Source organism: Bacillus rossius, chromosome 16, assembly GCF_032445375.1.
Source record: "Bacillus rossius redtenbacheri isolate Brsri chromosome 16, Brsri_v3, whole genome shotgun sequence".
NCBI lineage: Eukaryota > Metazoa > Arthropoda > Insecta > Phasmatodea > Bacillidae > Bacillus > Bacillus rossius.
In genome coordinates this window covers 27,960,909-28,105,087 of record NC_086343.1, presented here as the reverse complement: position 1 = coordinate 28,105,087, position 144,179 = coordinate 27,960,909, and the positions used below count along the sequence as shown (strand labels likewise).

The 144,179-nt window shown below is 40.1% G+C and overlaps 3 protein-coding genes across 3 annotated transcripts; 2 read left to right on the top strand and 1 right to left on the bottom strand.

Annotated features, from left to right (window-relative positions):
* Positions 1-32,087: 32,087 nt before the first annotated feature.
* On the bottom strand, positions 32,088-126,680 carry LOC134539930 (uncharacterized). Its single transcript, XM_063382293.1, has 6 exons — positions 126,557-126,680; positions 102,197-102,411; positions 80,793-80,928; positions 52,399-52,532; positions 35,115-35,328; positions 32,088-32,414 (listed from the first exon to the last, which is right to left on the bottom strand). Exons 1-6 carry the CDS (start codon positions 126,606-126,608, stop codon positions 32,335-32,337), a joined length of 831 nt encoding a protein of 276 aa, XP_063238363.1. The 5' UTR covers positions 126,609-126,680; the 3' UTR covers positions 32,088-32,334.
* A 2,515-nt stretch (positions 126,681-129,195) lies between these two features.
* LOC134540342 (keratin-associated protein 4-1-like) lies at positions 129,196-129,998 on the top strand. The gene is made up of 3 exons (XM_063383014.1): positions 129,196-129,233; positions 129,317-129,655; positions 129,737-129,998. Exons 1-3 carry the CDS (start codon positions 129,196-129,198, stop codon positions 129,996-129,998), a joined length of 639 nt encoding a protein of 212 aa, XP_063239084.1.
* Positions 129,999-131,843: 1,845 nt separating this feature from the next.
* Positions 131,844-132,701, top strand: LOC134540341 (keratin-associated protein 5-3-like). Its single transcript, XM_063383013.1, has one exon. It carries the CDS (start codon positions 131,844-131,846, stop codon positions 132,699-132,701), a length of 858 nt encoding a protein of 285 aa, XP_063239083.1.
* Positions 132,702-144,179: the final 11,478 nt, after the last annotated feature.

Sequence of the window (144,179 nt, the reverse complement as noted above, 5' to 3'; positions counted from 1 at the left end):
TTCATTTATATATATTTATATATCTCTGTTTATTTTAATGTAGCTCTACTAACCTAGCTAACCGTCCATAGTGTTTTAAAGTGTTTTAATGTAGCTAACCTAACCGACCACTTTTAATATTTGAATTCAATTTTCCTGCTCAAAAATAAAACAAATCCCGAGGTTGGCCGAAGGTGAATATTCGGGCGTGTTCGGGCAGGGACAGAACTTGATGGACATCTTAGACTTCTCAAGGACAACACCACAGCTAGTGCTTGACCCGGAAAGGAAGTTTCCCCACGAGCGATCAAGCCGGGAATCATGCCCAGGACATTTGACTCACTGGCCAGCAGCTCTAAAATGATAGCCCACAGTTCACTGGCATAAAAGCCACAACCACCACCCGAACAGTTCCGAAGTTTACCGAGGTAAAAACTTAGGTTATGTTCAGTCAATGTAATAAATAATAGTTCTTTATTTTTTTCCGGGAGGATAGGCTAGGTTAGGTTAGGTTCTCGTAACTAAAATGAAAAGCCGGTTAGGCTAGCGATATTTAAATTACTTTATAAACGTAAAATATATAAATCCTTGCAATACTGTGTTTTTTTCCACGAGTGATTGGCAAAACTTCAGAACTGTTCGGGTGTGGCTCTCAACTCTATGAAAAGTAGGCTTCTCGCTCTAAAATCACTAGTAAATAGTGTAAATAATATCTCAGTGCAAAGTTGACACCCAAAATTTTATCATCTTCGCTTTTTTTTTCCCACTCCTTCGTAGTTGCTATGTGAAAACAAAAACTTGAAGAAAAAAAAACTTGAAATAGGATTTTTCATGCTTTAAAAAATAGTATTTATAGGTATGCAATAAATATATAAAATGCGTATCGGATCTGTATGGAAGAATTGGGGTCCTTTATTTTCGTAAGCACGTGGAGTGGCAGACGCGGGATTTTAAATGGCTGTGTGATGTTTTATTAGCTAAAATCACTACGAGAGATTGAAGAAAGGTGATTTTGGTCTCCTGTCCTTGTGGTACTTACTACGCGCAGTACCTACGTATGAAACTCACGCATGTTTCGCAAATATTCCGACTAACGAATGGGAGTCCAAGCAGAAAGCAAGCTGGTCACCATCAACACGCCACGTTATCGTGAGTTCCGTCAACATTCGGCATTTGAAACATGCGAATAAAAATTATATTTCTCGTATTTGAATGTTTCAACAATTTAATTGTTTGACGTGACAACGTCTAATAAGTCGCTGAACGTCAGATACACGCACGAAAAAGTGTCCCGTTACGCACATTGTCCCGTTACACTGTGTCCCGTTACGCTCATTGTACGCTTGCGCTGCCTCTATCTCTCTTCCACTCGATTGGAACAACCATAGTAGTATATAAATGGGGATTCTACGGCTGGCTTCTGGCTGTGGATTGATGATTGTCGGTCCGCCATATTGGATTGTGACGTCACGGCGGCCATCTTGGACTCAAAATTCCTCAAAATTCCTCAAAATTGACTCAAAATGACTCAAAAAATCCCTATTTAAGAAAAAATTTCCCGTTTTCGAGGGAAAAATTCCCGTTTCGAGGGAAAATTAGGATTTCGAAAAACCACAAAAGTCGTTTTGCATTAAAAACCACGAAATTCCTGATAGAGGCTTAAGCATCCTTAACTCAAGCCTCAGTTAAGCCTCTTTTAGGATTATGACGTCACCGTTGCTATTTTCGTTACGCCCGCCATCTTGAAAATCCGCAATTTTTATGTTAGAAAATCGGGAAAAAATTTAAAAATCATTAAAAAAAATTATTTGATCGAATTAAAAAAAATATTAAAAACCACTGTTGCAGTTATCGTTACGGTCGCCATCTTGGATTATATAAATGTTGCATATTTCGTTACACCCGCCATCTTGGTTGAGTACCATGTCATTCTTACACTTTACGTTACGACCACCATATTGGATCCTATTAATGTTGCAATTATCGTTATGGTCGCCATCTTGAAATTTAGTCACCATCTTGAAATTTAGACGCCATCTTGGAAATCCGTAATTTTTATGTTAGAAAATCGGGAAAAATTCCAAAATTCATCAAAAAATTAACTTAATAGAATTCTGATTGATTATATCGATTCCCGTCCTTGGTTCGAAACCGGCGAAGGCAAAAAATCAAAAAAAATCAGATCCTTCCTCCACAGAAGCCACCTACAGACTGACCTACCACCACCAATAACTAGGTATTTACCATCAGCTGGTATGACGTCATGTCCGCCATCTTGTCTTTGTCCGCTGGAGGCAACCATCTTGTTTTCGTCTGCTAGAGTGTGCTGGAGACATGTTAGTATAATGTTCTGTTCACCATAACTTTGACCTTGACCTTGAACTTTGACCTTGACCTTGAACCTTGACCTTGAACTTTGACCTTGACCTTGAACTTTGACCATGACCTTGAACTTTGACCTTGACCTTGAAAATTGACCTTGGCCTTTGACCTTGAACTTTGACCTTGAAATTTGACCTTGACTTTGATGTCCATCACGGATCCGTCATTTTATGTTCAGTTCATGCTAGTGGTCATTGCCACCATCATGTTTTCGTCTGCTGGAGGACACCATATTGTGTGTACTCGTCTTACCATCATGCTAGTTTTATTCTAACATGCTACAGTGCAGTAATCATTTATTATTACTGAGGTGCCCACCATCTTGAAATTTAACCGCCATCTTGAAATCATGTAATTATTTAGCTAGAAATGCGGGAAAAATTCCAATAGTCTCCGAAAAAATCAATTATTAATTTACAAATTGAATCGATGGATCCCTGTCCACGGTTCGATTCTTGACCAGAGACAGTTGTAACTAATTATTAAATAAATGTTAGGTTCTGTTTTCCATTACCTTTCGCGGAGTTTATTAATCATTCACTCTACGAAAATCAACTCAAGTCAATATACCGGACCAACGAATTAATACAGTGCCGATTAGCCTATTATGAAAGTCTAATTTTTCTATAATCTGAATAACATATAAGCCGTTCATGTACAAAGCCACACATATAGATCAATTGTCTTCAGTCCATGAGACCGAGTCATGTCATTATCAGACGTATAGACTAGTCATTTCAGGACCACATGACCTTCGTAATCCATCGTGACATTTTTATACATTCTAAAGGACCAAGTAACCTTGTAAAATATTTTAGTAACACCAAGAGGTGATAAACTAGTAAATATTCAATCACTACATTTTGTGCTACGCGCAATCAACAAAAAAGGAAGCACCGACAACGAAAAGGCAGCACCGTCATCGTAAAGGCACGGACCGCAAGACCGGGTCATGTCAATATCAGACATATAGACCATGAACTCAGTACACACAGGAAAAACGAATGTACACGCAGGAAAACGGAACGTACACGCTGGAAAACCGAATTTACACTCAGGAAAACGGAATGTACACGCAGGAAAACGGAATATACACACAGGAAAACGGAATTTACACTCAGGAAAACGGAACGTACACGCAGGAAAAACGGAATGTACGCGCAGGAAGACGGAAGGTACATGCAGTAAAACGGAACGTACACGCAGGATAAACGGAATGTACACGCAGGAAAACGGAAGGTATACGCAGGAAAACGGAACGTACACGCAGGAAAACGGATCGTACACGCAGGAAAACGGAATGTTCACGCAGGAAAACGGAATGTACACGCAGGAAAACGGAATTTACACGCAGGAAAACGGAACGTACACGCAGGAAAAACGGAACGTACACGCAGGAAAAACGGAACGTACACGTAGGAAAACGGAAGGTACACGCAGGAAAACGGAACGTACACGCAGGAAAACGGAACGTACACGCAGGAAAGCGGAATGTACACGCAGGAAAACGGAATGTACACGCAGGAAAACGGAACGTACACGCAGGAAAACGGAACGTACACGCAGGAAAACGGAACGTACACGCAGGAAAGCGGAATGTACACGCAGGAAAACGGAATGTACACGCAGGAAAACGGAATGTACACGCAGGAAAACGGTTCGTACACGCAGGAAAAAGGAATGTACACGCAGGAAAACGGAATGTTCACGCAGGAAAACGGAACGTACACGCAGGAAAACGGAATGTACACGCAGGAAAACGGTTCGTACACGCAGGAAAACGGAATGTACACGCAGGAAAACGGAATGTTCACGCAGGAAAACGGAACGTACACGCAGGAAAACGGAATTTACACACAGGAAAACAGAAAGTACACGCAGGAAAACGGAACGTACACGCAGGAAAACGGAACGTACACGCAGGAAAACGGAATGTACACGCAGGAAAACGGAATGTACACGCAGGAAAACGGAACGTACACGCAGGAAAACGGTTTGTACACGCAGGAAAACGGAATGTACACGCAGGAAAACGGAATGTTCACGCAGGAAAACGGAACGTACACGCAGGAAAACGGAATTTACACACAGGAAAACAGAAAGTACACGCAGGAAAACGGAACGTACACGCAGGAAAACGGAATGTACGCGCAGGAAAACGGAACGTACACACAGGAAACGGAACGTACACGCAGGAAACGGAATGATCACAGGCTCCAAAATTCATTGGCTCCAATATTCATTGACTCCAATATTCATTGGCTCCAATATTCATTTACTCCAATATACATTGACTCCAATATTCATTGGCTTCAATATTTATTGGCTCCATCAGTCATTGTCACCAACAGTCTTTTGGTTCCAAAGGTCTTTTGGCTCTAAATATATTTGGCTAGAATTCTTCGAGTCTAAGAGACTATGAGGCCACATGGCTACGAGTCTAAAATGATCTAGATATTTACGAGTTATACACGGCTTGCGAGGCTAGAGCTACGAAGCTTCTAGTTCACAAGTTTACGTGACTGCGAGGATACAGGACTACAAGTCTACATGAGTACGGTTAGGGAGGGGCTTAGGTGAAGCCTATACGCCTAGTCAGGCTGAGGATTAGCCACTCAGGGAGAGGGTCCCGTGGCTCGTGTGCTCTGCGCGGGGATTGGCCAGCCACTGGAGCGATTGTCGCCGTGACTAGCTGACATATGTGTTCAGTTGGGTGCAGGTAAAGTTGGCAAGCATGGAATCAAGCTGGATAAATGCAAGACAAAAGGTTGATCCGGTAGAGAGGCTGCTTCACACACACCATTTGGAGGAGGGGGGGGGGGAGGGGTGGTAGTAATGTCTGGCCCTTTTCAATACATTCCTTTGGAAACCAGTTGAACTAAAAATATATATTTTTTTAATACTACAACAAACGTATTGTAACTTTGTACAACACATGGCTATGGTTATTATTGCATATATTAATTTTTTTTCGACCTAAACCTGAGTATTTCTAACGAAAATTGGGACATAATTTTTATATTTGAATTGAAATTTCACTCCAACGCTATTTTTTTAACAATTTGAAAAGATAATCGGTTACTATACAATTTGACTTTGTTTTGTTTTACTGTAGGCAAAATAATTTACTTTATGCCAGCTGTAAATAGTAGGTAGTTAAGATTATTTTTTTTTCCAGTGCTCGATTTAGCGAACAGCGAGAGTAAAAGCTGGCACATGCGCCCTATAGAGTGTCCACCCCTTGCACTGAGCTAAAGACAAGCCCCCCTACACACACTACAGCGTGTGTAATCCGTTGCACGTAGAGTGCTCATAAATGAGCACTTAATCTCTCTTTCCAATGCATTCTGCCGTTATCGCTGTACTCCTTTCGATGTGCTCTGTTTACAGATATACGTCGTAGAGTAGTTTGTAATGTAACGAAAGTTATTTAATAATGTAACTGGAAAATTTTATTTTGTAAAATAAATATTTGAATAAGAATTTTGGAAATAAGTTTTACTGTTACATATATATATTTCAGTGAGGTGAAATTGAAATACGCCATCTTTGTTAAAACCTTTTTTGTTAAAAAGTTATATAATTTAATATTAAAAAGTTTTTGCTCTTTCGAGCATAGCACATAATTTAATTGAATGCTTTGTGTTTTAGAGAGACTGACTGCTACAAATAGTTTCTCCTGTGAAGTATTGGTGTTTAGCATGGGATGGTTTTTTTTCTGTCAGAATGACTACAGCTGTAATCATACTGTCAACAGGCACTATTTTGTCGTTTTAGGAATAATAATTAATCTGAAAATTAAAAATATATTGTTACGAATGCGAGCAGGGCCGCGGCGCGCGCAGGTTCGGAGCTGGCTGGCGGCCCCGCACGGCCACTGACGTCACGTGGCCGCCGCAACGTGAGACGTGCCGCGCGCGCCTGGCGGATTACAAGGGTCGCCGCTTCCCCTCCCTCCTTCCCCCCACTTACCGCGCGACGCTCTTCTTCGGCGCCGATAACCTGACACCTGGCAGCTGTGGGGAGTTACGCGGGCAGCCGCGCGAGCCGCCGACGTCTTTCTCGATAATTCTGACGTCGGGTCGGCGCGGAATGACGCGACTGGCCCCGGCCGCGCTCGCGACTTCTAGAAGTGGTGCCTGGGCCTATAAAAGCCCAGGACGCCGGCCTCCGAGTTAAGTTGAGTTCAGTTCCGATAAGATAGTCCGGGCGATAGTGCCGTGGGTGCGGTGGAGTTCTGCGGCGAAGAGTCTGGGCGATAGTGCCGCGGGTGCGGCGAGAGTCCCGAGCGAAGTTCCGAGCGAAGCGTCGAGCGGACCTCGGCGAAGGGAAGTGCGACGGCGGCGGCGGAGTCCCGCGGCGGAGGTCCACGAGGGGTGCTGCGGGGAGAGTTGTACCAGAGTTGCGGCCCAGCAAGGTGTGCGATGTGTAAAAACCGAGTGACTGGGGAATAAACATTTTTAAGTGTAATTTATTATTAGGCATTTTAAGAAAGATTATTTGTCAGTTATGTAAATATTAGCAGTCAATAAAACTGTGCAATAAAATCTTTAATTGGGCTATCCATTTACGAACACAGTAGTTTTCACACGTCGATTATTTATTGTTTTAAATAAATAGTAACAATATATATATATATTAAAATTGATTATAATTAACAATGGTATACAAAACGAGACTTATGAGGTTAACAAGCCGGGTAGTGTGGGCAGCCTTCTTTTCACAGACGAGAGAGCCAAAACCATAAGTTCCCCGAAGTTCGTGTTTTTTCCGTATCTTTAATGTAGCTATTCTAACCAAATCAACCGTCCACAATGTTTTAAAATATTTATAATGTAGCTAACCTAATTGACCATTAGTATCCTTTTAACAACACCGCCATATTTATTTACAATGAACCAAAAAAAAACCGAAGATGCACGATCGAGCGTTTAACTCTCTCTGTTCTGTGAAAAGAAGGCTGCCCGGGTAGTATCAATCTGGCGACAATGGTCGTTATTCACTCTGTACTGCAATCAAAGCGCAAGACAAGACCATAGTAGCTGCCGCGTAACTGCTCGAGCGGGGGCGCTGGACAATGCTCCCGCGCGCCGCCACGCGGCGACAATGGCAGCTATAGGAGGTAACTGGCGACGCGTGGAATGCGCTGCGCGACGTGTTTCGCAGTCCGCTCTCGAAAGGGTGCGTTCCGACTCGCCGGCGCGTGTACGTCAGCGCAACCCGAGCACACTGAAGATCAAGGCCCGGCTTGTGAACTACGTAATGCGCAACATGCGCAAAAACCAAAGTTTATAGTATTACTGTTGCCAAAAATCAGATCCAAAGCCCACGTTCAGTGTTTTTTTTTTTCAAGTTTTTTTTCTTTTATCAGAGCCGTTTCATAATATAGTTTAAAAATTTCGCTTTGCAAATCGAATGATTCGATAGTTGACGTGTCTTATCCGGCAACGAATTCTAGCGGCGGGTGCGGAAACTACGTGTGATCCGCGTCCAGAAACGTAGCTGAAAACAATGTTTGCTTATATTTATCACACTCGGCATCGTTTTAAAAAATTCTACTTTAAATGCCATGTCCTAGGTCAGAGTTTCGTTCATTTTATAAGTGTATTTGCAGCATGAGAACACACGAATTTGCTTGTTACCGAGGTTAAAAGGTACTGAATGACTTCTCTCATTTTTTTTTTTTACTTACTGAAAAGATAATCTAAATTTAAATAATTGGACTTTTTTGTTTTATTATGCTTATTAATGTACGAAATTAAACTGGGAAGCTATTCGGGGAACGGTTTACGAATTACTTTAACTATTAGAGGTACTGGTTCAACACAAACCATAAAAGTCAGGGTAAAAATCCGAACCTAGTATTACTGCGAACATTTTTTTTGTAGTGATACAGTTGTTGTTTTCATGTACCTACACGTAAAAATTTACACGTATCTGTAACTTCACATTAATATTTCTGTTCCATTGAAAAAAAAATGTTAAAGTGCACGCAAGGGGACATACGGTGGCAAGAATGTATTGGCGCGTTTCCAACATATTTACCTATCGAGTTATGTGAATATCTGCAAGGAAATATTTGCTGTTGTACTGACGAAGATGTTTCTCCGACGGAGTTTCCATCACAGCAATAAGCATGATGACACAGGACAGGACAGTTTGATCAAAATTTCTCATGATTAGCTTTTAAATGTTGACATCACGCAGCTACGTATATAAATTTTCATCACATCAGAAAGTTGACTAATCGTGCCGGTGACTTTATAAACGTACCTATATATATATATATATATATATATATATATATATATATATATATATATATAATTTATGTTTGCAACCCAGTTTTGTACTATGTGTAGCATTCATTTGTGATATAATAAAACCAACTCATTAGACCACTCAGTTTCCGAGGCTGGTATTCTCCTTTGAAAATCATATTTATAAACGGTATTCGTGAAAAATGCATTGACGGCTTTTTTAATTTAACCACAATTACAGGGATAGTGTTTTCTGCTATGATTTTTTTTCATCTAGTAATAGGGGTGTTAACCTATTATTTCATACAAAGCAAACTAAACGCAGGCTTTTCTATTTAGGAAATATTTGATGCGTTTCAGCGTAAAACACACACAAAAGTTTCTGCGGCATTATCCCATAATTTGGACGCAGGAAAACTTTCATGACACATCAATTTATATGCGGTAAATTGCAAGGAGAAAGAATAACTCAGATTTGGAATATTAACTTCGCCAATTCCGTACTCATTTTATTTTTATCTCGCTTATTTGTAGTACATCGAGTGATGATTTTCCAAAACTAATTCAATGTCATTTAGTTTAAACGCACAAGCTTGCGATATTTTGGACTTTACATGGTAATAAAAATTTATGGGGTGGATTTGAGCAATCTTTGCCATGTTGATAATTGGATTAAAAAATTAACGTCTCCCACCCCTTATTTGGCTGCTCGATGAGAGTAAAATTTCAAGGACGAATGCTAATGCAACGTTTTCGTGAAGCATTGTTCTTAAACGTTTCTGACGCGGAGAGGACAAACCAGGTACTAGGCCAAAGAGATGTACAGTCGAGGTTTGAATCGCCAAAGTAGCTTCACTTCTCTCACGCGTACTGAGTTACGCGCGCTCTTTTTTATTGTTATAATTAGGGGCAGGCATTTTTCGTGAAAAAATCTCAACGCCTATTAGACTGCAACAAGGTTTGCCCACACTATTGGCTTCCTCCTTGTGATTGGCGGCCGTCTGCGAGAGATGTATTTGCCTTGTTTGACCGAGCCACTCAGGACGCGTTTGCTCCCGCAGTGAATTACTGTGATTTGAGTTGTGAAAATCTCATGTCCCTGAAAGGAAGACACCCAATCAGAAACACTGACGATGTTACAGTGATTTGACTTTCAGCTAATCGAGGAATAATTTCGCGAAATATGCATGCCCCTAGTTATAATTAGCGACCGGAAAATTTCGCGGATTCATTTCGTGGTAGGCTGAACTATGAACATTTTTTTTTACCTTTGACGTGCTTCTATGATTGACCCGCAATTTATGGGAAGCACTCTGCGCCAATGAGGAACTCTCATCAGAAGAAATATCGAGTCACATGCAGCCCATTTAAGGGACATCCTAGTGAACGAACAATGAGCAGGGGACCTCTGCCCAAGCATACATATGACTGTGGAGTCTATCCTAGTGGTCGTTGAAAAAACTAATTTTTCCAGTCCATAGTTATAATTAAGTTTAACATCGTTGCTTTTTTTTACATCTTTGTTGAACAACGCTTACTTCACGATGCCAACTATACGACTCTTCATATTTTCCTTCCTCTTCCGATTTTTTTTCTAGATGTTTAAAAAACTTTTACGCCGTTAAAAAAATTCTATCATATATTTCCGAAGAATGCAGGTTACAAATTATCCAGGAATCTTCAAAATGCACGGCTATGTTCGTAAATGTACGGGCACTCGGGTTCACTTACTTTGGAGACATGAATCCAAGTGAATATTCCTGGTGTATTATCAAAACAATAAAAAAAAAATGTTTAAGTTTACAGTAATAACAATGTTCTTTTGTCCACTCGTTTGTTTACGTTTGTTTGGAACGAAACATAAAACTCGCAAGTCGAATTACAGCGTAGTTTCTACGAAGATTAAGTCATTTTAAATCACGCAGAACTCTTCTGTTAATTCGAGTTAAATCCTTCGTTGAAAATTCCGTTAATTTACCGTGATTTTCTAACAGTGTAGCGTTAGCAGTCATAAAACTAAGATTTGTTATGCTAACAAATTGATAACCAGGGTGACTTCCAACTTCAACTCCATGATTTTAGGTAGCCTTCATAGACTTGGATTATTTTCTAAAGTTGTGTGACGTTTCACTCGACAGAGAGTACAGAAGGAGAAAACATCTAGTTTCTGCCCGTGTTGGCCGGTGTTTAGAGGAATTCGCTCTTCGGGTACGGTCAACTAAATGCGCGAGCGCTGTCGAAGTTAGTCAATTTTTTACAACGCGCGGTAGCGGCAGTGAGATTATCATCGCGTTTTCCATGGACGATCAGGAACGCTTAATGAGGACGAAAAAAAAAACCAACAGCAACAAAGCATAGCTTTAAAATTATTATCATTTCAACGTACTCTCATCGAGACGTAAATCTGCTGTTTTTCCCTCTTTTTTTTATATCTGTTGAGCTAGTACAGCAGGGAGGGGCATAAAAAATTCATATTCTCTTTATGGACATTGTTTTTAACTGAAGACTTATGGCTATTGTAGATTTTATATTTCGGTGAAAATGGAATTTAGAAAGCGGCGGGCGCACATATTATATGTCAGTAATCCTCGGCGCCCCGAATCTGCCGACAGACACAGTCCTGGTTATTCACAGCGAATTATACGAGAGCACTTTTCGCGTCCCTCATATACACATCCACGCATACACCGCAATATTTATTTTGTAAATGGAACAGAAATATTAACGTGAAATTTCAGATATTAGTAGAATTTTGTACATTTGCACGAAAACAACTAACTGTATCAGCTACAAAATAGTGTTCGTAGTAACGCTGGGTTCTGATTCTTACCAAGGGAATTTATTCTTTCGTGTTGTAACCAGCACCTCAGATAGTTAAAGTTACTAGAAAAAAAATTGGCTGTCTGTAAAGTCGGTTAACGGACGATAGTTTAACGTGACAACGTCATAACAAAACATTGATGAAATGATTGCATACTTTAATGAATAAAATTGAATCATTTTTATTTTAATAATAAAAGAATAAATACTTGAAATTATACTAGTAATCAGATTTTTAAAATGCAAGAATAATTAACCTTTATTGTCGAAATTGTTGTTGTAATAAGCAATGAAAACCACAATAACTTTTCACTTCACTTCATAAACAGTCGACGAAACAGTTCACGTGTAGATGACTTGTAATTAATTTTAAAAACTGGCGTTTAGTTATAAAGTTTAAATATAATTATGAACAAGTTTTCATATAAATAAAATGTAATCAAACATCTATCATCAATTATATGAATCACCATAATTTTTTAGTCAATTGTAACATAACCTATTATTACTGCACTCGCCGACAGCGTAACGGAACAAAATGTGCGCAACGGGACACAGCGTAACGGAACAATGTGCGTAACGGGACACAGCGTAACGGGACAATGTGCGTAACGGGACACTTTTTCGTGCGTGCAGCCGGCGTTCATCGATTTATTAGACGTTGTCACGTCAGAAAAACAAATTACGTGGAGGATGAAGTATCTGCGCAGTAGCTACGCTGTCACCAAAGGTCGCGTGGATGCTTTACCACCCAAATCGTCCGAGGGGGGGGGGGGGGGGGGGCTGAACCGTCGCAGTAGCTGAAAAGGTTGGGTTTGGGCCTGGGCAGGAGGGGGAAAGGGGTTGCTATGCTCGCCGCAGCTTGGGTAATTCAATACAAGGCACCGAGGGGTTTTCTGAAAGGGTGCGATGGGGGGAGAGAGGCTGGGTCTCTGGTCCGCACAAAGCAGGGTGTCTCCCTCCTGGCCGCTTGTCGCCCTACAATAGCATCCCTCGCGAGCACACGCCCCTGACCCCTCACCCCCACCACCACACGTGCAGTCACCAGGTCCAGCGACCAGCCAGCGGCAGACATGCATCTCACACTGCGACCCCGCACTAATAAGGGAAGCCTGCGATTCACGCCGAGTATTCGACATGCCCGAAGATTACCGAATACCTGCTTTCGGGTGACTTCGGAATTATTTTGTTTAAGTGAAAAAACGCATTTTTTTTTATTTTGCCGTGTGTTCGTGAATGCCTAATTAATTAAAATGGTCGATTAGGTCAGGTCAGTTACATTATAAATACTTTCAAACTAAGCGGACATTAAAAAAATATGAATTATTTTTAATTTTTTGTTCAGTTTTAAAGTATTTATAATGTAACTGACCTGACCTAACGAACCGGGACAAAGGATGAACAGTAGGAACTCACGTAATTTTTTTTTTTTACTTATTACTTGCGCAACAATATCCAAACAAGAAATAAATCTTAAGTTAATTACATCGCATTTTAATTTGATGACATTGCAAGACGAATGTAAAAGATAAGAATGTTCGTATATTTACTCAAACATTAGTTTTGTTTTTAATGGCTTAATTTGTATAATTGTTATAAAAACTTCCTATCCTTAATTTGTTTTCGTCCGGCATTTAAAACAGACGTTTTTTTCACCTAAACAAAAGAATTCCGAAGACAGCCGAAGGCAAGTATTCGATAATGTTCGGGCATGTCGAATACCCGGCGTGAATCGTAGGCTGCTCCCCCCCCCCCCCGGGGGGCTAATGGGGGAGCCAGCGACTGAACGGGAAGCCTTCTTTTCACATACGAGAGAGCCAAACGTCCGATCGTGCATATTCGTTTTTTTTTTTTTATGTTCATTGTAACTCATGACAACTAATGGTCAATTAGGTTAGGTTAGCTACATTATAAATACTTTAAAACATTGTGGACGGTTGATTTGGTTAGGATAGCTACATTAAAGATACTGTGAAATCATGTAAACGGTTTCCTAGCCCTGGATAGCTACATATTAAAAAGTTATTTGCTAAGCAACCATAAAATGATTTTACAGTATTTTTAATGTAGTTATACTTACCTAATATAACCAACCATCCACAATGTTTTAAAGTATTTATAATATAGCTAACCTATCCTAATCGACCGCAAAAGTTAATGCCACACCGGTTTATCCAATGAGATAGAACGGGGGGGAAAAAGCGAGCATGAACTTCGGGGAACTTCGGGTGTGGCTCTCTCGTCTGTGAAATGAAGGCTTCCCGCGACTGAACAGGCGGTTATGAAATGCCAACATAAAAAATTAATACTTAAAATATAAATAAAACATAAACATTTCTCAAACATAACGACTTAAAAAAATTTTAAAAATATTAATTTTACAGACAATATTAGTTCAGAATTATTGGAATAGTTTTTTTAACACAGAATCTTAATGAGTATAATTGCCAACTATTATACTTCGAAATATATTTTTTTAACAATGTTGGATTATATATTGGCTGCCAAGTGCACATATGCGTGTGTGTGCTTGTGTGTATTATTTTTTTCTTTTTGCAAATGAAAATGAACTCATGATTTTCAACATTTAACACTTTGCGGTTACGCAGTTTTGAAACAAAAGATAAAGTTTTCTGGTTGTTCCCGTATAGGAAAACAGATAATATTTAACATTCATGGTGAATATTTCGAGCAGCGAACGACCAGAACAAAAATCAAAGTAGCCAACACTTTCTTTCGAAAAAAGGTTAACGATTTTAGGTTGTTAGGTTGCCGTTAAATACCTCACAATTCGCTGATTTGCAAAGAAAATAAAAGCGTTAGTTATAGCACTGAGTTGCGACTCTTTATCTTTATTGCTTTTTGCCCACTCTCCCCTCCCGCCAAAAAAAACATGAGGATCCACTGTGACGTCATACGGCTCACGCTGTCTCTCACAGATACAATCACGCCCCTTGGCCGGGGGGGGGGAGGGGGAATACCCATAGATTTACCACAAGACTGGTTTCATATTATCAAGGATGAAACGGGCTTGCTATAAAGGCCGTATTCAGGGAGGTTTGTCCTCCCCTTCCCCATAAGAACTCATTAACCAGCTTAAAATAACTAAAATATGGCTCTTTTATTGGCCACTGAATATGCAAAATTATAGAGTAAGTGTGTATTAGGACACAATCGTAAGCAGTAGTACTTAGTGCAAGGATCTACTGTTTATAAGCAAAACGTTTTATTTAAAAATTTCACTCTTTAAAAAACGGTCATCAGATAGTCAAAAATGTGTACTAAAGCATCATTTTTTAAAAACTTTTTCATGGGAGGATAAACGGACTAGCCCAGTTCCTGTGAACGGAGGGTAATTTTTTTTCAGACGACTCCCCTCATATCCCCCAAAACAGGCCTTTCAAAAATATTGTATTCTCGTTCTAGCCTTATTCGGCTCCCTCTAACACAAATCATGGCTACGCCTGTGCTTGCTACATGTGTGTTTATCTAAATGAAATTTTTTTAAGAATCTTACCTTTATTTTGCACTGAATTTAACTTTTGAACCAAAAAGTTCACAGGATTCAAGATGTCGGCCTGTGACGTCAGAATTCAAGATGGCGGGCTCCGACACCAGCACCGCACGGGAAGCCTTCTTTTCACAGACGAGAGAGCCAAACGCCCGATCGTGCATAGGGCCTATTCGGTTTTTTTGGTTCATTGTAAAAGGTTAAGTTAGCTACATTATAAATACTTTAAAACATTGTGGACGGTTGATTTGGTTAGGATAGCTACATTAAAAGATACTATAAAATCATGTAAACTGTTTCCTAGCGCTGGATAGCTTACATATTAAAAGGTTATTTGCTAAGCAACCATAAAATGATTTTACAGAATTTTTAATGTAGCTATACTTACCTAATATAACCAACCATCCACAATGTTTTAAAGTATTTATAATGTAGCTAACCTATCCTTATCGACCGCAAAATTTAATGCCACACCGGTTTATACAATGAGATAGAACGGGAAAAGAAGCGAGCATAAATTCGGGGAACTTCGAGTGTGGCTCTCTCGTCTGTGAAATGATGGATTCCCGCACCGCACTCCGACTCCAGCCGGAGGGCCAGATGTTGTACACTACTGGCAGAGACTGTACCCACTCGACTTGCTTCGTGCGGGCCTACTCTATGCCACCCGCTCGCTGGTAAATAGGTCCTATGTCGACAGTTATGCGATACGTCAAAATTTACGTACTGAAGGACTAGCTCAAATGTGTTTTTCAGTAAATTGTAGTATAGGTTAGGTGTGTTGGATAAATAAAAGTTATTTTTTTTTAATATGCCATTGCTGGTCAAACTGTACGACAAAGAAATTTCTATAAAGTGTATCATCTATGGCATACGATATAAGCAGCAATGGCGTATGTCCAAAAAATAAATATTTTAAATCATTATTCCCCACTGTAAGAATCATTAAAAAAACAAAAACGTGTAAACAAAGTCTCGTAAAAATTGTTTTTTATATTTATTTTTTTAACTCCGGTAGGAAGTATAAAAGTATCTAGATGATTGTAACCAGGGGTGCAACAACTAAATTTCTAAAGGGGGGGGGGCATTATACCTATTTATAAAGAATCATCGATCCCCCCTATTGAAGCGGGGGGTACGGGGGTCCTCCCCCGGGAAAATTTGTATTTCAAGGTGGAAAATGGTGCTATTTAAGCAGTTTTATTATCTAAAAATTGATTAAACAGCACTTTCTTTGCCCCCGTTTGCCCCCACTTCAAGGTTCTTCAAGGTTTCAGAGAGGGGGGATACCCTTGCCCCCTGTTGTTGCACCCCTGATTTTAACATCTATTGTTAGCAGAACAGAGCAAACGTTGGTCCACTTTTACCAGATTGAAACTTTCCCACTTGTTAACATTACAAATATTATTTATTATACCATCGATATTTGTATTAATTTTTAATATTTTTTATTACTAAATAAAAAAAATTAAACCAGTATTAGCTATTACATTTGCATACATCACGAAAGAAAATAATATTCGATACTAATAACCAGTTGTTAATTCACAGGAGGAAATATTTGTAGCAGTCTGTCACTATTACATCAAATTATGTGCTATTATCAAACGGAGACAAATTTTAATATTAAAGGACAAAAATGATTGAACGAAAGGTGTATTTCAGTTACGCTTCCACAGAAGTAAAAAATGGAATGTTGTCAAATGATGCTCTTAATGAAATACAGCAAAAACCCGTAATTTTCAAATTTCTATTCAAAAATTTCGTTTAAAAGAAATTTATAATGTACATTTTAATATTTTTCAATACATTATAAAGTTGTGTCAAATTTTTTTGTTTACCTCTATGGAGTAAATCTGGCAACAGAGTAGGTACACAGAAACAAGGAACGCGCTAATATGTAGCAGATATCGTGCATTTTAAAAAAAGGCGTGTTAAAAAGGGGCGTAAACGTCCATTAAAATGCACACTGCAGACTAAGGGTGAGGCACGCTATAGTCATGGGCGTAACCAGGATTTGTGGAAAAAAATGAGCCAAAAGATTCTTGAAGAATGTATTTTTGGTAGGCCTGGGTGTGGGGAAGGGGGTGGTATGAAATAACCTGTAAACAAATGGCTGGTTCTGGGACCCTTCGTTGGAAAATTTTGAAAAAGATTATGCCTTAAAACTTTTTTTAAGATTACATTTAAATGCTTTTTAAAACCCTGAAATCCTTGAATAGAAATGTTTCTACATGGCAAAAGGCAGATCCTTACAATACCACTGCTTATGATTATGTCATAATATATATATATATATATATATATATATATATGTAATAAATCTCTAATTCCGAATATTCAGTGGCTCGAATTGGGCCATACTTTAATAGTCATTTCATACATCAGTAGCACTGAGGGATAAAAAATAAATAAACTCAGAAACTAGCAAATCATCAACATTATCATCATCATACTTTCCTGCTTTGTGGATATATGATCGCCGAACCTCCGTAACTGCCCATTGGCGGATACAGGAAGTTTTCGTGGTTGGGGGGGGGGGGATTTGAAAAATATATATATTTTATCACGTGTATTTAAAAAAAAAAAATGGCATTACTATTGACACAAACCCTCTGGCATTTTGGGCCTACATGTTTTCGGAGGCCCGAAGGCCAACGCACCCGCCTTCCGCCCCTCCCAAATGTGCGCCCTTTAAGGGTAGATTGTGAGTCTGCTTTCAGATCTGTATAGTCCAGGGCCCCTTCCTACTGAAACTACCAGATCCAGAAAACATGTCCCCTCCACCACTATGGTACCCATAGTGGCTTCTTAGGAACCTGTAGACTGAAATCCCCACATGGGGCTATATGCAGGTAAGGGTTCAAGTCAGGCGCATTCACAGTCCAGCAAAACCAACACCATAATATATATATATATATGTCCATTACATATCCTTTATATGCCATTATATATTGATTATATGTCCATTACATGTAATTTATATATTGATTATATTCCTTATATTGATTATATATCCATTATATACCCATATACAGATTACCAGACATGCTTCAGCACCTGCTACCCACAGTACCTACAGTAGAAGCCGTAGGCAACGTGGCTTTCTCCTTGCGACCGCCACTGGTGCTGCTGAGGTCTGAGCGAGCCCCCTGCAGTCTCAGAAGCCGCCGCCACCTAAAAAGCAGTTCAGCCTCAACGACAGCTCGTGGGAGGAGCTCCGACCATGCGACCCTTACTAAAACATTGCTCCACCGAAACCACGGTACCGATGCGTATTATTTACACTATTCCTTCGTGATTTATATAATAAATCATGTTTTTTATTTTGGCAAGGGACCCTAAAGAGGCCCAACACCGAAACAAAAAGCTGGTTTCGGAGTGGTTTTCAGAGTATTTTCAGAGTGGTTTCAACGTGGTTTCAGAGTGTTTTCAGAGTTGTTTCAGGGTGGTTTCAGAGTAGTTTCAGAGTAGTTTCAGAGTGGTTTCAGGGTGGTTTTTTTGAGTAGTTTCAGAGTGATTTCAGAGTGGTTTCAGAGTAGTTTCAGAGTGGTTTCAGAGTAGTTTCAGAGTGATTTCAGAGTGATTTCAGAGTGGTTTCAGGGTGGTTTCAGAGTGGTTTCAGAGTGTTTTCAAAGTTGTTTCAGGGTGGTTTCATTCAGGCCTAGCGCACACAGAGCAACTGCTTTGCAACCACAGTTGCAAACCAGTTTGGCGCGCAACCTTTTGGTGACCTCGGCAATGTATTGGAGTGGGGAGACGCACACTGCGCGACCGGTTTGTGACGATCTCAAACCAGTCTGAAACCAGTCGCTTCCAATCGTGGGCCCGCGGTTGCAGTTGCGTTGCAGACTTCAGTCACACGTGATCACGGGGTGTTGTGTTGTTGTTTTGTTGGTTTTTTTGACGGCCGCATATTGTTAAATTAATATGGGTGACCAAGAAATGAACATTAAGCTAGTTGGAGAAGTGGAGAAACATGAAGCACTGTACAATTACAAACTCCCAGACTATTCACGGAAAGATTTAACGGAGAAAGCATGGAAAGAAGTGGCAGCTGAAGTAAATATGCCAGGTAAGAAAAGGTTTTATTTTGTATTTTTCAGCGAAATATTGTTACTTAGATTCAATTTGAGTACAAATCGGTGCAAGGCACAATAATTTTTGAACGGGTGAATGTTTTACGTTCAATTTTACAGTGACCCTTATAAATTAAATTAGTAACCTAATAACTTTACTAAAGTGATAATCATACCATCAGTTTATAAATAACCACATTTTTCGTTAATTTCTTTGTATCCATCACAAATCTATTGTATAGTTTTTTGTAATTTTAGCTTAAGTCAGGGTAGTTACACTGCTGCTTTCCACTGCCACGGTAAACTTGCAGAAAGGAAATGATTGGCCAGATAATTTCTCAGAGCAATCGCTGATGATCCATTGTTTACCACCAAGTCTCTTGTTTCAATACCGGTCGGACGTTGAGCTAGATTTTCACGTTGAGATATGTCTTGAGGCCTGTACTCAGCTCCTTCCTGCTTTCGAACAAAGTTATGTAGGATACAAGCTGATCTCACTATGCTATTTACTGTTGAAGAATCACGACATCGTATTGGCCCGTTTAAGACTGCAAACTTTTCTGTTGCCATTCCAAACACACATTCAATGGTTTTCCTTCCTCGGCTCAACCTGTAGTTAAATATTCGTTTAACATTGTCCAGTGTTTTACCTGAAAAAGGCCTCATAAGGTTCCGAGTCAGTGGGAAGGCTTCGTCTCCTACGAAATAGTATGGGAACGGTATGTTTTTTTCATCATACCGCAATGGTGATGGCAAGGGGATATTATCACCATGTGCCATCCAGAAGTTAATTGAGCTTGCTTTGAAAATGCCTCCATCACTGTTACGCCCAGCATAACCTGGCTCAATAATTGTAAAGAGCCCATCGGCATCACAACATGCCAAAAGTACAGTTGAGTGGAAGTGCTTGTAATTGAAGTTTTCAGATCCAGTAAGTGGAAACTTTTCAATTCTTATGTGCTTACCGTCCAGTGCTCCAATGCAATTTGGAAGGTTCCATAGCAGCTCAAAACGATCAGCAATGTGTTTCAACATATCTTGAGTAGGAACAGGCATGTAAATATCCCTCAGTACGTTCCAGATAGCTTCTGAGGTTTCCTTGATAATTTTTCTAACTGTACTCTCACCTCTTGCAAAATATAAGGACACTGCCACAAATGTTTCACCAGTTCCCAAATATCTGCAACAGAAAAAAACATATAGGTTAGGTGAAACCTATTAAAATTATGATAATTTAATAGGTTTTACATAAAGAAAATATCTAATTTTTCATAAGATTTTATCTTTTTTTGTTTCAGTGCAAGATTGCAAAGAGAAGTGGAGAAATCTACGAACCGTCTTAATGAGAAGAATGAAACCTTCCCCTAGTGGTTCTGGGGGGAAGAAAAAGGCATACTACTTAGAAAATGCCATGCAGTTTTGTCTGCCATTCATAAAAACAGTAACTCCCCCCTCTCCGGGAAACTTGCCTCCACAACCCAGCAATACCCAGTCTACAGTTCCTGAAATTGAAGGTTCTGAAACCCAAATTGATGACCCCATTCAGTTGGAAATCGATCCTACAGACGAAGGCCACTTTTCCCTAGAAATGTCTCCCTCAATTTTAAAGCATTCCCAACAGGCAGTGGAAATGCAATCCACAAGTTCAACATCAAGCAATAGGCCTACTCAAATCCCAAAGAGAAAAGCCAAAAGTGCTGCGACCATAGCTGACCAAACGGTAGCGGAGTACTTCAGGCAAAAAAGGGCAAAGCTACTATCAAAACCTGAGGCCGATGATACCAATCAGAAAATTGATCGACAGCAGGGGATCAAGATGTTCCTGCTCAGCTTGATTCCAGAATTAGAAGAATTGAGTGATTTACAAATCAAACGTTTCAAGCGACAGGTGTTGAGAGTGATTGATGACATAAGTTTCTCGGGACACCATCAACAGCAGCCACGGTCCTCATCAGGCCTCACCATCCTCACCTCACCGACGATGTCCGACTCAAGAGATTCACAAATAGACTTGACTCACATGTCGTCTGATGTAAATATCCAAACTGCAGATTTTTATAACGCTTTTTCACAAGGTCTTAATAGCTCAAACATGTAAATACTCAATATAAGTACTCAATGGTCATTTCTTATGTGGATATGTTTTATTCTTATGTAAATTTAAAATAACAATAAAGTTGACTTATTAAACTTACCTCAGAGTGATCAGTAATCTTTCCTGTGCTGGAATACATTCCCTCAGGTGTGTGTCCATCTTCTCCAAGGAAGGGCCAACCAGTCTTGTTAGTTCCAAAAACGTATCTTTTGTCATTCGGTAAAAAGATTTAAACTTCCTATCTGACTGAGACAACTCTCTAGCTGCTACAAATAGCCTAGAGTTCACATTATTTCTTAAATAAGGGTGGACCCAATGCTCTCTTTGTGTCCTTCGCCGCCTTCGGTAAAGATAGTAGTTAATGACATCCTCTTCGTCTGAGTCTGATGACATGATAAGCACAAATTGTCAAGGCAATGCCTTAAAACACAGCGAACTAGGCCTACAAAATACTCCACTAATTACGCAACTGATTCACAACTGACCCGTTGACGTGTGCGGACAGAAGTTTTGTTTCAGTTACAAACTAGTTGCAGATGCAACTGGTTGCCGACTCTAGTTGCAGAACAGTTGCTCTGTGTGCGCTAGGCCTCAGAGTAGTTTCAGAGTAGTTTCAGAGTGATTTCAGAGTGGTTTCAGAGTGGTTTCAGAGTAGTTTCAGAGTGGTTTCAGAGTAGTTTCAGAGTGGTTTCAGAGTGGTTTCAGAGTGGTTTCAGAGTAGTTTCAGAGTGGTTTCAGAGTGGTTTCAGAGTAGTTTCAGAGTGGTTTCAGAGTAGTTTCAGAGTGGTTTCAGAGTAGTTTCAGAGTGGTTTCAGAGTGGTTTCAGAGTGGTTTCAGAGTAGTTTCAGAGTAGTTTCAGAGTGGTTTCAGAGTGGTTTCAGAGTGGTTTCAGAGTGGTTTCAGAGTGGTTTCAGAGTGGTTTCAGAGTAGTTTCAGAGTGGTTTCAGAGTAGTTTCAGAGTGGTTTCAGAGTAGTTTCAGAGTGGTTTCAGAGTAGTTTCAGAGTGGTTTCAGAGTGGTTTCAGAGTGGTTTCAGAGTAGTTTCAGAGTAGTTTCAGAGTAGTTTCAGAGTGGTTCCAGAGTAGTTTCAGAGTAGTTTCAGAGTGGTTTCAGAGTAGTTTCAGAGTGGTTTCAGAGTAGTTTCAGAGTAGTTTCAGAGTGGTTTCAGAGTGGTTTCAGAGTAGTTTCAGAGTGGTTTCAGAGTAGTTTCAGAGTAGTTTCAGAGTGGTTTCAGAGTAGTTTCAGAGTGGTTTCAGAGTAGTTTCAGAGTAGTTTCAGAGTGGTTTCAGAGTGGTTTCAGAGTAGTTTCAGAGTGGTTTCAGAGTGGTTTCAGAGTGGTTTCAGAGTAGTTTCAGAGTGGTTTCAGAGTGGTTTCAGAGTAGTTTCAGAGTAGTTTCAGAGTGGTTTCAGAGTGGTTTCAGAGTAGTTTCAGAGTGGTTTCAGAGTAGTTTCAGAGTGGTTTCAGAGTAGTTTCAGAGTAGTTTCAGAGTGGTTTCAGAGTAGTTTCAGAGTAGTTTCAGAGTGGTTTCAGAGTGGTTTCAGAGTAGTTTCAGAGTGGTTTCAGAGTAGTTTCAGAGTGGTTTCAGAGTAGTTTCAGAGTAGTTTCAGAGTGGTTTCAGAGTAGTTTCAGAGTGGTTTCAGAGTAGTTTCAGAGTGGTTTCAGAGTAGTTTCAGAGTAGTTTCAGAGTGGTTTCAGAGTAGTTTCAGAGTAGTTTCAGAGTGGTTTCAGAGTAGTTTCAGAGTGGTTTCAGAGTAGTTTCAGAGTGGTTTCATAGTAGTTTCAGAGTGGTTTCAGAGTAGTTTCAGAGTGGTTTCAGAGTAGTTTCAGAGAGGTTTCAGAGTAGTTTCAGAGTAGTTTCAGAGTGGTTTCAGAGTAGTTTCAGAGTGGTTTCAGAGTAGTTTCAGAGTGGTTTCAGAGTAGTTTCAGAGTGGTTTCAGAGTAGTTTCAGAGTGGTTTCAGAGTAGTTTCAGAGTGGTTTCAGAGTAGTTTCAGAGTGGTTTCAGAGTAGTTTCAGAATAGTTTCAGAGTGGTTTCAGAGTAGTTTCAGAGTGGTTTCAGAGCAGTTTCAGAGTGGTTTCAGAGTAGTTTCAGAGTGGTTTCAGAGTAGTTTCAGAGTGGTTTCATAGTAGTTTCAGAGTGGTTTCAGAGTAGTTTCAGAGTGGTTTCAGAGTAGTTTCAGAGTGGTTTCAGAGTAGTTTCAGAGTGGTTTCAGAGTAGTTTCAGAGTGGTTTCAGAGTAGTTTCAGAGTGGTTTCAGAGTAGTTTCAGAGTGGTTTCAGAGTAGTTTCAGAGTAGTTTCAGAGTGGTTTCAGAGTAGTTTCAGAGTGGTTTCAGAGTAGTTTCAGAGTAGTTTCAGAGTGGTTTCAGAGTAGTTTCAGAGTGGTTTCAGAGTAGTTTCAGAGTAGTTTCAGAGTAGTTTCAGAGTGGTTTCAGAGTGGTTTCAGAGTAGTTTTAGAGTAGTTTCAGAGTGGTTTCAGAGTAGTTTCAGAGTGGTTTCAGAGTAGTTTCAGAGTGGTTTCAGAGTAGTTTCAGAGTGGTTTCAGAGTAGTTTCAGAGTGGTTTCAGAGTAGTTTCAGAGTAGTTTCAGAGTGGTTTCATAGTAGTTTCAGAGTGGTTTCAGAGTAGTTTCAGAGTGGTTTCAGAGTAGTTTCAGAGTGGTTTCAGAGTAGTTTCAGAGTAGTTTCAGAGTAGTTTCAGAGTGGTTTCAGAGTAGTTTCAGAGTGGTTTCAGAGTAGTTTCAGAGTAGTTTCAGAGTGGTTTCAGAGTACTTTCAGAGTGGTTTCAGAGTACTTTCAGAGTAGTTTCAGAGTGGTTTCAGAGTAGTTTCAGAGTGGTTTCAGAGTAGTTTCAGAGTGGTTTCAGAGTAGTTTCAGAGTGGTTTCATAGTAGTTTCAGAGTGGTTTCAGAGTAGTTTCAGAGTGGTTTCAGAGTAGTTTCAGAGTGGTTTCAGAGTAGTTTCAGAGTGGTTTCAGAGTAGTTTCAGAGTGGTTTCAGAGTAGTTTCAGAGTAGTTTCAGAGTGGTTTCAGAGTAGTTTCAGAGTAGTTTCAGAGTGGTTTCATAGTAGTTTCAGAGTGGTTTCAGAGTAGTTTCAGAGTGGTTTCAGAGTAGTTTCAGAGTGGTTTTAGAGTAGTTTCAGAGTAGTTTCAGAGTGGTTTCAGAGTAGTTTCAGAGTGGTTTCAGAGTAGTTTCAGAGTGGTTTCAGAGTAGTTTCAGAGTAGTTTCAGAGTGGTTTCAGAGTAGTTTCAGAGTGGTTTCAGAGTAGTTTCAGAGTGGTTTCAGAGTAGTTTCAGAGTGGTTTCATAGTAGTTTCAGAGTGGTTTCAGAGTAGTTTCAGAGTGGTTTCAGAGTAGTTTCAGAGTAGTTTCAGAGTAGTTTCAGAGTAGTTTCAGAGTGGTTTCAGAGTAGTTTCAGAGTAGTTTCAGAGTGGTTTCAGAGTGGTTTAAGAGTAGTTTCAGAGTGGTTTCAGAGTAGTTTCAGAGTGGTTTCAGAGTAGTTTCAGAGTAGTTTCAGAGTGGTTTCAGAGTAGTTTCAGAGTAGTTTCAGAGTGGTTTCAGAGTAGTTTCAGAGTGGTTTCAGAGTAGTTTCAGAGTGGTTTCAGAGTAGTTTCAGAGTGGTTTCATAGTAGTTTCAGAGTGGTTTCAGAGTAGTTTCAGAGTGGTTTCAGAGTAGTTTCAGAGTGGTTTCAGAGTAGTTTCAGAGTAGTTTCAGAGTGGTTTCAGAGTAGTTTCAGAGTGGTTTCAGAGTAGTTTCAGAGTGGTTTCAGAGTAGTTTCAGAGTGGTTTCAGAGTGGTTTCAGAGTAGTTTCAGAGTGGTTTCAGAGTAGTTTCAGAGTGGTTTCAGAGTAGTTTCAGAGTAGTTTCAGAGTGGTTTCAGAGTAGTTTCAGAGTGGTTTCAGAGTAGTTTCAGAGTGGTTTCATAGTAGTTTCAGAGTGGTTTCAGAGTAGTTTCAGAGTGGTTTCAGAGTGGTTTCAGAGTAGTTTCAGAGTGGTTTCAGAGTAGTTTCAGAGTAGTTTCAGAGTGGTTTCAGAGTAGTTTCAGAGTAGTTTCAGAGTAGTTTCAGAGTGGTTTCAGAGTAGTTTCAGAGTGGTTTCAGAGTAGTTTCAGAGTGGTTTCAGAGTGGTTTCAGAGTAGTTTCAGAGTGGTTTCAGAGTGGTTTCAGAGTAGTTTCAGAGTGGTTTCAGAGTAGTTTCAGAGTGGTTTCATAGTAGTTTCAGAGTGGTTTCAGAGTAGTTTCAGAGTGGTTTCAGAGTAGTTTCAGAGTGGTTTCAGAGTAGTTTCAGAGTGGTTTCAGAGTAGTTTCAGAGTGGTTTCAGAGTAGTTTCAGAGTAGTTTCAGAGTGGTTTCAGAGTAGTTTCAGAGTAGTTTCAGAGTGGTTTCATAGTAGTTTCAGAGTGGTTTCAGAGTAGTTTCAGAGTGGTTTCAGAGTAGTTTCAGAGTGGTTTCAGAGTAGTTTCAGAGTAGTTTCAGAGTGGTTTCAGAGTAGTTTCAGAGTGGTTTCAGAGTAGTTTCAGAGTAGTTTCAGAGTGGTTTCAGAGTAGTTTCAGAGTGGTTTCAGAGTAGTTTCAGAGTAGTTTCAGAGTGGTTTCAGAGTAGTTTCAGAGTGGTTTCAGAGTAGTTTCAGAGTGGTTTCAGAGTAGTTTCAGAGTGGTTTCATAGTAGTTTCAGAGTGGTTTCAGAGTAGTTTCAGAGTGGTTTCAGAGTAGTTTCAGAGTAGTTTCAGAGTGGTTTCAGAGTAGTTTCAGAGTGGTTTCAGAGTAGTTTCAGAGTGGTTTCAGAGTAGTTTCAGAGTAGTTTCAGAGTGGTTTCAGAGTAGTTTCAGAGTAGTTTCAGAGTGGTTTCATAGTAGTTTCAGAGTAGTTTCAGAGTAGTTTCAGAGTGGTTTCAGAGTAGTTTCAGAGTGGTTTCAGAGTGGTTTCAGAGTAGTTTCAGAGTGGTTTCAGAGTGGTTTCAGAGTGGTTTCAGAGTGGTTTCAGAGTGGTTTCAGAGTAGTTTCAGAGTGGTTTCAGAGTGGTTTCAGAGTGGTTTCAGAGTAGTTTCAGAGTGGTTTCAGAGTAGTTTCAGAGTGGTTTCATAGGGGTGTCGGAGGCACAGACCCAGCATCCAGCCCTCAGAAACTGAGGAGGCTTTCAGACTGCGAGCCAAAGTCAGGCGTGTGTTCAGGTGTAGTTCCTTAGACCGAGCACCCGCGTCACTGCGTTGTGAATAAGGGTCAGAATCCTCACAGCCACCCACTGCATCCAAGCAAAACACCGGGTCATGACGTTCCGCAGTGTTACGAGTGAGAAATGTTAGATCACCTGCGAAGTTAAAGAATTTTTTCGTAATCTTCCTGGAAAATGGTTTAGCTGAATCATGGAATGCAAGTACAAATTAGTTTCTGGAGACATTATAGGATATTTTACGATCGAGTAATTGTGAATGAACGATAAGTATTCGTCCCGTTCTTTAAAATCAACCAGTACACTCGAATACAAGGAGACACATATCAATCATAGGCTCATTTTTACAGTAAATTTTAATTACTTAATAGTAAATTTTTCCTTGGTAGTGGTAAAGATTTAAATTTGTAATTTTAGCAATAGTTATATCATATTCAATGTTTTTTTGTGAAATAACTTATTCTATAATTAATATTACGTACGTATTTATGTTAGACAAATATCCCACATAAATAAATTCAACTTTAGTACAAAAATCAGGCAGTTTGGATTTCAGAATAAAAAGTGTGGCAGTGATAGTTTAGCTTAACAGATCATCCTTAAATTCGTAATTTCCGGAGGTATGTAGGGCACACACATAAACCAAAAGTTCGTTTGTCCTGATAGATTTTACGTCACCAAATATTTTCACCACTTTAAAGTTTTATTTTAACTGGTTAGTCTATTTATAATGCGCCGGCTAGTTAGTTCAGGGTGAGCAGATAACTTTAAAAACAAAACACCTGGGGTTAGACGAGATAATGAAGTTTGTAATAAATTTAAAACAAAAATTAATGTTTATAAAAATTATGTCACGAATTTCTATTAAGTTATTTAGGGTTAATTTGTCTATAGGGTCATAAAAATCAGATGTGTGTTTTGGGTAGCGGTGACAATTAGGGAATTTAACAAGCGCCACAATGGTGTGATTTTTTCTATCCCCAATTAAATAAAATTTTACATATTTCCCTAAAACATTTTCTACACACGTAGCTTTGCACATCTACTTGTGTCATAAATACACACAATCCTATTTACTTTAAATTGTTATATTTATTTAACAAACTATATTGGCTTTAACTACGAGCGTCCTTCGGTCTTCAAAAGGTCCCCAATATTCCTTCGATCGTTGCCAGCCCGTTCAAAAACGTCCATATGGCGCATTCCTATTAGCCCGTACGAATCGTAAGATTTAAGCTTTAAGTCCAAAAAAATTACACACAATTACAACAATAACCGAAATATTAAATGTTTTCAAAATAAAACTTAACCAAAGAAAAATACGTGTTATTAAAAGTTGTAATAAAAAAATAAGTTTTTAAATGTAATGTTGCAAACGACTCGGTCCACGGAGTCATAGAGCGCATTCACAAAGATAGATACTTTCTGTTTATAATCAAATAACATTGACACTCGATACTGTTTTATAATGATTCACAATATTAAATTAAATGTTTGCAAACGTAAATATAAACAAACAATCTGGGCCTATGTTTCGGCACACTTTGTTTCCTTTCTCATAAATCAAATTCGCTAATTGCTTAACAGATGGCATAGTATCATAGATACACACGTTGAGAATAAAGTGTGATGTTTAGTATTCTTTATTGAAAACAAAACATGTTGTACACAAAACATTGATAGTTCTGACACAGACGTTAAAATACATTATACATATTATATTCTTTCAGGTAAAATATTACATATATATAGAAGTTCTTGCGTTGTTAACGATGAAGTAGAGGGTCGTTTTACTGCTGCCTAGTAAAAAATTCATTTTAGTCTAATATTATACATAAATTAATAATGAATAAATATTTCCAAAGCGGTGCCATATGGTAAAGTATCGTCTTTAAATATAACTAATATGTTCAATGCAATTAAATAATAAAACAAAAAGAAAGCCAAATATAACATAGAAGACAGGGAACAATAATTATTTGCATGCTATCAACTTTAGTAAATTGTGACAAAACACAATGTACTAAATGAATTATTTACATTTTTTAACTTTGTATTTAAAATAAATTTGGAAATAATTACAAATGATTAAAAACACAAGTATAAATTACAAACAAAAATGTGTCGTATTAAAGTTAGCTTAGTCTACTAAATGCTGTTTAAGAAATGAAAGTATAATGTGATTAAATTGCACAGTGTTTACAAAAACTTTCTAAAAACTTTCTCACTCATTGCACTTTGATCTCTGGACAACATATTGAATAATTTTACCTTCCTTTCTTGCAAATCCAATGGACTTGATTTTTAAAATTTATAATATTTGGATAACAATCATATGTTGCTATGTTCATATATGATTCTCTTAATTGTACATAAATGGCCAAAATATATTACTAATGTTCGCAGGTTTTCACGGCCATTGTCTGAAGTAGCTTGGCTTATGGGTTGTAGCCGCGTCCTTGGGGAATAATTCACCGACGTTTCGGTTGACATTGCAGTCACCATCATCAGGGAGCAGTTACATACTGTAGGTAGTAGGTAACTGCTCCCTGATGAATTATTCGCCAAGGACGTGGATACAATCCAGTAGCAAAAGTACTTCTAAATATATTACGTTTTGATTTGAAATACGAGCTATGATCGATTCCCATCTATAGTAACCTACTCAAAATACTGACCATATTATGGTCAGTATAGTCCGTTATTACAAACTGATAACCGTTAAGAACAAACTCGCAGTATTCAATTACAGAATGCCAATGCTTGAAAAAGAAAAAGAAAAAAAAGAAAAAAATACTACTTTGAGTAAATGAAAAACGAAATTGCTTAAGATGATAAAGTACAGAACTAAAATGCAGATATATAAGTTCATAACACAAATATATAGTATTAATATAGAAAGCTATTGCTTTTTTCATAATTTATTAGGAATACAAATCTAAAAAAAGAGTAAAATAATGGCTTTGTAAATGAAAACGTAAATGATTTATTGTATTGTAGCATTGTATAGGAAAATAATTATTGAATACAAAACTAAACGTGGAGTTAAACGTGCGGTTATGCTCATGGATTTAAAGTACAATAAGGTCGATTTATTTTGTGTCTGCTACTATGAAAACAAAACCTGTAGATAATATCATACAGTGAAACCAAAAACCACAAAAAATATTATAGAATTTGTATATAACAAAAAAATGTGTTCAGTATACAATACCGTGAGATATTTCATTCCGATAATTTTCAATTTATAATAAAATATTAGATTAAATTATTAAGAAAGTTTTTATTATCAGTACTCAGAGATATCACATTCAAAGGATGAATATATATAATAATATTTACAAACATTTATCAACTCAGAACATATACAAACATTTTATTTACATTTTCTAACAGTGGAAATAATATTTTTTTTTTTTTTAAATGTTTGAACTGCCTAGCTCATTTAAGGTTTTTATAATATGTAATGTGTATCGTAAAAACAAAAACATTCCGAATAACGATAAGGAAACAAATTCGGTTCTGTATTTTTTTTTGCAGAACTAACTACTACAGGACGTAACTTCTATCTCAATATAACATTATTTCCTAGACCATAGCGGACACCGAAAACACTTGGGTAAAGGCTCGTTGCTTGAAAATGGAGTCATGATGGACAGAGGCAAACGCACGTGAAAGAAAAAAAGGGTGTGATGGAGGGAGGAAATATCCCCTACCCCTCGATTCCCAAAGGAAATGACAGAATTTGAAATCTACTCTAAAAGGCATAAAAACTTAATGTTTTATAACACCTTGGGCGGGTAGGTATCCCAAACAGTTCAACCAACTTGGAATTAAAATTTCCCTTGTTAATGGCCATTTTATTAAATAAATTATAATCTAGAGAGATATTCATAGAACTTTTGTAGCTGTAAAGAAAGGAAGGCAATATTTGTACTGGCAATACTTTCGAAAGTTTTAAAGTTCACAAAATATTCTAATTATAATTTTTAACTAGTTACTGCATAGTGGTTTCAACTTCCTTGCAAATGTAGCTCTTTTAATTTTGGACTGTGTTACAGACATAGGTTATATTATTTGAATTAAGGGTCATCATAATGCATGCGAATTGGGGCTAACATCAAACATCAGTGACATTACGTTGTGTTGAACCCACAGCTATGAGCTATCACTTGTGCGTGGTTATCATGATACACTGGAGTAATAGGCAATGAGACTGTAGCCGAAATAACGAAAATCTCAATAACTCAAAGGTCCCCCAAGACTAAATAAACTCAGTCCAACAGTTAAAAAAAATATGGGTGTATGTACTTGACTACTTGGCGTAATAAAGAACTAACTTTAATTCTGCGTGCAAATAATTAATAGAAATAAAATAATAAAACGACTGCAGTGATACTTAAATAATTAAGTTAAAAAGTTAAAATTTATACTAAGTATTAAATAATAATATAAACATATGCATAAAATCTAGTAAAAAAATCTTGTAAAATTTTATTTAATAACGAAAATCCAAAAGTTATTTTGTATTTATTTTAATTATATATTATAAATAATTGTAATAATTTATGATTTATAATGACAATAAATTATTCATAATGGAAATATAACCTCACAAACACTCCCATGAAAACGGCCAGGAGACTACTAAACCTTCCAAAGACAATCCCTGCCAGCGACAACGGAATCTTACAAACATGACATCGTTATACATACGGCAACATAGCCTCCCATGTATAAATACAATTTAAAAAGCTTATAAGACTATTTATATCACTAATATTCACAATAAATAAATGTTTTTAATGATATGCACCAATATTCAATATCAATCAGTCAAATGTAAGAATCTAAAGCACATATATAATGTTTATTTGTATGTAAATTTTTTTTTGTATTTAGCCTTTAATTCATCTTGTGAAAATTTCGTTGCATGGTGCGCGCATGGTAAAAATTCATTCACATTATAATTTTTTTTCATAATGTGCTTAAAGAAGTGTAACTTCAGAAATAGAAACTTGAATTTGTTAGCTCTTAACCAGTTTGTAGGCGTGGGGTGTCTTAAATAGAATGCCGATGTTCTGGGAGTTTCGGGCGTCGGCTTGACCCTCATATGACGTGACACATGTAGGATGTGCGAGACCATTCCAGAAGGGGGCCGAGGGGCATAAAATCGGCGACGCCAGCCTCCGAGCCAGCGAAGCGAAGAGAGTGAGGATGAAGCATCGGTGAGTGATAGCCGGACGACAAGCGACGGGCTTCGAGTGCGGAGAATGGTGCATCGGGGACTGGGTCACAACATGGACGAGCGAGTGGTTCGAGACAGCGTGCTGGGACAGAGGTGCGTGGTAAGAGACGAGCAGTAGAGAGAGCTACTGTCGAGTCGAATTCCAGTGACAAAAATGAACTGCGAACAGTACGAAGTGATTAATTTATGGACAGACATTTTTAATGTGTGTATTAGAATTCTTAGTGAAAATATTAGTAATAAATGAAACTTATCTAATTAATTGGACTATCCTTTCCGAACCTGTTTTTCCCACGCGTAACAACACATCTGTTGACGAATACGATCTATTATGCAGTACATAAATATTTCATATATGTATATTCTTCAACTTTTATCTTACTAAATGAAAACAATAAGCAAAAGTTTATATTTAATAAATATTCCCGGTACTAAATGTATTAATATGATTAAGCGCTATCAACAAACGTGATTATAAACTCTAAAAATCAGTGCACTTGTTAAATTACTAACGAATTACTATTTACTGGTGGGATAAGGAATCAAGGGAGTCATTTCGGGTTACTATAAATCTTTAATTCTGCCAAAATACATGCCATGTGACTTTTTTTTCTCGCGCGAGTGTTTGTGTGCGTGCACAGTTTCTGTTCGTTTCGTTGACAGGACTGGCTGGCACGTCCGGGATGAAGCAGTCAGCGGCCAACAACGCTCCTAGTCCATAAACAGCCTCGCTTGGGATTACAACGCAGAGCACTCTCTCGCCGACGAGTGGGACTTCAATCTCTGTTCCGACCAACCCTGCTACCTGGCGTCCACCAGGAATATTATGCTCCACCAGGCCACTATCAGTAGCCACGTGTGCTTCATTCCACAGCAGGAATCTGCAAGAAGAAAAAAAGACACATCCACGTTATTCTTCACAATGCTTCATCTCTACGGTTAGAGTTGATGTAAGCTTTTGGACACACGCCATTCCTGAGCACGTGTTTTTTTTTTTCGTTCTCTTCTGTTTTTGGAAAACTATTGTGTTTGTTTCGTCTTTTCGTTTTGTCGTGTTTTTGTCTCGTTTCAACTGTTGTGCTGAATTTTTATTTGGGTTCAATATTTTTGTGCTGTCATCATTTGTGGGGGTTTTGTCGTTTTGTTAGTCCATTTTTCTTTGTTTTTCTTTGTTTTTCTTTGTTTGTTGACCATATTCCTGTTATGGAATATTATGTGGTGTTTATATCCTGTTGACAACAGCAATTTTTTGCTTAATTTGTGTTTTTGTCTTTTGGTTTTTTTTTTTTTTTTGTAATTTTCTTCTACAGACATACATGTGCTCAGCAATGGCGTATGTTCAAAAGCTTACATCAAGTCATGCACTCCCATTGCACAAATATTTCAAAGATAATATCTACTGTTAGAGACCTGGAATTTGTATGGATTATTTTGGATACCAGTTAGACTGCAAAACATCTATAACTTATCACTAGAGACCTGCAAAATTCGCGGATTCATTGACCTCTAGGATAGACTCCACAGTCCTTTAAATACTCGCGGAAATGACATCTGTTCATTGGCTACTGACGCGTGAGACGTCTCAACTAGGCTGTCCGTAATTCGGCACTTTCTTGGTTTAGTGTTTCCCATTGGCTCACAGTTCCCCAGATAAAATCTGGGCCAATCGCAGAATCGGTACGAAGATATAGTTGTTTTGATGCTAGCCTATCGCGAAATGAATCCGCGAATTTTGCATGTCTCTACTTATCACCGCTTTGGTTGATAGGTTCGCAATCGTTTCTCTACGACTAAGAGTTAGTAAACTACCAGTCAGCAGTTCAAGAGATCGAATTATTTCCACACATACAAAGAAGGGGAGGTACCACACAAGAAACCAGCCAGTAGGGAAGCATCAGTAGCGGATCCAGAGGGAGGGCTAAGGGGCTCAAGCCCCCTCCAAAAGCATCTGGGTCCACTATTGTTTTAGTGTTTGCCTTGATAAAGCCTAGCCTCAGCTGGGTTAAGCCCCTCCCAAACCAAAATCCTGGATACGCCACTGGGAAGCATATTATGGTACTGTATACACAAGACTATGAATTTTAGCTTGGCACCAAATGAATCAACAAAATTTCCAGGCCTCTTATGGCTATGAGAAATATGTGTTTACTTTCAAATATTTTACAATGCAAAAATATATATATTTCAGTTATTCATCACCCAGAATAATAACTTTTGACTACTGCTTACAAAACCATCAATCACAATTCAAAGTATGCAGCATGAAATCAAGCGATACACCACTAATATACTTCTTCTTATTGAAGATATCCTGCAGTCAATTAAAAAGGTTTTATGAAAATAAGATCTGTATTTCTGCATTACCTATGCATAGAGACCGGAAAAATTCGCGGTTTCATTTCGCGATTGGCTGGAAGCCAAACATTTTTACCTTATTCCTGCTTCTGCTATTGGACCACAGTTGGCTAGAAAGACTAGAACCAACGAAAAACCTTCCCATGCAACGCAGACACCAGGTCTTACAAGTCAGTAGCCAATGAGCAGGTGGAATTTTTCAGAGTACGTAGAGGATTTTGCAGTCCATTATAGAGGTCAATGAAACCGCGAATTTTTCCAGTCTCTATCTATGCAGTTTCCTTTAATGATAAATTTTCACACTATACTGAAAGTTGTGTGGGGTAGGCTGCACACGCAAAGTGAGGTGGTGACGAAGTGGAATAAATGAAGGAGCTGATGACTGACTTTATTCGAAGTGAAGACATGTTATACTAACATGCAGTGTAATCGCGATACGTGCAGATGATACGTGTGATGCGCAAAAACGCACCAATGTGAAACGCGCGCGCTCGCAGCATTGACCAATGGTATAGCGCGTCTCATCATTAGATTGCAGTGTGCGTTTAAAACTTACGATCGTTCTCTCTTTCCAATGCTCTATTTCTGTCACTAGCGCTGCTGCACTTGTTCCGGTGTGCTCTGTTGCCAGATCTACACCAGAGAGCACCAAATATTTAGACATAACTTTGTAATGTGAGGGAAAATCTTTGTCCGTAAACCGACTTTACAGACAACCAATATATTTTTTTTTAATTGCCTCCCACTACGGAAGCAATTTTAAAGACGTATTCACGTTGAAATGCCTGCAACTCGAAAAACTACGACGCTTTTTGAACATTTTTTTGTTGTTGTTATTGAGAAGGGCAATAAACCGGCCCGTGTGACGTGTTGGGGATCTTAATTGTTGCCCCTTGGATTGGCAGCCCTTCAGGATTTTTCTTACAGTAGTCTTTTTGAAAGGTTGTCTGAATTGTTACCCCTTGGAAGGGCAGCCCATCAGGATTTTTCTGACAGTGGTGTTTTTGAAAGCTTGTCTGAATTGTTGCCCCTTGGATGGGCAGCCCTTCAGGATTTTTCTGACAGTGGTTAGTTTAGGTTAGGTTAGGTAAGGTTAGGTTAGATTAGGTAAGGTTAGGTTAGGTCACTTTAAAACTAACCACTGTCAGAAAAATCCTGAAGGGCTGCCCTTCCAATGGGCAACAATTCAGTCGCCCCTGACGTGTGAGTGAGTGTGGTGAGCTCACCCGAGGCAGCCGGCCCCAGCACGGGAGACAGCCGCGGGGACGCCTCGCGCACCAGCTCCAGCTCCCGGCTGGCGCGGCGGTACAGGTGGAACAAGGTCGCGACGCACCACAGCCGCAGGCGCGGCGCCTCCGCCACCTCCAGCTCCAGCGAGGAGCGCGTCGTCTCCAGCGCGCTGCCCGGCTCCGAGGTCACCAGCGTCATTGACTCGGGCACCTGCAGACACGCGCTGCGTCATGGACTCGGGCACCTGCAGACACGCGCAGCGTCATGGACTCGGGCACCTGCAGACACGCGCTGCGTCATGGACTCGGGCACCTGCAGACACGCGCTGCGTCATGGACTCGGGCACCTGCAGACACGCGCTGCGTCATGGACTCGGGCACCTGCAGACACGTGCTGAGTCATGGACTCGGGCACCTGCAGACACGCGCTGCGTCATGGACTCGGGCACCTGCAGACACGCGCTGCGTCATGGACTCGGGCACCTGCAGACACGCGCTGCGTCATGGACTCGGGCACCTGCAGACACGCGCTGCGTCATGGACTCGGGCACCTGCAGACACGCGCTGCGTCATGGACTCGGGCACCTGCAGACACGCGCTGCGTCATGGACTCGGGCACCTGCAGACACGCGCTGAGTCATGGACTCGGGCACCTGCAGACACGCACTGCGTCATGGACTCGGGCACCTGCAGACACGCGCTGCGTCATGGACTCGGGCACCTGCAGACACGCGCTGCGTCATGGACTCGGGCACCTGCAGACACGCGCTGCGTCATGGACTCGGGCACCTGCAGACACGCGCAGCATCATGGACTCGGGCACCTGCAGACACGCGCTGCGTCATGGACTCGGGCACCTGTAGACACGCGCTGCGTCATGGACTCGGGCACCTGCAGACACGCGCTGCGTCATGGACTCGGGCACCTGCAGACACGCGCTGCGTCATGGACTCGGGCACCTGCAGACACGCGCTGCGTCATGGACTCGGGCACCTGCAGACACGCGCTGCGTCATGGACTCGGGCACCTGCAGACACGCGCAGCATCATGGACTCGGGCACCTGCAGACACGCGCTGCGTCATGGACTCGGGCACCTGTAGACACGCGCAGCATCATGGACTCGGGCACCTGCAGACACGCGCTGCGTCATGGACTCGGGCACCTGTAGACACGCGCTGCGTCATGGACTCGGGCACCTGCAGACACGCGCTGCGTCATGGACTCGGGCACCTGCAGACACGCGCTGCGTCATGGACTCGGGCACCTGCAGACACGCGCTGCGTCATGGACTCGGGCACCTGTAGACACGCACTGTGCCGGAAATTAGGTATTTCGGCACGTTTTTTAAATTTGTATTATAATTTTAAAATTATTTTGGGGAATTTTATTTTCCATATAATTTGGTTACAAAAGGGTGATTTACACTTTGTTAGGATGGTGTACTCTACTTAGTTAAACTTTGTGCAGTTGCCCGAGGCACTTTTTCTCAGGGGCCAATCTGATATTTTGCAAGGCTAAAGACGACGTTAGCAGCTCGGATGAAATTTCCCCTGCTTGCAGTCACGCCCGGGGCCTGCAACATTAATTTCCTGCATCACTAAATTTGCATACAACAGCTCTGGACGAGTTGTTACCTCTTCTCAGAACCCAGCTTAGAGCAGCTTTTCCCGTCATGCATACGTCTTAGGTTCACTCATAGAAAGTCACGTTAGGGCGCGTTTTCTCATGCCGAGTGGTGTCGTTTATTCCCCCCTCTTACCCCGCCCCCTATCGAGTGTCATTGAAAGTTCATGAAACCATCAGGGTGAGTGGCCTGAGTCAAGGCCGTTCAGCTGCCATAGATGCGGTGGGATTTAGAGACCCCCACGCCATCTAACGAGCTCCTTTAGAACTAACCACCTCGTGGCTGACAGAGAAAAGCCCCCAGCGCTCCCTATGCGCTTGGGACGAGTACTTCCATTCCCCCTCGCAGTTACGCCGCCAGAGCGCAGCACTGACTACAGCATAAGAACACATGTTTCACCATCTCGACCTGGCTAGAATCGATAGGCGTTTGTTTTCGGAGTTTCCTTCTAGATAGCACTGTGATTGCGCGAACTTCGAGTTAACCACTCGGGTTGTGTTTGTTCTCGCCCCGCCCCTTCGGGCATTTTCGGATATCTTCGGTACACCCCCGCGTACCCCCCCCCCCCAACACAACCTTTTATTCCAGGGCTGAACACTGTTTTTAATTAAGACTTCTTCGGCGCACGGGTCCTTTCTGGACTGCGAGGGATGAACTCCCGAATTTAGATAGAATTGTTTAGCTAGCCAGTAGAGTTTCATAGTCGAAGTGTTAGAGTAGTTTTCTTTTTCTGGTTTTATTTAAATTATATTAAATGATGGAATTTTTTAATTCTTTGTAAAATCGTGTCGCATGTGTCGGGACTCCAAGGCGCGACTCCACCCTGAGTGACTGCATCATCCACCCTGCATTGGTGACTGTTTATTTTCTCTTCGCTAGATTCCCCACCCCCCTCCCCCACACACACACACCATTTACAGGCCTTTTGGGCCAAAGTTTTTCGGGACTGTCTGCAAACAGGTCTTATTCGCAAGAATGGATGTCTGTTGCAGGTAGGGTCCACGAATTCAAGAGTCCAAGAGACGGATTCCAGTCCAAGATTCAAGGACCACCGCCCACGTAATAATTTCCAAGCAACAGCGTACGAATAGCCGGTATCATGAGCCTGTTCCCGCGGCAAGACCCCCTTCCCAAGCTTCTGAATCTACTGGGCTTTTAAAAGCATCGTGCATCGTGCATCGCGGACAGCATGGCAATTTCGGACACCAAATTAAATTATGTATTTTTTTTTTGTTAATATAAAAGTGCATAAGACAGCAAAAGTTTAAAACAAAATTGGTATTCTTTTGTTAAATGTTAAATTTATTATGACATTTTTATTATTGTAACTTAGTATCATGCTTTGTCATAGTAATGTGCGGGCCGGCCCTAGTTTACCCTAAATTACTCTAGCTTAACCTAAATTAATGTAATGGTTATTATATGTTACTGCGCAACTTAACCTATCTATGTGAATTTTTTATTTCTCACCACGTTGCTATGCATCTAGAGTAACGTCATACCTAAAGAAGTTTCCTTTTTTAATAAACGAAGTATGCCAATAGACATTTTTGCAGTATTTATTTAAAACAAATAACGATCCCATTTCCCCCACTTGTTTTAGGGGAAAATCTAAATTAGTTTGTCTGACCTCTCGTTGCTCCCTCTGATGTTAATTTTGTTATTTACTTAGCTCTCTTTTGCTCACACACTTCCGTTTCTTTTACAGCCACTTAGGCATTTAATTTGTTAGTACCACGAGAGCCAGTTACAACGCTGAGTCATTGACTCCAGCAAATAATTTTGTTCTCACACTTCATATGTTCCCGAGAAAAAAAAATCATTTGACAAGAGTCTATTGTTTTTTTACACTGAAAATTACAGGAACACTGAAATATTTTTAAAAAATTACTCTGTTTTATTCTCTGTGTATAGATAGCCCAATTGCAGGGATCATGCGTAAAAACTTCATAGTTTCTCTTACTACTTCAGACGGAGCGTGATAGTGCCTTGATAGAATGATTAATTCGTTGTTCAGAGTACCTGAGAATAAATTCCAGTTCGGTTCTCCTGATTTTTTTTAGTCATTTCACCTATTTGCGTAATGTTTTAATCAAATGCTGGGATGGTCTCCATACTATTGGTCATTTGTGATTCGTTCTCCATATCCATTAAGTTTTTTTTTTTTAATTTATTCATCTCTAATGACCTCGCTGTCAACAAATCATAAAAAAAACTGAATCAAAAATACTTCGACGCTTTAATTGAATGTGCAATGAACAAATGCAGTTCACAAATATAGCGTGAAGTCTACATAATTAAAACTCTGAACCTAACAGTCACTTTCATTACACAAGTCAAAATTATTTTTTTGCACAATTAAAATGCTTGTAAATACTTTAATTTAAAATCTACGCACACAAATTTTGCGATCAGCTTTGGCAGTAAATCGAAATTTATACTCGCAAGCAGGTGCCAAAAATGTGTTCAATGCAGAAAATTAATTTTTTGCTGGAAAAGGCAAGCATTAAATTATCCTTGAAAGGTACAGTATTAGCGAAAACATACAGTACTGAAACGTTGGAGGCAGGTGCACAATTTTTTTTTTTCAGTATACTGTATATTTTGTCACATTCTACACTATTTTTAGTTTAGGTTTTAATCGGTTTGTAATATATATTTTTTTTATTCCTGCCTTACAATGTGCGTTAGAATGTACGTTCTAATCAAATCAGCTGTTTGTTTACAAAATGGCAGGCATGAATGGAACCCATGAATTCATCATTGCATAGTCATGTTTTCCGAGCTTAGAGAAGCAAAAAAGTGACCAAAATGCAGTGAGTTCGTTTCGCTGACTTTTTTTTTTTAATTTACAGTTGCTTTCCAGTGAGACCAACCCAAAGGACCATGTTTATTCACGCGATCTAAATATTCGTCAGTTCTATCGTAAATACATAGTTGATCATAATAGCATTGCTACTCAAATGTCGTAATTACTGCAGCAAACGCAGTACTACTGATTTGCATGGTAATTACCGGAATAAGCTCCCTGGAGTGTTCTAACTCTGAAAACGTGAATTTAAACTGTTGAAAATGCTCATTCTATTTTTCCCTCAGTTTTTTTCCCTCCTGCGCTTTTATCTCGTGCGCATTAATTTCCCCTCCGCATGTGGGATGCGGCGACAATGACCGCCGACCATCAATAATTCATTATTGGCTTCAAAACGAATGAATATATAAATGGGGCTTCATGAAGATTTGTGTGCTCGGTTATGGTTTCAGTATCTAGAGAGAAAAAAGGGGGAGAGGGCGTTCTGCCGTTAAGAGGCTTTACAATCGCCGACTACAGAGCCATCTGTCGGGATGAGCCTGGAGTTCACTCAACTATAACAAGGGCGTGTGAATTCCACCAAAAGGATGCGTTTGTGAACATCGCAAGAAGCATGATATTGCAAGGACGCTATACGAAACAAGGGGTGGCTCTAAGGAGGGCAGGCTGGGCAACAAACCAGGGCCCCTGGTCTATCAGGGCCCAGCGACCATCAGAACCACGGGACCATCAGGTAAATCACCACGTTGTAATTTAATGTGTTGGTCAATTAATTTTTTCGTGCTAGAAAAAAAAAAAACAAGAATTATTGCCACGAATAAATGATGCTATTCAACCCGAAATTTTATCGCAATTATTTATAAAATCCACCTGAGGATAGTTTAGCCGGAAAGAATATCAAAACATATTAAAATAAATTACAAAAACCAACGTCGAAATTTAACTTAAAGGTTTGGGTTTATAATGTATCAAAGAGTAAATATTTTTCAAATTTTTTAAAGGGGAAGGCCAACAAAAGTGAATACCCAGGACCCGGCAAAGTCGAGGGCCACTACTAGCTACAATCGCAAGAAAACTACGGTAGTTCATGTGAACATGTACGCAAGTCGCCGGACGTTTCGAAATCAAAATACTTGAAACTGCCAAATATATATATATAATTTATATATATATATATGCATTTTTATTTAGATTATTTAATTTTTTTTTACGAAAACGTGTGAAATTGTACTATAATATTATTCAAACACGTCATTTTCTTTCATTACGCGATATTTTAATGAGCGAATACGTGATTCGTGTGATAAAAAGGGGAGACGTTGACACGTTTGAAAGACTTCTGAACACTCGTCTCCAAAAACAGAAGCCGTTAGCGCAAGCCGAAGCGCAAGAATTCTAAATGCTTTGCTGTGCGTTTGAGATCACGGCGTAATATTTTTTTTTAACTGGTATTTGGAAACGTTGTTATTTAACTTCACGCGCCTTGTGCTAGTCACTTTGTTGCTTATTTCGTAAACCCGACCTAAAAGGCAAGGAGATCCGCTCCAGCTCGAATTTTTTTTTACTCAAAGGTGTTACTTTTTTTGTTCACGCGTTGGCATGCGCAAACGCTGTTGAGAGCTGAGGTGGCTTTTTAAAAAAAAATTCAGTTATACCAATCTCTGATACTTCTTAAATTCCATGTTTTTTACAGTCTTTAGAGGCGGTATTCAAAATATACGGCCTCAATTTCGTCTCGTAAATAAAACTTCCAACGTGAAATTTACAGATTTAGCACCTGCTTGCTTGTCTGTACAAGGCCACACCAAACATCAAGCGGAATGAAACCGCGACCTCGGAGTGTGACAGTGTTGGCAACCCTGCGTGCGCGCGGCCGATGGGGACGCACCACAACGCCGAAATACCACAACGCCGAAATACAATAACGCCGAAAAATGTCATTGCAGGACTGCCACAAAGGTTAGGTTAGGTAATGTTAGGTTAGGTTAGGTTAGGTTAGGTTAGGTTAGGTTAGGTTAGGCTAGGTTAGGCTAGCCTAGGTTAGGTTGTGGTACATTTTTCGGCGTTACTGTATTTCGGCGTTGTGGTACACAGCAGTTTTCTAGCTGTCGGCGTTGCGGTCAATTTGGCATTCGGCGTTATTGTACGTTCCGCGTTGTGGTATTTTGGCGTTGTGGTAACGACCCGCGACCGATCGCAGTGCTGTGAGTAAAGCTGGGTTAAAAATTAAAAAAAAAAAAAAAACCCGAAGGTAATGCACAGCAGACCATGCACACAACTGTGCGAAACGGGTTCACATTATTATTATCTCAATGTGTAGTTTAGCCAATGAAATTTCGCGATTCATCAGAAATCCGTTCGTAGTTCTAGAGAACAACTATATTAACTACTGAATGTGTATACCGTGACGTCTGACCAGTAATTTGTGAACACAGTTTTTAAAAAAATTAATTGATTTTGGGTTTTGTGAAATTTTTAGTTAACCATTCTAACCACGAAACATGTTTTATATTTTTTATTACATTAAACTGATAGTGATTTTTTTATAAATAAATATAGTCATTAATTAATTTTTAAAGCATGAATAACACGAGCATTGTAATATCTCGACAATTTCTTGCCACAATATGATTGATAAATATGAACAGTTATCTAGTCTCGTCAAGAATGTCATGCTACTCTAATCTCTCATTGCCAGTTGCTCCATGCATCCGTAACGGAAATTATAAATTCGTAATAATAAAAAAATAATAAATTCCCTCCTTTATTTCCTCACACGTTGTGTACGCTATTGTGAATCAATGGGTTTAAAACCATGGTGGTCAAATACTGTGCGTACGACCTACTGTTACCGTAACTTTTTTTTTTTTCCTTTTTCAAATGTGCACCGAGCTTTAAAGGTACCGCACAAAACAATGGTGTCAAGGAAAAGTTCGTTGCTACCAGCGTTCCGGTTCACAAAGCATGGCTTTTTGCAAATACGCTACCCCGCGATTGTAAATTATTCTCTTTCGACCTAACGCGGTTCGATAACGCGGCATTCGAGAAGACGTGAACGAGTAAAACAACCTACAGCCTACAGAATCCACTAACAGAATTTCACGAACTGGTAAATCTTAAGTGTGACGTTTTTATTTTAATCTGGTATAGAAAAAATATTAATTAGTTTTTTTCGACGTGACAACGTCTAATAAATCGATGAACGCCGGCTGCACGCACGAAAAAGTGTCCCGTTTCGCACATTGTCCCATTACGCTGTGTCCCGTTACGCTCATTGTACGCTTGCGCCGCATCTATCTCTCTTCCACTCGATTAGAACAACCATCGATTTGACTTTTTCGAGGCACATTAAACTTGAAACACTCCCATTCGTTTCCTACTTTTCCTATCATCGTCCTATCCTTAACAGAATAACACAGATTGGAAGAAGTTAAATAGCAAACATGTATAAAAGTTATAGTTAAAATAATCTCTTCGTTAAAGTAATAAACATATTTGAATTAATGAGTGCAGGGGTAGTCCATTAATCACGTGATGTTTTTTTTAGAATATTTTAACCCCCCCTCCCCCCTAGTGATTTGGGGTGAGGTTTTAGACTTAACCCCCCCCCCCCCCACCGCTCAATAAATCGTTTTTTTTTGTACAAAATATTTTTAAAATTTCAGAATATTATCTTTAAATATAGGTATAATATAATTTGTTTCTGGAAAATTAAGCACAGTGATAAAAATGGTTTATTCTCACTGGCGTAAAAATAATAAAGAAAGGCTTCATGTATTCGGCGCCAAAATCACAGTCTTACTGTTGACTGGCAAGCCGAGCCGGGTGGTTCATGTTGCGGCGGGCGGGGATATTGTTGCCTGGCTACGGCGAGTCAAGGTCACGCGTCGCTTTTCGGTTTAATAGAAATCGGGCGATAAAATAAATACACGTGATATCTCTCTACACCCCCTCCCCCCTTGTGATATTTCGTGATTTTTCCCGACCCCCTCCCCCCCCCCCCTCCTTTCGAGCGTCACGTGATTAATGGACGATTCCTAAAAGTAAATTTATCAATTAAATTGTATATTTCATTTCACTCCTTCTTTGTACCCATGCAAAATAGTTATAATTCAATAAAAATGATTCAATTTTATTCATAAAAGTATGCAATCATTTCATCAATGTTTTGTTATGACGTTGTCACGTTAAACTATCGTCCGTAAACCGACTTTACAGACAACCAATTTTTATTGTGGTCATTAGAGGCTTATAGGGGTGATGAGACTGCAATGTAACTTTGACGGAATGAATCAGCGGGTGAAATGGAAGCACCCCGGGGCAACTCACACCCCCTTACCCCCTCTCGCCTTACGGCAACGTCCGTCACGTTTCCCAGTTGCAAACCAATCCCGGGCGAGACCCCGTCGGGAATCAGCCAACCCGCACGGCTCATGTGGGAAGCGAGTGATGTGATCGTGCTGTATGGCCCCGGGCATGAATTTTTAACCAACAATCTCAATCATTGTCGGATCCAGAGGGGACGGGGGGGGGGGGGGCATAGCGGCACGTCCTTTTTTTTTGCAAAAAAAAAAAGTGCTTGACCACGTCTGATGATGGTCGTCAAGTACGGAACATGATTTACATGTCGTTTAAAAACAGTCACGGACGTAAAAATGAATCCTTCAAGAACATTTAACACTATTTCCACGAGGCAGACACCACGCTTCAACACTTCTGCGTCCCGCGAACAAGGCGCAGACATCAGCTTTACAAGGAGCAGCTACCCATGCATGCCCTACTATATACTTATATATATATATATATATATATATATATATATATATATATATATATATATATGTGGGACAGAAACATATATATATGGGACAGAAACACATATATATATATATATATGGGACAGAAATATTCAGGTAAAATTACAGATATTTGTAAATTTTGTACATTCACTTGAAAACAACAGACGAAAACAAGATGGCGGATCCAAGATGGCGGATCCAAGAGGGCCGCCATCACATTATACTGGTCTGCGTAATATATTTTCTTCAGTAGTAGCCAGTAGCCATCATGGGGAAAGAATTATTTATTTTGGCCCTCTCCCAGGTTTGTAATATAAGTGTGATTTTATAATAATTTTATTAAAATCGAAATTATATACTTTTTAAATTTTTTAATTGTTTCACAATTTTTTTTATAACTACGGATTTTCAATATGGTAGATGCGACGCTATAACTCAAACGGCGAAAATTTCTAGGAAACAAAATGGCGAAATGTAAAATAGTGGCCATGACATCAGAAGCCGGGGTCAAAGTCAAGAGTCCCCAGCGGCTAATTGGTGGCTGGTCGATTGGGTAATTTAAGCCACTTAGGGAATATTTAGTTCATTTAAAGGAAAAAAAATTATAATTGAGGAAATCAGAATTTAGAATTTTTGAAATTTTGATGGGAAATTTGCCCTTAAAATGGAAATTTTAGAATTTTCAAATGTTTTGAAATTTTTTGGTGACGATGTTTTCCTAAAGACTGGAAATTCCGGGTCAGTTTGGAAAATTTCGGGACAATTTTTGTTATTTTTAAAATCAATTTTCGTAAAATATTGGCAAAAGTTGAAGGTCAAGGTCATCCAACACGGTGGCCGTGACATCACAATTCAAAATGGCGGGCATCGGCTCCTGCGCCTCACTCCGACTCCAGGCGCAGGAAATACAATCATGTAGGGCCTACCACTAATGCGTCTTTCTTGGGATCGAACCCGTGACCCTTATCAACACTAAGACCAACTTCTGCGCGTTTTAACGAAAAACGGAAATTTTACAAATTTCCATCTGATTTCCGGAACACAAACTCAACTTTCTTCCAGACCATTACAAAAAAAAATGTTTTTGGAACTCGACGAGGGCTGACTCTGTAGGGCAATGCGGGGAAAATTCGCTTACAGGGTTGGATGTCTGTTTGCGCGCCGCTAGGGGGGGGTGGTTGTTGGCGTAGGAGGAGGCGCTTGATCGAAACCGAGAGAGAGAGAGCAGAGAGCTGCAAGTCAACTCGCCCAACTCGCTCCAGCTGCAGATAAGGCCGCCTGCTTCCCCGACTCGGCGGGGCTGGGCGCAAACAAGGGCCCAGGTAATTAGCGTTGTTTGCCTGTTGCCGGGCCCGATATCGGTCGGCTCCGTGCCGATCGTCCTCCGGCTTGTTGCAGTCGCTGCGAGTCAGCTATTACCTCTCACTTCTCCCACCCCTAACCCGCCCCCAACCTCCCCGAAACCTTTTCCGACACAAACCCATTCTCCCTACCCTTCCGTCAGCATCAGGGACGTCGGAACGTTTTCATGAGTGGGGCGAAAAGATGTATCACACTTACCTCAGTCCTAGAGAGGAAATATTTGGAATTTTAGATGCAAAATTGTGCTATTTAATGAGTTTCCGAACCAAAATATTAAATATACCATTCCAAGAATTTGATGACGTAGTATGTATTAAATACTATTCTGACAGTAAATGTAGTACAATTTAAATAAAATACCATCTAGGAATTTGCAATCATTTTACAGTATATTTACAATCATAAATTTGATTTTCTAATCAATGTGATCACCAATGCAACGTTTGGAACTACTGGTCGAGAAAAATACTACTAGGACCAAACATTTATTCTGGGAAAAGGAGGGGGGCGAAATGCTACTCTCGCCCCCCCCCTCCCCATGCATAACAGCACGGGGGCGACTCGCCCCTGCTGCCCCCCCTCCCCCCCCCCCCTGTTCCGACGTCCCTGGTCAGCATCCACCACTCTCGTAGGTACTTCGGTTCCCTCCGGCACTGAGCCAAACAGTCCAGAAAACGCGCACAGACGAACTCAATACACGGATTTTGGGCAAGTAATCAGCCCAAGGTCCGTAGTAGGTACGTAAGTAACCACGCAAGCGCTTGCCTGGACTGATTCATGGGAAACGAACGAGAAAACCAGAATCGGAATGGTCAGACCCGGAGTTCGAAGCCAGACTTCCTCGGAACGTTGGTCCGTTGTCTTGGCCATCGGGCCATCTCGCGCTCAATTTATTTATTTATAGATAAATTTATTTACAATAAAAAAGCGCGGTGTGTGTTCGAACGCCAAATAACGTAGACAAACATCTATCAGATTATTTTAAAATTCTCCTAATCAGAAAAAAAGAATATGTACTGTACTTTTACAAAAGATTCTTTTGGAAACCAGTTGTCAAGAAATATCTTGGACACTACAAAAAGTATATTGAAACTTTGTGAAACACATAGCTATGGTTATTTTTGGATATTACGTAATACGTTGTTCGAGATAATAAGTATTTTTTACGATAACTGGCGCATAATTTTATATTTTTATTGATGTTTTATCAAGCAAAAATTTTCCTAATCCATGGAAAAGGTAAAAGAATATTCAGTAATTGGACTTTATTTGGTTTTATTATGCTTATTAATGTGCGCAGTTAATACTGGAAAGTTATTCAGGCAACTGTTTACAAAGAACTTTAACTATTGGAGGTACTGGGACAACACAAATCTATAATTCCCGAGTAAGAATCCAAACCCAATAGTACTGCGAACACTATTTTTAGTGATAAAGTTTTTTTATGTAAATGTCGAAATATATAAATATCTGTAAGTTTATATGAATATTTCTGTTCCGTTTTCAAAAACCACTATAGTGTCGTGGATTCCCGTTTCCTTTCTTATCGAACATTAGCAACTTGCGCTAGCTTTAACAGAGAAACATTTATTTTGAAGAATCATAATAAAACCTGATATTTAAGTTATTGATAATTTCCAAATAAATGCAAAATAAATTACAAAAAAGAGTAAGGATAGGTACACAAGATGTATAAGAGGAGATAAATAAATATTGTTTAATTTTAGAGACATAACTTTATTTCAATATTTCTGAGTATACAACATTTTATGTAATTTTCCTGAACGGAGTCAAAATATTCTACCTGATCTAGATGTCCCAACATACAGGTTTCCACGAGAAAAGCAATCTTTCCTCAGATCAGCATCAACAGATTTGCATGTTACACCCTGAGATTCGTTGACGGTGACGGCAAATTTAATGTTAACTGGAAACCACAGTCGCTTAAATTGAAAAGGTAATTCGGTTAGGATCATGGGAAAGCTAGGAATTTGCACCATTTACGCAGCTGCTGGTCCTGTGATACTGATGGTTTCAAATATGTTGTTCCTAAGTGCTTTAATTTGCGTTCTTGTCCCATTGCATTGGATTGGAGGGTGAAGATTACGCATTAAAATAATTGGAATCCCAAAATTTTATTTTTAGGCAATGAGAGGAAAGCCTATTGGGTTGAGGGAATTGAGAAATTCCAGTATGTTATAAACATATGTGTTATTTAGTGACTGTACCTTAAATCACCATCTACAATGATAACGCACGTTGACTGGCCACAATAGGGATTACAGCTGGGAGTAGGCTAGCATACTGCCAATGCTTAAAGTTTCAATAAAATGTTCATTTGCATAATTTCCTACATTTTATAACTACGTTATATAAGTAACTTTTTACTCGGAGTAAACTTTTAGAGCTCCGTTTTTAATTACAAATATTATTTATCTTCCAAAACATTTTTTTTTGACGTGACGTCTAATAAATCGATGAACGCCGGCTGCACGCACGAAACAGTGTCCCGTTACGCACATTGTCCCGTTACTCTGTGTCCCGTTACGCTCATTGTACGCTTGCGCCGCATCTATCTCTCTTCTACTCGATTGGAACAACCATTTATTTGACTTTTTCGAGGCACATTAAACTTGAAACACTCTCATTCGTTTCCTACTTTACCTATCATCGTCTTATCCTTAACAGAATAACACAGATTGGAAGAAGTTAAATAGCAAACATGTATAAAAGTTATAGTTAAAATAATCTCTTCGTTAAAGTAATAAACATATTTGAATTAATGAGTGCAAATAAAAGTAAATTTATCAATTAAATTGTAGATTTCATTTCACTCCTTTGTATCCATACAAAATAGTGATAATTCAATAAAAATGATTCAATTTTATTCATAAAAGTATGCAATCATTTCATCAATGTTTTGTTATGACGTTGTCACGTTAATATATCGTCCGTAAACCGACTTTACAGACAACCAATTTTTTTTTAAATATATGAAATGAAACATATTCTATGACTATTTTTTTTTACCTCCAAGGAAAGATTAATACGATACGAATAACAAAAGGTAACGAAAATGAGTTTAGTCAAATATCGCAATAAGGACAATAAGGGAAACAGGTAAGAAATACGTGAGACAAGTGATTGCAGAGAACCTGGTGGTGTGTACTGTACCTGCGTTTTTAAGAGCATGAAACCAGTTACAGTCGTGGCATCTAGTGGCGTGGAGTTTAAATTAGTTAGAGAGCAATGCAGTGAAGTGTTTTGCACTTAGCCTATGCTGTTTGGACAGAGTTTCCCATATTGCCTTATTACGATATTTGGTTTAATACACAATCAATTTATATCCGCTCTTCTATAACTCTTTAGTGTAACTTTACTATAGATATATCTAGTGTGTATTTGTTTACTGTTATTTTTAAGTATTTTATTATTTTTAATATATTTTTAAAATAAATACTAGCCTTAATCCATCTGCAATAATGTAGTTCCATGACAGTGAACGAATTCTTGATATCAGTGCAGTAGTTTTCGATATTCTTAGAACAAACCCACACTCTCTCTTTGTAATATTGGTATGGATCATGCGAATGCTCAGCCCTTACGAACAGTAATGACTAGTAATAAGTTGAATAAAACTTTTTTTTCTTAAAGCTGAATCTCGTATTTGATTCTTAAAATAGTGCTTCAAATCGAATTTAAATCTCAAGAGTCTAAAAAGATAATTAAGTTAAAAAAATTAAACCCTTCAATGTTTATTTTACAAATAAATACATATTTACATGTTTAAAATGGATACAATTTCTTTTTGTATCAAAAAAGTTCTCTGACTTCCTAAACTAACATTCCCAGAATATTGGGGGGGGGGGGGCTGAATTGTATCCCCTCGGAAAGGGTACCTTTCATACTTTTGGTGGCGGTAGTGTAGCTGGGTAGAAACTGGAAAGGTACCCTTTACGATTTCTTAAAATGTTTCGGTTTTAATGCAAATATGCACTGGAAAGGTATTCCCTCGGAAAGGGTACCTTTCAGGATTTTCTGTACAATGACACAGCAGAAAATAAACTGGAAAGGTACCCTTTCCGATTTCTTAAAATGCATATTATTTTCTGCTTTAAAATTCTGAAAGTTATCAACTTGGAAAGGTAACCTTTCCAGTTTGCGACATGGTTGTGCTCGCTCATAAAATCCTAAAAGATATCCGCTCTGAAAACATATCCCAAAATGGCTGCCAGACAAATGCTTGGGACTGCTTGGCCAACTCATGCTTTAATCATATAAAATTATGTAAACATATTAATCTCATGTATAAATATAAATACATTAAAACAAGAATTGATTCAAAATAGATTAAAATAAATAAAAATACACTCAATTGTGAGCACTTATACCTAACAATTACTTTGTAGGCATTTTTTAAAACTTTATCACCATAAATATTAATGAGCTCGTGATATAAGCAACTCTCACTGTCTTTCCAACAAACTTTTACTTTATCACAATATACATTAAAGAGCTAAAGATATAAGAAATTCTCATTCTCCTGTCTTTCAAAGAAATAATTACTTTATCACAATAAATATGAAGGGGCCCGCCTCGTCAGGGGTGTATGTGTGTTAGTGAGGCATGATGATAAGCTCGACGCTCGCTGGTCCTTCCAGCGCGGTGTAGCCTCTAAGCGCAAGCCTCTGAACTGGCGCGCAGTCTTCTCGTCGTCACAGGATTACTGAGAAATTTGAGCAGTGGCTGTAACATTATATGGAGGAGAAATGAATATAAAGGTGTAATGCAAGTCCCTTAAGTGCTTTCAAGAATCGTGGCGCGGCAGTCAGCTCAACTACAAGTGCTGGGAGAGACCAGGTTCGTTCCGAAAATTAATCCACACACTGCCCGCGCCAGGCGGAGCACCACGGTACATGATCGTCACACATTTAATGGTATTTGAGGATTTGAGATTTTGGCCGGCCTGACACTCCAAGAAGACGAAGAAGTATGTGACGACTCCGACAGGCTTGAAAGATGCACCGCTCAGTCGCTCAGAGAGTTATCACTGTGCAGATGGCCAGCAATAAATAAACAACCAGTGAAAATGATTCATCCTTTTTAAGTGCCTCTTAATATATCTAGGTTTTTTTTTTTTTCGACTCCGTGCTGGAAGAAATATCACGAGCGCCCGGCCATAACTCGCCCGGACCCATAAATGATCCCGCGTCCTTCGCTATTGTGAGTGTTTCGTTCTGTGCGGCATTGTCGAAATCCTCTCCCCTTCCATCGAAAACTAACCCCCCTCCCTCCCTCCTATTTCTTTCAACGCCTCGACGTAGTATAGAGGACATGGGATAGACGACCAAGATTGATAACGGAAGGAAGAAAGGGTGCGCGTGGGAGAGTTTGGGAAGGGAAAAGGGGAAGAGGGGAGGGACTAGTAAAAAAAATTGAAGGGGGGGAAAAGGGGGAGGGGGCTGATTGATTGTGAGGATCAGCGGGAAGACAAATCGCAGAGATCTGCGACACAGATTATTGGGCGCACCGTCACCACTGCCCCAGTTAGAATGGCTGGTATCATTTCTATTTTAAAAAATCATAAACAGAACTCCTGGACTTTTCCTTGACTGATTCTGGTCTTGTGGAATTTTTTTCAGCATCCATAAAATGCAACATAATTCCATTGAAAAACCAATATCAGTTTATTGCGCTTCTTCCAAAGTGCGATAGTCTCGAATTAGATGGAGCTTTTCAATGCCGTGTCAAAACTGTTTAATACAGGAACAAAAACACTGGAAATTTTATGCACAAAGTGACGCGTTTTACATGACACCCCGAGACACTACCACAGACAGCACTGGCTTTAAAATACGACTCAGCTTCTGCTCAAAATTATTCGGCACACCAACATTGCAAAAAAAAAAAACAAGAATGAGCCCAAATAAAAACCAATGTAAATGACACATTTAAAAGGGTAGCGATACAGAATGGGCCTTTGACATCATCATCATAATAATAATCAACTACTTCCAGCCTGCTGTCGGATCAGCAAAGTAAAATAGGTTTTCTGGTCAAGTGCACCGGGTGAATGTCCACCCCCGCGCCTTGCCCGGAACGCCGCCGAGGTGGTCACGCCCCGGACTGGACGGAGACTCGCCCGGGGAACCACACACGACTTAGAAAGTCACAACTAAGAACTGTCATAACTTAGAAAACTTGGAAAAATCCACGTAACTTAGAAACACACAACTTAGAAAGATCATAACTTAGAAACACACAACTTAGAAACACATAACGCAGAACCCCACAACTTAGAAACGTCATAACGTAGAAAGTCACTACTTAGAACTGTCATAATTTAGAAACACACAACTTAGAACTGTCATAACTTAGAAACGCGTAACTTAGAAACACGCAACGCAGAACCACACAACTTAGAAACGTCATAACGTAGAAAGTCATAACTTATAACTATCATAACTTAGAAACACACAACTTAGAACTGTCATAACTTAGAAACACGTAACTTAGAAACACGCAACGCAGAAACACACAACTTAGAAACACGCAACGCAGAACCACACAACTTAGAAACGTCATAACGAAGGAAGTCATAGCTTAGAACCGCCATAACATTAAAAAATTCTAAGTTATGTGTTTCTAAGTTGTGTGTTTCTAAGTTATGGCAGCACCCCGCTCACCCGGTGGCCGTTGACGAACCAGGTGAGGTTGGCGGCGGGGAAGGAGGGCGCCGAGGTGCAGTTGGCCCGCACCGTGTCCCCGGCCGAGTAGCGGGGGCCGTCGACGGCCACCTCCGGGTCCGCGGCGGGCAGCTCTGCAACACCCGCACAAGGTCATCCTGACTGCTCCAGCCCGGGCGACTGGCCTGCCGAGCCGGCAGAGGTCGGATCACGAGCAACTGGGGTCCCAGGGATGTGAGAGGTGAGGTCCCGTCATGGGCGTCGCAAGGAGGGACTTCAATTGATTTAGTTGTTGAGGAATATCCATCCCCTGGCGAAAAAAAAAAAAGCGGGGGGCCCGGGGGTCCACCCCCGGGAAAAATTGGTATTTTTAAGGTGCAAAAAGGCGGTTTTTAGGCATTTTCCTTTCCTAAATATTCTAATTATAGTTGGTTGCAATATATAATATATTTTTTATAAAAATAATATTTTCAGAGAACAAATTTGTAAAAAAAACACAGTTAACGTATCTGCATTCGGTATCGGACCTGTTTTTGATTTTACTCGAAGATCGAATTAAAAAGTGCTCACATTACCACGATTGGACTAAATGCACCATGCGCGCAACATTTGGATTATATCACAGAAATCATAATTTTTAATATAACTACGAAACTAAATATATTATTGGAGGGGACGAAATTGAAGACTTTTATTATTTGGGGGGACGGGGGACGGGACGTACGTGTCACCCCCCCCCCCTTCCCCCACGGTTGCGACGCCCATGGTTCCGTGACGGCTCTACTCAGATTCCACAGAGGGGGCTAGCTCTGCAGGCGGAGCTGGGGGCGGGTCGGTGGGACCGAAGTTGGGATGGGTCTCCTCAACCTCTCGCCAGTAACAATGCCGCGATTGGAAGTGGCGAATCTATTTCCCGGTTCTCGGAACCCATGTTGGGCACTGGTAACAGTGTTAGGCATGTAAAAGAACCGTCTTTTCTCCTAACCAGGATCACACCCTAACGGGTTCATATGCCTGATGTATGTATTGATGAATTTATGAGGTGTGAACCTAAGTTACATGCTCCGGGTGAAATGGAAATGGCGAATTTATTTCCCGGTTCTTGGAACCCATGTTGGACACTGGCAACAGTGTCAGGCATGTAAAAGAACCATATTTTCTCCTAACCAGGATTACACCCTAACGGTTTCTGTTGCCTGGGGGAGTTTTGATGTACATGAGGTGTGAGCTCCGGGTGAAAATAATACATCGCGTCCAGTACGTTGTAGAAAAAGGTCCAATTGTCTAATATAATGAAACTGGTAATTGTATCTCGTGAGCGAGTGACCGAAAAAAAAATTGGTTGTCTGTAAAGTCGGTTTACGGACGATAGTATAACGTGACAACGTCATAACAAAACATTGATGAAATGATTGCATACTTTTATGAATAAAATTGAATCATTTTTATTGAATTATCACTATTTTGTATGTATACAAAGAATGAGTGAAATGAAATCTACAATTTAATTGATAATTTTACTTTTATTTGCACTCATTAATTCAAATATGTTTATTACTTTAACGAACAGATTATTTTAACTATAACTTTTGTACATGTTTGCTATTTAACTTCTTCCAATCTGTGTTATTCGGTTAAGGATAGGACGATGATAGGAAAAGTAGGAAACGAATGGGAGTGTTTCAAGTTTAATGTGCCTCGAAAAAGTCAAATCGATGGTTGTTCCAATCGAGTGGAAGATAGATGCGGCGCATGCGTACAATGAGCGTAACGGGACACAGCGTAACGGGACAATGTGCGTAACGGGACACATATTCGTGCGTGCAGCCGGCGTTCATCGATTTATTAGACGTTGTCACGTAAAAAAAATTCATTTCAAACTGTTTCTGCACTGCAAACACTACACTTCATCCAATGTTTTGGGCGTCTAACCATATGGCGCTACACTCAGGCACGTAGAAACGGGGGGGGGGGGGGGGGGGGGACCCAGGCGACTGCCCGGCCATAACATTTCATGGCCGGGCAAAGTGATGGTTTTGCCCGGCCATTGCATCAGAACAAGAGGCATTGTCTTCATTGCAATGCTAAGTGGTTTTGTGGGATTTTCTTGTCTGTGCGTTATACTTTATTCTTTGCCGAAGATTTCAATCTAGACAGTCTCCTTACACAGTTGCAGCTATTGAAGAATCTTCCTGGAAATGTACCCGACACTTGTGCAGCATTCGCTGAAAAGTTGGGTAAAGAGAGTGATACGACCCGTGCTTTGCTCGATCAAGTAACTCGACTCATGATACTCATCATGACTGTGCCTGCTTCAGCCGCATCTGCAGAGCGTTCATTTAGTGCACTTCGTCGTTTGAAGACATACTTGCGATCTTCAATGTCCCAAAGACGTCTCACTCATTTGACTTTGCTTCATATCCATAGTGATAAAACTGCATCAATAGACATCAAGTCGGTTATGAAAGAATTTGTCTGCCGCAAGGACGAGAGAAAGAGCGTTTTTGGTAAAGTTTAATTTTTCTGTTGCTACTCATCAAAACATGAAGTCTGGGTGCTGTAATATTTCTTTACTTTACATCAAAACTTGTGATGCCATTTCTAGTAGCTGTGTAGTTGTCAATGAAAAAATACGGACTGTTCGTACAAATAATTCTGAGACTTTTGAGAATGTTTTTATGTATTTTAAATTAAGAGGAACATAAAAATGCTATGATAGTAATATGTCGAATGGCTCATTATTCCGAGTTTTGTTATATTGTGATTTGACTTTATCAATTTGAATGTGTTATTTTGCCATATGACTTATCATAAGATATTTAGATTTTCAGATTTATTAATGGTAAAGCAGTTTTTCTGTCACGTTTTAAATTAATATTCAGTGGACACTAGGTACACCATATGCTTGTGTCAATATAATCTGAATATTGGCATCATCTAAGAATATTTAATTAAAGGTGTGTAACATTAAGAGTTCTCCTGTCCTGATATTCAAATGAATTTACTTAAGAGTGGGCAATGAGTGGGATAATGACGTCTTTGTTAAATTGTTTACTCAAGGCTCAACCTCACTTAAATATTTGATTATAGCTTGTTTTGATTATTGTAGTTGTTTGTTAGCACGTATTAAGAAAATGTAACTATAGCTATAGACAGTTGGCAAAATATATTATCTCAAACTACAAATATTAATCTTCAACCACTGTCATGTAATTATGATGCAATTAGTCAAACACATTTTTAATTTTTTGCCTTTTCTACAGCTCTAGATAACTTGATGATATCTGGGAACTAAATTTGAAGTTGCTTGTGATTTATGTACTCTGTGCAGTGGGAAAATTCAACAAATTGCCTTCAAAATGAATTCTACGAGGCGAAAACTGAAAAGTGATCACTGTTTTGTGATGCCGAGTCTTAAGTAAATTTGTTATAAAAAAAGTTAAAATTTCTGCCAGTAGTACATTCTATTTTTATGTACGAAAGATGCTTAAATAGCACCATTTTGCTCCTCAGAATACAATTATTTTTTTCTACCGGACACCCCATTTGTTAAATCCACCACTTATAATGATACTCTCCTTTGCCGCCCCCCCCCCCCTTAAATATTTACTTCCTACGCGCCTGGCTACACTTAACTAAGGAGGGAAACGGCTTCACACACTTACAATGTTATGATTCGGACGTGGCCAACCCCGTTGTGAAGTCTTCATACCGCTAGAGGTACAACTACACTGTAAAGGAAAACATATCTCTTTAGACACAGCCAAAATTATGGCGCGTACGATGTTAGTGGGAAGTGGGCGTAATATATAGAACCCCCACCCCACCTCCAAATCCTAAATACTATATAAAAAAAAAAATTTCCACCAACAAAATGAAAGAATTTGAAAGAATACTGCTGTTAAAGTGGTTCTATTCCACTACCCCTTCGCCCCCTCAAAAAAAAAATTTATATATATTCTTTGTACACGTTTTGCTGACATTGCAGGCGTATATTTCGCAGATTAGTTATTTTGGTAAATTTAGTAAACCTGTTGTGTAAAAAATAATTATATACACCCATTTTTTTTTTTTAAGAAAAATCCAGAAGCATCTATCAAAATTTGTTGCATATTCGATGCAATCAAAATGTGTTCAGAATGTTTTCTATTAAGTGAATCCTGCATATTAGAAGAATTTCTAGAATATAAAAATGCTTTAGGCCGATTTAATTCACGATATTTCCCTACCTCTATGAGTAGACTGTGGACTTTATACCCGGCTACCGAATCGGGGGAATTTGCGGGTCTATACTTACGTTTGCCAGCTGGCTGATCACGAACGCACATTTTGCGATAAAAGACACGTAAACAACGAATATCATGGATATTACCGCAGGAAATAGCTGCTTGATTGACGGTATACACCGTAATCGTTGAGAATGAACACTCATTTCGGACGGTTTATATCGCACAGGTGCTACGTTGTATACCACGTGTGTACAATTTTTTCGGTGTGAAACGAACAACAGGTTAGCGATGTAATTGAACTATAGCAAGTATTAAATAATGTGACTTTTTTAATTGCACGATTTTCTTTTTATCATAGCTGGGCATTGCCGATGATTTTTTATTAAAACAATATTTTAGGTTAGGAACTGTTACTGTGATTTTTTTAATCACTGATTTCATATTAAATTGCTATAGTGATACACAGGTATTGTAGAATTGACTACACAAATTTATTTTACTCCATATTTAAATCAAATTACTACCAAACTAATCATCGATATTTTTAAATACCTGAAATAAAAATAAAATTTAGAAGATTTATCAGTGGAAAAACATTTCACGTGTCACTGACAAAATAGTTTGTTTAACGCACACATTAAACATTCAGTGGTTGCTTGCTTTTGAAGTCACTGATTTACACCAAGGCACACACGTATCGTAACGAAACACACATAATCGTAATCACTAAATCGGTAAAGTGCGAAAAACATAAAATAAATAAACAAATAAATAAATGCAATCAAAATGTATTCGAATGTTTTATATTAAATGAATCCTGCATATTCGTAGAATTTTTAGAATACCGCATTTAGTTTTCAAACGGTATTTATAGAAGTTTGTGAATCGCTGAAACGCGTGTATTTACATTAATTTTTAGACACGAAACACCCAATTTATTTTAACGATTTTCAAACACATTTTCTCGTTTATCTTTATGGCAACGGCCATTGCATTGTTGGTTTTGCTATATTCATCTCCTGGTAACGGTCATGACATTGTTTATGGTTTATTCACTTTCGGATAGTAATTCAGTTATCTTTTTATTCATACTGACACAGTATTTGTTAAATGAATGTAAATATGAAATATTAAAAAAATATTTGAACGCAAGATAGAATTTTATTTGTTTATAATTATTCATATTAATCTTTGTTGTAACGATTTTTTTATGATTAATTTTAAAATGTTTAAAATTTCATTTTTTCTCTTTTTTTTGTTCGGGGCGCAGCAGTGGCGTACCCACGAGGAAGGGCGTATATAAGGAACTGTGCGAGAGTGTTTTGTTTGTGGACTGCCTTAGCGAAGCACAGGTGCATTAGCTAGTATATACAAGGTGAGTCTGAATTCAACCGACAAACCTAGACAATAGGTTAATCGCGACAAAATAAGTTGAAAACCTCTATAGGTACGACTTATGGTTTAAAGTGCTTCCCAAGGTTGTATGCGTATTTGAAGTTGGATATGAACGACGTTTTTTTTTTTTTTTTTTTTTTAAATTTTAAACTAGCTGAAGTATCCGGCGCTGCCCGAGTTAAATCTGTAGGGCATATACCTGAAAGACGGGAAAATTTTTAATCATTAACACACCTGAAATTCGCCTTTAGAGCTGATTTCCGTAAAAAAAAAAAATCTTAGCATATGTCTACGTAGCAAAATGAATACAGTTGCCAAATTTCAAAGTCTGTAGGTCTTATAGTTCTGGTTAATTCTTGATGAGTGAGTGGTAATACCAACTTTGCTACCTCCGTTCACCTCCTTAAGTGATTAATTTTCAAAAAAACAGTGAAACACCTGTTATTTTATTTCTTCTGAAGAGTATATTTACAAAGAGCCATCACGTTTCTTTAAAAAAAAAAAAATGTTTTTCTATACAAAATTTACCACCCCTTTTCACTCCTTTAGGGATAGAATTTCAAAAAATCCTTAGGGTACTCAAGGATAGTTTTCTAGAAATTTCAAATCTCAAGGTTCTTCGGTTAGGCTGTGCGTTGTCTATCAGTCCGTCAGTGTTAGATTTTAATCAAGTAGAAAAAATAGATCGTATTTTAAATAGATCCCGAGCGTCCGAATTGGGTTTAACTAAATGAAATTCTACAATTTTGCGCCGAAATTCGGCGAGGTTGTAGAACTTCATTCAATCAAACACAACCCAGACAGTAAAAAAAATAAATAATTGGTTGTCTGTAAAGTCAGTTTACGGACGATCGTTTAACGTGACAACATTGATGAAATGATTGCATACTTTTATGAATAAAATTTAATCATTTTTATTTTAATAATAAAAGAATAAATGCTTGAAATTATACTAGTGATCAGATTTTTAAAATGCAAGAATAATTAACCTTTATTGCCGAAATTCTTGTTGTAAATAGCAATGAAAACCACATTAACTTTTCACTTCACTCTATAACCAGTCGACGAAACAGTTCACGTGTAGATGTAAGTTGTGTGCTGCCGCTGTCTTTCTTCTTCTCGGACGCATAGGCGCAAGCGTACAATGAGCGTAACGGGACACAGCGTAACGGAACAATGAGCGTAACGGGACACAGCGTAACGGAACAATGTGCGTAACGGGACACTTTTTCATGCGTGCAGCCGGCGTTCATCGATTTATTAGACGTTGTCACGTCAAAAAATGTTCAGCTGCAACTTGAAAAAAAAAGCGTGCACTAGCCTCGGAAAGGACTTTATACCGTAAAGCTGGACTCACAATGCCACGACGAGCACTGCACGACAAACCCGACAAACCGCCGTGCAGCGTTCCAGCACGACAGATTCAATAGCGTATAGGGTTACAATACCACGACAACATCAACCCGACGATTTCTGATTTGGCTGTCGGTAAATCATTCCAAGCCAAATACTTCCATAAAAATCCAGTATATAGAATGCACTAAAAACAGTGTATAAGCCAAAAAGAAAATGCTATCTCAGCCCATGAATTTTTTTTTTTGGCTGGTTTCTGTAGTCCTTCAACCCAATGTCATACAGAATACCATGAGCCTGAAATTTTATTAATTAAAAATTCTTCGCTGAACTCGTCCATTCTTAAATTAAATATTCACCCATCTCCAATAACAACATCGACCATAAACACGACGAGATCCGTTTGTGTAAACAGATGAACGCAAGCTTAGAAGCGACAAATATTAAAACCTACACACACGTGAAACGAAATTTCATTTTTCAGCATGAATATTTACCAAGTAGGTAAATATTTTTAGAAGTTTAATCGTGTAAGGTTTCCATTTCCGTTTTGCTTTCTGCCGAGCGGCACGACACGAAAAAAAAAAAAAAAAAAAATTGGAAATAGAATCTATTCCTTGCGGACCGTCGGGGCGCGTAATTTTGTCGGAGTGACGTCACGGAGACATTTGTCTTTCATTGGCTGTTGAGCGTGTCGGACTCGTCGTGGGGTTGTGACTCCGCCCACCCGGGCACACACACGGTGCTCAGGGCTTCAGGAAAAAAAACAACGTGGTTTCAAAACTACTCGAGATATCCGAGTGGGTGTCTGCTTACGGAAAGCATTTGAAGAGTTCGCTGAGGGCCGAAAAGTACTTTTGATTTCGGATTTAGTTTTTAAACTGTAATTTTTGGAAGATTCAAAATGGCTAAAACGCATGTTTTCAGAGTAATTTGTATGGGGTAAAACAAACCAGTACAGATTCTTGAAAGCACTTAAGGGACTTGCATTACACCTTTATCTTCATTTCTCGATACATATAATGTTACGGTCACCGCTCAGATTCCACAGTTGTCCTGCGACGACGAGAAGACTGCGCGCCAGTCCAGAGGAGACACCGCGCTAGAAGCACCAGCGGGCGTCGCGCTTATCATCCCGCCTCACTAACACACATACACCCCTTGAATGTGGTGTTAAGTAATCAGACACTTTCAGTAAACGTCGAGCGGTTTTGTAAATGGCGCGTAAACACCTGGCGTGTTCAAGGTTTCCAAGTCAGACAAAACCCCCCCCCCCCCCCCCCCCCATCCTCCTTTCACCGTGGTTTCAGCCGTTTTTCTTCTTCTTTTTTTTTCGCGCAGCTAGGGGCGGTCCTTTTGGAAAAATAAAAAATAAAAAAAATAAGGGTTCCAATTAAACGGGGGGCCGACGGCGCGGTTGGCTCGGAGGTCGGCCGGTTATCGACCACCGCGGCGGCGGGAGGGGAGAGCCAGCAGCGTGCGGCGTGGGGCTGAGCTGCCGAGGAACTCTTTCCCTCGCAACGGGGCAAGCGGGGCGACATGCATCACACAGGCCCCGGGGCGTAGCCAGGGGGGGGGGGGGGGTTTAGGGGTTCAAACCCCCCCTTAGCACCAAATATTTAATTAATTTCTTATTCATCACTCAAACAAATTTCATATTAAAATTAATAAAAATTTTACCATTACAATATTTAAATTTAAGTATCGAAAACTGCTAAAATAGCACTATTTTACACCTTTAAATCCAAATTTTCCCGGGGGAGGGCCCCCCCCATCGCCCGCTTTAATACAGAGGGGGGTGCCATGCTTCTTAACACCCCCCATACACAAATCCTGGCTACGCCACTGCACAGGCCCGACACCTCAGAGTCCGACCGACTCTGGGTCCATCCCGACTACATGAGTTGCAATTTGTTTTTATTTCCTAACCTAACTAAAAACTAAGCGTATTTACGAGGGTTATTATTTTTTTCAACCTCCGATCATCTGTAATAAAAAAACGGGAATAAATTGGGAAATTATTTTAATGTCAAAAGAAACGTACATCTTTACTCTATTTTTCCACATAATCACCGTGCAGATTGAGGCATTTGTCGTACCGATGCACCAGCTTTCCAATACCCTCTGCATAAAATCATGCCTCCTGCCTATTCAGCCACGTTTTAACAGTGCCCTGCAGTGTGATTACAGTTTCATTTCTCCATGGCATGCCCATTAATCGATACCCTTGTGGCCGGCAGGGCCACATTTTTACTTGTAATTTATTTTTGTTGCTGGTCTCTAGTTTTATATGGTTTTTTATTTCACGTATTTTTACGCCTTTTTTAATTAATGTTAATTTATCTGTAAATTTTTTTTAATTATATTTGTTTCTGTTAATTAGTTATACGCCGTTTGGTAGCTATCGATTATGAGTTTAAGAATATCGATTGTGTTTCACGTAAATACCACTTGGTGAGCGCCCGGCGGTTGGCTGATGACGTCAGACATTCGGCTTGCCGGGAAGAAAAAATCAGCTGGGCCGGAGAGAGAGTTTGTGCCGAGCGACCGTCGAGGACAGAGCCATGTGACGGCGCGGACTGGTATGCCGGACGGCAACGGGCGACGAAGAGTATTGGGTTGGAGGCTCCACGATGGGTGACAGGGCAAATGGATTGCCCTGTGGTACAGAAGAAATCAAGGTAAAGAGAGGCCGCGATTTTGATTTTTACCCTCGTGGTGCTGCACTGGTTTTTGGCAAACCTAGTGAACTGTGTATTTTCCCATACTAAATTTTATTTGGACGGAACTTTTATTAGCCTGTTTGGTGAAGAGGCCCATTTGTTTCACACGTTGTTCCAGTGTGGGATTTTTTAATAAGGTCGCCCGTTTGCCTGTAGTTGTAATAAAAGTATAAGTTTGGAAGAAACGAACATTTTGCAATTTGTTTTTGAGACTTTGTCTTCGGAATTTGCATACTTAAAGTTGCATTTAGCTAATATATCAGCTTGTGCAGTATAATTAAATGTATGCGATCGGTATTGGACTACATGCGCAGCCTGATGTTGGTTGGTTGGTGCGGCCATTCTACGTTTTTATGAAATCATTGGCAAGTTAATAAAGAAGTAAGACTTTGTTTGAAGTATATGATAAATACTTCTGTGGTAACATAGTTATGTTACGTGAAGAGTTTTTGCTACATTTCCCTTAAAAATAAGATAATTTTTTTTTGATCATCGTTCACGCCTTTGTGAATTCGTACCTATGGCCCGGCGTGGCATTAGACTCTGGAGTTGGTGAGGAAGGTCAGGAAGCCAGCGCACGTCTAGGATATTAACTTTGTTTTTTTGGCAAGTCTTTAGCAACGAACATCTGAAGAAAGACTAAACCGTTGATTGAGAGTTTAAGAACTTTATTTAAATAAATTTTTTGTACTTCAGTTTTATTATTGTAAAATTTTTTATATATTTATATTGATTGTCTTGTTTGATTTTTGGTATTAGGGCAGTCAGTATATTTTGATATTTTATAGTGGCCACGCCTCACGCCCTTATATATTTTTATACTTGTTGTTATCAGTATTTATATTTTTACGATTTTTTAAAGGTTATTGTTAGTATCGCAAATGGGGATAAGATGCTGCCATTATTAACGTCAGCTTTTGTAACTAAGCTTGTATGGTTATGTATAGTAAAAATTATTTTTGCAAATTTCTATTTTTTAATAACATACGTCCAAAGTCTTGCCTCTTGTTTGTTTAATGGTTACTCTACTATTATATCCTTTGAATTTTTTTGGCCTGACCCCTGGGCAGTGGTGTGGGGAATTTATATTGTTTAGCTTTTTATGCCTGGTTTTAATATTTATTTTTTCCCTTCGCGCCCAGAGTGAGTCGGGGACGCAACCCCTCTTCCAATTAAGGAGGAAGAAGGGTTACAACCTGCGCCACTCTGCTAGGCAGAGACTTTGGACTTTTGCGATTTTGCTGACTTTTTTGATTTTTTTAATAATGGCAGTTTCTTGGATTTATAAACTTCCCAAAGAACAGGTTTACGCTAATTTGCAAGCTGCGGGAGCAGGATCAGCACCAGGAATTTTAGTGGTCTTTTAGATTTCCAGTGATGGTTTTGATTTTTTTCCTGTGAGGTTATTGTTTTTATAGTTCTTTGCTTTAGTTTGCAACCTTTAGTTATTGATTATTTTGAGAGAGAAGGTTTTGTCTAATACGTTTCGGTCTTGACTTTGGAGCTTGTTTGTTTTGTTTTGGCATACTTAGATCCCGTTTTGTTCGGTTTGTGAGTTTAGTTTGTCTTTTCCGTTACTTGTTGGAAAATCCTTCTCTTGTTTTTTTTTTTTTTTTTTGAGCGTTGAAATTTTGACTGAGGCTTTGGAGGCAAGTTTTCCTTGTTGCAGGTTTGTTTGTTTGAGTTTGGGCTGGTTTGTTGGATTAGAAGTTTTTGAGAATACTTTGTCTCCAAGTCCAAGGTTTTTTTTTGACGTTTTAGTTTTTTAAGGTTGCTGTTTAAATTTTTTTTTTGTTCAAGGCGGAGGTTGTGGCCGGCAGGGCCACATTTTTACTTGTAATTTATTTTTGTTGCTGGTCTCTAGTTTTATATGGTTTTTTATTTCACGTATTTTTACGCCTTTTTTAATTAATGTTAATTTATCTGTAAATTTTTTTTAATTATATTTGTTTCTGTTAATTAGTTATACGCCGTTTGGTAGCTATCGATTATGAGTTTAAGAATATCGATTGTGTTTCACGTAAATACCACTTGGTGAGCGCCCGGCGGTTGGCTGATGACGTCAGACATTCGGCTTGCCGGGAAGAAAAAATCAGCTGGGCCGGAGAGAGAGTTTGTGCCGAGCGACCGTCGAGGACAGAGCCATGTGACGGCGCGGACTGGTATGCCGGACGGCAACGGGCGACGAAGAGTATTGGGTTGGAGGCTCCACGGTGGGTGACAGGGCAAATGGATTGCCCTGTGGTACAGAAGAAATCAAGGTAAAGAGAGGCCGCGATTTTGATTTTTACCCTCGTGGTGCTGCACTGGTTTTTGGCAAACCTAGTGAACTGTGTATTTTCCCATACTAAATTTTATTTGGACGGAACTTTTATTAGCCTGTTTGGTGAAGAGGCCCATTTGTTTCACACGTTGTTCCAGTGTGGGATTTTTTAATAAGGTCGCCCGTTTGCCTGTAGTTGTAATAAAAGTATAAGTTTGGAAGAAACGAACATTTTGCAATTTGTTTTTGAGACTTTGTCTTCGGAATTTGCATACTTAAAGTTGCATTTAGCTAATATATCAGCTTGTGCAGTATAATTAAATGTATGCGATCGGTATTGGACTACATGCGCAGCCTGATGTTGGTTGGTTGGTGCGGCCATTCTACGTTTTTATGAAATCATTGGCAAGTTAATAAAGAAGTAAGACTTTGTTTGAAGTATATGATAAATACTTCTGTGGTAACATAGTTATGTTACGTGAAGAGTTTTTGCTACATTTCCCTTAAAAATAAGATAATTTTTTTTTGATCATCGTTCACGCCTTTGTGAATTCGTACCTATGGCCCGGCGTGGCATTAGACTCTGGAGTTGGTGAGGAAGGTCAGGAAGCCAGCGCACGCCTAGGATATTAACTTTGTTTTTTTGGCAAGTCTTTAGCAACGAACATCTGAAGAAAGACTAAACCGTTGATTGAGAGTTTAAGAACTTTATTTAAATAAATTTTTTGTACTTCAGTTTTATTATTGTAAAATTTTTTATATATTTATATTGATTGTCTTGTTTGATTTTTGGTATTAGGGCAGTCAGTATATTTTGATATTTTATAGTGGCCACGCCTCACGCCCTTATATATTTTTATACTTGTTGTTATCAGTATTTATATTTTTACGATTTTTTAAAGGTTATTGTTAGTATCGCAAATGGGGATAAGATGCTGCCATTATTAACGTCAGCTTTTGTAACTAAGCTTGTATGGTTATGTATAGTAAAAATTATTTTTGCAAATTTCTATTTTTTAATAACATACGTCCAAAGTCTTGCCTCTTGTTTGTTTAATGGTTACTCTACTATTATATCCTTTGAATTTTTTTGGCCTGACCCCTGGGCAGTGGTGTGGGGAATTTATATTGTTTAGCTTTTTATGCCTGGTTTTAATATTTATTTTTTTCCTTCGCGCCCAGAGTGAGTCGGGGACGCAACCCCTCTTCCAATTAAGGAGGAAGAAGGGTTACACCCTAATCGCTCGTACACGAATCGACACGTCTCGTAGTGTTTACCCCCTTCCACCAACCATGTGGAGCGGCCAACTCACACTTCAGTTGAAGATGGGAAGTGTTTGATCACCCTCCTTACAGTCCGGATTTGGCACCGAGTGACTATCACCTTTTCCCCACGTTGAAAAAGTGGCTTGGAGGACGACGCTTCAACACCAATGATGAACTGCAGAGCACTGTTAAAACGTGGCTGAATAGGCAGGAGGCATCATTTTATGCAGAGGGTATTGGAAAGCTGGTGCATCGGTACGACAAATGCCTCAATCTGCACGGTGATTATGTGGAAAAATAGAGTAAAGATGTACGTTTCTTTTGACATTAAAATAATTTCCCAATTCATTCCTGTTTTTTTTATTACAGCCGATCGGAGGTTGAAAAAAAAATAACCCTCGTATTTGGGAGGGGTCTGGGTTAGGGAGAGACTCTAAATGCGTCTCAGGCTGAAGCCCATAGGCTCTAATCATGCAGGGTTAAAGCCACGCAGGAGAGGTAGCATGCATCATGTTCTAGGAGGGGGATTGGCCAGCCACGGCAGCGATTGGCGCCATGACTAACTCCCCTCACTGACTATTCTAGACTAAAAACTAGATCGGTTGGGCCCAGGTGAAACCTGCATAGACACAGGGAAAACCCTGGGCACTGACATGCGGGATGTTTCAAACATGTACACGGCTTAAAAGGGGCCCGCCTCGTTAGGGGTGTATGTGTGTTAGTGAGGCGGGATGATAAGCGCGACGCTCGCTGGTGCTTCTAGCGCGGTGTCGCCTCTGGACTGGCGCGCTTTCTACTAGGAAATTTGAAAGGTGACCATAACATGATATGGCGGATGAAATGACGATAAAGGTGTAATGCAAGTCCCTTAACGGCTTAAGAAAATCTGTACAGATTATTATACGCCTGAAAATTACTCCGAAAACACTCCTTTTAGTCATTTTCACTCTTCTAAAAAAAATAAAAAGTTTTAAAACCTAATCCGAAATGACAAGTACTTTTCTGACCTCGGCGAACTCTTAAATGCTTTTCGTAAACAGACCTCCACTCGGATATCTTGAGTTGTTGTGGACTCGCGTTGTTTTTCCTGAATCTCCGCGCACCGTGTGTGTGCCCGGGTAGACGTAAGGGTTTGTATAGGCCGAAATTGGACGAATGTCTAAGGTTAGGAAGATAGTAATATATTCATTCCGACAGTTGCAAATATTTTTCTTTTTTTCGATTGGGTTCATTAACGTGTATTTATGTACATTTACATAATTCATACTTTCGAAAACATATTTTTATAGAACTTGAAACTCGTACATAATTTGCGGAGTGATTATGAGAGTTCGTAGCTTCAACAACGTGAAAACTGCAGGCAATGGTAAACATTGGTACCGAAATTGTGCTACTGTACAGCCAGGCAGAACGTGAATTATGTTATTTGTGCAAAAGCTCTTCAACCGTAACCAGTATCTGGCCCGCTAATGTTTGAACATGTTTCCTCTTTAAATTTGTCGCCGCATTATCGACGATGAAACAAAAAAAACACGATGTGTTCATGCTAAAAGAAAGCATATTTTATTATTAAAGTGAAATCACTGATGAATATTAAATACTAAAAAGTAAGATGGTATTTCAATCATAATTGTACCAGAAAACACATGAGATTTATCAAACAGTAAACATACCGAAAAAATTGGTTGTCTGTAAAGTCGGTTTACGGACGATAGTTTAACGTGACAACGTCATAACAAAACATTGATGAAATGATTGCATACTTTTATGAATAAAATTGAATCATTTTTATTGAATTATCACTATTTTGTATGGAAACAAAGAAGGGGTGAAATGAAATCTACAATTTAAATGATACATTTACTTTTATTTGCACTCATTAATTCAAATATGTTTATTACTTTAACGAACAGATTATTTTAACTATAACTTTTATACATGTTTGCTATTTAACTTTTTCCAATCTGTGTTATTCTGTTAAGAATAGGACGATGATATGTAAAGTAGGAAACGAATGGGAGTGTTTCAAGTTTAATGTGCCTCGAAAAAGTCAAATCGATGGTTGTTCCAATCGAGTGGAAGAGAGATATATGCGGAGCAAGCGTACAATGAGCGTAACGAGACACAGCGTAACCGGACAATGTGCGTTACGGGACACTTTTTCGTACGTGCAGCCGGCGTTCATCGATTTATTAGACGTTGTCACGTCAAAAAAAAGTGGATTTGAGAGAGCTATGGTTTTCTTTATAGTATTTTAACTATCTATTGCCAACGGAAAGACAATTGTACTAAGGAAACATGACGATATCTACTAGCGATCCGTTTAAGTTCCTCGCCATTGTTTGTAATGCTTTTGTTTTCACTGCCATCTCCGGAAACAAAAGACTTTGGTATCCCAGAGGGTACCCACTATCTTGATTCTGTGGTTAATTCCGACAAAAATGGAAAGTCTCTGGCCTGATAACTAATCGATTCCTGTGACCAACGATCTTATTTATTGTACATACTGCTTGATTTGCTAGTTAATTTTGTCAAAAAACTAAATACTCTGGCCTGATAACTAATCGATTCCTGTGACCAACGATCTTATTTATTGCACATACTGCTTGATTTGCTGGTCAATTTTGTCCAAAAACTAAATACTCTGGCCTGATAACTAATCGATTCCTGTGAACAACGATCTTATTTATTGCACAGACTGCCTGATTTGCTGGTTAATTTTGTCCAAAATCTAAATACTCTGGCCTCATAACTAGTCAACTTAAGTGTCCAGGTTGAAGCATAATGGCTGATAAGAATTTCTGATAGTGTATTGCCTGACCTTTGCAGATTAAAAGGCATCGATCACTGACTCTCAAACACACGGCACCAAACTGGTACATAAATGTCGTGGTTTATCTTTTATTTTTGGCTCTTGGCTTCACTACAATAGCCCTTAGAAATTTATAAAGATTTATCTGTATGCTTCCCTTATCTCTGATCAATGTAACTTTTCACTTTTGTTTTATGTACGCGCAATTTGCGACGTTACTTAAATGTTTTTATCTAAGCCGTACTGGGCCGCAGAACTTCAAGTAGTTAATAAAGACTGGATTCCTAAAGCTATGAAGTAGTTTCGCACGTACACGGGCAGTTTAATGATCGTACCACGGAATGTTTGGGCGTTCACGAGTGAAACTGCCCTTGATCAACGCGAACTCAAAATGGCACAAACGCCCACAGCAATATGGCGGAACACAACCCGCCAATCATTGCCGAGGGGTGGAGCTGAGCTGGCTAGTTTCCATTGGCCAGGCCAACGCGAGATCTTCCGTAGCTAGAGGAACGGGAAATTCGTTTGGTCGCCAGCTAAAATGCAAATCTTCATGCTCTTTCCGTGACCGGACCGGCAGTTGTTTGGACACGCCCCTCTACGACCGTGAACCAACTATACCCAGCTAGGAGAGACAGTAAGCGAGTAAGGCAGTGCCAACTGAAGAGAGCAAAAAGGTTCTCACTTATAAATCAGCCAGTTTTATAGTAAACTTTGGTGGAAGGCTTTGAATTTTAGCATGACACCAGCCTAATTCGCAATATTTTAGGGTCTCTATCCACGGAGACCAATGAGAGCAAGGCCGTTTCCAAAGTCAGCACAGCTCGGCCAATAGACGACCGCCTACAGTGGCGGATGCAGGGGGCTGGTTAGAGAGGATATAAAACCCTCCTGAAGTTGTGAAAATAAAATTGCGAGATCTCGGTGAAGGCAGTATGTTATTTTGGGTGCTGCAAGGTGAACTGTTACAACACCTGGAACCACAAACCGCAATGCATGCTGGGAATGGTAATGTAACTGTCCAACCTCCTTGTTTTTGACGTAAGTTTTTAATACAAAAAAAAAATATTTTTTATCGGTAACATCTAAGCTTTCTTTTTACAGCATTTGGTATGAGTAATTCGATAATGGAACGGAAATGTGTAACCACGGTGCTGCCATCTGTGGCGGATGACACAAACCAAAGTTCACAAAGCCAAAATAAAAATCTATAGTATTAACTGTTTGATTAATATTAACAACATGGGCAGTATTTACATAAACATCCTTGTAGAAAATCAGGTTCAAAGACGAGGTTTTGTATTTTTTTCAAGTCTTTTTCGCTTTTTTACCGAAACCGTTTAATCATAAAGTAGTTTAAAGTTTCGCTCTGCAAATCGAATAATTCCATAGTCGACGTAGCGGTGGGTGCGGAAACTAAAATGTGGTTGGCGTCTCGAAATGTAGTAGAAAACCCAATAATTCACGTATGTAGCTATGTATTTATCGCGCTCGGCATTATTTTAAACAATAATTCTACTTTAAATTTCGTGTCCGAACAACGTTCAGAACACGTGAATTTGCTCGTTAACACAAGAGGTTAAGATGCTACAATCTCTGGCGAGTACTGAAATACTCGCTCACGGTCCTTCTTCTTCTTCTTCTTCTTCTTTTTTTTTAAAAATGCCTTCGCGAAATAAATTATTGTATCCGGCACTGATTTTTCGTTCCTAAACGCCAAGTATTCTGTGGCAATGAATGGTTTCTATGGTTCCGCACACTTGAGTGCAATAGGCAGTATTCTTAATCGTGTTTTATAAAAAAATCTTCCCCCCCCCTTTTTTTTTTACGTTTTCTCCTTCTTAACGATACCATAAGGCGAACAGCTGATTAAGGAGGTGGTTGATTTTGGTGAAGGTATGAGGAAGTAAAGGGGGGAGGGGCAAATGTCAAATGGCGTTCGCCGTCGAGGTAACGGCACGTGAAAGATGGGCGGGGCGGGGGAAGTGAGCAGATGCCTTAACGAGGCTTTTAAGGCCCCCGTCATCTCCGAGATTGGCCGTGAGAGGTGTTATATGAGGAGTGGGGGGAGAGAGGCAGTGCGTATATACAGCGCCATCAGCCTACAACGGTAGCGACGGTGAATGTCTTTTTCAGCTGCGGGGGTGTTGATATAGTCCTTTCTCAGAAATATTACAGAAGAGTATGAGCTCGTGCATATCGCTTCAGTTCGGTGTTTGGACCGCGGAGTCAGGGACTGCCAGGGCATGAAGAGCTGTGACGTGGTCGAAGTCATTTTCCACCTCACCGTCGCCATATTGAAACACCCAAAACTTCACGTTCTTTGAATGATTCTCGCGGCGGGGAAGGATGATTTAAGTACGTTATTTCGGACATAAGCCACTGCTGGTTTGCACTGTTTGTCCTGAGAAAACCCGAATAAAAAAATTTGTTGTCTGTAAAGTCGGTTTACGGACGCTAGTTTAACGTGACAACGTCATAACAAAACATTGATGAAATGATTGCATACTTTATGAATAAAATTGAATCATTTTTATTTTAATAATAAAAGAATAAATACCTACTTGAAATTATACTAGTGATCAGATTTTTAAAATGCAAGAATAATTAACCTTTATTGCTGAAATTGTTGTTGTAATAAGCAATGAAAACCACATTAACTTTTCACTTCACTTTATAAACAGTCGAGTGGAAGAGAGATAGATGCGGCGCAAGCGTACAATGAGCGTAACGGGACACAGCGTAACGGAACAATGTGCGTAACGGGACACTTTTTCGTGCGTGCAGACGGCGTTCATCTTTTTATTAGACGTTGTCACGTCAAAATGTACACAAGTCATAAACTATTCTTTAAACTTTGTGGTTCAATTTTTGTATGGTTTTGTTAATTTTATTTTTACTTTTCTAAACTTTTTAACTTTTTGCATGACGTTATGTTAACTGTATGGTAAATATAAAAAAAAAGATAAATAAACCACTAGCAGACTTCAAGGATTGCAGACTTTCTCGGCTGTTGTCTGAAGTGGTTTGGCTAGCGGGTTCCAGTCGCCTACATTGTGAGCTGTTACCCTGAAGACGGCGACTGCAAGTCAACTGAAACGTCGCACAGTGGGGAAAATTTATCCGATTTTCTTGGAAAAAACCTCTGTCCTATGATAATTTAATTTAATATAACTTGTATCATATACTTGTCACTATAATATATAAAAGCAAATAAAAAAACTATCCGAATTCAGTATACACAAATGTATAATTTAACGATTATCAAAATTGTCGATCTTACGAGCAATACATAAGTTAAAATATAAGTAGAACTCTTGTTTGGTTTTAAAATAAAATAAAAACGACGTTAAGAACCATTACATTTGCTGTCAATACATATTCGTAGTCTTCAAATCATCTTGTTCATCGTTACTGCCACCAAAATCATAAAAGTTATAGACGGAAAAATTTTCAAGCAAGCTTCATTATTTTGCATTTTCTTGGTATAAGAATTCTAATGGAGGAGATCGCGGGATACCGTAAGAGAAGTTGAGAACTCCATTTGAAGCAGAATAATTTTATACGTTTTTCCTTCTTTTGCTGCTCCCACAGTTACTCTCAAAATCATTCGTCGAGTGACCTTCCGTGAAGAAAAAAATCCCATTGAGGTATGTTTTTGATGACGTCTAATAAATCGATGAACACCGGCTGCACGCACGAAAAAGTGTCCCGTAACTCACATTGTCCCGTTACGCTGTGTCCCGTTATGCTCATTGTACGCTTGCGCCGCATTTATCTCTCTTCCACTCGATTGGAACAACCATCGATTTTACTTTTTCGAGGCACATTAAACTTGAAACACTCCCACTCCCATTCGTTTCCTACTTTTCCTATCATCGTCAATAACACAGATTGGAAGAAGTTAAATAGCAAACATGTATAAAAGTTACAGTTAGAATAAGCCTCTACGTTAAAGTAATAAACATATTTGAATTAATGAGTTCAAATAAAAATAAATTAATCAATAATATTGTAGATTTCATTTCACTCCTTCTTTGTATCCATACAAAATAGAGATAATTCAATAGAAATAATTACATTTTATTAATAAAAGTACGCAATCATTTCATCTATGTTTTGTTATGACGTCACGTTAAACTATCGTCCGTAAACCGACTTTACAGACAACCAATTCTTTTTTAAACTGTTCAGCAATGTAGGCCGTCCATGCTAAAGTGATTAGATACATTTTGAATTCTGTTTTTCTCAGTGATTCGACTCATGTACACAGTGGAGTTTAAACTGTTGTATATTGATTCAAGTTATGTAATATACAATACACAAATTGTGCACTTAAAATGTGTAAACGACTCTACTGTTTGTCTATTTTGACTGTTTAAATATGTGATTAATGATTTATTTTTTTCATTGTCACTGCCAAATGAATGAACCGTTCAGATCTTTCATTTTCGGTAATGTGAATGTTGCAACATTCCCAACATTTCTGTACAGTTAGCCAGTCAGCTTTACATGAATGAGAAGCAATTCAAAGAAGTTGGTTCTTTTAAATGAACTCACTTGATAGTCCGGGTTATACATAAACCATGCGGATTCCAAAAGTAAAATAAAAGAAAAAAATGCACGAAAGATGTTCGTTGAGCTGTAATGACTCGACTTAAAAAAAATACAACTTAAAAAAACTAATCATCACAATAATTTATTTCGTAAACTAATTGAAACGTTATATAGCACCAACAACAAATAATGGTCTTTAAATGTTACTTTTATTCGAAGTGTTTAATTGCGTTGCCAATTGCATTCTGTTACTGTGCATAAGCCGTCTGTCGTAACACACGCCAACATATAAAATTTAAAGTAAATTTTTTATTTTAATTTTTTAGTCTTTGTCCAAGAAAAAAAAAGCAGTCATTTTCCCCAATGTGCGTCTGTTTTGAAATCTTCGCCTTCGACGCAGTTGGAGCCCACAATTCAAGCGACTTCTAAAGTTAAAAAAAAATTGGTTGTCTGTAAAGTCGGTTTACGGACGATAGTTTAACGTGACAACGTCATAACAAAACATTATTGAAATTATTGCATACTTTTATGAATAAAATTGAATCATTTTTTATTGAATTATAACCTTTTTGTATGGATACGAAGAAGGAGTGAAATGGAATCTACAATTTAATTGATAAATTTACTTTTATTTGCACTCATTAATTCAAATATGTTTATTACTTTAACGAAGAGGTTATTTTAACTATAACTTTTATACATGTTAGCTATTTAACTTCTTCCAATCTGTGTTATTCTGTTAAGGATAGGACGGTGATAGGAAAAGTAGGAAACGAATGGGAGTGTTTCAAGTTTAATGTGCCTCGGAAAAGTCAAATCGATGGTTGTTCCAAACGAGTGGAAGAGAGATAGATGCGGCGCAAGCGTACACAGAGCGTAACGGGACAATGTGCGTAACGGGACACTTTTCCGTGCGTGCAGCCGGCGTTCATCGATTTATTAGACGCTGTCACGTAAAAAAATACAACCGTAATCCAGTCTTTCAATACTTACCAGTAATGTGTAAACATCTAACATTGATAAAGATCAAAATTCATGTTTTCTCATGTTGTAAGTAAACCTATAAAACGAACATCTTAAAAAAAATAACGCCGAGCGTATTCATTTTAAGAAGAAAAAGAACTGTAAAAAGATTAGCCAGGAAAATGTGTCGGGACGAATATAGCGTCAAAGATTTTTAACATTTTGTTGGTTCTCTAAAACAATACGAACGCGGCGCTATCTTTCAAACTAAAAATCGCAGTCCAAGAGATCCCAGCTTGGAATTTGATTTTCGACAAGAAATTTTATAAAAAAAAAAAAATACTGCCGGTCTTGTTAAAATTCTTTAAACAGTCAATACTACAAAATAATATAGCATATATATATATATATACAGGGGCGTAGCCAGGGGGGTTTTAGGGGTTCAACCCCCCCCCTTAGCACCAAAACATTAATTAATTTCTTATTAATCACTCAAACAAATTTCATATAAAAAATTAATAAAAATTTGTACCATTACAATATTTAAATTTAAGTACCGAAAACTGCTAAAATAGCACTATTTTACACCTTAAAAATCCAAATTTTCCCGGGGGAGGACCCCCGGACCCCCCACTTTAATACGGGGGAGACCATGCTTCTTAACACCCCCATATACACAAATCTTGGCTACGCCACTGTGTGTGTGTGTGTGTGTATATATATATATATACACACACACACACAGCGGCGAGATATAAACCACGTCCCTTTACATTACAAAAACGAGCTGCCGGGACAATCACAATATTGGTAGGAGAATATGTATTACAACAGTGTAATGCCAATTTTATAACGTAGTTTTAAAACTTGGGACTATTTTTACTACTATGGCTATTTTAGTTCACCAGATACATCCCAGGGTAGTTCCACTATCATTAAGTTTCATTTGGCATATACCAATACCTTTGGTATGTACCCTAATTGTTTACAATAGTGACTATACGTAGGGGCAGGAAATATTCGCGAAAAAATCTGAACGCCTACTAGACTGCAACAAGGTATGCCCACACCAGCGGTTTCTTCCTTGTGATTGGCGGCCGTCTGCGAGAGAAGTCGTTGCCTTGTTTGCACGAGCCACTAAGGACGAGTTTGCTTCCACACTGAATTAGTGTGACTGGTTGTTGTAACAATCGACATGCACCTCAAAGTAACTCACCCAATCACGAAACACAGACGATGGATGCTACAGTGTTTTAACTTCTAGTTACTCTCGGGAGCTTTTCGCGAAATTTTCATGGTCCTAGCAATACGTTTACGGTTTCATGTTGCCACGCGTGGGGTCCGACATTTTTGTCCCACGTTCCCCGTGCGCCGACTTCCGTTCCGTTTTCACCCGATGCCCCGTTTACGGAAAGCTAAGACGTCTACACGTAAAAGAAAAAAAAGTCTGTTCGCATGAAACAATGACTGGCGAGTCTGTGGCGCGGTGCTTCGAAAGCCGAGGAGACCGTTATGTCTGCACGTTTCAAACCAGTGACCTTGATGACTGGGGGGGGGGGGGGTGGTTCCCCGCTGTGTGACCGCGGTGACGGGTGACGGGTGACGGGTGACGGGTGACGGGTGACGGGTGACGAGTGCAGTTGACAGCGAGTCGAAGAGAGATCGCGGGTACGTCAGTCGCCAGCTGCTGCTCTCTCTCTCTCTCTCTCTCTCTCTATCTCTCTCTCTCTCTCGCACTGTATGCGCCCATGATGCCTCCCCCTACCAGGCCGCATGTAAATATGTCAACCACTGCACGTGCCGTTGATGACGGGTGGAGGGGGAGGGGTGAGGGGTTGGATTGAACAATATTTGCGGCGACTTCTCTGTCAGAGCCAGGCTGTCGGCCCGAGAGTTGTGTTCGCCAGAGGGGAAAAGGAGGGGGGGGGGTAGGAAGCACCAGATTAAAATTCACCTTCTGTGTGTGTGTGTGTTCGTGAGTGTGGAAAGGATGGATAAAACAGACGCGGTGGGCAGAGGGGTATGGGCTGTACGTGTGTAGGTGTGTGGGTGGGTGTGTGTTTATGGGAGGTATTGGCGGAACCAAAAAAGGAGGGGGAAAAAAGTGGGTGAGAGAGAGAGACAGAGAGAGGTGGTCATATAGTTCTAGCATCCAACCTCCTCCTGCTCGGATCAATCGCCGGCGGCGGAATTAGTTTGGCCGGGAAATACAAAGCCGCGGTTTTTCTCTCCGTCTGGCCGCGGTCGTGTCAAAACTAAATTATAATAATCGCGGTAAAAAAACTAATCGAACCAAACAATTTTCCTTCGATATGCTATTATTATTTTGATTATTATTATAACATATTATTAGTGAACAGTAAAAATTCGCGGTTTTCACCCGACGACGTCGCATGACCTTTTTAACCTACATAGCTTTGATCACGTACATATGTAACCTGACACGTTCCGCGGTGAAAAGGCAGCTGAATTATAATTTGTTATCTCGGACTGATTTTCATGTTCAAAGGCCTTCAGCTTGGGAAGTTGCTATCGCAGCAAAAAATGAAAATGCAGTTTGGAAAACACGACATTAAATTGAGTCGAAGACTGGCCTTGAGGAATTTAAAGATTCGCGGACTGAAACTTGATGGATTCGACTCTTCATAAAAAAAAAAAAGGAATTAAAAAAAATGGTTGTCAGTAAAGTCGGTTTACGGACGATAGTTTAACGTGACGTCATAACAAAACATTGATGAAATTTTTGCATACTTTTATGAATAAAATTGAAACATCACTATTTTGTATGGATACAAAGAAGGAGTGAAATGAAATCTACAATTTAATTGATAAATTTACTTTTATTTGCACTCATTAATTCAAATATGTTTATTACTTTAACGAAAAGATTATTTTAACTATAACTTTTATACATATTTGCGATTTAACTTCTTCCAATCTGTGTTATTATGTTAAGGATAAGACGATGATAGGAAAAGTAGGAAACAAATGGGAGTGTTTAAAGTTTAATGTGCCTCGAAAAAGTCAAATCAATGGTTGTTCCAATCAAGTGGAAGAGAGATAGATGCGGCGCAAGCGTACAATGAGCGTAACGGGACACAGCGTAACGGGACGATGTGCGTAACGGGACACTTTTTCGTGCGTGCAGCCGGTGTTCATCGATTTATTAGATGTTGTCACGTCAAAAAAAGGGAATTGAAGTAGGTATTCAAGTAAACATAGCTACATCCCTCCCCTCTCTCTCTCTCCAGAAATAGAACCTATCCGGCGAACTCGCCGCGTCTCTCCGTTCATCAGCCGCCGAGCGATTTACAACATTACGCTCGTCCGTCATAATATTTTTTTTTCCATTGTGTTGGATTATTTATAAGTCTATTGCTAACATACTGTTACGAACGCAGACTGGACCGCGACGCGCGCCAGGTTCGGAGCTGGCTGGCGGTCCCGCACGGCCACTGACGTCACGCGCCGTCCACTGACGTAAGACATGCCGCTTGCCTGTCCGGATTACAAGGGCCCTCGCTACCCCCCTCCCCCCATAGCTGCCCGCGCAACGTCCCACCACGGGCTATTGTCACCTTTGGCGGCCTGGCAATCCCGGGCTTACAAAAGGCAGCCGCGAGGAGTGGCGTGAATAAGCGTCGCTGTTCTGGGTGTTTCGGGCGTCGGGTCGGCCCGGGATGACGCGGCATATATCACAGCCACTCTCGTCCCTTCGAGAAGGACGCCACGGGTATATAAGCGGCGACGCCGGCCCCTCCGCGGGAGTTTCGAGAGTTCGAAGAGTTCCGCGAGTGAAGGGAAGCGCGACATCGGCGAAGAGGGTTAGAGACACCGGCCCCCCCCCCCCCTCACCACGGGGGGGGGGGGCCGTCGAGTAGCGACGGGATCGAGAGGGTGCGACCAAGTGGCGCGAGACTGTGTGTGTGGACAGGTGCGAGGTAAGGGGCGAACCACTGTCGAGCCCAGCTCCAGTAAGGAGTAGTGCGAACTGTGGAACTCGACAGACATTGAGAGACTTGATAAGAAACATTCTTAAGTGCCAGTGATTTGTGTTCGGACAATTTTAAGTACAATTACATATTGGTAGGTAAATAATAATTAGTAAAACTGTAGTAAAACTTAATTGGGCTATCCTTTACGAACCCAGTTCCCCTACATTATACTCGTAACAAAAAATATATTGGAAAATATTACAAATTGTGATACGCTCAGATCACATTTACAGCTATAGCCACGGTAACATTTGATTGTGGGGGGGTTGAAAAGTTGTGCATCAGTTTATGAGGCCAAAAAGTTTTTTTTCTTCTCCCGAACCCTTAGTTTCTCTTAACAGCCCTGCATCCAAACTAAAACAAACATGGCTACCACCACGGCCAAATACTCGGCTTCTATTGGTCGCACGGAGCAGGGGCGGCTCCAGGATTAATTTTTGGGTAGGCCCGGACTGTACCGCAGGGGCGTATTAACAGTTTTGGGGGTCCGGGCTCTACCGGGGGGTCTGGCCATCGCATCAGAGGGTGGTCCGGGGATTTTTCAAAACTCAGATGAAAAATGGTATGTTTTGAGGCTTTCTGGTGGTAATTTATTTCTCTCTGGAGTCCAATATGTGTAATATATGAATCATAAGAATTATTATAAACGTATTATTTCATGCCAACAAAATACACTTTAATACGAATATAGGTCACAAAATTAATTTTTAGGATTAAACTGTGGAAATATTACAAAACAACTCGTACGTTAGATATTGTAAAATGTTAAAAATCTGCATGCGAATATATAGTTTCATTTCATTGACAACTGCCTTTTTTTTCAAAATAAACCTAAAGTTTAATATGAATTGTATGTTTTGAAGTGACAACGTCTAATAAATCGATGAATGCCGGCTGCACGCACGAAAAAGTGTCCCGTTACGCACATTGTCCCGTTATGCTCATTGTACGCTTGCGCCGCATCTATCTATCTTCCACTCGATTGGAACAACTATCGTTTTGATTTTTTCGAGGCATATTAAACTTGAAACACTCCCATTCGTTTCCTACTTTTCCTATCATCGTACTATCCTTAACAGAATAACACAGATTGGAATAAGTTAAATAGCAAACATGTACAAAAGTTATAGTTAAAATAATCTCTTCGTTAAATTAATAAACATATTTGAATTAATGAGTGCAAATAAAAGTAAATTTATCAATTAATTTGTAGATTTCATTTCACTCATTCTTTGTATTCATACAAAATAGTGATAATTCAATAAAAATGATTCACTTATACTCATAAAAGTATGCAATCATTTCATCAATGTTTTGTTATGACGTTGTCACGTTAAACTATTGTACGTAAACCGACTTTACAATCAACTAATTTTTTTTATTTAATATGCTTACTATTTCTAATGAAATAAGTTTTAGAAGTATTTTGATAGCATTATTACAGTTGTAGGTAAACATTCATAAAAGATTTTTATCAATTATAAGCACCAATTATTGTTTCACAGGAGAAACTATTTGTATCAATCTGTCGCTACAAATAAAGAGGCATCCTATTAGTTATGTACTGTTGTCAACCAGAGCCAAACAATTTTATATTAAAAGATATTAAAATGTCAGATGACAATAGCAGTTGAAATAAAGATGGCATATTTCATTTACTTTTCCTCAGGAGTAGGAATTGAATATTATCAGATGATGCTCTTGATGAAATGCAACAAGTAATCTGCCTAAAAAAAATTAAAGTAGGTTTAAAAAAATTACATTTTAATGTTGTGTCTAAAACTTCCGTGCTCTTTGGGTCCACCTGACAACAAGAGCACACCGAAGCAAGCACAGCGATAGTAGCACCGGAAAGAGAAGAGTGTATGGACAATGCCATAGAGTTAGGAACTGACAGGAGACGGCATGCTGTGACGTAGCTGGTGTCACTTTTTAACCCCACCGTCGCCATATTGTTCCACACAAAACAAAACATAACTTTAACAAGTTAGATTTTAATGTAATTTTCATTTTGATTGTTTTAAGATATAGTTGTTAATTCTAGTTGACAGTAAATATGAATTAGAATCTTCTATGTTAAAAAAGCTACTTTCATAAAAAATAGTTATTTAGGTAAAACTTTTAGGCCGGGTTTATAGAAAACGCAAGAACGCAGAAATGCAAGAAACGCAACTACGGTAAAAGTCCAACCTTAACTCTTCTACCAGCGCGTTTATAAAAAACGCTAGACACGCAATAACGCAAGAACGCAACGCTGAAGTTGTTCAACTTTCTACTTCTTGCGTTTTCTCCTTGCGTTTCGGCCTTCTATACTGGTTGCTTTAGTATGTGGAAACTGAAACTGTCATGTAATGCATATAGAAGGCTCTGCGATTGTAATTAATCTTTACGCTTGTGTTTCTTTATTTATGTTTTGGGCTGGCATTCTTCTAGTGAATACAGCGCAATGGAGGAAGCTGATGAATTTCTTGTTCAGCTTATCCAAAATTTTCCCTGCCTGTACCATAAGTACAACAAAGATTTTAAAAATAATCATGACTTATTCCTGAAATTTTATTTTTTGACGTTGGCGATGGCCGGCGTCCTTGCGTTTTTTATAAACGACTGTGAATTTGTCGCGGTTGTCGCATCCTGCGTTCTTGCGCTTCTGCGTTCTTGCGTTTTCTATAAACCCGGCCTTAAACGGTGCAAACACTACACTTCGGACAAATGTTTGGGGATGTCCAACCAATATGGCGCAACAATTAACTAAAAAAGGCTCCGTAGGTACTCTTATGTAACTATAGCAGACGTGGCCACCACCTGGAAAATGCAACCAAAGAAGGAGGAGTTACTCACCCGCCACGGTCATGTAGGCGGACTTGATCTCGGTGCGGAAGCTGGGCGCGTCGGCCGACACCTCGCACTTGTAGTAGCCGGACAAGATGGCGCCCACGTCGAGCAGAGTCACCCGCCGCTCGTCGGAGCGCGCCACCTGCAACAACGACCCGGCCGTTCGCGCGCGCTTCAAACATTTTTATATACCGCTTGTAATCATGTCATCGCAGGGCCGGCGCGTCCATATAGGCTTTGAATATATATACTGTATAGAAGTCGCGAGTGGATAGGATTTACTCTACGTTTTTCAGGAGCGTATGATGAGCAGCTTGGGAACTTCACCGCTGCAGTGCGCTGCCGTAACGCCCTGTATCGTCTTAGGTTGTTATTTGCACGCTAGAGCGCAGCACTGTCGCCCGCTGTCATTCGCCGCACCCCCACAACCATCATTCACTGCAGCTCAAGGTCGTTCAACGGGAGGGGGAAGGGGTGTTTGAAGAGTTCGACACTTGTCTGCTAGGGACCACCACAAGTCGATGCCCTAGAGATGGTGGCGATTGCGGCGGTGAATTAACCAACTACCTCAAAATCGTATTAGAAATTTTAACCTGGGCTGGCGACTTCTATACAGTATATATATTCAAAGATATAGGCGAACTAGGCAACCGCCTAGGGCGCCAAGTAGCTGGGGGCGGCGCAGCACGACACATAACAACTGATATAATATGTTTAACGATTATTGAAACTAGATGAAAATGGATTTTTGTAACAGTTTGGAATGTTTATATTGATATAAGTAATTATTTAAAGTCTACGGCGACCTGTTTATGATTTGTAATAAGTAAAAAAGTAAAAAAAAAAACATGCCAGCTTAAATTTGATTGTTGACAAAATCTTAGGCTTACGTGATGTATTTTGAGGCAAGGAAAATTATTTTTTTGGGGTGTCCGGCCGGGGGGGGGGGGGCATTAAGGTTTTTCGCCTAGGGCGCCAATTTACCTTGCACTTTTTATACCCAATGACATCCATGTTAGCCTTTCTTTTAATGTCCAAAAAAATTCATGCTAGAAACAAAAAACAAGAAACCGAACTTTTAAAGGCAAATTGCAAACCCTTTTAGTGACTTTTTGTCCTTTCCTGTTACCTATCATTTTAATTTTAAGTGATTTTTGAAAAATATTTTTCAAAGTATTTCTTAAAAATACTATACAATATATTTAACATAATTTTTTTTTCATAGCCCTAAAGAATTGTCTACTAAAGTGTAGGCTACGCCATGACCCACAGTGTGTGCCCAGAATTTATGGCCCATACTGTACAGAACTTTTTTTTTATATAGAAAATGAATAAATGTTTTGCGAGGGGGAGAGGTGAGAGGGAAGCTTTACCGTGTTACTTGATTGAGGGTAGGTAATACATGATAGCGGCTGGCTGATGCGGTGAATGCTCTCTCCGGGGCCGCAGATGTGGTTCCAGGTAGATTGGGCGAGTGAAGGTGTGCATAGCGAACAAAAAAAAAAGTGCAGTGTAATTTACCAGTGCGGGTTGGGCGGATCCAATCCGCAAGTTGTTTTAATCCCCGAAATGAGGGGATGGGGATATCGAGATCTGTATCAATACGTAACTCATTTTTTTTAATATCTCTTTTTTTTTTCGCCGCCCTGGCGAAATTGCACACTTTGTTCAAATAAACTGTCCCGTTACCGAATTTTAACGGCAAAAAAACTACGAAATTTGTGTTTTTTACACAGCCCTACTTACTCGTGAACAAATTAACTATATTACAGTTTACAAAAGTTTACGATTTCGAAGCATAATATTAAATTAAGCATAACAAAAATAGCATACAATAAAAAAGGGAAATTTTCGTTCTGTAAATTTACTCAACACTGCTCTAAGCAAAGACAAACGAATATATTTGTAAAAAAGGAAATTAAAATGTCTAAATAATTTTGTGTTTCTTAATTTGTTTCGAACCTGACACTTATTTAAACTTCAGGGAAAATACATTTCTTGTGTTTTAATAAATTATATTCTCGCCGTAACGTTCATTAAAAATAATGTTTCTTATTTTGTATAATAATCATCATGTTTAATCCCCTATACAGATTACGATATTTCCATTCGCATTTTACTACATAAACACCTCCATTGATAATTTAAAAAAATGTGAGGACAGTATTTCCATCCAAGCAGGATTTGAATTTGAACTTTTCAATGATATAATGCCATACTATTTGTTTTTATTTTTATTTTATCGTCACTGCTATTATTTAATTGTTTTTTGTGAACATTTAACACGGTACAGCTCTTTAATTTAATGTTCTGTCATAACTACTTTCAACAGATATCCACTAAGTGTAATATAATAGGGGTAGCTAGTCGCGCAAGTGATAGATAATAATTACTAATATTCGCGTGACTTTTTACACCCACTATTATTACAATTAGTGAATATCTCCAGGCAATATTAGTGGCAAAAAAACCAAATAAAGGGAGATATCGTGTTAGGATTATCAGCCTGGTCAGGAGTTTATCTGTGTTAGTGATATGGGGTGATACGGGCGACGCTCGCTGGTGTTTCTAGTGCTGTATCGCCTCTAAGGCCTCTTTCACACTATACGGTTTTTTTGCCGTCCGGGAACCGGACGGCAATACTGCCGGACAAGGAAAATTTTTTCATCCCTTTCACACTACACAATATTCGTCCGGTATTTCATCGGTTGTTGCAGCCATGGACAGACGGCAGAAATTATGCGCTGTGCTAAGTTTGGTCCAAAGACGTAAAAAAAAGCGAAATAGACGGTTTTGGATACATCCTCTGTTAGTGAGAAGAGATGAAAAAGGAGCATTTTGTATATTTCAAGAACTGAGACAAGATGAAGATAAATTTTTTAATTATTTTCGGATGTCAGTGACAACATTCGATGAACTTCATGGTCTTCTGAAAGTTCATTTGCAGCGTCAAAACACGAAGCTAAGAAACTGTATTCAGCCCATAGAAATGCTAGCTGTATCACTCCGGTGAGTATTGTTGCAAAGTAATAAAATAATGGAAAACCCTAAAACATGTTTCTATAAAAATTACAATTTTTTAAGCAATAAACAGGACTTCTGAAAAAATTATTATTTAAAGCAATTAAATATAGTTCAGTAAATATGAATGAGAAATATCTAGTCCGAAACAAAACAATAATAATCTAATAATTACAGAAAAATTAACAATTATAAAAAAATTAACACGCTTTAATTCTAATTCAATAACTTTGAGATTAATATAATAGTTTTAAAAAGTATCAAAGCATATTTCTGCTTAAATTCTGTTTGTATTATGACATAGCATAATTAGGTAGAAGTAACACTAAACATCAATATCTTGCATTTCTGACAAACATGTTAAAGTCGAATCAGCAGGTGAAGGTGTCTTCGTGGCCGATGTAGATGTACCATGTAGCCATTCAGGTGTAGTGGACTCATTTTGAGTTGCTGAATCAACAGAATGGGAGGTCTGTACTGGAAAGACTGTTTTAGACGTATGCTGCTGAGGAGTCGTATGTATAACACTAGGTTCAAAGCGTGCTTGAGGTTGCGAAAACTGAGTGGACGAGTGAGGGTAATGGTGAAAATTAGGTGGACTCACATGGGTATAATTATGATAAATGGGCACTCCTTGAATGTCCAAGCCTTGTCTAGGAGGAAGAACAGTCATAGTAGCATTTTGGGAACTAACAGCCTTTAGTGCCTGTAACACTGCCATCTGGAACTCAATGAATTGTACATTTGTTAACATTTTCATTGATGGCAAAAGTCCTTTAAAAAAGCTTAAATGAGGGTCTTCGGGACTGATGGTTTCTTCCACAGCCTTTAGCATTCGTGTTTCAAATTCGTCGAGCTTCCTTTTTCTTCGTCCCTTATTACCTTGAGCCGTGGAAGTGTCTACATTTACAGAAGTCCCTGAATCACTTCGCTTTTGCGTGGTTGTCTTTTCAGTGGGTCTTATTTGCTGTTCCACTGCTGCGTCTGCTTCTTCATAACCCTGTTCTTCAGTAAATGTCTCTGATGTACTGTTATCTGGGAGGTTGTCAGTATTCTTCTGTGAAATATTGCGTTCTTCTGCCTCAAAGCTAGAATCACTCGGCCGATGTTCACATATTTTTTTCAAAAACATCAATTCGTCGTGATATATGTATTTTCTGATTTTGTTAGCACCTGAACCAGTTTTTTGGCCTTCTTTGAGTTTTCTATTCGTTTTCATCCAAGAGTCTCTTATATTGTTCCATTTCTTCATGATTTGTTGCCCTGAAAGAGAAATTACATTGTTAGAGTTATTTTGTTTTTAAATATGACATGATCATTTGTATGATGTCTTTTTGTGTTTCTTAATGTAATGTTTTATTAACAATTAATTATAATTCTAGGTACCTAGCCAGTGGATGCACTTTCATGGACCTACATTATTCGTATAGAATGGGAGTATCAACAATAAGCAAAATTGTCAGAAATGTTTGTTCTGCAATCTGGACCATTCTTCATGAACAATGCATTCCAAAACTATGCAAGGAAAAATATGAAGCAATTGCAAATGATTTTGAGAAGAAAGCGAATTTTCCGCATTGTACCGGCGCAGTAGACGGGAAGCATGTCAGAGTAATAAAGCCAGAAGATAGTGGGTCAATGTACTTCAATTATAAAGGTTACTTTTCTATAGTAATACTAGCTGTTACTGATGCAAACTATCGATTTACATACGTCGACATTGGTTCCTACGGATCAGAAAGTGACCCTTCTATTTTCAAGCAATCTTCTTTGTGGAAAGGTTTAGACAGTGGTCAGATTTTACTGCCAGATGAAAGACCTTTGTATGGAAGTGAATCGCCTAAAGTACCTTACTTCTTTTTGGGAGATGAAGCTTTTCCTTTGTCGACAAATCTCATCCGTCCTTGTGGAGGCGTTCATCTTGATGTAAGAAAAAGGGTATTCAATTATCGGCTCAGCAGAGCAAGAAGATATGTGGAATTTTCTTTCGGGATACTGACCAATAAATGGAGAATTTTCCATCGACCACTGAATGTTAACATTGATTTTGCGGTAGACATTGTCAAAGCTTGTGTTGTACTTCATAACTTTGTGCGTGACAGAGACGGATATAGCTTTGAAGACACAACGTCAATTGTTGGACTTGAAGATCTTTCAGTTGGTGGACAGCCTATTCGTGGAGGAATAAAGTCAAACATGCTACGAAACGTCCTGGCTGATTACTTCCTAACGGATTTTGGTGCACTATCGTGGCAGATGAAAAATATATAAACTGACACAATGATGCGTCTCATGATATGTTTTCGTACTGTACTGTACTGCACTTACGAGTTTTATTTACATGTATGTCTAAATACGTTACAAAAATATTTTTTTAATAAAACAAACTGTATCAATTCAATTCTTTAGCCTCGCATACATTATATTAATAATTAAAATTTATCATTTAACATAAATGGTTGGGATTTAATTTGCCCATTTTAGTTTTAAAATTAATTGTATTAAAATACAAGAACCAAAATATATCTACTGCAACCAACATCAGCCTATAATTATTATGTGCTACCTACAACAGTGCTAAGAAATGATGTGTAAAACTGTTGGGAAAACTTAATTGTTAAAATTTGAATAACCTTTAAAAACATATTGTTGGCTACATACGTTTCGTATCTCAAGAATGTGTACTTATTTCTAATTTCCAACTTCTCTTTAAAATTTAACTAATGGCGAAATTAACTTACCAATACTCTTCTTTTCGGAAGGTGTTTTACTGTCGAAATCCCCAACAAACTCGACACAAACTTGGCGCCATGCTTCTCTTGTGAGGTTTCTGTCCTTGTAAATCTCCATTGTTTTATCCCACAAAACAGGCCTTTCGTGAACTAAACATATTAATTTGTCCACGTCGATGTCAAGATCACTCATTTCTATGAAACTATGCAACAACACTTCTCATGAGCTGAAGACCGCCGGATGTACTGTACGGCAAACTGCCGGAAAGTGTGAACGCTCCAATACTGCGCAGTAAACTACTACGCAGTTATGCGGCTATTTCGCCGTCCGGCGACCGGACGATTGTAGTGGCAATCCGGCGAGTCATCAGGCAGCCGGACGGCGAAACTGCCGGAGGTTCGTAGTGTGAAAGCTCCCATTCCCCTCAATGTACCTCGCTGCCGTCCAGTTCCCGGACGGCGAAAAAACCGTATAGTGTGAAAGAGGCCTAAGCGCAAGGCTCTGAACTGGCGCGCAGTCTTCTCGTCGAACATAGGCCAGCTATGAGGTCTGAGCGGTGACCGTAACATTTTGTGGCGGAGAATTCAAGATAAAGGTGTAATGCAAGTCCCTTGAGTGTTTTAAAGAACACGTATCGGGTGTCTAATGAGCCAAAATTATTCCAAACAAACACGGGTTTCAGCCATTTTCAATTTTCTGAAAATACATTTTCAAAAACTAGATGCGGAAACATCCACTCTTAGCGTATTTTCGAATGCTTTTTCGTAAACAGATCCCACTCGTATTTGTCTAGCAGTTTTAAAATCACGTACAGTAAACTCCCTATTATCCGCGCATGTTACGAAAAAATACAGCACACATATGTAACTCTGTATTTTATTACAAGTGAGAAAATTGGAACTCTACTGACGAGTGTACTGTGTGCAGTATACAGTAAAACGCCACAGGCCTTCTCGGAACTCACGCAGTGTCTAATGAAGTCTCAGAGTACGTACAGCACTGTATCCTTGTTACCAAGCAAATACCGAGCATTTATGTTTACATTACTGGAATGTATTGTATGTTAATTATTCAGTATTTTAGCATCATTTAAAAATTTTTTACTGTTAATTGTATATTTTACTGTACATAAATTTTTAGGTTTTTAAGTTGAAATTAATGTTTCCTTTTTTGTTGCCCATTTTCGGCTCTTTTGCGGACTATCCGCGATTTTCACTATCCGCGGTGGCCCTGCCACTTAATTTCGCGGATAATCGGGAGTGTACTGTAGTTTCACATGAAACTCTGCGCACATCATGTGCGTGCCTCCCGGTACGCGGGGTTGCCGATCACGTGGTTCCCAAAGCAACGCTCATAAATGTGAATGTTGCCGGGATGCTAGGATCGAACCCACGGCCCTCGCCGCACATGAGCTCCATTTATTCGCTATCGCAGCCACCGAGCCCCGTGAAGTATATCGAATGTGAATTGTACACACGAGGGCATTACCAAGGGTCGATTAGTTTGGAAAATGAGTCCATGTGGAAAATATTGACGCTCGCGCTGCATAAACAGAAACGGTTCTACTTCATAAAATCATTTCTCAGAGTTCTTTTAAACTTTTCCTTCCAAAAACTGTAACTTTAATAATTAAAATAAAAACAAATGGGTTGTGGCTGTGTCATGGACACGGTCGTGTGTTGTACGTGAATACGTGTACGTGTACGTAACAGGTAATATATTATTTACAAAATATAAAATACGCTATTTTTTTTATTTTAACACCATATATTCACTGTAACTTTTTTACGCTAGTGTTTTATATGAGTAATCGATAGATTTTGACGAGATCTGACGACTGAAACTCAAACGAACGTCGCAGCTTCTCCGAGTCAAAAGTTATAGGCCTACTAAATGGAAATATCGAAAAGCAGCAAAATTACCTCAAAATGGCGGCGCTCCCCCCTCCACCACGCGCGATTCGTCACAGTCCTCACTTAGCGTAACGAATTCTTGGATCCATTAGTTTTCCAGTGGTGTAATAAAATTTTGTATGGATATGATAGATAATGTAGCTGCAACACCAAACTGTATCCCTCGATTTTGTCATCATTTGTTTTTTGAACTGCCTCATACTATGGAAACAATTTTAAAGACGTATTCACGTAAAAAAAAAAACCTTGAAAGTAATATTAAAATAAAATAGCATTGTTACGACGAGGCAAGACAGGCCAGTCAGCCCAGCACGCCGACCAGCGTCACTCCGCTACATCGTTATCCTATTAGCGTTGTGACTCGCACTCTCTCTCTCTCGAGTTTCGCCCGTTCCCAGAGCTCCATCTACGTGGAGTGGCGTAACTAGCACGCCATTGTTCTCGCAGCGTCGAGCGTTAAGTTGGGAAATCTGATGATCCGACACTTTGAAGGGTTACAAAACCATTTCAGAGCGTAATGTGTGTGTATATATATATATATACACACACATACATATACACATAAATAAAGAAGGTTTGATATGCACGCAGTGAGGTGAAGAGGGCGGTGACCCATTGGTGAGCGATAGAGGACGGCGAGAGACGGGCTTCGTGTGCGCAGATTGGTGCATCGGCGACCGCAGCATCAGAGACGATGTTGTGTGTGCGGTGGACGAGAGAATGTGCGAGGCAGTGTGTTGGGGCAGTGGTGCGTGGTAAGACATGAATGGTAGAGAAAGCGACTGTAAAGCCGAGATTCAAGGGCGAGAGTAAGTAGTGGACTTGCGACATGACTAGGTGTATAGGCTTCGGCCTAGACGCACCTAGGTGCCCACCTAGCCCGGACTCCTCCTTTACACATTACACGTAGCTCTAAGTTGGGCTAGGGGGGAGGGGAAAACAAATTGCGCGTTCTTGTACGTCTTATAATACTAGTTTTGGAACCTTTTATACCCAACGACATCCATTTTAGCCATTCTTTTAATGTCCAAAAAAATTCATGCTAGAAACAAAAACCAAGAAACCCAACTTTTAAAGGCAATTGTAAACCCTTTTAGTGACTTTTTGTCATTTCCTGTTATCATTTTAATTTTAAGTGAATTTTTAAAAAATATTTTATGAAGTATTTCTTAAAAATACTATAACAATATAACTAACATAAATTTTTTGCCTGTGTGATTAATTTCTAATTTTCTAATTAAACTAATAGTTTAAATATAAGGTAATAAATAAAACTGTATTAATTAATTGGGCTATAATTTCTGGACCTGTTTTCCCCACATGTAACAACATATTAATCGTCGGCTGGATAATTTAAATTGATAAAATTTTTCCTCTAATATTTAAGTAGGGGTTTTTCCTGACATCAAATGTACTTGCATTATTTAATCGTGATTTCAAATTTAGTATATTGAGTAATCAATGTGATACTTTATCTAATCTTAAGAGTATTTACTTTTTTACAAAAAATATCATTTAGAATAGTTAAGTTTATGTTTGGTTAATTTTTCTTAATTTTTTGTATGTATGTGTATGTCTTGTTTTTTTGTACTTTGGTAAAAAAAAATAATTATATAGATAATACAGTTAAGATACTGCCCGTAGCATAAAGAGACTAGTATCAGTCACACACAAGCTTGCTTGTTTGAGTGTTAGATATCCTAAAATCTTAACGTGATTGTGTAAATGATGTAAAAATAGGATGTAAGTAAATAATAATAAATATGTGTCTGTGATATAAAAGTCAATTTTGTGAAAACGTCGCAGTGACTCCAAAAGTAATTTTTTATTCAGTTTCTGGTGCTTAATTGCGTAGCTGCGACCATATCACTATTTTGATTTTTTACGTAAAATACAGCCCCTGATAATTATATTAACGTGAGTAGTTTTGGTTTAGAAGGGGAGTGTCAAAGTTGAGTGTACCACTGTTGGGGTGAACGCGAAGCCGTCGTGTAACGACCTTGGCGCTAAGAGGTTATGTGATCCCCATAAATCTCACTCTATGAGGAGTGGCGTTTCCTGTGCAGCCAGACACTGGCATGCCCCTCCACATCCTCTTTTATTTTCTCTCGTGCTGGCATCCAGATGGCGGTCCCCATGCTCCCAAACTCCTTATGCCATGATCAGAATAGCGGGTTTCACCCGTGCGACAAACAAAAATAAACTATTATTAGTAGAGACCTGTAAAATTCGCGGATTCATTTCGCGATAGGATAGTCCAAATACTTTTGACATTATTTTGCTTCAGTGATTGGGCCACAGTTAATCTGAAGGACTCTGGGCCAAAGAAAAATCTTTAACAGAAGAATCAGCGCATCACGATCATTCCAGTCAACAGGTGTTACGAGTCGGTAACCAATCAGCAGATGTAATTTGCACGAGTGCGTAGAGGATCATGGAGTCTATCCTTTAGGGATTTGAAATAGCGAATTTTACAGGTCTCTAATTATTAGGTTCATGTATTTTTCGCGGAAAAAAACAAAGAATTCTCGTTAGACTGCAATTAGGTATGCCCACGCCAGTGAACTCTTCCTTTTAATTGGCTGCTGTCTGCAAGAAAAAGCCATTGCATTACCCCAGTACCGGACGATCCCCAGTTCCGGACAGTAGAAGGTTACAAGTTTCTCCGCTAGATAACAGCACTTGACGGTCATAGGCAGGTAGAGTTACACAAAGCAATTGTATAGATAGCGCCACTTGGTCGTATCTCTTGCCGTACTTGAGTTATTCGTTAGAAAGTGTGGAGGGCTTGTATATCATACTACACAGTTAATTTTTGAACCAATTTTTTACCTTCTTTAGGTAAGTAAATTGTGTTTATCATAATTTACTTGAGCTTCCACATGTTTAGAGATAAAAAAGCTGTATTGACACTGAAATAATTTCGCTTAGGTTTTAGTCATTTGCAATGTTTTGTAAACTCTTGCGTGGCCCCAGTACCGGACAGTGGCTATGTTCCCAGTACCGGACAGAAATAAAATATAGTAAAAAACACATTGTAAGTATTGTTTGTTTTCAGGAATATTTTGAACCGATGGCAGCAGCCAAAAAAGGAAAATGGGATGAAGATAAAATGAAAAAAAAGCTTTAGATGGTGTTTTGGCGGGCATTTACAATATAAGAGAAGCAACTGGACATTTTTCTGTGCCTAAAAGCACATTAGGAGAGCGTGTCTGTGCAATCAAACAAGGTAATTCTGTTAAACTCTCACCTTCAATGGGTAGATTTCGAAACACATTTAATGACAGTTTAGAAAGTGATCTCGTTGAACATCTTAAACACCTGGACAGTTGTTTCTTGCCAGTTAATAAAAAAGAACTGTTTACCTTGGCATACGATCTAGCTGAGCAATTTCTGAAATTGCCACATCAGTTCAACAAAAAGAAAAAGACTGCAGGAAACAAATTTTATCGTGGATTCATTAAACGCCATCCTGAATTTCTGTGCGCTGTGCTCAATCCACAAGCCTACAGAGAGCTCATGGTTTTAACCAGGAACAGGTGAACAATTTTTTTTTTTTCAAATTAGAAGAGCTGACAAGAAAGTATTCTTTTCCTACAAGCAGAATTTTCAACTGCGACGAAACTGGTGTGAGTGTTGTACATTCTAACACATCGAAAGTTTTGTCTCTTAAAGGGAAAAAACAAGTTAGCAAGCTCACATCGGGTGAACGTGGAAGGAACATAACTGTGATGCTTTGCATCAATGCTGCAGGGGATCTGTTTATCCCCCCTCTTTTTGTGTTTCCCAGGATTCGAATGAACACAGTATTGACAAAAGATGCACCATATGGAAGCACATTTGATGCTCAAGAAAGTGGTTGGATCTCAGTATCAGGATTTATGAAATGGCTGAAGTCATTTGTTGAGAAAGTTCACCCATCAGAACAGAGTCCAGTTCTGTTGGTATTGGATGGTCATAGCACTCACAAAGACCTGCAAGTCATTCTGTATGCCAAGGAACATAATGTTCACATGTTCAGTTTACCCTCACATACCACACACAAGCTCCAGCCATTGGATAGAACAGTCATAAAACCTTTCAAAAATGCATTTAATTCAGCATGTGAGACATGGATGTCCAAGTATGGAAGACAAGGTTTGAAAAGATATCTGTAGATTGGTAGGAAATGCTTTCTCAAAAATATGCAGAATGGATCTAGCAAAATCAGGATTCGAATGTACAGGGATCTACCCATTGAATATAAATATTTTCACTGAGCTAGATTTTCTCCCAGCATCGAACATCAGTGTAGGTCCACTGACAGTTCCAGAAAAAAGAGTAGGCCATTGTGATGTCTCTGGCCAACATCTTGAAAAGACTAAAGCTTCAACTTCCAACATGCAAGTGGCCATACCACCTCAGCACACATATTTGGTTGACATGGCTGTTCCCTCCACTTCCAAGGCCTTCCAAAATGCCATTGAGAAGGTTTCTCCAGTTGCTGGTGATTTGAAGAGGAAGATCATTTCAAGGAAAAGGAGAGGAGAAAAAAGTGAAATTTTGACTTCTACACCCAATAATAAACTGCTGGCAGACAAAGAAGAAATTAAGCGACTGAAAAAACTAAAAAAAAGAACAAAAGCAGAAAAAACTGAAAGAAAAGGAAGGATAACTATTCAATAAAAAGAATGAAACAAGTGAGGCCAACAGAATGTCTAAAAATAAGTCCAACTCAGAAAATACAATCGCTAAAAAGAGACTTGATTTCAACAGAGAAGTTAAGGAAAAGAACGCAACGGATGATGGTTACGAAAAGACTGTGCGTGTTCTTTGCGGAGAGAATTTTGAAGAGGACTGGGTTGTACCTGCTGTGGTTGGGATCATGTTGCATGTGCTGACAGTGACCAAATAGCATATTTTGTGTGTGAATACTGCCAACAATTACAAAAAAAAATCACTTTGAAGTAAAACTGTTAATTAAATTTATGTATTATATGTCTATATGTAATGTATGTTGACTTTATATAGTATTTTTGTGTTAAGAATAATGTGTCCGGTACTGGGAACAGGTTTTTAAAATATCTTGGTTAGCATGGTATTTGTAATCTTAAAATAACACTGTTAAAAAATTTTTTGATCGGGTTATTTTGGTATAAAATTGTACCTCATATATCCACCTATCGCTAGTAATAAAAATTTGTTTCATCCGTGTAAAGGTTTTAAGAAATCAATTTTTTTGCCTTAGGTGTCCGGCACTGGGGCAAGTTCCCCTATTTGGCCACTGAGCTCGCGTTTGCTTCCAGACTGAATCACTGTGATTGTTCTGCAAACAGTAGACATCCACCTGAAAATAACTCGTCATTGTCATGAAACACAAGACGATGGTGAAGATGCTACAGTGATTTAACTCCCAGCTACTCTCGAAATCCTTTCGCAAAAATACATGGCCCTAGTATTGGTATTTAAATAACACACATTAAAAAAATTAACTAACCAAACATGAAATGTCTTATTAGTAATTTACGATGTTTTGAAAATTTTCTGTTTCAAAATTACATTATTGAACATTTTATAGTTAAACAACCAAAATTATTTGAAATTGCAATTAACTATTTTATGTAATTTTTTTGAAGTATCTTAGGACAAAATGTTCAATATTTAAGTAATTTATAACAATTTTTGCCTGTAAGTAATTGATTATTGTGAAACAGAACTCTAGCAGACAATGAGAAGCAGTGTGTCTCTTCCCATCGTAGTGCGTGATATTATTCGGACGCAGGCTTGAATGTATTAAATTATACGGCCATACTGGCAATTCAAATTAATCCTTTGGCAGTTTTTCACGACCCTACGGACAATAAACTACTAATAAAATACCTCAATTAATTTTATACAACCATTTGAAATCCGGACGCAAGATAAAATGTAGCAGCAGTAATTAAAAAAAAAAAAGAGATAGAAAGAGAGAGCAAGACATTGACTGGTTTGTACAAAAGTGTGTAGATTCTACCTTGAAATCAAAATAGAACGCGGATTTTAAATTGCGTAAAGTTTAGAGACCTGGAAATTTCGTGGATTCGTCTGGCGTCAGAGTAGAATTAAAAATCCTACGAGTGTTCAACCCATTTTTCCTGTGCTGACTTCCTGGTGAGAAATAAATATAAATATTTATATATGTTTTTTTTTTTTTTCATTGTTAATAGGCACTACCAGATTCGCTTACTTTTCTCATAGCTGGGACCCATTGGCTCACGGTCGTAGAGGGGCGTGACCAAATAACTAGCGGCCAATCATGAACTCAGTGGAAGTGTGTGAAGGTTTGCACCATGAAGAGCGACCAAATTAATCTTCTGAAGGTTACGTATCTCTAGAATTGTACCTTTTTTTGACGTGACAACGTCTAATAAATCGATGAACGCCGGCTGCACGCACGAAAAAGTAAACCGTTACGCACATTGTTCCGTTATACTGTGTCCCGTTACGCTTATTGTACGCTTGCACCGCATCTATCTCTCTTCCACTCGACTGTTTATAAAGTGAAGTGAAAATGTTAATGTGGTTTTCATTGCTTATTACAACAACAATTTAGTCAATAAAGGTTCATTATTCTTGCATTTAAAAAATCTGATTGCTGGAATATAATTTCAAGTATTAATTCTTTTATTATTAAAATAAAAATGATTCAATTTTATTCATAAAAGTATGCAATCATTTCATCAACGTTTTGTTATGACGTTGTCGCGTTAAACTATCGTCCGTAAACCTACTTTACAGACAACCAATTTTTTTTTATTTAATTTTTATCTCCCCGTCCAAGCACACGGTTCGTTCTTTTTATTTTTTTATTTCTCGCATGCGCGGTGGCGGACTATTTACAGTGGGCGCAGCCGTAGTTTGCACTCGCGCACGCGTGTGTCGGACTAGCTGGAGGGTAGTCCCGCCTGATACCATCGGAGCCGGGCAAGTACTGCCCTCGCGGAGGTAACGAGCTACCTGCGAGAGTAGAGATAGCGCGGCGGGACCACGGTGAGCAGGTACTGCCGGCGCGCGAAGCCCTGCCCCCCGCCGCGGCGAACTCGTTACTGCAGGCGCGGGCAGTACTTGCCCTCGCACTTGGCGCGCCTGACAGTTGCGAAACGCAACAGCTACTGCACAGTGCTTTCATCGCGTCACCTCTCTCTTACTCTCCTATAATACCAATCTCGAAGATGTCAAGCCGATATAGATTGTGGTAAATATTCTTTGCCGCATCAAATTTAATTTGATCTGCGTGGATTATTTTATTCTTCATAAAGTCCAATGAATGACTGAACAGTAACTAACTAAAAAAAAATCCTTACAAAATAATGTTTTAACAAAAAATCATCAGTGATAAAAATATTACAAATTATTTAGATGTGTTTAATATACTGTTGGTTATCACCCATACTGCAGTATAATTAAAACAACCAGACCATATTTCTCGCAAAAAAAATTTTCAACATGATTATTTACCATTTTTTCTTCCATTTTAATTTTTTTTTTATGTTTCTCATTATATACTACTCTTTACACAAAGTGTAAATTCACTATCATCGACGCAAATTCACTATCGTGGACGCACAGTTGGACGTACTCTCAAGAACACACATTTTGACGCACATCCATCATGGACGCACATTTTGAAGTACCGTCGTCATCATGCGCGTCCATGCTGGTGAATGTGCGTACAATTGTTCGGCCATGATGACTGACGTACGTCAAAGTGTGCGCCCATAGTGACACCCTGTGCGTCCATTCTGGTAAATGTGCGTCCGTGCTAGTAAATTTGCGTCCTTGCTAATAAATGTGTGTCGTTTTGTGCATCCATGATTATGCATGCACGTCAATTAGGATGAACATACATTTAATGTGGTCAAGAGTGGAGAAGTGACCGAAGATTTAAAAATGCAACCTTTTGTCCTTGTGGTAGCCATAAATAAGGGCGAGTATAATCAATACAGTACACTATAAAAAAAGGTTTTAACAGCTGATTATGGAAAATTTTCCAGTAAGAATTAATGTATTGCTGCATAAGAAACTGTACCCATATAAGGTTTATTCTACGAATAACAGGACCAACACTACAATACAATGTTATGATTATTCACTAATAAACAAAGAGAACACTGTAAAAAATTGTTCTTTTACAAAGCAGAGATTTTTAAAATTGCCAATGGTACAACTCTCTCTGCTTTGCAATTTTACAAGTGATATCGTTGGCAACTGAGTTTTCAAGAACTATATAAATTTTTACAGTGTACTCTTTGTTTATTAGTGAATAATCATAAAATTGTATGTAGTGTTGGTCCTGTCATTCATAGAATTAACCTTATATGGTTTTAATACAGCTACAGTATTCGTCATGCACATCAGGTTATGCCCGTACTGTAGGCCTAGACCTTGTTATTTCAGAGACACAGTTTTACTCTATGCTGGTCACGATCTGGTTGAAAATAATGCTGAATACCGTAAAATAATGCCTCATATCCTCATATTCTTGGCTTATATGCTAGTAGTAGTCATAAGATGCATCGAATCCAGCCCCCGTGGTAAAATATTTATTAGCTGTGCAGCTACTTTGAGTAGAGTCCATGTTCGTAGTGAGGATGGTTAACATGCTCGTCGAAACGGACATGAAGAAATTTGCTAAAATTTATATTTACCTTCCCGCCTGGATTTTTAACACCTATAGGACTGCGGCTTTTCTTTCGAAAGAATTAATTTACGTAAAGTAATGTAATAGTTATTTAAATAAATTATTATTGCACTGACCTCGAATCAAACAAAGGACAGGAGTTAACCAAGGTAGTTCATGCACTAATAGTTTGTTTTATTTTGTTAATTTCCCTCAAATTTTTGGCGAATTATAAAAGATTCTCAATTTGTGGCCGAAAATATGTCCGTCGGTGAGTTTGCAAGTCATTGGCAAAATTTTAGTAGCAGATCACTCTAGCAGACGACAAGATAATCTCACATGGCTGCCATGATGTCACACTGGTAAGAAATAATATGACTTGTTACATGAAGTGGAGGCTAGTCTGCTTGAGAATAACTTGTAGTATGGGCGTATTTTTTTTTAAATGGCCTTATCCGGGTTTCGAACCGAGGACTCCAAAGTCCACAACATTAGCTTTTTTAAATGTTAATAATTGTTTGTAAATTTTTTTTTATTAAATTGGCCTCGTCGGGCCGAACTGAAGATGCCAAACTCAATTAATTATGAGGTTTTTTTAATTTGAATTTTAATCACTTTTTTGCATTTTTTTATTATTTTTCCTGGGATTTTTTTATTAAATTTTTAATGCATTGCTTTTTCCAAAACACGACCAGTTTTAGTTTTTTTTTTTTTTAAATCAATTTGGCGACACATATAACGTCGACGGTGGCTAGCGGTAGAAATATGAAGCCATTTCAAGGAAGTGGAAAATAGTCGTTGTCATGGAAAATACCGCCTGCTGAGGGGAAAAAAATTACGAAAGCTCAAGCGAGCCATCTGGAAAAATAGCATCGGTCCATGCTGGTCTCCTCCAGCTGTACGTACCTGAGGTTTGGTTGTCTTTGATCAACAATTTCTCTCCCCCCCCCCCCCCTCCCATCTTTAAAACCATGTTAGCACTGAGTGATGAGTGATGAGTAGAGTGTAGTGGCCGGTCCAAATCCCGGAGTCAGTGTGGTGACGCTGCCAGGGTCAGCCATCTTAGATTGTTGAAACTTCTGAATTTTTTGTAACTTTCCAACTATTGAAACTTCATATGGATGTACATACACACTCTCCCCTTTATTTACAATAACTAGAGTTCCTTAAAAAAAATTGGTTGTCTGTAAAGTCGGTTTACGGACGATAGTTTAACGTGAAAACGTCATAACAAAACATTGATGAAATGATTGCATATCTAATTTTATGAATAAAATTGAATAATTTTTATTTTAATTATAAAAGAATAAATACTTGAAAATATACAAGTAATCAGATTTTTTAAATGCAAGAATAATTAACCTTTATTGTCGAAATTGTTGTTGTAATAAGCAATGAAAACCACATTAACTTTTCACTTCAATTTATAAACAGTCGACGAAACAGTTCACGTGAAGATGACTTGTAATTAATTTTAAAAACTGGCGTTTAGCTATAAAGTTTAAATATAATTATGAACAAGTTTTCATATAAATAAATTGTAATCAATTATATGAATCACCATAATGTTTTAGTCAATTTATTAGCGTAACGGGACTCAGCGTAACGGGACACTTTTTCGTGCGTGCAGTCGGCGTTCATCGATTTATTAGACGTTGTCACGTCAAAACTGTGTAATCCTCGGTTGCAGCGTCTGTACCCTGTATTTTTTTTTGTAAATGGAACAGAAATATTCACGTAAAATTACAGATGTTTGTAAATTCGTACATTTACATGAAAACAACTGTAACATGCTACAAAATAGTGTTCGCAGCAATACTGGGTTCGGATTCTTACCCAGGCATTTATGATGCGTGTAGTCCCAGTACCTCCAAGATTAACTGTGCACATTAATAAGCACAATTAAAAAATAATGTCCAATTATTATAAATACGATACCATTTCAATGGTTTGAAACAATTATGCTTGAATAAAACATGAGTTGAAATATAAAACGATGCGATAATATTCCTAAGAAATGTTCAGTATTTTCTTTAAAAAAAAACGTATTTAATATATGCAGAAGTAATGATAGCTATTTTTATTACAAAGTTACAATATCTCTCTTGTAGTAGTACATACTATTTCTTGGCAACATGTTTCCAAAGGAAATTTTGTGTGTTTTCGTTCAGAGAAGTGTGTAACCAGGTCCTCCAATTGAGTCTACTAACTTATAAATGGACACTCGGTGTGTAAATTATTTGAACTACAGCACTTCCTACGGGCAGAAAGTTCTAACTATGAATCTGTCGCTCCACAGCATAACCGCAGTGTATGAGTTCTTTTTTCTGGGAAATTCAAAGGTCAAGGTCATTCAAGATGGTGGCTAGGATGTCACAAATATATTATAACTTACTCTCGACTCCAGCCCCAGTAGACATACACGCACACACGTGTGTGTGTGTATGTTTACTACTGTTTTTACATACGTTTACACGTCAGGCCAAGCTATAAGCTACCGAAGGCAAAGCAGATCAGGAGCAGCACGGGCAAATGTACTGGCGGCGCGTGACACCCTGCTACTCACGTGCACGTACCAGACCTCGGGGATGACTGCGAGTGTACTGGCGGCGCGTGACGCCCTGCTACTCACGTACACGCACCAGACCTCGGGGACGACAGCGAGTGTACTGGCGGCGCGTGACGCCCTGCTACTCACGTGGAATGGCCGGGCCTCGGGGGAGACAGCGAGTGTACTGGAGGCGCGCGCCGCGCTGCTACTCACGTACACGCACCAGACCTCGGGGACGACAGCGAGTGTACTGGCGCCGCGCGCCGCCCTGCTACTCACGTGGAATGGCCGGGCCTCGGGGGAGACAGCGAGTGTACTGGCGGCGCGTGACGCCCTGCTACTCACGTGGAATGGCCGGGCCTCGGGGGAGACAGCGAGTGTACTGGCGGCGCGTGACGCCCTGCTACTCACGTGGAATGGCCGGGCCTCGGGGGAGACAGCGAGTGTACTGGCGGCGCGCGCCGCGCTGCTACTCACGTGCACGCACCAGACCTCGGGGACGACAGCGAGTGTACTGGCGGCGCGTGACGCCCTGCTACTCACGTGGAATGGCCGGGCCTCGGGGGAGACAGCGAGTGTACTGGCGGCGCGCGCCGCGCTGCTACTCACGTACACGCACCAGACCTCGGGGACGACTGCGAGTGTACTGGCGCCGCGCGCCGCCCTGCTACTCACGTGGAATGGCCGGGCCTCGGGGGAGACAGCGAGTGTACTGGCGGCGCGTGACGCCCTGCTACTCACGTGGAATGGCCGGGCCTCGGGGGAGACAGCGAGTGTACTGGCGGCGCGTGACGCCCTGCTACTCACGTGGAATGGCCGGGCCACGGGGGAGACAGCGAGTGTACTGGCGGCGCGCGCCGCGCTGCTACTCACGTACACGCACCAGACCTCGGGGACGACTGCGAGTGTACTGGCGGCGCGTGACGCCCTGCTACTCACGTGGAATGGCCGGGCCACGGGGGAGACAGCGAGTGTACTGGCGGCGCGCGCCGCGCTGCTACTCACGTACACGCACCAGACCTCGGGGACGACTGCGAGTGTACTGGCGGCGCGTGACGCCCTGCTACTCACGTGGAATGGCCGGGCCTCGGGGGAGACAGCGAGTGTACTGGCGGCGCGCGCCGCGCTGCTACTCACGTACACGCACCAGACCTCGGGGACGACAGCGAGTGTACTGGCGCCGCGCGCCGCCCTGCTACTCACGTGGAATGGCCGGGCCTCGGGGGAGACAGCGAGTGTACTGGCGGCGCGTGACGCCCTGCTACTCACGTGGAATGGCCGGGCCTCGGGGGAGACAGCGAGTGTACTGGCGGCGCGTGACGCCCTGCTACTCACGTGGAATGGCCGGGCCTCGGGGGAGACAGCGAGTGTACTGGCGGCGCGCGCCGCGCTGCTACTCACGTGCACGCACCAGACCTCGGGGACGACAGCGAGTGTACTGGCGGCGCGTGACGCCCTGCTACTCACGTGGAATGGCCGGGCCTCGGGGGAGACAGCGAGTGTACTGGCGGCGCGCGCCGCGCTGCTACTCACGTACACGCACCAGACCTCGGGGACGACAGCGAGTGTACTGGCGGCGCGCGCCGCCCTGCTACTCACGTGCACGCACCAGACCTCGGGGACGACAGCGAGTGTACTGGCGCCGCGCGCCGCCCTGCTACTCACGTGGAATGGCCGGGCCTCGGGGGAGACAGCGAGTGTACTGGCGGCGCGTGACGCCCTGCTACTCACGTGGAATGGCCGGGCCTCGGGGGAGACAGCGAGTGTACTGGCGGCGCGCGCCGCGCTGCTACTCACGTGCACGCACCAGACCTCGGGGACGACAGCGAGTGTACTGGCGGCGCGTGACGCCCTGCTACTCACGTGGAATGGCCGGGCCTCGGGGGAGACAGCGAGTGTACTGGAGGCGCGCGCCGCGCTGCTACTCACGTACACGCACCAGACCTCGGGGACGACAGCGAGTGTACTGGCGGCGCGCGCCGCCCTGCTACTCACGTGCACGCACCAGACCTCGGGGACGACAGCGAGTGTACTGGCGCCGCGCGCCGCCCTGCTACTCACGTGGAATGGCCGGGCCTCGGGGGAGACAGCGAGTGTACTGGCGGCGCGCGCCGCCCTGCTACTCACGTGCACGCACCAGACCTCGGGGACGACAGCGAGTGTACTGGCGGCGCGTGACGCCCTGCTACTCACGTGGAATGGCCGGGCCTCGGGGGAGACAGCGAGTGTACTGGCGGCGCGCGCCGCGCTGCTACTCACGTACACGCACCAGACCTCGGGGACGACAGCGAGTGTACTGGCGCCGCGCGCCGCCCTGCTACTCACGTGGAATGGCCGGGCCTCGGGGGAGATTGCGAGTGTACTGGCGGCGCGCGCCACCCTGCAACTCACGTGGAACGGCCGGGCCTCGGGGGAGATTGCGAGTGTACTGGCGGCGCGCGCCGTACTGCTACTCACATGGAACGGCCGGGCCTCAGGGGAGACTGCGAGTGTACTGGCGGCGCGCGACACCCTGCTACTCGGGGCAGATTGCGAGTGCTGCTGCTGTACTCACGTCGACGCGCACGCCGCGCAGGTGGAAGACGCGCGTGGGCGGCGACTCCTTGGGCACGTAGCGGTAGAACTCGGCGTTGTCGCGGTACCAGCGGATGGAGTAGAGCGCCTCGTGCTCGCGCAGGGAGTAGTCGCAGGACATGGTGACTGCCTCGCCCGCCGCCACCACCTCGGGCAGGCGCAGGCTGACGTCATCCAGGGCGGCGGCGCGCCCACCTGCGGCCAGCGAGGCAGCGTGTGCATCCCTTCCGACACACAGCGCGCACATGGAACCAGTTGCAAAGAAGTAGTTATAATACTTCACTTTATACAACACTTGGCTATGGTACTACTGTGTATTTCTTATACAAAATGGCGCATAATTTTACATTTTAACTTGTTAATGCCCGGCAGGCATTGCAATGACTTAAGTCAATATTTATTTGTAACATTTTTCAAGTAGGGTGACATTTACAAAGCATCTCTCTATCTTTCTCTCTAATTCTCTATATACTTATCTATCTCTATATACATATATAATAGTATACAATAGTTCCCGCTGGCCCAGGATGCAGGCTGTAAATTGTGGATTTTAAATGCCATCTTGGATTGTGACGTCTTGGTGGCCATCTTGTATGATCTTGACCTTGACCTTTGACCATCTTGGATTCTGCCATTTTTCTAGAACTTTCCGAAATGTTGAATTCCGCCATTCTGTTTGGTAGAACTTTCAGACTTATTGAATTTTGACATCACCATTGCAATTTTCGTTATGGTCGCCATCTTGAAATTCCGTAATTATTATCAGAAAATGATGGAAAAAATTTAAAATTTATAAAACAATTTAATTAATAAAAAATGAATAAAATTTTGTTTATAAACATCGTTGCAATCATTGTATCGACCGCCATCTTGAAAATCTGTCTTTTTTGTGCTATAAATATTTATAAAGAAATTAATTAAATTTAAATAAAAATAATTATCATCTTGGATTATGACGTCACGGCCACCATCTTTAAAATCCCTAAATATTATCAGAAAAGTTCGGGAAAAAATTAAATTGGATAAAAAATTTATTAATAAACTTTAAATTAAATTCTAATAAAAACGCATTTACATCATGTAGTTCTCGGTTTAAACTCGATGAGGGCAAAACAAAATTTTAAAAAAATTACGCTGGATCCTTCCTCCACGGCAGCCGCCGGCAGACTTACCTCCCACCACTAATGCCAAGGTATATTATATGTATTATCGCCAGCCAACTGAAGAGGTTGAATGACCCCTTGGTGAGCGAACGTGGACGACGAGCTACTGGTTTCGTGTGTGAAGACGAGAAGCCTAAGATGTACATCAAGTTCTGTCCCTGCCCGAACACGCCCGAATATTCACCTTCGCCCAACCTCGGGATTTGTTTTATTTTTGCGCAGGAAAAATGAATTCAAATATTAAAAGTGGTCGGTTGGGTTAGCTACATTAAAACACTTTAAAACACTATGGACGGTTAGTTAGGTTAGCATGGCTACATTAAAATGAACAGAGAAATATAAATGTACATAAAAATAAACCCGAGGTTGGCCGAAGGTGAATATTCGGGCATGTTCGGGCAGGGACAGGACTTGATGTACATCTTAGGCTTCCCGTGTGAAGACTGGTGCATCGGGACTGCGCAGTGGGCGAAGGACGACTGAGTGGTTTGAGGCAGTGTGTTGGGACAGACACACGCGGTAAGAGACGAGCAGTGGAGACAACCACTGTCGAACCGAGCTTTGCTCTAGTGGGGACAGTAAACTGTAGACTAAATGGAAGAGTGGTCGATTTGTGGACGGACATTTCAAGTGTCGTAATTCAATTACTCGTGAAACAGTGGTTAATAAAACAAAACAGTATTTAATTCACTGTGCTATCATTTTTCGGACCTGTTTTTGCCCACTTGTAACAATACTAACAGATGTGGCCTCAAAACAAATGACCAACTGCGTAACGCGATGGCTAACCAGTCACGTTAAACACATCCGTGACGTTAGCGCGACAACATTCGCGGACGCGACTGACTTGTCGGTTAAAACTTTTTTTTTTGACGTGAATACGTCTTTAAAATTTATTCCATAGTGGGAGGCAATTCAAAAAACGAATGATAACAAAATCGGGGGATAAAGTTTGGTGTAGCAGCTACATATCTATCATCTCCATCCAAAATTTAATTACACCGCTGGATAGCTAAAGAATCGAAGAATTCGTTACGCCAAGTGAGGACTGTGACGCATCGCGCGCGGTGGAGGGGGAAGCGCCGCCATTTTGAGGTAATTTTGCTGCGTTTCGTGATTTCCATGTAGTATAACTTTTGACTCGGAGAAGCTACGACGTTCGTTTGAGTTTCAATCGCCAGCTCTCGTCAAAATCTATCGATTTCATATATAAAACATTAGTGTAAAATAGTTACAGTGATTAATATTGTGTTAAAATAAATATATATCATCTAAAATATATAATGTCGGCCTATACGCGTCAAAAAGCCAAATCAAAATACAAACATAGTATAAGGTTGGATGGAAAGGGCTTCCCAAAAGCAATCGAATGATACCAATAAAACACCACATGACCGAGTGAAGCAGTGCCGGGAACGTAAAAGAATGAATACGGCCGAGCGGATCAACGACGGTGCCAGTACATCTGCAGCTGAGGCGGTTTATTTTGTATAGAAAATACTATACCTGTTACGTACACGTGTTCACGTACAACACACGGCCGTGTCCATGACACAGCCACACCCCCCCCCCCCCTTTTTTTTTTATCGCGACGCGGAGGCGACGGTACTTTTGACCGTCAGGATTTTGTTTTCGAATAATGTTTTTAACTCGTTAATTGGTGTTTCAATTACATTCATGAGGGTTTACTTACTTAATTCGTTTGTGAAATCAATTATCTGCTGACAAAATATTACATTTGGATTAAATAAAATTTACTAAACATCTCAAATAAAATTCAACTGGTAAACATTAATGGCTGTCGTGAATGTAGCGCAAATTTAATGGCAAGAAAAGTGGTTATATTTGGTTTGCTTGTTTCTGGTATTCGAGCGGTTGAAAGCTGCATGTTTACAATAACGCTATTTTTTTTTTGTCGCTTCGCGTCTTTCGCGTCGCGGTGTTTTTCTTGACGTGACAACGTCTAATAAATCGATGAACGCCGGCTGCACGCACGAAAAATTGTCCCGTTACTCACATTGTTCCGTTACGCTGTGTCCCGTTACGTTCATTGTTCCGTTACGTTGTGTCCCGTTACGCTCATTGTACGCTATCGCCACACCGACAGAAGTGAAAACTTAAAACTTTGTTTATAAATGTGTAATATGAAATAATTTCTACGTCGAATGTACGTAAGAAAATGTATCTGATTACTAGTATAATTTCAAGTATTTATTCTTTTATTAATAAAATAAAAATGATTCAATTTTATTCATAAAGTATGCAATCATTTCATCAATGTTTTGTTATGACGTTGTCACGTTAAACTATCGTCCGTAAACCGACTTTATAGACAACCAATTTTTTTTTTAAATTTTAACTTCTCGTCAAAATCGACAGAAAGGTCTGCAAGCGAATGGAAACGCCAGCAAACGAATCTGCGGATGCAAACTCGCAACTCAATACCCCCGAAATCTCAAAAACCGTTTGTGTCTGTACCTCGGTCGCGTGGCCGATATTTTAAAGAATGTGGGGAAGAAGGGGGGTTGAATACGGTTTTCAACACGCCTTGCTACGCCACTGAGAGCCGGCAAGCATATCCACATTATTGATAAGATCCGATATTTTTTGGTCATGGTTACCAAGCAAATTTTAGGCCAATTTCGTTTTTAACATAGTTACATATTAGTATAACTTTTATTATTGTTACGTATTCTCTTTATTCGTAAATGCAACATATTATACAAAAGTATAACGCTTACATATCACCTAATACTTATTGAACAAAAAAAAGTATAGTTTTGACTGTGATAATTGATACTATATTATGTGTGTGTATTAGCTAAAGTACCTATGCTTATCTACGCAGTCTGCAGGTTGATAACTCTCTAACTGTTCATTATACATCATTAAGCATGCCCCTAATGGATACGCCACTACCGCGCAACGAATTAAAAAAAATTACACAATGCAATAGCCATTGTCAGGAGACGAAGAAGGCATTTAAAAAAATTGGTTGTCTGTAAAGTTGGTTTACGGACGATAGTTTAACGTGAAAACGTCATAACAAAACATTGATGAAATGATTGCATACTTTTATGAATAAAATTGAATTATTTTTATTGAATTATTACTATTTTGTATGGATACAAAGAAGGAGTGAAATGAAATCTACAATTTAATTGATAAATTTATTTTTATTTAAACTCATTAATTCAATTATGGTTATTACTTTAACGAACATATTATTTAAACTATAACTTTTATACATGTTTGCTATTTAACTTCTTCCAATCTGTGTTATTCTGTTAAGGATAGGACGATGATAGGAAAAGTAGGAAACGAATGGGAGTGTTTCAAATTTAATGTGCCTCGAAAAAGTCAAATCGGTGGTTGTTCCAATCGAGTGGAAGAGAGAGAGATGCTGCGCAAGCGTACAATGAGCGTAACGGGACATATAGTAACGGGACAATGTGCGTTACGGGACATTTTTCGTGCGTGCAGCCGGCGTTCATCGATTTATTAGACGTTGTCACGTCAAAAAAAAAAACAATAGCCGTTGCAATGGTGATAAAGAAAGAATAAGAATGCTAAAGCGCAATTTCATCAATAAGTATCAAAATTTTGCTTTTAAGGAATGGTTTTTTTGGAAAACTCGCACGCTGCCGGATGCGAGAATACTTTCTCCCTGCCTCGCTCAGTTCCCAACTTCCGGGGACTCACGACACCTTCTTACCCCTTTGATGTACAAGTGGTAGGAGGGGGGGGGGGTGTGAGCGAAGATCGTTTAATAAATAACAGCTGCGGCGAGATGCGACAAGTCTGCCCGTCTTTCCCGGCCGCCATTTTCTCCCTCGCGAAATAATAGGTGCCAACCTTCTCTGCGATAGAGGGTTGGTTAGGTTGGCAGCATCTTCCTGTTGCCCGCGTACTGTCGACAGATGAGAATGTCTTTAGCTCGGCCGAAAGATGGTTTTTGTTCGGACTGGTTTATAAACGACGCATGTCACATTAAATGTTCAACCAAAAAAACATTATAGTGGAGTGGAGTACCGGTTATAAACTACGCAAGGCGCAGTAACGCAACGCAAGTATTGTTCAAATAAAAAAAAAACTCCATCGAATTTAGGCTTGAGTTTCCGACGACCATGTTTGAAGCGAAGTGTTCCGAAAACCTTTAAAGACGCAGACGTTATACGAGTAGAAGTCCCACTTGTTAAACTTTCACACAATGAAAAATTTCCACTTATAAACACAATTATTGACAATTGATTTTGTTTTCATGATAAACATGGTTTAATAGAGTAGTGCGTCCATAATATTTCCTCCGGCTACTGGGTCCTGGGTGAGAAACCGAAGAGCCGACCGCCATCTTGGATTGAAACGTCACGGCGGCCATTTTGGATGACTTTTACCTTTGATTCTTGACATTTGAACTTGATCTCGACGGCCACCTTGTATGACAACATGTATCTATTTTACATTATTTTATTATTGTGTACTTTATTTTTGTTTTATTTTGTAGGGTATGTGTGTAGATAGATACATATAATCCACAAATCAATGGATTTATTCTTTATTACAACCGGCATTAGATGCTAGTCACCTCAGATTGGCCAGTAAATACGGTAGACACACATATGTCTCGTTCCGGCTACATTCTGAACAACAACTTCCGGTCATATTTTCAAATTGGAATAATTGGAATAATAATTATTTAAAAATATTACGTAACTTCTAATTCGAAACAGTATACAAATATAACATCAAGTAGTCATTCGTATGGTACCTCGATCTTCCTTATCCATTTCCCTATGTTTCTTTCTTCTTTTAGATTGATGTGTCTCAATCAAGAAGAGTTGGCAGACTTATAACCTTCTTATAGTACTAACAATTTCGATTCAGCTTCAACCTTCAGTCATTGGTAGTTACTGCCGGAGACCAATAAATAAACACTGTATTGTTCCAGGCATGGGGAGAAGAGATAACTGCGAATCTGCAAGAAGAATTATAAGTGTTTGCATGCATGTGTGTTTTATTGTTGGTTTTAAGTTTAAAGCAGAAATAGATAATTGCTGTATTAACTAAAAAAAATTTTACAACATTTTGTAGTTTAGGGAAGTATAAACATAGTTATAAAACGTTTATACAAGATGAGGATGGCTAAAATAATGTTAAATTGTGTTAAGACAAAAAATATATTTTAAATGACAGTTTTAAGTATACTGCTCGTATTATTACTGAAACCTTCCGTTTGGAAAATGAAAAAAAAAAAAATTTCGTTATGTAGCAAGTTTGCGACCGCTAAAACCTTACTTTGCGTGGAAGTAGGACCTATAATCCCAAGTGACAGTACGATATTGTATCACAATATGTGTAACATACAATGTGGAGGAATTGTTTTCAGCCTAACAAGAAAAGGAATACTCAAGGAATACCTATTGGATATTCTGATATATTTCAATCGTAGTTGTAAAGCAACCGTAACCCGTTTGTAGCTTCAACGAAAACTTGGAAACCCTGACAGCTGAACAAGCGCAAACACGTTGTGTTGGTCCGCTGCTGTTGTACGAGGGGATTTTACAAAGTTGGCCAAACTGAACCCGACAAACAAACACAAACTAGTCCCCGTGCTGCAAAACGAGCGGACGTGATAAATGGCAAACAGCGTCACATTTTACCGTCAATGTTATTGGAAAGCAATTTAGCCTGCAGCGCCGCTGGAGGCGGCTAGCCAATAACGAACGTTCTCAGCTCGAGCGAGCGAGCGCTGCGGGGCGTCAGCCAATAGGGATGGGTGATACGTAGAGACCGGACATGAAGCAGTCGAATCCACACTGAGCTCAGCAAGTCACAAACTTAGAAGAGTCATAACTAGGGCCATGCAGATTTCGCGAAAAGATTCCAAGACTAGCTAAAAGTTAAAACACTGTAGCATCGTCTGTGTTTCGTGATTGGGTTGAGTTTCTTTCACATGCATGTCGATTGTTACAACACCAATCACAGTGATTCAGTGGGGAAGCAAAACGCGTCCTGAATGGCTCTGTCAAACAAGCAACGACTTCTCTCACAGACGGCCGCCAATCACAAGTAATAAATCGATGGTGCGGTATACCGTGTTGCAGACTAATAGGCGTTCAGATTTATTCGCTAAAAATGCCTGCCCCTAGTCATAACTTAGTATTCTCGTAAAAAAAATCTGCGTTAGTTAGAACTGTCAAAAGTTAGAACGATTTTTTTAACTTGGGGAAAAAAACAAGTTGGAACCATCGTGAACTAGAAAAACACAGCTTATAAACATCATAACTGAGAAAATAAATAACAAAGAAATGTCGTAACTGAGACACTCCACGTGGCGGTGTGCGGCTCAGGTTGAACCCCGCCATGCTGCAGGGATAGGCGGGTCGCGGCGGTAGGGACCCGCCTGCGCCTGAAGCTACCTTGACTTGCTGGCATCTAGTAAGGCAGTATTTGGACAGAGGGTAACACAACGAGGTTTGAGCTTATTTTGAACATTTTGAAGTGATGCATAAATTTTTAAAATTTGTGTTTAATTAGAACATTGTTTTATTTCTCTCTTTTTCTCCCGTTCTCTGCTGTTTTACACCTTAGGATATACTTAAGGGGGTGCCTTCCATTTCAGGTCAAGATTTTATATTTATATTAATCACTGATCAACTTTTAGACTTTTTCCGTTGTTTAACTTTCACGAGATGAAAAATATATAAAGCGCATACCTTTTGTATAATTAGCTGCCAAAGTTAAATTTGTAACATTTTTGGGTTGTACAAATAAGGAGAATTTAATTTATTGCAGAACTGAAACTTTTTAGGTTTAACTGCAATGCCACTGGCTACTTCAAGAAATGGTTTGAATTTCTTTCAGAAAATATTAATTAATTTTACCTGGCATTTCAAAATTCTCAAATTTGTTACGATTTTGACAGCGAAGAAACATGAAATGAGTTTTTGTGATAGAAATGCAAACCACATCATGAAGTAGCCAGTGACATTGCAGTTAAACCTAAAAAGTTTCAGTTTTGCAATAAATTAAATTCTCCTTATTTGTACAACCCAAAAAACGTTAAAAATGTAACTTTGGCAGCTAATTATGCAAAAAGTATGCGCTTTATATATTTTTCATCTCGTGAAAGTTAAACGACGGAAAAAGTCTAAAAGTGTATCAGTGATTAATATAAATATAAAATCATGACCTGAAATGGAAGGCACCCCCTTAAGAGTCGAGGTTTGAATTTCCGAAGCAGCTTCACTTCTATTGCGTGTGCTGCAGTCGGCGAGGCAGGGTTTCGGCGCGGGCTCTCTAGTTCTGGGTAAGACATGCATGTAACCTGTGTTGTCCTGATCAGGTGCTTGGTGCTTGTCCGCACACCAAAAGCTACAACAACCACTGTTACAAACGACACGAGGGAGTTCGTACAAAAAAAAAAATAACATCAAGGCTCACTGGCGACTTTCAAAACTTGCCAGTGTGTCACTTATCTTAAAAAATAAATAAAATAAAAATTGTTTGTCTGTAAAGTCGGTTTACGGACGATAGTTTAACGTGACAACGTCATAACAAAACCTTGATGAAATGATTGCATACTTTTATGAATAAAATTGGATAATTTTTATTTTAATAATAAAAGAATAAATACTTGATATTATACTAGTAATCAGATTTTTAAAATGCAAGAATAATTAACCTTTATTGCCGAAATTGTTGTTGTAATAAGCAATGAAAACCACATTAACTTTTCACTTCACTTTATAAACAGTCGACGAAACAGTTCACTTGTAGATGTAAGTTGTGTGCTGCCGCTGTCTTTCTTCTCCTCGGACGCATAGACCAATCGAGTGGAAGAGAGATAAATGCGGCGCAAGCGTGCAATGAGCGTAACGGGACACAGCGTAACGGAACAATGTGCGTAACGGGACACTTTTTCGTGCGTGCAGCCGGCGTTCATCGATTTATTAGACGTTGTCACGTCAAAATAAAAATAATTTTAAAAAAATGTGAACCCGTCTTCTAGTATTCGCCAGAGATGTGTGACATCTATCCTCGGTTAAGGAGCAAATTCACGTGTTCTCTTGTCGCAAATAAACTTACAATGCGAAACACAGACACCAAATGTAACAGAATAATTTAAAAAAAAAATGATGTCGACCATAATAAATGTACGCAAATCGTGTTATCAGCTGCATTTCTGGACGAGCCCGCCGCTAGGATTCGCTGCTGAAGCAGCTACGTCGACTATTGAATTATTCCAATTTTTGCATAAGAAATTTTAAAGTATGTGATTAAAGCGGAAAAAAAAGACTTGAAAAAATTAGCAAATCCTGGCTTCAGTCCTGATTTTTGACAAGTAATTTTATTAAAATGACGTAATAACAGGGTCTTCTGACAGCTTATCCTACATATAGGCAACAAAGATGGCTAATACTCGAGAGTATCTGTACGTAATAATATTTATTTTCCCATTAGTTGTGTTGTGTGATAAGATGTGTCCGTCTTTAAGGACCTTGTTGTGTAGGTACTGCACGTTAGTATTAAGTAATAAATAAATAAATTCATGAATATCACTAACGTTCGTCGACGTTTTGTCCAAAGTTCTTGTTTGCCTGTGATTATTGTTTTGGTGGCAATTGTCTCATCGTTTTCAACCCTTTCTGTTTGTCTGTGCTATAGTTTTTTTTTGTGTCTAAATTCCTTCCGCGAAATTATGTATGCGGTCTAGGAATGTTAACATTTGACGTGAATTGAAACTGTCTTGTCCTCCATGTGCTGATTAAGTCTTTTTCTCTGTGGGTTCATGTTTTCATTTTTATTTCTTATTTTGCATTCTTGAACTTTTCCCATGACAAACAGTGCAAAACTGCTTTGGCGTGCGTCAAAAAAATTGTATTAAATCAAAAATTCCCCATAGCATGAACTATTTAAAAAAACGTATCAATGGCTGATGTGGACTCTGTATAATAATTTAAGTTAAACGTATATGTTTTCTCTTACACTAAACCGGTACTTAACATATGACATGAAAACAACACAAATTAATAGAAATAAAAATTGAAATATTAGTCTGTGTATGTTCACCTGTATAAGTTGTACAATGGTACTTAACCTTTTTGCTGTGGCGACCTTCAAGTACAAGCAAGGAGAAGACATCGAAGAATGTTCGTACTCCACCGGCTCTAAATCAAGCGACCAATTCAAGAATAGTTGCTGAGCGAAACGCGTTATCTTGTAAGCGACCGCGCTTGAAGATAAAAGCAATTCGTCATTGCGAATTGCACGGTGCGCGCTCGGAAACATCGTCCCCCTGCGCCCACATGCAACACGCAACACGGAGGTGTTACGCGGGTGATCTATGCCCCAGGCGGTGATAAAGTGGCCAGGGTAAACAAGGCGCTGGCATGTGTGTGTGTTTGTGTTTGTGTGAGTGTGTGTGTGTGTGTGTGTGTGTGTGTGTGTTCTAGCACGAGGGGAACACACAAGCCCTACGCGCGGACGTTGCGAGAAGGACGTCAGCGGAGATCCAATTTTTTTTTCAGTGATGAATTATGCTAATTTATTGAACACCACACTTTCGTGTGTTCGTTGAATGATCCTTGCAATGGGAAAGGTAGATATAAATAGTTATTCTGGACATACGGCGTTGCTATTTTGCACTGTATATCATAGAAAAAATTCTAAGAAAGATAAATATGCAAACACACAAAAAACAACCCAAAATCAGCCTATAGAAAATTCTGAATGCAAACACAGCACGGAGAATTCTTTGGAAGGAATCAGGTAGAACAATATCACGGCACATGCAAACACGGTGAGATGACAACGACGATACAGTTGCTACAAAAACAGTGAATACAGACAAATAACAGACAGAGGAACCCAGTCTGTACAAAACACCGACAATACAGCAACACACATGCGAACCCGGCGATGAAATTAAAAAAGGCATTCTGACAACACAACGTAGTCAACGCAAATGAACACAGTTGTCTTCTCAAGATAAGAGTTGAAAGTATTTCACAAGCTGAGATATATTCCCGTCATCAGGCACAAACATCGGTTGATTTTGGTTTGTTTTCTGTTTTTGACGTGACAACGTCTCATAAATCGATGAACGCCGGCTGCACGCACGAAAAAGGATGACTCATTGTCCCGTTACGCTCATTGTACGCTTGCGCCTCATCTATCTCTCTTCCACTCGATTGGAACAACCATCGATTTGACTTTTTCGAGGCACATTAAACTTAAAACACTCCCATTTGTTTCCTACTTTTCCTATCATCATCCTATCCTTAACAGAATAACACAGATTGGAAGAGGTTAAATAGCAAACATGTATAAAAGATATAGTTAAAATAATCTCTTCGTTAAAGTAATAAACATATTTGAATTAATGAGTGCAAATAAAAGTAAATTTATCAATTAAATTGTAGATTTCATTTCACTCTTTTTTATCCATACAAAATAGTGAATATTCAATAAAAGTTATTCAATTTTATTCATCAAAGTATGCAATCATTTCATTAATGTTTTTTTATGACGTTGTCACGTTAAACTATCGTCCGTAAACCGACTTTACAGACAACCAATTTTTCTTTTTATTTTATTTTTTCTTTGTCGTGCATCGGGTTTATTCTATGACATAAAGAGAAAAATAGCAATGGTGTGCATTCAAAATAATCTTTTAAACTACACATCCAAGTCCACCTTATTAACCAACAAAAGGGTAAATTAAACCTTATGTAACACATTTGAATTATTATCTCTCAGCATGTGTTTAGATCATTTGTATGAGCTAAGGACACGTTAGTATTTCTTGTGGACATAACTTAAAACCTTTCTCCCACTACAAAAAATATATATATAGTTGCTATAAATATTTTATTTTTAGGTAATGTTACAGGTAGCCACTGATTGAAAATGAGTGAGATAAACAAATGAAGTAAATTATTTTGGCACCTGTAATAAATGCTGTGTTATTTGCCAGAGGGGGAGTGTAAAACTCAACCAGTTTATTATTTCCTGTGAGTGTGCATATGGCATAGTTGCGATACGTTACGTTATGATTACAGCGCACTATGTCACAGTTACCCGGTACAATTGTGGTACGATTTCAGAAATGTAAGTGTTGTGAGAATTTGAATATTTTTAGAAACTTTTCACCGTATTTTAAATGTATCTGGCCGACCCTAACCAAGCCTTTCATTTTGTTGTGGCAATCTCCATCTTTGAATGCCTACTTTTTTTTCTCACTGCAACTAGGTTTTCACACGTTTTGGTGAGCACTAACTAAAGCAAAATGTTAGATTAATTTCAGTTAGCCACATTAAAAATCATTTGAAATCATTCTTCAAATACATACAGTTATTTAAAATATCATTAAATAACAATTAAGTACCATCCGTACAGAATCTTCAATAACGTGATTGCTACGGAAAAATGTAAACAAAACATTATATTGAATAATCTTTTACGAGTAAAACCACCGTTTGTAATCTTTTAAGCTCCTGTCGAGAAATAACACAGTATTAATAATTCAAGATCCCGATACGTTTTTATTTTTCCCCACTTAGCTAATCAGTGGCCACTTTTAACATGCGCCTTTTTTTATTAATATTTGCGACATAAGCCTATAGGTTTTGTTAGTTTTGAAACTTTGAGCGCAGTTTCACGACATTAATTGTAGGTAAAAATATCAAGTAATTACTCAAATTCATTTAAATACACACATAGCCAAATATTTTAATGTTTAATGCGTAAAATTTAATTTTTACTGCATGGGGTTTGCGTACTTCCAGATTTAAAGTTTTATTTTGTGTCAGCGGTGCATAGTACCCAAAACAACAACTCACATATATTTACTTATAGAAGTTTAAAAAATATACATAATTATAATAAAATTTATTATAAATACATTTCCTTGTAAAAACTATCAAAAAATATCCAAAAATTTGGTCCAACCAATACTTCTGTTCCATGTACAAATAAAAATGCACAGTGATGTAGAGAGCGAATTAACACGAAAGTGATTCAGACATCGATGGGTACTTCAGTTTCGTGGACGCACGCATTTGTTGGTTTTTTTTTGACTGTGTGATTGAAATATCGCTGTCCTTCCCAGTTTCAGAGTCGACAGGGTGCATGACGGGTCTATGCCAAGCATTAACACACTCTTTTAGTTATTATTGCAGTGGAGTAAATTTACTTACAATTACCTCATGGATATACTACGTCATTTCTGGCGTGTTCATGAAATAATGGAGTATGTCCACGAATTTACTGTAAGCGGGTAGTAAGTATCCTAAATTATTTGCTTCTAATATTTCGTGTTTTTGGCACACTATTTTACATAAATTAGTAAGATAACCTATTGAATTGTTTTTTGAAGACTTTGTCTAATAAATTAATACTTGTTTACAATTTTTTATGATTTTAAAAGCATATTTTTATGTTAATCCTAGAATGTACTAAAATCATGGACTCGTGTGGTGAACAGTTCAGGATTTACCGTCTGTATGTTCGCATTTGTCTTAAAATCCCTCATTTTAGTGTATCATTCGTAAAACAATAAAAATTAGATGTACCCGAAACCACAGAAACCTTGGTGTTTCTAGGGTTTTGGTAAAACCTTATTTTCATTTATTTAAGTGTTGAAGACATACAAACTGTCAACCCAAAACTGTTTACCACATGATTTAATGTCTTCCAATACATATTAGGACTAGCATAAATATTTGTTGCCTTTAAATTCTTGAAAACCATTAAATGAGAACTTGATTAGTAGTGAAGGCTTTTTTTATAAACAATTAAATAAGGTTATACGACGAGAATTTATTTAAAATCGCGTGCAAAAACACGAAATATTGGAAGCAGAATTTGCAAAGAAGACCCCCACCTGTAGCAAACCTTGACGGAAAAAAAAGGGGTTTGTCTGTAAAGTCGGTTTACGGACGATAATTTTACGTGATAACGTCATAAGAAAACATTGATGAAAAATTCCATACATTTTAATTTTCAAATATTATTTACAGTTTTTGCAAAATTAATTTAAATCATTTTTTTTGAATATAATCACGGACAATTAGTTATAGAAATAAACTGAAATCAAATCAATGTCAATAAATTGTTAATTTGAAATGACGAAATTTGACAAATAAATCAAATTTTTTTTTTAAATTGCTGCTTTTAAAAAGCCCGCGCCTTAACCTGTTTGATATTATAGAAGATTTTCTCGCACGGTGGTTAAACCGGTTCTCGCACGCTCGGCTCAGGCGGAACGTGACAACGAGTCGTGCTTTTTCCGTGCGTGCAGCCGGCGTTCATTGATTTACAAGACGTTTATCACGTAAAAAAAAAAAAAAAAAAAGGCTTGCAGAATATCAGGCGAACAAAGTACCACGAAGTTCAGAAGGTTACGATGCGGTCTTCGGTGGCACTGAAGCCGCCAATCGTTCCACAAACACCTGTTCGTGTACTTGTATGTTTTATTTATTTACCGAAAGGCGCAGGTAGCAAGTAACCAAGTCGCGCTCGGAGGAAGATGTCGCGTCGTCGCGTTGTCGCGTCGCGGCTCGTTACGGGAGCGATAATGGAAAATAATCGCGTGTGTGGGATGGGGGGTGAGGTCGCCCCAGTTGCTCCCCGCTCTGAAATGATTATGAGCCTCCGTGGGTTCAGGGGGTTGCTATGGGGGGGGGGATTGGCGAAGGGATGAAGAGGGAGAAGGTCCCCAAAGCCCTCCGCGGCTTGTAAATCATTGTTACGCGTTTATTTCCCGGCGGCGAATTGCATCGTGGCTTCGCTCGGTTTACGGCTAACCCCCCCTCCCCTGACACACCCCTCATTTTTCGCCCCCTTTCCCGTTTCCCCCCCCCCCTTCCCCCCCCCCTTTCACGTCGAAGGCCGGTCGCTCGAGCTCTACAAGACGAGGTGCGGCGGGGCTCTTAAGGGCGACACCGGCGCGCGAATCGCACGTCTCTTCGCCCCTACACGCACCAGGGGCAGTCTCTGGCCTCTGTGGGACCTCAATTGGCGACCCCGTGGTTTCATGTTGGAATATTAAACATACAGTCACCCCCTCAAAGTTCCTGAAAAATAGTTAAGTTTTGAGAAACCATTTTTCTAACCGAATTCGCTCGGGAAAACCATTTTTTTTTGACGTGACAACGTCTAACAAATCGATGAACGCAGGCTGCACGCACGAACAAGTGTCCCGTTACGCACATTGTTCAGTTACGCTGTGTCCCGTTACGCTCATTGTTCCGTTACGCTGTGTTCCGTTACGCTGTCGGCGAGTGCAGTAATAATAGGTTATGTTATAATTGACTAAAGAACTATGGTGATTCATATAATTGATGATAGATATTTTATTACAGTTTATTTATATGAAAACTTGTTCATAATTATTATATTTAAACTTTATAGCTAAACGCCAGTTTTTGAAATTAATTACAAGTCATCTACACGTGAACTGTTTCGTCTACAGTTTATAAAGTGAAGTGAAAAGTTAATGTGGTTTTCATTGTTTATTACAACAACAATTTCAGCAACAAATGTTAAATATTCTTGCATATTAAAAATCTGATTACTAGAATAATTTCAATTATTTATTGTTTTATTATTAAAATAAAAATAATTCAATTTTATTCATAAATGTATGCAATCATTTCATCAATGTTTTGTTATGACGTTGTCACGTTAAACTATCATCCGTAAACCGACTTTACAGAAAACTAATTTTTTTTCGCTGTCCAAAAAAAGTGTTAAAACGATATCATGAAACAAAACATGAAAAACCATGCGTAAGTGAAACGTTTCTTAAATCTTTATCCTGATGAATCCTGAACGGAATGTGAATGGCGCGTTAAGGATATACGAATTGAAAGGTGTAATCTGGGTTTTAACAGTTATTTGGAAAAAAAAAACATTTTCTATATTTTTAATGTACACTTTTATAAGTTAATGGAATGCCCAAAGATTGTATCAACTATCTACTACGAATAGTTTACTCTTTGAGATAATTGACATTCAGCTTTTTTTTTATTTTTCTTTAAATGACTACAAGTGTAATAATGCTGTCAAAAGACACAATGCATTGGGCTGTGTAAATATCTTAATGTATGACCCCTGCCTTGACGTACGTAAATTATTCTATATTTGTAACGGCATAGCAACTGTCGAGACCAATACGTGGTCTTCCGGTTCCTGCTTTCCTCCCTCGCCACCAGGAGCTCTGCAAATCACCCAGCGGACCGACAGACACACTGGCTGTTGCTCTGTGAACTTGAGAGCCTTTAAAAAGCCCTAACTAAGCGGAACCTGTACATGGCTTTCAACTGCCAGGACAAGATGTCAAAGGGTAACGGGGAGGGGCTGAATTTAAATATTCAGCACGGATCGTGTATTGTAGGTGCATTTAAAGGTGAACACACAAGAAACCTGAGATTCAAAAAAAAATGATATCAGGATACATTTAATTAATGCACATCTCAATAACAAATAGGTAATTATAGACGTGCAATCAACTCTTTATAAGCATCAAAAAGAATAACAAAACTTGCACTCGTGTGTAAGGAGGGTTGGATAGGCCGTTGACGCCCCGGCGCGCTGTTTGAAAGTAGCGGGACCTGACCGCTGCAAACTTTCTATCAACGGAACAGAAATATCCATGTAAACAAAATAAAATACTAAACATGATCATCTAACGCGTCAGATGTAGAAATATAGGCTTTTTTTAAAGTTAAATTCTTACAAATAAAACACATAGGCGGAAAAAAGTTTTTAAAACATATGCCTAGAGCTATAATTTTAACTACATTTAAAATGTTTCGTGATAGTATCTTACACACAAAAAATAATAATTAGTGTACAAATGGCGAAAATTTTTACCTGCAGTTTTTTAAATATGGTTTCTCCTCAAATCATGATGAATTATACTTGTATAAATAAGAGAAGCAATCAAGCCCAATGGAAAACTGCACTCCTAGAAAACTTGTTTTGGCCATGTGGCCAAAGTAGAATAAAACAGGGGATTCCGCACGATGTTTATAGCGCACGCGTGTGGACAGAATGAAGACAAACGGCCGACCGTCAGCTCGACCTCTGATAGGCCAGACCTGCGCCGTATGGGGCCCCTTGTGCTGTTATGTCTGGGGTTGCCAGGCAGACTGCGCTGTTCATGGAAGAGAAGTAAGTGTCCTTGTAAAAATTTACAAGATATTTGTAATTTTTTTACATTTACATGGAAACAAGTGTATCACTGCACAATAGTGTTTGCAATCAATACGAGTTGTCCCTGAACAACATTCGCAGTATTAACTCCACATGTTAATGAGCATAATAAAACATGATACAAGTCAAATTATCTACTATCCAAATTATATTTTTCACGTTTTAAAACAACCATTATGTTTGAATGAAACATCCATCAATTAAAAAAATATATTATGTGACAATTTTCGTAATAAAAACTCAGTATTATCTCGAAAAAAAAACCTATTTCATATGTGCAGATGTAACCACAATCGTGTGTTGTACAAAGTTTCAGTATCTTTCTTGTAGTGTAAAAAACATATTTCTTGGCAAGATTCCGGAGGAATCCTTTGTAACAGTACAGATATATATTCTGCGTGGGAGAAAAGCCGGAGTGTTTGCCCGAGAGTAAAAGAAAGCCCAAGGGGTGTTATATATAACCAAAGTAGTAGGAGAAAGAGGGGTTTGTGAGCGTTTGTGCCAGGTGCCGACAAGTAGAGGGAGACCTTGGCATGTTCGTGACCGTCAAAGAGACCGCCCGCCGGCGACGCCTGTGTCTGTTCCTCCGGAGGCACCTAATTGGTCACGCGCTGCTCACAGAACTGCGACTGCGTAGTCACAGAACCGCTGTCAGCTGCTCCAGAAGGTCTGGAGCAAAGATGGCCGACCTAGCTTCCTTCGATGGTCAGGTATCATTTCTGAATACAACGGGAGCGCGTCATTTGGCCTAAAATATTTGGCCTAAAACTGTTTCAGAACGTTCACTTGGCCTAAACTTTTTTTACCTAAAGTCATTTGGCCTAAAGACATTTGGCCTAAAACCATTTGACATAAATTTGTTTGGCCTAAAGTATTTTACCTAAAATAGTTTTACCTAAATTCGTTTTGCATAGAGATATTTGACCTAAAGTCATTTGACCTAATATTGTTTGGCATAAAGTCACATGGCCCAAAAATATTTAGCCTAATTTTAGGCCAAATTATTTTAGGCCTACTGGCGGGTACCCAATACAACCCGAAGTTCCGAGATGCGTTTTCAAACTGATACGAGGGGCCAGACACACATGTATAAATATTAAATGTCTTACAGCTATATATCACAGAACTGCGATTGCGTAGTCACAGAACCGCCGTCAGCTGCTCTAGAAGGTCTGGAGCAAATATGGCCGACCTCGTTTCCTTCGATGGTCAGGTATCATTACTGAACACAACCCGAAGTTCCGAGATGCGTTTTCAAACTGACACGAGGGGCCAGACACACGTGTATTAATATTAAAAATGCCTTACAGCTATATATATTTTTTTATGTGTAACAGCTTAGCTCTCGGTATACGACATTTGGTAGGAGTGAGTTCGTGAATCGAACGGTAATGTGTAACCACGGTGCTGCCATCTGTGGCGGATGGCACGAACCAAAGTTCATAGAGACAAAGGGAAACGTTAAGAGTATAAACTTTTTAGTGAATTTTAAAAACAGATGTACAGTATTTTAATTAAAATTTCTTATCAAAAATCAGGTTCAGAGACGGGGTTTAGTATTTTTTTTCAAGTCTTTTTCGCTATTATCGGAGACGTTTTTCATTATATATTTTAAAATTTCTGTCTGCTAATAAAATGATTCCATATTCGACGTAGCTGCTCCGGCAGCGAATTCTAGAGGCGGATGTGGAAACTATACGTGATTGGCGTCCAGAAATGTGGTTGAAAACACAATTTTCACTCTGGGAATAATTAGTATTTATAAAATATAACAAATACCAACAAGAATAACCATGAAACAATACATCATGTACAACTTATTCCACATATACGAACGAAATATGTTATTGAAAACGACGATATACATGATATTTATAACTAAAGCAGTGACGGCAACTGATGGCTCGGTAAAAATGTTTCGTACGGCCCATCTAAAAATATATATTTAAACAAGCAAATATTATTCGGTTTTTCTGTCGTTTATTCATGTAGTAACCATCTTCGTCTGCATTGTGTAGAATAAGTTGACAGCATACACTTTTTGAAACGTAATCCATATATTGTAACATAGCACTTCTTCTAAGACTTAAAGCTTTATGTTCAATTTTTGACACAAAACGTCTTTAAAATCACACCGAAAGATACTGGTACCACAACAGAAATTTGTACCGTAATGAAAAGGTTTATATCGTTCTTAAGAAAACAAAATGGCTCGTGATAAGAAATCAGCCGATGGAAAAGGAAACTCGTGGTAGATCAAACTCAAAGCTTTGAATTTTAGCCTGACGCCAAACGAATTCGCAAAATTTCCAGGTCTGCTCAATGCATATCCAGTTTCAAATGACAGAAATAGATTTCCAAAGTATGATTTTCAAATTATATTAAAAGCACAATAGCTGCGTAAATTCAAAATACCAGCAGCTAACACATAAAGCCTGGGCTATGTTATCGATAGCTAGAGACCCGGAAATTTCGCGAATTTGTCTTTCGAAGGGGTGTAATTCGAAGTCTTATGTCTGCTATGCCAAAGTTTACTTCTCCAGTGGCTTATTTCTAAGTGAGAACCTTTTTTGTTCTCTGCAATAGGCACTGCCTTATTTGCTTACTGTCTCTCCTAGCTGGGCATCGTTCGCTTAAGCTACGGCCACACAGGGCGATATGCTCGCTATGTTCGAGAGATGGGGACGCACCACAACGCCGAAATACCACAACGCCGAAATACCAAATTGACCACAATTCCGACAGCTAGAAAACTGCTGTGTACCACAAGGCCGAAATACACTAACGCAGAAAAATGTCATTACAGGACTGCCACAAATGTTAGGTTAGGTTAGACTAGGTTAGGTTAGACTAGATTAGGTTGGACTAGGTTAGGTTGGGCTAGGTTAGGTTAGGCTAGGTTAGGTTAGGCTAGGCTAGGATAGGATAAGTTAAGTTAGGTTATATTACGCTAGGTTAGGTTAGGTAAGGTTATGTTTGATTGTGGTATTTCGGCGTTAAGGTACATTTAAGAAACACACACAAATTCATTCAGTTTTATATTTCGGCGTTGTGGTACACAGCAGTTTCCTAGATGTCGGCGTTGTGGTCAATTTTGACATTCGGCGTTATGGTATTTCGGCGTTGTGGTAACGACCCGTTCGAGATGTTCGCTACGTGTGTAAAACATAGCCAGCTGCACCTCAGCTGTCACTGGCTACACAAAGCTATGTTCGCTATGTTCGCTATGTTGGCGACGTCGCCAGGTGTTTGGTTCTCGGCTATTTTTATTTAAAGCGTAGCTGACTTCGCGCATGCGCAGATAAACAAAAACATCTGTCTTTCGCGCGGAATTGTGCTGTACTTCTGCGTTTGGTTTTTTTTTTTTTTTTTTTTTCATGGAGTTTAAATTCTCTCAAGTGTTGTGCTTTAAATAGTCACGTCGACGGAAAAGTCAATTGAAAGATTACGAAAATATACCATGTTTATGGAATAAATCGATGGAAGAATACAGACGGCAGGATATGCAGGACAATGCCTGGGATTTGATTCCAAGGGAATGCTATCAAACTTACTTGACTTTATCCTGAAATAATCCATAAATCTGGTTTCGTCCTCACTATCAACTGCTTCATTAAATTGAAGTATTCAAATTCTTTTGTTTTTTACATTAAATTCATAAACCCACAAACCCACTTCTTTTTATGTTCACATACTGTGAGAGCTAGCAGATGATTATTATCATCGTCGAAATCAAAACTTGAATCCAACGACATGCGTCTCTACGACATCGCGAACTGACTATCCTATCTGGCCACCTGGTGCAGCGAACATAGAGAACATCGAAAACATTGCGAACATTGCGAACATAGCGAACATAGCTTTGTGTGTGACTTTGGCTTTGCTGTCTCAGAGGGGCGTGTCCAGATAACTTTGGTCCATTCATGAACACCGATTATAGTATGAGGTTAGCATTCTAGGTTGCAACCAAATGAATCCGTGAAACTTCTTTATCCAGAGCGATAGGGGGCGACTGAAAAGCTGCCCCTTGGAAGGGCAGCCCTTCAGGATTTTTCTGGCAGTGGTGTTTTTGAAAGGTTGTCTGAATTGTTGCCCCTTGGAAGGGCAGCCCTTCAGGATTTTTCTGACAGTGGTGTTTTTGAAAGGTTGTCTGAATTGTTGCCCCTTGGATGGGCAGCCCTTCAGGATTTTTCTGACAGTGGTTAGTTTGTAAAGTGACCTAACCTAACCTAACATAAACTAACCACTGTCAGAAAAATCCTGAAGGGCTGCCCTTCCAAGGGGCAACAATTCAGTTCCCCCAGCGATAGCATGTACATAAACAACACGCAAATATCACAGTTGCACACGCACAGTACAGAAGTGGAAGCTACATTCGCACACAACACAGCGGTACGAAACATTCCCATTGGAAAACGCCCCATCCACTTTCCCACCCTTTCCATAACAATTACTTCTTTGGTAACTTTCAGTTTCAAACGTTTGAATTTTATCAGCATATTTTTTTTTAAATAAATCAGTTGTTTACCTCTATCAAAGAATTTAATTCCACCGGTTTCGTTTTTAACGACCAGGGATGACTGACTGTACAAAGCAATGCCTCAGGAAAAAATAGTATATTAAATTTAGTGCCACTCCTTATCCTTATAAATGCACGTACCTAAAAAAAAAATATCGCTAGCTGCTGACGTAGTATGTGCTGATTGGCCGCGTACAGAAATCAGGCGCCCGGCACAGAGAAAAGTTATGAAGTTGTACAACATTCTGTTTGCGTGCTGTTGTTTCCCACTGTAGCAGCTGCCGTCTATCCGTGTACATTTAACTTCCGTGTGCACTGTATCCTATTGTAGCAGCTGACGTCTGTTAGTGTACATATAAGTTATGTGTGCTAGCTGTTGACCCAGCCTTAAGGTACGGTCTCGCACGCTGGAGTGGTTTCTATCATTTAAGAAATTTTCCTGTCAATTCATTCCGAGCTCTCTTGCCTACGTTTTTTGGGTCACAATTTTTTTTAAACAGATATTCACTAAATGTTATTTTCGAGCTGTAAAAGGTCCAGAAAGTGATCACAGTAGTCGAACTTGTGACTTTTTACAGCTTCCAGACGTTTTTTAATGAATATTAATTTTGAGGTGAAACAAAAATAAAAGCAGAGGCTCTTACTTGAATAATTTTCAGGGAAAAAGCCCTCAAAATACAGTAAAGATAAAAACAAAACTTGTGAGACAGAATCTTACCGCCGGATTTATAAACTACGCAAACAAAGTAAGAACGCCAGACGCTTAAAAGTGTAATAGCGAAGTTTTAAAACACACCGTTTATAAATAACGCAAGACGCAGACACGCAACGCAAGCATTGGGCCAGTTTAAAAACTTCTTGCGTTTCAACTTGCGTTTTCGCCTCCCATATTTTTAAGTGAAGTATTTCTAAAACCTTTAAAGATGCCAATATAATTTTGATTTTATCCACGCGAATCACATTAACACTTATTAAACTATCGCACGGTGAAAGCTCATGATGTTTTTAAATAAATTGTTAAGGATACTACACGTTTTCATGTAGAAAGTGTGGGAAGAAATTAAATCACTTTTCTACTGTTTTACAATTTCAATTCGTAAGGTTGGTAGTGTCTATCGACTTTCATGCTCTATAAATCACCCGGTTATTTGGCCGATTCAGTTGCACCCTTGATATTTTTTTTTTGTATTTTTACAAAATATTATTTTGGCAACCAGTTGCCAAAAAAAATTGTTTATAATACTACAAGAAAATATTGTCACTTTGAACGACACATTGCTATGGTTATTTTTGCATACATTATATACGTTTTTTTTTTTCGAAATAATACTGAGTATTTCTTACGAAAATTAGCGCATAATTAAATATTTTAATTGATGTTTCAATTAAGTACATTAAAAAAAACACGTAAAAGATAATCTACTATTCAACAGAATGAACTATTTTGATTTTAAAACGTTTATTAATTTACGCAATTAATACTGGAAAGCTATCCAAAAGAACGGTTTGCAAATAACTGCAACTATTGGAGGCCCTGGGCAAGAACACGAACCCAGCAGGGACGTCGGAACGTTTTCATGAGGGGATGGGGGGCGAAAAGATGTATCACACTTATCTCAGTCCTAGAGCGGGGGGGTCCGGGGGCCCTCTCCCGGAAAAATTTGGAATTTTAGATGCAAAATTGTGCTATTTAATGAGATTCCGAATCAAAATATTAAATATACCATTCCAAGAATTTGTTGACGTAGTATGTATTAAATACTACTCTGACAGTAGATGTAGTACAATTTAAATAAAATACCATCTAGAAATTTGCGATCATTTTTACGGTATATTGACAATCAATCATAAATTTGATTTTCTAATCAATGTGATCACCAATGCAACGTTTGGAACTACTGGTCGAGAAAAATACTACTAGGACCAAACATTTATTCTGGGAAAAGGAGGGGGGCGAAATGCTACTCTCGCCCCCCCCCCCCTCCCCATGCATAACAGCACGGGGGCGACTCGCCCCTGCTGCCCCCCTCCCCCCCCCTCCCCCCTGTTCCGACGTCCCTGGAACCCAGTATTACTGAGGAAAAATTGTTCGTAGCGATTCAGTTGCTTTCATCAAAAAGAGAAAAAAAAGAGAGATGTTTAACCCTTTGTTTTGTAGTGGTATGTCTATGATACCACTTTGAAAAAATGTTACTATTCGCAATGTTTCAATGGTATTGCCGAAATACCTCGCATGAGTAAGCCTTGTGCTGCTATCTGGCGATCCTAACAACAAGCAACATTGGCTGCTTTAATTTCCTTCTGCCACGTCTGCTAAAAGTCACACAATAGATTCTAATTTATTTTTTAATACATTTGTGTGTGCGTCAAAGGGTTAAAGTTTGGCATGTACAGAACGAGAGTGTCGAGGGTGCTGGGCAGTACACAGAGGTCTCACCCCCGAGCCAGAGCAGCGCCAGCACCGCCTGGAGACGCGCGCACGACGGCATCGCAGCGCGCAGGGCGTCCTGGAGTCGTCGCGACGCACCGCAGAGGCGCCCAGCAACCCCCAGCGCCGGCCGGCGACTGTCTGCCGCGTCCCGCTGCCGGCTCGGCGTGGGGGGGCCGTCCCGAGCGGTCCCGAGCGGTCCCGAGTATACCCGAGCGGTCCCGAGACACGAGTCTAATAAAAATTATCGGGTCGTTACCACAACGCCGAGTGTCAAAATTGACCACAACGCCGACAGCTAGAAAACTGCCGTGTACCACAACGCCGAATTACCACAACGCCGAAAAAATTATTTTGCTGGTGGGGGGGGGGGGGAAGGGCACAGGAGCAAAACGAAAAAAACAACTGAATGAATTTGTGTGCTAACCTTACCTAACGTAACCTTTGTGGCAGTCCTGCAATGACATTTTTCGGCGTTAATGTATTTCGGCGTTGTGGTAATTCGGCGGTTGTGGTACACAACAGTTTTCTAGCTGTCGGCGTTGTGGTCAATTTTGACATTCGGCGTTATGGTATTCGGCGTTATTGTACGTTCGACGTTGTGATATTTCGGCGTTGTGGTGCGTCCCCAAAATTATCAAGTACATGCTCCCTCAGAGCCCACGCACTATAGAGGAATACTAAGGCACAACCCCGATATTTTAGATATTGCATTAAAAAATAAGAGTGTTCGAACGAGATTCGAACTCAGAGTCTTTCACGAAATGTCGTCTGACCACTTTCCAGTACATCTAATATTCGATGACGTGGACACTGACATCAGTCCTCCGAGAAAAATTAAAGACTACAAGAAAGCCGACTGGAGAGGCTTTCAGACGTATTTAGTCTATAATTTGCCTGCAGCCGATGCTGCCAACTTCGAAACGAAAGATAACATCGAAGCAGCAGTCACTGAACTTACAGTTAAAATTCAAACTGCAATTAACTCGTGCATCCCAGAAAAGGTGGTTAGATTTAAGCAAGATGAACTGCCGGTGTATATTAGGGATCTAATTACTCAAAAAAATAGATTAACGCGCGAATATACTCGACGTAGGCAGCACGACATTAAAGCGAGAATTAATGAATTACAGAAAATAATTTCCGATGAAATAACTCTATGGAGGAGCAGCCAATGGGAGACGAAAGTCTCTCAGCTACAGGTGCAAGATGGTAGCACCTGGAGTATGACAAAGCGGTTCCTCCATAAGATAGATAAAATACCTCCGCTACAAACTCGCACTGGGTTCGCTTTTACACCGACAGACAAGGCACAAGCCTTCGCGAATACCCTTGAATTAGCCTTTCAACCTAATATCGAACCCTTTGATCAGCAATTTAATGCCGGAATATACAGAGACCTTACAATTAAACTTAATCAGCCTTTAACTTCAAAACCTTACTTAACTCAATCTCAGGAAGTTAAACAGGCTATCAGGCATATGACACCACGTAAGGCACCGGGAAACAATGGCATTCAGGCAATAGTCCTTAAGAAACTGCCCGACCAAAGTTTGTAATACCTAGCTCAATTAATAAATGGAATACTTAAACTACAGTATTTTCCATTGCAGTGGAAAGAAGCGAATGTGATAGTTTTTCATAAATCCGGAAAAGACAAGACATTGCCCCAAAATTTTAGGCCCATTAGTCTGCTGAGTACATTGTCAAAAGTAGCCGAATGCATAATTCTGCAGCGTACTGCCGGAAGAACAATTTGGTTTTCGCAGCGCGCATTCAACAACGCATCAACTGGTCCGTATGACGAAACAAATAATAACTGCGTTCAATCAGAATAGCTATAATCTCGCAGCGTTTTTGGACATAGAAAAAGCCTTTGATAGAATACTTCATTAAGGCTTAATTTATAAATTTTATAAATTACCTTGTTACCTTGAAACATAAATTCAAAGCAATAACTTAAAAAAGATCATTTATTAACAAAACACATAATCAACCAACCCCCCCTCAAAATATTTACATCATTAGCCACAAAATCGACCACGTAAAAACATGTTCAGGAGCCGCACCTCAACACTGAACCCACCGTGCACATACTCTAGGCTGTCGTAGCGAGTGTTTAGGCCCTCTTCCAACATTCGTGGTCTCTCGCCCAGCCCGGCACACCCACGCACTTGCCTGCCTGTCCCACCCACACTGCAACAGTGGGGTAGGGGATGCATCCGAACTGGGTGTAGGCAGTGGCTTTGAATATATATGCTGTATATAAGTCGCCAGCCCAGGTTAAAATTTATAATACGGTTTTGAGGTAGTTGGTTAATTCACCGCCGCAATCGCCACCATCTCTAGGGCATCGACTTGTGGTGGTCCCTAGCGGACAAGTGTTGAACTCTTCAAACACCCCTTCCCCCTCCCGTTGAACGACCTTGAGCTGCAGTGAATGATGTCTGAGGGGTGCGGGGAATGACAGCGGGCGACAGTTCTGCGCTCTAACGTGTAAATAACAACTAAGACAATACAGGGCGTCACGGCAGCGCACTGCAGCGGTGAAGTTCCCAAGCTGCTCATCATACGCTTCTGAAAAAACGTAGAGTAAATCCTATCCACTCGCGACTTCTATACAGTATATATATTCAAAGGCAGTGGTGATGGTTTCGACGGTGTTGATACCGCTGATGTCGGTGGCGTGCGGCGACCCACGAGCTCCATCGGCGGCGACAGCCACCCCATCCAGGCGTGGTGTAGCTGACGGAGCTGTCCCATCCGCAGGAGGCGTCTGCCGCCCGACGACAATCCGGGTGAGGGGCGGTGGCGGTCCACGTGCTGCAGTCCGACTTGTAGTAGACTGCTGCCGTACAGCAGCAATGGGGATGAGGGGCGGTGGCGGTCCACGTGCTGCAGTCCGACTTGTAGTAGACTGGTGCCGGACAGCAGCAATGGTGATGAGGGGCGGTGGCGGTCCACGTGCTGCAGTCCGACTTGTAGTAGACTGGTGCCGGACAGCAGCAATGGTGATGAGGGGCGGTGGCGGTCCACGTGCTGCAGTCCGACTTGTAGTAGACTGGTGCCGGACAGCAGCAATGGTGATGAGGGGCGTTGGCGGTCCACGTGCTGCAGTCCGACTTGTAGTAGACTGGTGCCGGAAAGCAGCAATGGGGATTAGGGGCGGTGGCGGTCCACGTGCTGCAGTCCGACTTGTAGTAGACTGGTGCCGGACAGCAGCAATGGTGATGAGGGGCGGTGGCGGTCCACGTGCTGCAGTCCGACTTGTAGTAGACTGGTGCCGGACAGCAGCAATGGTGATGAGGGGCGGTGGCGGTCCACGTGCTGCAGTCCGACTTGTAGTAGACTGGTGCCGGACAGCAGCAATGGTGATGAGGGGCGTTGGCGGTCCACGTGCTGCAGTCCGACTTGTAGTAGACTGGTGCCGGACAGCAGCAATGGGGATTAGGGGCGGTGGCGGTCCACGTGCTGCAGTCCGACTTGTAGTAGACTGCTGCCGGACAGCAGCAATGGGGATGAGGGGCGGTGGCGGTCCACGTGCTGCAGTCCGACTTGTAGTAGACTGGTGCCGGACAGCAGCAATGGTGATGAGGGGCGGTGGCGGTCCACGTGCTGCAGTCCGACTTGTAGTAGGCTGGTGCCGGACAGCAGCAATGGTGATGAGGGGCGGTGGCGGTCCACGTGCTGCAGTCCGACTTGTAGTAGACTGGTGCCGGACAGCAGCAATGGTGATGAGGGGCGGTGGCGGTCCACGTGCTGCAGTCCGACTTGTAGTAGACTGGTGCCGGACAGCAGCAATGGTGATGAGGGGCGGTGGCGGTCCACGTGCTGCAGTCCGACTTGTAGTAGACTGCTGCCGGACAGCAGCAATGGGGATGAGGGGCGGTGGCGGTCCACGTGCTGCAGTCCGACTTGTAGTAGACTGCTGCCGGACAGCAGCAATGGGGATGAGGGGCGGTGGCGGTCCACGTGCTGCAGTCCGACTTGTAGTAGACTGCTGCCGGACAGCAGCAATGGGGATGAGGGGCGGTGGCGGTCCACGTGCTGAAGTCCGACTTGTAGCAGACTGGTGCCGGACAGCAGCAATGGTGATGAGGGGCGGTGGCGGTCCACGTGCTGCAGTCCGACTTGTAGTAGACTGCTGCCGGACAGCAGCAATGGGGATGAGGGGCGGTGGCGGTCCACGTGCTGCAGTCCGACTTGTGGTAGACTGGTGCCGGACATCAGCAATGGGAATTAGGGGCGGTGGCGGTCCACGTGCTGCAGTCCGACTTGTGGTAGGCTGGTGCCGGACAGCAGCAATGGGGATGAGGGGCGGTGGCGGTCCACGTGCTGCAGTCCGACTTGTAGTAGACTGGTACCGGACAGCAGCAATGGGGATGAGGGGCGGTGGCGGTCCACGTGCTGCAGTCCGACTTGTAGTAGACTGGTGCCGGACAGCAGCAATGGTGATGAGGGGCGGTGGCGGTCCACGTGCTGCAGTCCGACTTGTAGTAGACTGCTGCCGGACAGCAGCAATGGTGATGAGGGGCGGTGGCGGTCCGCGTGCTACAGTCCGACTTGTAGTGGACTGCTGCCGGACAGCAGCAATGGTGATGAGGGGCGGTGGCGGTCCGAATTCTGCAGTCCGACTTGTAGTAGACTGATGCCGGACAGCAGCAATGGGGATGAGGGGCGGTGGCGGTCCGCGTGCTGCAGTCCGACTTGTAGTAGACTGGTGCCGGACATCAGCAATGGGGATTAGGGGCGGTGGCGGTCCACGTGCTGCAGTCCGACTTGTAGTAGACTGGTGCCGGACATCAGCAATGGGGATTAGGGGCGGTGGCGGTCCACGTGCTGAAGTCCGACTTGTAGTAGACTGGTGCCGGACAGCAGCAATGGTGATGAGGGGCGGTGGCGGTCCACGTGCTGCAGTCCGACTTGTAGTAGACTGGTGCCGGACAGCAGCAATGGTGATGAGGGGCGGTGGCGGTCCACGTGCTGCAGTCCGACTTGTAGTAGACTGGTGCCGGACAGCAGCAATGGTGATGAGGGGCGGTGGCGGTCCGCGTGCTACAGTCCGACTTGTAGTGGACTGCTGTCGGACAGCAGCAATGGTGATGAGGGGCGGTGGCGGTCCGAATTCTGCAGTCCGACTTGTAGTAGACTGATGCCGGACAGCAGCAATGGGGATGAGGGGCGGTGGCGGTCCGCGTGATACAGTCCGACTTGTAGTAGACTGGTGCCGGACAGCAGCAATAGTGATGAGGGGCGGTGGCGGTCCGCGTGCTACAGTCCGACTTGCAGTAGACTGATGCCGGACGGCAGCAATGGTGATGAGGGGCGGTGGCGGTCCGCGTGCTACAGTCCGACTTGTAGTAGACTGATGCCGGACGGCAGCAATGGTAATGAGGGGCGGTGGCGGTCCGCGTGCTACAGTCCGACTTGTAGTAGACTGATGCCGGACGGCAGCAATGGCGATGAGGGGCGGTGGCGGTCCGCGTGCTACAGTCCGACTTGTAGTAGACTGATGCCGGACGGCAGCAATGGCGATGAGGGGCGGTGGCGGTCCACGTGCTGCAGTCCGACTTGTAGTAGACTGATGCCGGACAGCAGCAATGGCGATGAGGGGCGGTGGCGGTCCGCGTGCTACAGTCCGACTTGTAGTAGACTGATGCAGGACAGCAGCAATGGCGATGAGGGGCGGTGGCGGTCCGCGTGCTACAGTCCGACTTGTAGTAGACTGATGCAGGACAGCAACAATGGCGATGAGGGGCGGTGGCGGTCCGCGTGCTGCAGTCCGACTTGTAGTAGACTGGTGCCGGACAGCAGCAATGGTGATGAGGGGCGGTGGCGGTCCGCGTGCTACAGTCCGACTTGTAGTAGACTGATGCCGGACAGCAGCAATGGCGATGAGGGGCGGTGGCGGTCCGCGTGCTGCAGTCCGACTTGTAGTAGACTGATTCCGGAGAGCAGCAATGGCGATGAGGGGCGGTGGCGGTCCGCGTGCTACAGTCCGACTTGTAGTAGACTGATGCCGGACAGCAGCAATGGCGATGAGGGGCGGTGGCGGTCCGCGTGCTACAGTCCGACTTGTAGTAGACTGATGCCGGACAGCAGCAATGTAGATGAGGGGCGGTGGCGGTTTCGCGTGCTACAGTCCGACTTGTAGTAGACTGATGCCGGACAGCAGCAATGGCGATGAGGGGCGGTGGCGGTCCGCGTGCTACAGTCCGACTTGTAGTAGACTGATGCCGGACAGCAGCAATGGCGATGAGGGGCGGTGGCGGTCCGCGTGCTGCAGTCCGACTTGTAGTAGTTTGATGCCGGACAGCAGCAATGGCGATGAGGGGCGGTGGCGGTCCGCGTGCTACAGTCCGACTTGTAGTAGACTGATGCCGGACAGCAGCAATGGCGATGAGGGGCGGTGGCGGTCCGCGTGCTGCAGTCCGACTTGTATTAGACTGATGCCGGACAGCAGCAATGGTGATGAGGGGCGGTGGCGGTCCGCGTTCTGCAGTCCGACTTGTAGTAGTATGATGCCGGACAGCAGCAATGGGGATGAGGGGCGGTGGCGGTCCACTTGCTGCAGTCCGACTTGTAGTAGACTGCTGCCGGACAGCAGCAATGGCGATGAGGGGCGGTGGCGGTCCACGTGCTGCAGTCCGACTTGTAGTAGACTGATGCCGGACAGCAGCAATGGCGATGAGGGGCGGTGGCGGTCCGCGTGCTACAGTCCGACTTGTAGTAGACTGATGCCGGACAGCAGCAATGGGGATGAGTGGTGGTGGTGGTGGTCCGCACGTACCAAACAACCTGCTGCGCCATCCGAGTCGACGAGAGGTCCAGCGGCGAGCGAGCCCGCCCCCCACGGATCCTCCCGCGTCCAGCGACGGCCTTGACCCCGACACCACTCGATTCCCGACCAGTCGAGGAGATAGGTCTCCTCGCATATGGTGCCATAGTCCTCCTCCCCGTCACTATAGTGATTATTTCACCCTCCTCCACACTCGACCAGCCATGCGCGAAGTCGCTTTCACAGAACGACGCAGCGCTTTTTTTTTTAATACTTTCAGTATCCTGCAACAAACTGAAGCGTGATTTTTTTATATTTTTTTTTCTTAACCTAAATTAAAACTAAGTGTAGTTGGGAGGGGTCTGGGTTAGGGAGAGACTCTAAGTGCGTCTCAGGCCGAAGCCTATACGCTCTAAGCATAAAGGGGTTATCCATGCGGGAGAGGGTGCATGCATCGTGTGCTAGGAGGGGATTGGCCAGCCATGGCAGCTATTGGCGCCATGACTAACTCCCCTCACTGACTATTCTAGACTAAAAACTAGATAAGTTGGGCCCAGGTAAAACCTGCATAGACACAGGGAAAACCCTGGGCACTTACATGCGGGATGCGAAAATTCTTGCATTATTGGCAAGCAGGTTGAATACGGGAAACAGATGGATGGTTCAGGATGAAGAGTTGGACAGAGTTGAAAAGAGTCTACCATGCGGGGGGTTGGGGGCTTGCACATTGCTGTGCGCATTGTTTTGGGCGGTACTGGTTGTTTCGGGGGCGACTTGCTTCCAGCCGTCTACGGTATTTATGCTATCCGTTCCCCCCACTCCCCTCCTTGACAGCCGTGTCCAAGCGCGCGCTTCCCCGTGACGTACAACCTCTGACGTACTCACCCCCCCCCCTACACCCCTGCGTTTTTTACACTATATTACAATTCATAAATGTACAATATTATAATTTATAAAATCTCGAGATTTTTATCCAACTGTTTTCATATTTATCAAATCCTAACCACTTTACAAATAAATGATCATCTTTTCACCTTAACACATTCTCTACTAAATTATCGTTTGGGTACTTGCTAGGCTGAATTTCTTCCTCGTAGAATCCGCCCCGTATCGCCCTCGTAAATCTTCCAAGTAGTAACATCTCGGATGGTAATTACGTATTTTAACAACACGAAATATTTCTGTAGACCAATTAGATGTATATCCTTTTTCAATAGTCCGTTTATATTTTGAAATGCGTACAAATTCTCCAACTTGCGCGTTTGGTTTTTTTACAACTATTTTATTTGAATTAGAATAAACAGTTTTCAGGATCGAGTTGTCTATTACATTAACAGGTGCCATGCCAATAGTCCGATGTTTTCTGTTATTATAGTAATTTAATAATGGCGGTAACATATCAATCCACTTATAACTTCCTTTTGCTGTGAGCTCCCTCCACATGGCTTCATTTAGAGTACGATTAAATCGTTCGACCACACCACTTTTTATCTCGGTGAATGTAGAATAATGGTTTATTCTGTGTTTTTTCATTAGAGCCTGGAATTTACTATTGTAAAATTATTTCCCATTATCAGTCTGCAAGTTCTTAGGTGTTGATTTAAAAACACATTCCATGGCTACAGTCACATCATTAGAGTTTTTACTTTTTACAGGTTCTGCCCACGCATGTTTAGAATAAACATTTATAACAGTAAGCAGATACTTGTACCTGCTATTCACTTTAGAATAAGGAATCATTTCAACCAAATCCGTCTGAAATAAGTCTAAAAGCCCTAATGTCAGAACACTTCGTCTAGGAAAAGTACGCCTTGCAGGCTTATGAAGCTCTTTTGCAATAGCTCGTCGACTCTTTTTAAAATAAAGCCGTCTTCCTGCAGTTCTTCAAGTAAGGAAATTATTTCGTTTTGATGCGAAGTATTGCCTGCTTTAGCAGAAGCTAGCAGCAAGCGAAGCCGATCTTCAAGCTCATTAGGATCATTCCAGTATATGTATGACAGTATTTTATTATTAATTAATTTACTAACCAAACCAGATCCTGTCACAGCGCCTACTTCAGGAAACATTTTAGATATGACATCGTATTTTAAATGATTCTCGTCTTTAAACGTATTAGTTTTCGAACAGTTGTTTTTGTAATGAGCACTTGTAGTTTTTAACATTTTCTTATATCGATCTAAATATTCATTAGTATATCGCCAATTATCTTTAAGAAATAACAAATCATATAGTCCAGGTGTCCCAGTCGTAGTAAATCCTCCTACTTGAATATTATCGTTGGGTAAAAAATGTACTTCCAATTTACCCATATACCACTTTTTACTACGTTTAAAAACACCATAAATAGGATCTCCTTTGTGCGGTGTATATGAAGTTAAGTATGATGCAACAAGAGTTTCCTGTTCAACTTCTGATGAACGCAATTTTTTATGCTGTACTAAATATGAAATAGGAACATCTTCGTTTACATGTATGATACGACGCTTTCTACGGTAGGTTTAAACATGCAGTTTTTCTTAAACTTTAGGAGAAAAGTTTTCACTTTTAACAAGTGTAGGAGAAACATTTTCATGTTTTGAATTATCTAGGCGTGAAGTAATTGGTTGACAATATCACAGCCTAAATTTTCCTTCTTTGCAAGTAAATACTTATCACGAATACTTTTGATTACGTAAAATTTTTCCATTTGCCGACAAGTTCCCATCACGCATTTCTATAATATTACTTTTTTCACGCACACGTTTCAAGGCACTATGCCCGAACTTACTTATGGAGTCAGTCATCTCTAGAGATATACTGATCCAACTGCCTTCTGAAACGCCCATTATATAGCGGAAAATCTTTGAATATCGAGATGAAACCGAACCTATCTTTACAACACATGGAACACATTTGTTTAAACTCGTTAAATGTCATATCGCTCGAAATATGGTCTTAGTATGCATGTTTAAGATTTAGATCATCCGTTTTGAATAAAATAATAACATTAGCATTATCCCTTAGAAGATGTTTCGGTATTCTCGAGTAGGTTTGACACAAGTATGAATGCCGGCCCATCGAAAAATATCTTTGAATATTACCCTGTTTCTCACTTGTAACATCATCGAAGATAAACACAGAATTATGTTTAGCTTCTTCATGAGGTATGATTGCACCATTATCGCTAAAGGGATGGTATCCCATACCATCAATACATTTTAGTATGTATTAAAGTCGTACATATTTAGGCTGTTGTAAGGATTTCGAGTAAATGTATATGTTTTCAAAACGCAAACCATTCGGATGCTCGAGCAAGCTCATGAGCACACACGTTTTCCCACACCCAGATGGCCCTGCAATGATACATCTTACAGTATTCGGTAGTAAGCTTCCGTGTCTACATTCTAGAGAACTATATTTTTTGTCAACTTCTGATATTTTCACAGGTAAAGTTAAATCAGGTTTTATAATTTTCATACCACAACCTAAAGTTTTAGTTATTACTTGATCGGTGTTTGAATTATCATTCATCAAGTATGCATTTTTGCTTGAAATATATGGATTTATGTTTGAAATATGTTCATTTGTGTTTGAAATATGTTCATTTGTGTTTGAAATTTGTGGCTTTATGTTTGAAATATGCATATCTGTGTTTGGAATAGACTGAGTTTTGTTTGAAATATGTGGATTTTTTTTAAAATATGCGGATTATTGTTTGAAATATTTTCCTTATCCGTACTAGTCTTACAAGTAATGATGTGCCTTTGCAAGTTACCAACTCTCTTGAATTCTCGCGAGCATTTAAGACACCGAAAAATTCGGTAGGAATAAGTTTCCAACATTCATTTTTTTCATGATGAGAAGCATTCTGTTTTAAACTGAAACTTTTCTGCAGTATTTACACAAGTAATGCATTCTGACTCAAGTGACTTACCGATGTTACTACTTCAACGTTCTGTTTACAAACTACTTAACTATATAAGTAGCTGTATTTATATGTTCCCCTAAGTTAGTACCAATGACTTGTGAGAGTGGTGGTGACTTGGTGGTGGACTGGTAAATGGTTTGATAAACAAATTACCATTTGAATTACATATCCCTGGTTACAACTACTGTGGTCCGGGCACGAAATTAGCAAAGAGAGTTATGCGGGGAGATAAAGGTATAAATAAACTTGACAATTTTTGTAAAACCCAGGACATTGCTTATAATAAAAGTTTTGATTTAAAAGACAGGCACGAAGCAGACAAAATACTTTCACAAGCTGCGGATAATTTGTACAAGGCAGGAGATACTAAACTAGGCGAGAAGCTAGCTTCATTTACCATTTCATGTGATTTGTTTACACATTTACCATGGGTGTAGACAGTATTTGTGGAAGGGGAGGGCAGAAGCCAGTCCCTCCTCCGAAAAACCCTTTTACAAAGATAATGCTTGAAAATACATGTTTAGGTTAGTTGACGATTCCTTAAGTACTTTTTGAAATTCCTGCCATTGTAATTTTTGTGAAATAAAATTTTTGTCTAAATAAATCTGGCAACCCTACTTTCCCCCTTTTTGTTACTACGCTCTTGACACTTATTGTTACAGAAACAGGTTCCTCTTTTGAATAAGCTTCTCTGCACTAACACCTGTGCCTTGTTAACACAAGTGTAAACAAATATACACATAAAACAAACAAAATACAAATCTGTTTAAAGAAAATCAGTATCTATGTGAATATCAACAAATTCAGTATAGTTCATTAAATAAAATTTTCACTGACAAACAACATTTTAAATAAAAGGTAAATTAATTCAAGATGTAGTTTCTGAAAAACGCCATTACTAATTAAACTGTATGTCATGACAAACATCAGTCTGTTTGTACCTTAAGATCTCTTTCCCGAAACGTCGCAACTGTTCTCTTAGGAATTATATACTGTGTTAGTCTGCGCTATCATCTGTTTTTTCGCTCAACTGTTACTTACGGTTTTCGTCTGTGCTGTCATCACTTTTCTTCACATCGCTGGGTTCACCTGTGCATCTCTGTATAGCCGTTGTTTTTTCAATTTTTATCTGTTAAGTTTCATCGTTGATTTATTCTGTTTGCCGTTGTGCACCGTATTTTCTTTGTAAATGGAACATAAATATTCATGAAACCTTTAATTATTTGTCCATTTGTTCATTTACATGAAAATAACTGTGTCACTACAAAATAGTGTTACCATTTATGCTTATTGTTGCCCCAGTACCTCCAATATTTAGTTATTTGCAGTTGTTTGAATAGCTTTCCAGGGATTAGCTGTGCATGTTAAGTACGGTAAAACAAAAGAAATCCAAAAGTAATATAAAAAAGTTAACTTTTCTGTGGCTTTAAAACCAAATAAATAAAATGTTTATACAATAACTTCATGCTTGTAATCACGTGCATATTTTAACTAAACACACTATTTTAATATCTAACATTTATTTCAAAATAACTTTACCATCGACAGTGCAAGCTCTTACATATATTTTTACTAGTCTATATTTCAATATAATTATTTTACAGTGGGGATTGTAAGTTTGTTTACAGGAAAGTAACTAAAAAATTGCTAGACTAGTATACAAATTATATTTCACTGTTATGACATTACATAATTCATGCTGAACGAACAACATAAGAACACAAATTTGTTCGTTACTGAGGTTAGATGTTACTGCACGTGTTAATGACACACGAAACTACAGTAAACTCGTGGAATAACATCATGTCAGTGTTAAGGAGACTGCAAGTATCCGCTCTACCACTCTGGTTCTGGGGTAGAGCGTCTGTATTGTGACTTGTAGGACCTGGGTTCGCGCCCCGGCTCCTCCAAGGCGGATTGCCCAGATAAAATGGTGGCATTTTCTCGGGTAGGAATACAATCCCTTATAACAAGTCAGGCTACCAAAGAAACGGTGGGTGGAACAGAAAAAAACCTTCCAGGTGGCTTCCAAATGGGGAGCCCGTTTCTTTTCTTGGGCTCCCCATGCGGTGGCCATTCCGGGGGTTTCTCCGGGGGAACGGAGTTTTGCAAAAATTTTAGTTTTTAGTAACTGTAAATAAAGCTCAAACAAACATTTAATTTTTTTTTTTGCTTTTGTACATAAAATATTTGAATTAAGTGTGTATCAGTCAGTGAGTTGTTTCTGTGTTTAACCATTTATCATTATATATTTTCTTGAAGGATTATTGACAGTTAAATTTTAGTCACAAACTATTGTTTTTGACAAAAAAATATTTATAGGCACATGTATTTTATTCCAAAAAATATTATTTCTTAAATACCACGTAGTTGTCAATCAGGAAGATCGTCTTTAACAAACACACAGTATTATGTGTGTGTGCGCGCGCGCCCGTGGGCGCCAGTATAATTCCAGATATAAATCAAATATTCTATTTATTTCAACATGAAATACTTTCCAACCCAATCTTATTATTAAAAAATTGTCAATTTTAGGCCTCGTCAAGCAATGCGTGGTATATATGTTTTAATTATCTTACAAATAGACGCTTTGCAGTCAAATTTTCAAATGCAATTTCATGGTATTAGTTGTTTCGCGAAGTAGTAGTTTATCTCAACTACTCTTTAATATTTAATAAATGATATTCCAACTGTAATCAGAATTGATCAAGAAAAGATGATGATGATAAAATATAGGCTATAATTGGGAAATATGTTTGTGAAACTATTCAAAAAGATATTTCAGCTGTCCGGATCTGATTTTCAAGTTAACAAACGTCTCTGTATTACGATAGCATTTATTGTACCTATAAACTTTAGTAAAAAAAAACAACTAAGTTTATTAATCAGAATTATCACATAGTAAGTAATGACATTAAACGTGGTGTCCTCTTTTAAGACCTTCGAGTTATATTGGATGCCAAGCTTTTTTTCCACCAACATTTAGATAATAAATACTATTAGAAACACATGGAGATCTTAAGGTCTTATTAAATTTAAAATTTTCTCTGCATCAAAAGAATTTAATTAGAAAAGAATTGAATGTATGCAGAAAAAGTTCTTAAATTAATATTTAAAAATTTCAGGCATTTAAATTATTTTGAATACCGGTACCTATGCTACATTCCTATATAACCTATTTGCATTTTCTATTTATTAGCGTGCGATCAGTGATGCACTTTTTATTATAAACATTTTATTGCCATTTTTGTTGGTTCAGACATAATGACTCGGTTTGGATTAAGAATTCCAACTTGCAATTACAGAATTAGAGACACTTTTAAAACCATTAGTAACTATAAAATGTGTAAAAAATTATAACTCCTTTTGAATAATCTACAGATATTCATTGGTAAAACTTTTGTAATCTACATATTTATTTTGTATACACCATTTTAGTTTCGGTTTAAGATTTTTGTGAAAACTAATTGGTTAACTGAACTTTATCAATCTTTATATGTCTGTGTGTTGTGTCGTGTTTTTTCGCATTGATGTGTTAATGTGTTTTTGTTGTTATTTTATATCATAATTCGTTTATAGGTGCTGTAAGGCACAAAAACTGAATTTCAATTAGATCTGACTGTTTTAATTTTTTATTTTCTAATATAAAAAATACTTAAATTTTAGCAGAGTTTATTTTTGAAAGACTGCAAGCCTGTGCAAAGCCCATCAACATTCGAAATGTACGAGCCGTGTCTCCCCTAGAGCGCCTGTGCTGCTTGCCCTGTGCCAACAAACTGCACTACACAAAAATATTTCCCTCGCATTTCAGCATCTTAAATACACATTTTGTAGACTTTAAATGATTTATTATAGACTTTAAAAACCTTAAAATCTGAGTTTTTTGTGTTCAGTCACAGATAACATTACATAAGAAAACCCTTGAATATTTGCGTTGGATTTGCACTCATTAAAAATGATCTACAATTACTTCAATTATTCCAGTGTGCAAAAATGTAAATTCTATGAAGCTAGTTACATTACAATTTTACGAGTAGGCCCGTTCCACAATGACACGGAAACGGAGACGGAACACGGAAACGAAGACGGATTTCACGGAACAGAGCTACAATAGCACCCAAACGGAGACGGACCCGTACGGACCTGCTCAGCAGTGCTGAAGTCTTCCGTTTACGTTACTCCGTTAGACCAATAGGAGCACGTTATTTATTCACTGCAGTTGTCAAGCTACAGTTGCGCGTTCATGTTAATTAAGATAAGAGTTTTGACTAATGTTGGTTTCCGTATTTTCGACTACTTTTTTATGCGTGAACAACAAAACAAGGTTTGTTTTGAAATTTGAATTGTGTACGTGGGTTTCATCATGACGAATTTTGATGAAAATTTAATTTTCATGGTTAAAGATATACCTGCTATATATGAGAAGACGGAGAAGGACTACTTTACCACCGCCACAACGAAAAAAAAAAAAAAAAAAAAAATCGACTTACTACATTACCAAGTTAACAACCATACATTTCGATTTAATACTCGTAGTTTTCAGTTACGTCACGCTCGCTCTTTCTTATTGGCCAAGATTTCTTACGGGTCCGTGTATTGTAGAACGAGAAAAATACGTACGGAACGGAACAATACTCCGTTTTCGTCTCCGTTTCCGTCTGTTCCGTTTCCGTGTCATTGTGGAACAGGCCTAACCGTTTTCCTCATTCCGTAGAATGTGTAAGAAATTTTGACAGAATGGAATACTAGGTACCACGTGTATTTTTTTTAATCGTAATAAGAATACAGTGCTACATATATAACATTTTTGGAAACAATTCTTTCTTCTCGCTCGCGATCTGGATATGATTTGTTATTGCAACTATCGCCGTCTGAAGCGCTATCTGTACACTTTATAGTTAACCTGAGAAACAGCTACCTACCGTGTATTCTATACACTACTTCGAGGACAATGCTGCTGTATTCATTCCATGGAGGGTGTAAGAAAATATGGCAGAATTCCGTCTCGTCCTTTTGACTTATGGCAGATTTCCGTTGTGATAATTTTCCGCCTTTTTCGAAGAGGCCAGGCGGAATACTTCCATTATGGTAGTCTTCCGATATTGTAGTCATCTCTCGCCCCAAATATACACACTTTAATTATATACATCTTGAAGCAGATTTGCGACCAGTGCTGCTCTCGGGCGGTATCAGCGCGCACTCTGCGCGTCACGATGCTAGCGCTGCGTGGCAGCGGCGGCGTGCGACACTACCACATTTTTTTTGACACTACCAGCTTTGACGTTGAATCGAGCGGCGTTATGTTCGGACAGCTGACACAATGGACCAAACAGAAACAAACTACTACCTATATACGAATACGACTGTTTACAAATAAACTTTTCTTGCCATTACATACGCGACCCATAGCTATATAACAGCCATCAATGTTTACAAGTTTGTTTGAGAAAACTTTTGTTTGATCAAAAATTGAATAATTATTCTGGAAATTCGTTGAACGTGAATGTATTTAATAGATTTTTCAAACGAATTCAGTAAATAAAAAACTTCATAAATTTACCATCTGTACACCTATTATCTTTGAAAGATTTGTGCAATGGGAGTGCATGACTTGATGTAGGCTTTTGGACATACGCCATTGCTTAGCACATGTATGTCTGCAGAAAAAAACTACAAAAAAACACAAATGACAAAAAACACAAATTAAGCAAAAAATTGCTGTCAGGATTTAATGCCACACAATATTCCACAACAGGAATATGGTCAACAAACAAGGAAAAAACAAAGAAAAATGGACTAACAGAACGAAAAAAAAAAAAAAAAATAGCCCACAAATGATGATAGCACAAAAATTCCGAATCCAAAAAAATTCAACACAACAGTTGAAACGAGACAAAAAACACAGCAAAACGAAAAGACGAAACAAACACAATAGTTTTCCAAAAAAACAAAAAACAAAAAGAGAAACGAAAAAACCCCCACAAATGATGACAGCACAAATGGCGTTAAATCCTGACAACAGCAATTTTTGCTTAATTTGTGTTTTTTGTCATTTGTGTTTTTTTGTAGTTTTCTTCTGCAGACATACATGTGCTAAGCAATGGCGTATGTCCAAAAGCCTACATCAAGTCATCTGTACACCTGTTAAAGCAACATTCGGAAATAAAATTTTCACGTTCATTTCAGTAACATTGCGCCCACGACACGAAGAATATATAGATTTAAAAAAAGTTCTCATTGGGAAGCCTGACGTGTCCGCCATTTTTATTGCGCTGACGTTGCAGATGTGTCTAAAGTGATTGATTAGAAAAAATATTCGCATACATCACGTTCCAACTGGCGCTCTATTGTGATTCCAGCATAACACGCACGCCTGTTACACGTTGCACGTGTTGCTTACAAACACCGCGAAGACACAACAGCAGTATTCGCAGCCATACGGAAGTGAATTACGCTAACCGTCGAACACACCGACTTACAATCTTAGCTCTCGGTACACGGAATTTGTTGGGAGTAATTTCGAGAATTCAAATGAAGCAAGCCCCCCACATCATTCTGTGGGCCCCGTTGCTTTAATAAACCATAAATAAATAAATTACTAAACTATAAGAAATGCATTTTTTTTTTAGATTTCATAACTTGTCACGCTGTAACTGAGCCTTTATTAAAATTAAAATAATTATATATATATATATATACAGGGGCGCAACAACTAAATTTCCAAAAGGGGGGCAATATACCTTTTCATAAAGAATCATCGATCCCCCCTATTGAAGCGGAGGGTCCTCCCCCGGGAAAATTTGTATTTCAAGGTGGAAAATGGTGCTATTTAAGCAGTTTTATTATCTAAAAATTGATTACACAGCACTTTATTTGCCCCCGTTTGCCCCCCCTTCAAGGTTTCAGAAGGGGGGGGGGGGCGGCAAAAAAACCTTGCCCCCCCCCCC

Excerpts from the sequence above, each read along its gene's own strand:
- LOC134539930 (XM_063382293.1), bottom strand. The coding sequence starts at position 126,608 with ATGCCGTCGTGCGCGCGTCTCCAGGCGGTGCTGGCGCTGCTCTGGCTC. Across the intron at positions 102,412-126,556 it reads GGCGCTGCTCTGGCTCGGGG|GTGGGCGCGCCGCCGCCCTG; the intron begins GTGAGACCTCTG and ends CGCTGGCCGCAG. Across the intron at positions 35,329-52,398 it reads GGTTCGTCAACGGCCACCGG|GTGCCCGAGTCAATGACGCT; the intron begins GTGAGCGGGGTG and ends GCGTGTCTGCAG.
- LOC134540342 (XM_063383014.1), top strand. The coding sequence starts at position 129,196 with ATGGTTTCGACGGTGTTGATACCGCTGATGTCGGTGGC. Across the intron at positions 129,234-129,316 it reads ATACCGCTGATGTCGGTGGC|GAGGCGTCTGCCGCCCGACG; the intron begins GTGCGGCGACCC and ends TCCCATCCGCAG. Across the intron at positions 129,656-129,736 it reads GAGGGGCGTTGGCGGTCCAC|TCCGACTTGTAGTAGACTGG; the intron begins GTGCTGCAGTCC and ends CACGTGCTGCAG.
- LOC134540341 (XM_063383013.1), top strand. The coding sequence starts at position 131,844 with ATGCCGGACGGCAGCAATGGTGATGAGGGGCGGTGGCGGTCCGCGTGC.